Source organism: Stomoxys calcitrans, chromosome 2, assembly GCF_963082655.1.
Source record: "Stomoxys calcitrans chromosome 2, idStoCalc2.1, whole genome shotgun sequence".
Taxonomy (NCBI): domain Eukaryota; kingdom Metazoa; phylum Arthropoda; class Insecta; order Diptera; family Muscidae; genus Stomoxys; species Stomoxys calcitrans.
The window spans coordinates 127,769,238-127,913,416 of record NC_081553.1 but is presented as its reverse complement, the minus strand read 5'-3'; the positions used below and the strand labels follow the sequence as shown (position 1 = coordinate 127,913,416).

Below are 144,179 nucleotides of genomic sequence, written 5' to 3'. Positions count from 1 at the left end.
TGAGACGGCGCGATTCCATCTCTGAATATTCTTTATCTCTGTGTGGCGTCTCCTTACAGCACTTGTTGTTCCTAAGATCGCTTACTTTCCTGCATAAACTGATCTACACGCAGGCATCACATTATCTGTATGGATTTATTAATTTCGCCAGATCTACTAGAGGTAAAAAAATCATTCCCAAAATGTATCGGAGGCTTGTTTCTGAATGGCATATGTTCATATTCGCTGTACGTCTCTGGAATTCACTTCCTAACGATCTGCAATTACTCAGTAGCTCGGCAACATTTAAAACCAGACTTTGGAAACATTTTTCTGCATTAAGTTGATGAATGTTAAGACTCATTTATATATTTATTATACCCTCCACCATAAGATGGGGGGTATACTAATTTCGTCATTCTGTTTGTAACTACTCGAAATATTCGTCTGAGACCCCATAAAGTATATATATTCTTGATCGTCGCGACATTTTATGTCCATCTAGCCATGTCCGTCCGTCTGTCCGTCCGTCTGTCTGTCGAAAGCATGCTAACTTCCGAAGGAATAAAGCTAGCCACTTGAAATTTTGCACAAATACTTCTTATTAGTGTAGGTCGGTTGGTATTGTAAATGGGCCATATCGGTCCATGTTTTGATATAGCTGCCATATAAACCGATCTAGGGTCTTGACTTCTTGAGCCTCTAGAGTGCGCAATTCTTATCCGATTGGAATGAAATTTTGCACGACGTGTTTTCTTATGATATCCAACAACTGTGCCAAGAATAGTTCAAATCGGTCCATAAACTGATATTGCTGCCATATAAACCGATCTTGGGTCTTGACTTCTTGAGCCTCTAGCGTGCGCAATTCTTATCCGATCAGAATGAAATTTTGCTCGACGTGTTTTGTTATGATATCCAACAACTGTGCCAAGTATGGTTCAAATCGGTTCATAACCTGATATAGCTGCCATATAAACCGATCTTGGGTCTTGACTTCTTGAGCCTCTAGCGTGCGCAATTCTTATCCGATTGGAATGAAATTTTGCACGACGTGTTTTGTTATGATATCCAACAACTGTGCCAAGTATGGTTCAAATCGGTCCATAACCTGATATAGCTGCCATATAAACCGATCTTGGGTCTTGACTTCTTGAGCCTCTAGAGTGTGCAATTCTTATCCGATTTGAATGAAATTTTGCACGACGTGTTGTGTTATAATATCCAACAACTGTGCCAAGTATGGTTCAAATCGGTCCATAACCTGATATAATTACCATATAAACCGATCTTGGGACTTGACTTCTAGAGCCTCTAGAGTGCGCAATTCTTATCCGATTTGAATGAAATTTTGTACGACGGATTATCTCATGACCATCAACATACGTGTTTATTATGGTCTGATAGCCCTATACAGCACCCATATAAATCGATCTCTCTATTTTACTTCTTGAGCCCCCAAAGGGTGCAATTCTTATTCGAATTGGCTGACATTTTACACAGGTCTCCAACATATAATTTAATAGTGGTTCAAACCGGACCATATCTTGATATCGCTCTAATAGCAGAGCAAATCTTTTCTTATATCCCGTTTTGCCCAAGAAGAGATGCCGGAAAAAAAACTCGACAAATGCGATCCATGGTGGAGGGTATATAAGATTCGGCCCGGCCGAACTTATCACGCTTTTACTTGTTTTTATTCTTTTATACTTACCTTAATTTTTTTTTCGGATCAACTAAGTCTATTAATTTCTCTTTAATTGATAAATTCACCTTTGTTTTTTTTTTTCTTTTAAATTCAAATCTACAAAGCCACAAATGTTAGTTTTTTCCGTTAGTAAGTTATTCATTAAAAATCTGTGATGTATTGTATAGCTATAGATTCTTAGTTTTAAGTGTTTACTATGTACAATTGTTGGAGATATTACCCGCACTTTAATTATAAGAATTTTATATTCTTGTTGTGCGGGTGTAAATAAATAAATTACAAATTACAAAATTTGAAATCAGGCGTTCAGCATCATAGGCGCACATGCTAACCTCTGCGCTACGGTGGCCTCCTGATCCCCAAATTTTACTTCTTGAGTCCCTAGAGCTCAAACACTTACACCAAACATCATCCACACAGGCCCATAAAAGTTATAGCCCCCATATAAGCTGATCCCCGAATTTGACTTTTTTAGCTCTTAAAAGCCTTAATTTGTATCTGATTTGACAAAGTTAAGAAAACGTGAGCCCTCAGAGCAATGTCATCCACATAGGTCCAAAAACAAATACAGCCACATATAAACCGATCCTTGGACTTGTTCTCAAGCATTACACATTTTTTTTTCTTCAAAATAACTCAAATACAAACTGAGTTGGCGAAATTTTTTAGCAGAATACATAATGCTGGGTACTAGATATGCACGTTAGTCATTTTTTCCTCACGCTCACGAGACCTAAATTTTAATAAAGCACGCTTACTTTGATCCATCCGTGAAACATGGATGGATCAAAGCTAGAGGACAGAATGGGTGTGGGGGTCTACATTGAGATCCCAGTGGCTGAGATCTATTTTAGACTGCCTGACCATAAAAAGATTCTGCACGCAGAGCGTTCTGGTGGTGTGGTGCCAACGCGAGGACGTCGCGTGTGAATATCTTTTCGAACAGTCAAATTGCGATAAGGGCAATAACAACCAGGACGGTAAGGCCACAAACAGTTTTGGAGTGTAAGAATGAGTTTAACGCCTTCTCTGAGGAGGGCAAACTCCGCATCGTTTGGGGGCCGGGTCATAACGGAGTAAGAGGGAATGAAAGGGCGAACGATTTGGCGGTGAAGGCCAGAGGACTGCCGTCAATAAACTTGGTTAACCCGAAGCCTTTCGGATCGACGTAGTGCTAGTTAAGGGCGTGGGCGACGAATGTGCATGTTACACCGCGGAACAGCGAAACAGTCGGTAGGACGGGCAAAATTCTATGGTGAGACCCGGATAGTGAGGAGACGAGGCTATTACTGAAAGGAACTAAGAAAAAGGTCAGTATAGCTTTCGGTATCATAACAGGACATATAGGACTACGAGCTCACTTATGCTTAATCGGTGCGCAAAGTTATAGCATGTGTTGGGCATGTGGGGAAGATGATGAGACGTTGTAGCATTTTCTATGTCATTGCCCGGCTTTCGCGGCCAACAGACACCGGTACTTAGGTGGGGACACAATCCCAGACATCAACCAGCTTAGGGGCGTGGTTTGGAAAACAATTAAGGATTTTGTAAGTATCACGGAATTACTAACTTAGATTTCTTTTTCGAGGTTACTTTTTATACCCTCCACCATAAGATGGGGGGTATACTAAGTAACGTCATTCTGTTTGTAACTACTCGAAATATTCGTCTGAGACCCCATAAAGTATATATATTCTTGATCGTCGCGACATTTTATGTCGATCTAGCCATGTCCGTCCGTCCGTCTGTCTGTCGAAAGCACGCTAACTTCCGAAGGAGTAAAGCTAGCCGCTTGAAATTTTGCACAAATACTTCTTATTAGTGTAGGTCGGTTGGTATTGTAAATGGGCCATATCGGTCCATGTTTTGATATAGCTGCCATATAAACCGATCTAGGGTCTTGATTTCTTGAGCCTCTAGAGTGCGCAATTCTTATCCGATCAGAATGAAATTTTGCACGACGTGTTTTGTTATGATATTCAATAACTGTGCCAAATATGGTTGAAATCGGTCCATAACCTGATATAGCTGCCATATAAACCGATCTTGGGTCTTGACTTCTTGAGCCTCTAGCGTGCGCAATTCTTATCCGATCAGAATGAAATTTTGCACGACGTGTTTTGTTACGATATCCAACAACTGTGCCAAGTATGGTTCAAATCGGTCCATAACCTGATATAGCTGCCATATAAACCGATCTTGGGTCTTGACTTCTTGAGACTCTAGAGTGCGCAATTCTTATCCGATTGAAATGAAATTTTGCACGACATGGTTTGTTATGATATCCAACAACTGTGCCAAGTATGGTTCAAATCGGTCCATAACCTGATATAGCTGCCATATAAACCGATCTTGGGTCTTGACTTCTTGAGGCTCTAGAGGGCGCAATTCTTATCCGATTGGAATGGAATTTCGCACGACGTGTTTTGTTATGATACCCAACAATTGTGCCAAGTATGGTTTAAATCGGTTCATAACCTGATATAGCTGCCATATAAACCGATCTTGGGTCTTGACTTCTTGAGCCTCTAGAGGGCACAATCCTTATCCGATTTGAATGAGTTTTTGCATGAAGTATTTCGTCATGATATCCAACAACTGTGCCAAGTATGGTTTAAATCGGTTCATAACCTGATATAGCTGTCATGTAAACAAGTCTGGGGATTTGACTTCTTGAGCTTCTAGAGGCCGCAATTCCTATCCGATTTGGCTGAAATTTTGCATGACGTATTTTATTTTTACTTTCAACAACTGTGTCAAATAAGGTTCAAATCGGTTCATAACCTGATATAGCTGCCATATAAACCGATCTGGGATCTTGACTTCTTGACCCCTAGAGGTCGCAATTATTATCCGATATGCCTGAAATTTTTTACGACGGATCCTCTCATGACCATCAACAAACGTGTTTATTATGTTCTGAATCGGTCTATAGCCCGATACAGATCCCATATAAATCGTTCTATCTATTTTACTTCGTGAGCCCCAATGGGCGCAATTCTTATACGAATTGGCTGAAATTTTACACAGGTCTCCAACATATAATTTAATTGTGGTTCGAACCGGACCATACCTTGATATCGTTTTAATAGCAGAGCAACTCTTTTCTTATATCCTTTTTAGCCTAAGAAGAGATGCCGGGAAAACAACTCGACAAATGTGATCCATGGTGGAGGGTATATAAGATTCGGCCCGGCCGAACATAGCACGCTTTTACTTGTTAGTATTTAAAGCGTACAATACGCCGATTACTGGCTAAGGTCTATGTCTATAGCGGCATGGGGCGAATTAATATCCCCACCTTCTATTTAACCTAAAAAAACTTTCAAAAAACTTTCACGACTCAAGACAAAATCAATGTTTTGCACAAGGCAACGGGGTCCGGAGTCGGAGTCGAGGGCCAGACTCCGCAGCCCTGGTTTTGCATACGTCTCATATCAGGCGATATTTTATTTTCCGAATCCAGGGGCGAAAACTAGCTGACCCGGTATGACCACTCAAGTGTTTGCGTTCTCTTTTGACATGGTCCAAATTTGAAGATAATATATATTCGTATTTAGCTCTCAAATGCATTTCATTAGAATCCCACATTTTTATAGAAGTTTCGTATTCTACTCCCAAATAATTTTTGTTTGAGCCCCACATTACCCGGTTCGGTGTACATGTCCATGTGAGGCATAATTTTGGGGAGTGGACGACCCGCCTGAGAATAGACCCCGAATTTGTATATATTTTGTGGGATGATGCGTCCATCGGAATACCAGGGGTGATTCCAAATTTGTACATAAGTTTCGAATTCTACTTCCAATTACCTTTCAGTTGATACGGTTTTTGAGGCGGGGCGGGCCCCCCGACACTTGGGGTGAAATTGTCGTACTCTACTCTTTAATACTTCATTTGATGTCTATATAGTTCCTATTGAAACACTTTGGAATATAACACTCTAATCAATGTTAATTAATTTGTAGAATGCCTTGAACATTGTATTGTATACTACTTTTAATTCAAATGAAAATTTTCTATTTATTCTCAATTGTACTTCCAATAAAATACGTCGTTATCAAAATATATTAAATTACAAGAGGTTATGGGCGACCAAAGAAAGGAAATTCCTCATGGAATAGTTCAATTTAATGGAACAAACTACGAAAACTGGAGTTTTCGTGTAAGAATGTATTTACGGTGAGATCATCCACAAATCAAACAATACTGAGGAAGCTGTTAGCAAAATTAAAGTTAACGGAGGATACAAAGATGATGGACCATTTCATGGAGTTCGATAGTCTTGGGCGGCAGTTGAAGTCAGCTGGAGCTAAATTAGATGAATGTGACCTGGTGTCGCAACTCTTTGTAAGTCTTCCTGAAAGCTATGACCCTTTAATAACAGCTTTGGAAAATATGAAAGAAGACGACTTAACATTGTCAGTAGTAAAGCAGCGTCTACTAGCGGAAGAGAAAAAACGAAATGATCGAAATGGGGACAACGATAGTGAAAAACCAGGTGCTGTTTTTGTGGCTCGAAAGAGTAATAGAATCAAATTTAATGGAAAATGTCATAATTGCGGAAAAATGGGGCATATGAAAGCTAACTGTCGTTTTAAGAAGGAAGCAAATTTCATTAATAACAATCAAAAAACCAACGTTGTTACTTCAGATGGCCAAAGCGAAGACGAATTAATATGTTTTATGGTGAATGCACATGGCAGTGAGTCGAACAAGATGAACTTTATTTTGGATTCAGGATCGAGTGACCATATTGCAAATGATCGAAGCTTGTTCTATAAACTGACGAAAATGAAAGCGCCTTTAACAATTAGCATCGCCAAAAATGGAGAATTATTGACTGCAAATGAAATGGGCGACATACATGGATATACCTTCAACGGCCAACATGTACTGTTCTTTATGTACCAAACTTGAGGGAAAATTTATTATCAGTCAGCAAAATAACTAAATCGGGCTTAGAGGTTGTTTTCAAAAACAATACAGCTGTTATTTTGAACAAAGGTAGAGATTTAGTCATGGCTGAGCCAAAAGGTAACATTTTTGAAGTTAAATTTATTAAATGTATAAACTGTTCTTTATTGTGTTCTCTTGATGATGGAAAGCTTTGGCATTGTAGATTAGGTCATGTTAATCAGAAAAGCCTTGAGTCAATGCATCGAAATGAAATGGTTACAGGTATGGGAAATGTGAAATCTTTTGGTATGTGTGACACATGTTTGAAGGGTAAGCAGAGTAGAGAACCCTTCAAAGGTGTCCACTTCCGCAGCACTCGTGTCTTGGAAAGAATTCATAGTGATGTATGCGGCGCAATATCTACGAAAACACACGATGGTTACAGATATATTGTTTCGTTCGTCGACGATTTTACACATTTTGCTGTGATTTATTTGATTAAAAGCAAACATGAAGTGTTTGAAAAATTTAAACAATATGAGGCTTTTGCAGCAGCTAAGTTTTCCACGAAGATATCCATTTTGCGTTGCGATCAGGGTACCGAATATCGTTCAAATGATCAAATACAGTACTATAAAATTAAAGGAATACAACTTGAAGAAACCATAGCGTATACACCGCAGCAAAACGGAGTAGCTGAATGGTTTAACAGAACGTTGATTGAAAAAGTTCGGACGATGTTGATTGGGTCAAATGCCCCAAAGGAAATGTGGGGAGAAGCAGCTTTATCTGCTGTATATTTGCTTAACCGATGTGAAACTAGAAGCCTTGATGGAGAAAAAACTCCAGCGGAGCTGTGGTATGGAAATAAACCAGATATCAAGAAGGTACGAATTTTCGGCTGCAAAGCAAATGTTTGGATACCGGACCAAAAGAGAAAGAAGTTAGATCCAAAAAGCATAGAAGGAATAATGGTAGGTTACACAAACAATGGTTATAGAATCTGGAATGTTGAAACTAGAAAAATAATTACAGCCCGTGATGTTAAGTTTAATGAAGAATTATTTCCTTTTCAAAATACTGTTGTCAAAAATCAGTATTATATGGTTCCAATATGCAGCAATGAGCAAGAGAGGGATGAAGAGAATGTCATAACTGCAAATTTGGACAGTTCAAAAAAGGACGAAAGTGGCGAAAAAAATAATGAAAGGAATGTTATATCTGTAAACTTGGATGATTCTCAAGAAGATGAAAGTGGCGAAACAAATATAAATGTGGACTGCAGTTTCCAGAAAGATGCAGACGGTGACACCCAAAATAGTAGCAATGTGCAAGACACAATATCAGAAAATGATAGTCAGAGTATATTGAATGCACAGCACGACGAATCTACGTTAAGAAGAAGTTCCCGGGGTCTTATACCAAAGGTTTTTAAAGATTACTTCACATCCTACAATGCAGATATTAGTGATAATATAGACGGCGAACATCCAGATACATACGCAGATATTTTAAAGAGGCAAGACAAGAATGAATGGTTGAAGGCAATAGACGATGAAGTTAAATCTATGGAATACAACAATGTTTGGTCTATAGTCGAAAGGCCTACAAATGTAAAACCTCTAAAGTCAAAGTGGGTATTCCGAATAAAGAGAGACGAAAATGAACGTGTCTCAAGGTATAAAGCGAGGTTAGTAGCAAAAGGGTTTTTACAAAAATATGGTATAGATTATAAGGAAACATTTGCATCTGTGGCTGAACTTACAACAATAAGAATACTTTTAGCAGTTGGAGTTCAATGCGGATACCATTTCCATCAAATGGATGTAAAAACTGCATTTCTTCATGGAGATTTAAAAGAACAAATATTCATGGAAGCGCCTGAAGGAATTTCTCTTAATGACAATGAAGTTTTTCAACTTAATAAGTCTTTATACGGTTTAAAACAAAGTCCTCGTTGTTGGAATGAAAAAATTAATATGTTTCTATTAAAGATTGGATTCGTTCGATCAAATCATGATTACTGTCTGTATGTCAAAAATCACAATTCGAGTGTAGTATATTTACTCCTATATGTCGATGATCTTTTGATTGCAAGTCCCAACAGGAATGAAATTGAATTCTTGAAAAATGAATTATCCAAAAATTTTAGTATGTCAGATAGTGGGGACCTCACATATTTTTTGGGTACTAAAGTAGACTATAGTCAAAAGGATGGAGTTATGAAACTGTCACAGGAAACCAATATTACTAGAATTTTGGAAAAATTTGAAATGATTGATTGTAAACCTGCTGTAACACCCTTTGAAAAACTGGTGCAAATACCGAAATCAGAAAAAACAAACAAACCGTACAGGCAGCTATTAGGAAGTCATATGTATGTAATGTTATGTACACGTCCTGATATTTGCTTCCATATTGGCTATATGGCTCGTTCACAAGAAAATCCAACAGAAATTCATCGGAAAATTTTGAAGAGAATTTTAAGATATTTAAAGGGCACGAAACATTTGAAATTGATGATAAAACGAGAAGAAGGCCGTGAACCATTGATTGGATACTCAGACGCGGACTGGGCTTCCGATGTATGCGACAGAAAATCAGTGAGCGGATTTGCATTTCAGATTTTTGGAAATACGATTTCGTGGTCAAGCAAAAAAACAAGCTACAGTGGCGACATCCTCTTCAGAAGCTGAATATATAGCATTAAGTGCGGCTACCTCAGAAGCCATATGGATAAAAGGTGTTCTTGAAGATATGTATATTGTTGACCATGTATACTCTGTACCTTTATATGAAGACAATCAGGGGTGTATATTCATGTCAAAAAAAACACGGAATGCAAAAGATCCAAACATATCGATATCAAACATCATTTCATTAGAGATCATTTGGCTCAAGGAAATATTGAAGTTAGATATGTTAAAACTTGTGATCAAATTGCTGATATTTGTACCAAAGCATTAGGAAATGTAAATTTTCAAATATTCAGAAGTAAATTAAATTTAATAGAGTGAGAGAGGGTATTGAAACACTTTGGAATATAACACTCTAATCAATGTTAATTAATTTATAGAATGCCTTGAACATTGTATTGTATACTACTTTTAATTCAAATGAAAATTTTCTATTTATTCTCAATTGTACTTCCAATAAAATACGTCGTTATCAAAATATATTAAATTACAAGAGTTCCAATCCGGTAAACACGCCCGTCTGTGTTTGTTTTGGGGTAATTTATACCAATTTTGAGGTTTTGGTTTACCCTATGGGGTATACACAATATTGCTTAAATCTATGCACCGATCTCCGAGTTCTGGCGTTTTTGAAAATTGGGGTTAGGTGGAATGTCCGTCCTCCTCGCCGATATCACCTGGTACCAAACTCTACAACTCTACTTAAATTTTTATATAATAGTTTTAATGAATTTTTTTCTTTGAACAATTTTGTCTTAAAAAAACCTTTTATTAATTTTTCGATTGAAAAGACTTCAAAAAATTAAATAAAAAGTTCTTTTAAATTTTTATGCTTTTATACTCACCACTGCAGATAGTCATTCCGTTTGCAACACATCGAAATATCAATTACCGACCCTACAAAGTATATATATTTCGGATCGTCGTAAAATTCTAAGACGATTTAACGTTGTCCGTATGTCAGTCTGTCTGTCAGTCCGTCTATTGTAATCACTCTACAGCCCTAAAAAATTGAGATATTGAGTTGAAATTTGGCACAGATAAATCTTGGTTAAGTTCTTGAACGGGTCAAATCGGACCATATTTGGATATAGCTGCTATATAGACCGATCTGCCGATAAAGGATCCATGTGCCCATAAATGCTTTATTTTTTATCTGATTTCGATGGAAATAGTGAGTAGCTTAAGGCTTCCCGACATCTGACCTAAATATGGTTCAGATCGAACTATATTTAGATATAGCTGCCATATTTACCGATCTGCCGATAAGGGTCTGAAACCCATAAAAGCTTTATTTATTTCCTGATTTCGCTGAAAAAAAGTTGGCCGAAAATAGCAAACACTGCCTGCTGAATATTAGCAGTTAATTTTGCTGCTATTGTAGCAGCAGTAGTACTGCAATTTCAGAGTAGCAGGCTTACTGCTGAAAAGTTTGTTGTTTGCTGAACATGACATGAAGGCGATGTTAAAAGAAACAAGTAAAAGCGTGCTAAGTTCGGCCGGGCCGAATCTTGGGAACCCACCACCATGGATTCTGTTAAAAATTTATACAAACTAAATTAAGTTGTAGCGCATAATTTTATTCTACATACCAAACTTCAGTCAAACTAGCAAAAATTGAAGCTTCTAGGAACCGAACAAGGATGATCGACAGACTCGCAGATCTCAACTAATCTGACGGAGTTGTATCCTAGGGATTCAACAAGTTGAAACTGAAAGTCAATAGAATAGTAGGGGTTGGAAAATCAGGAGACGACAGTTATTGCTGAACACTTGCCTGAGGATCTGTCGGTCACATCTCTAAAATCTGGCAGATTGCAGGACACGATCGCTATTTCTCGTTCAATGTTGGTTCTGAACTCCAACGTTGTCTGCTTGTTGGAATAGACCCAAGACATATTAACCCATGTAGTATACAGCAAACAGCTGTGTACAATTTTTTTCTCGCAAAGTGCAAAGAGTCTATCAAAGAGTTTTGGTTATGTGTGTGCATTGTAGTTAGGAACTATAATACACACAAACAACGAAGAATGGCGCGAACTAGTAACATACTAAAAATCAGAATTGCACTAATCACTGATTTTGACAGATAGTGCACTCAATATTTTGACAGATAGTGCACTCAATATTTTTCAGCAGACTTGTGTACTCAAAACCGCAGACTTTGTTAGTTGAAATAGCAGTAAGAAATGTTTGCTAATACAGCAGCCCTATGTTTGCTGATACAGCAGTAATGTTTGCTATCCCATTTTAAGCAGACAAAAACTGCTGTTTTAGCAAACATTTTTGCTGTTTGGAATAACATTTTTGACTGAGTGTAGAAATTGGGGAGAAGAAATGCACAAACCTGGCGCCACGTAAAATAAGTTACGAATATTGCTATATAAGAACATTTTTAAATTCCTTGAAACTTTAGAAAATAGCCCATATTTTGATATGTTTTTACAAAAAATTTGTTAAATGTATTTTAATTGTTTCTGTGCATTGGGAAATTCTTAATAAATTTCTTTAGAAAAACAAGTCATGTAACTTACATATTCACATGCTCATAAACTTGGTTCTTAATTTTAAAAAAGTAATTAAACCATTATTCCTGTAGTAGTTCAATTTCATTTTACAATCTACAACTGTATTAGAAAAAAATCTCATTATTTACATATACGAGTATTGAGCTCCTGTCGAAGTCACCCTTTTGTCCCAAGATATCCGATATCATTCGAGAACCAAAACAGAAACGAAAAAAAAAATTAAAAGACATGCTGATATTTGGCGCGTTTTATTTAAGGGTTTGTCGCCGCCAGCAGGAATCGGTTACAGTATGAAAAAAGGACAACGTCGAAATTACACTTTTAAATTAACTTTAAGGCAGCAAAAAAGTATTACTGAACGAAACACAACAGACATGAACGCCACATTTATGAAACGCGTTGTAGTATGAAACTCGATACTTTCATGGAGACGTCTTCAGTGGCTAATATTATTAACAGTACATATTTCAATGTATCGACGAGTTTCGCTTAACTTTGGCAGGCCACCGGTTTTATTCTTAGTTGGCGTTGTTGTCTTTTCCTTCCTTCAAGTGAGTGACAATCACTCAAACGCCACAAAGTGCCACACAGCAAGTGCGACAGTTTTATTGAAAAACGTTTCTTAATATCGATCAAATTTGTATTTCCTAATAAAGTGGTAACCAATGATGGCAAAGAGAGCCTCTTCGCCTGAACCATCGTAGACCAGCTGTCACCCACCGTAAGTGTCTATCCATCCAATTCAAAGGATCTTACATTTCTGTGAATGGTCATGGTTAGGGGTGTTGCAATGACAGTTGCAGTAGTCATTGATACTTTACGAATTTTTTTCTTTAGATTTTCGGAAATGTCATAAGGTCGTCTCAAGGAAATCGACAGAAGGATAAAGCAGTTGGTGAAATATAAAATTTTAAACTTATTTTTAAATATGTTTTTTCTTAATGGCGCAATTTTTGTCCATTCATTTAGTGAGTTAATCTTGTAGACCGAGTTTTAAAAACAAACAACATTATATACCATAAAAAAGAGATAGAAATTTTAACGAAAAGAAATTTCAAAACATATACTCAATATAAAAGACTTTTCCAAGAATGCTATAAAGAACTTTATTGGATTCGTCAAAGTAAGAAAGAAAAATAACGAAATAGATTGGCTTCTTAAAATCTTCAAAAAAACGACGTACATATAGGATTTTCAAAAAGGTTGCAGCTAGCGATAAAAATCTTCAAAACAGATTAATAGGACAAAATCAAAGAGTAAAAAATTGAGAGAAACCAAATATAGTACATAGGATGAAATGCAATTTAGATTAGAACAAACAAAATCGCGTCAATGGATCGCATCTGACACGTTCTTTGAATGTATTTTTCTAATACATAGGAGACTAGCCGAACCGGGTCCGCTCCGCTGTGCGCTCTTTAACTCTCTAATATCTTTTTGGGGTGGGGTCATTTCGCCCTAAATGCGGATATCGCCTCTGCCCGATATCCTAAAACTATATAGCCTATGTTTCCTTCCAGACAAACGTACACAATCTATATGATCTATAATTTTAAGAATATCGGTTCAGCCAAATATCATATAGTCATAGTGGGTCTAATGGCGTTTTGAGGGTTGGCGTGACCCCTTGTACTTCGATCTGATTTTGTATGCCAGAATCGCAATCTACTCCCGAATACATTTCATTTGAGCCCCATATTGAAATGAACGTCCAATATGACTGTTTGGGGGAGTTTTGGGGTTGGGCGGCCTGAAGGGTGCTTAGAATCTTAATACCATATTCGTATTCTACTCTTCAATACCTTTCATTTGATACCTATATTATCCCGATCGGTCCACTTTTATTTTGGGTTGTGTTTTAGGCATAAGGGGGAGGGTCCGTCCCCTTTCCGATACCGAAAAATTATATATGTAGCCTATGTTTCCTTCCAGACCAACCTACACAATAAGCGAAAATTTCGAGAAAATCGGTTCTGCCGTTTTTCAGTCTATACGTAACAAACAAACTGAGTTCCATATATCCGTGATTGGCTAATGTGCCCATTTTGGGCGTTTTTGTGGCCAGATTGGTTATCCACTCTCGCATACTTTTCATTTGATACCCATATTGTCTTAATAGGTCGACTTTTGATTTTGAGTGGTGTGTTTGGGGTAACGGAAATTATTCTTAATTTCTGACCATATTCGTAATCTACTCCCGAATACTTTTCATTTGAGTCCCAAATTGTGATGCTTGTCAAATAAACCTATTTTTGGGGTTTTAGGGCGGCTCCCCAATTACTCGGACCCAATTTTTAATATGAAATTCGTACTCTACTCCTGAATATCTTTCATTTGAATCTCATATTGTCCCGATCGGTCCACTTTTATTTTTGGATATCAATAAAAAAAAATCTATATCAAAAAATTATATATATGTGTCCTTTCAGATAAACCTACACGATCTGTGAAAATTTCAAGGTAATCGGTTCAGCCGTTTTTGAGTCTATACGGAACAAACAAACAAACCGACAAATTGCACAAATTGAATTTTATATATAAAATATATCAAGTTATGAAACGTTATGGACCAATATGGAACATATTTTCCTGATTATTTGAGCCCATAAAAATGCCACGTTTAAAAAACTCTTAAGCGATCGGCAACACCCCAGAGGGCTAACGAGCTATTATATGTTATATGATTATGTTCTCACCAGGTAAAATGCACTGGCTCTTGAGATGTCAAGTAGATGGAACCCGCGATGTAAGAACAAATCAAAGTCCATGAAGGCGAAGAAGGCCTATAATAGAGCTTGCTCTTATCTACTAAGATTTGTCTTAAAAAGCGAATCCGAGCTCACACAAAGAGAGGGTTTGTTAATAAGACTTAACTGGAGAGCGAGTCTTCGACACGAGAGGTGATGTCCTGACGTAGAGAAGAATTCGAAGCTCCTTTGCAACATTCCTCGCACGACGGCTGATACATCTCCTGGAGGTGATCTGAAATCTGTCCGTGCCAAGGCGAAGGACATCACTACCTCGGCCTGTAGGAAGCCACGGCCCCTGTTCGGGTGACCTTCTAATTTGACACAGGTTGCTTCCCTAGCGGGAAATATACAGTAACAGACCTCTGCAAAAAAGGATCAGACCGAAGAGACTCAGCCTGCAGCGAAGCGACGTCTGAACTGCCTGTTCGTAAAGTGGCAACGGCATTAGGTCTCGATCCCAACTGAAGGGATCGGGACATAATGAGGCAGATTAATCTGCACCCCTCCGTGGCCGCCTCGAACGAATGCATTCTAAGTTAGGTTAGGTTTAAATGGCAGTCTTCCATCAGGCTCATCCACGCAAGCACCACAGAAGATGCTTTCTAGTTTCTACCGTTGAACCATCCAAATCGCTTTAATAAGCCTAACGACTTGCGAATGTTCCCATCAGCTAAATCAGACAAGTTCTCAAAGAAATGATAACCGATGGCGTGCCGGCTGTTATGTTGCAAAAGACAGGACGGATTATCATACGGCTCCTTCATATGATTTTTAGGTGCTGCGTTTTGCTGGACCATATATCGACTTGGTGGCAGGAGGTAAGGGCGGTTTTTATCTCGAAAACGGGAATAACCGAACCATTATTAACCCAAGGACAACAGGCCAATAGTCTGTTTCTACCCATTGTTGTAGCCATATTTTCATGTGCAGATAGCGATCCTCGTCAAGCTCCTATAGGTGAGCAAGCTCGTTCCGGTCCAAAGGATAGATCGCTACCGGAACAGAGTGGCCATTGGTTATTTAATGGCGCCAATAACCCGCCTTGTCATATCCAGCATCATAGGTACTCAGTATTTGTTCAAGAGCCGGTCTCTCATTGTGACTCTCCGCTCGATACCGCTGACTGTCCGCGACTACCGTTGCAGCTACTCCGTATGGAGTATTCCACTATCCGCAACCTGCGGACGCGTGCAGTAGCTCGCAGCTAAGCTTCTCGATACAGCAATGAACACGACACAGATCGGATCTTAATGTTCCAGCCTGTGTGGTGCTCACAGCAATCCCGTGCCGGGTCGGTTGACAGTGTCTTTATGATGTGGTTGGCTACATCGAGGAGAATGTGAGTGTGGGGGACTTCACTTCGGCGGCCTTCTTGGACATAGAAGGGGGTTTTAATATCGTGAAGCTGCAGTCCATACTTGGATATGAAGAACCCCCTATTTTGGTAAATTGGGTTGATACGATACTGAAAAGCCGGATTATCAACACATCATTAGCAGAGAGCTCGATGGAAGATTGTGATCGTGGGAACACCACAAGTGGGTGGCGGACTTATCAACTCTATTGTGGCTTTTATTGGTCAATGGGATTCTGAGGTCTTTCGAGTGGGAGAGAGGATTTTGCACTGGATTTTTACGGGGGTCGTTCGACCATTTCTCACCAATGATGGTCTGGTGTGGCACAAAGCACTGCACAACGGTGCCCTACACAGGATGATAGAGAAGGTACAAGGTACCGCGGCAGGGCTAATCTCTGGGGAAAGGAGAAGTGCTTTGCACCTATTATATGTTGGGTGTGTGGCAACAAAGATTGCCATAGGACTGAGGGAGTTAGGTGCATGTTTTAAGTCATTCTTCTGTTCTGCTCCCGGTGATGACTTTTTTCTTCTTGTCTTATGCGTTGGTTTCATTCTTATGGATGGGGGTATTCATTTTATCATTCCGTTTGCAACACATCGAAATATTCATTTCCGAGCCCATAAAGTATATATATTCTTAATCGTCGTAAAAATCTAAGACGATCTAGCCATGTCCGTCCGTCTGTTCGTCTGTCCGACGGTCTGTTAGAATCACGTTACAGCCTTTAAAAATTGAGACATTGAATTGAGATTAGACACAGATTCTTTTTTTGTTCATAGGCAGGTTAAGGTTAAGGCAGGTTAAGAAAATGGGCTATATCGGACCATATCTTGATATAGCCCCCATATAGACCGATCTGTCAATTTAAGGTCTTACACATTTATTATCCGATTTTGCTGAAATTTGAGACAGTGAGTTGTATTAGGCCACCAGACATCCTTCTTTAGTTTGGCCCAGATCAGTCCAGATTTAGATATAGACCTATTTCTCGATTTAATATCTTGGGCCCATAAAAGGCGCATTTATTGCCCGATTCCACTGAAATTTGAGACAGTGGGTTGTGTTAGGCCTTTCGACAGCCCTCTAGCCTTTTGGCTCAGATTGGTTCAGATTTGCATATAGCTGCCATATAGGCCGATCTCTCGATGAAAGATGAATTTTTTGTCCGATTTCGCTGAAATTTAGAACAGTGAGTTGTGTTAAGCCCCTTAATATCCATCTTGAAGATGGCGCAGATTAGTGAAGATTTGGATATAGCTGCCATTTAGACGGATCTCTCTATTGAAGGTATTGGCCCCATAAAAAGCGCATTTATTATCCGATTTTACTGAATTTTTACATAGTGATTTATGTTAGGCTTGTCGGCATCCGTATTCTATATGGTTGAAATCGGACCATATTTGAATATAGCTGCTATGGGTGTATAAATTATGAATTTTTCACCTTTTCACTTGTTTTGTCCATATTTGCTGTCTCATACAATTCGTTGGGGGATGTTTATCTATATTTTTTCCTACTTCTCTTCTACTTCTAGGGTGAACACAATGAACCTAAGGTCTCTGAGCTAAGCGGCTTGTCACCGAGATTGCTGGTCGCGTGTTCTCCAACCTAGCCTAACCTAAAGGCTCAAAAAGTTAAAGCAGGTTGTGGATTGACTTGGTCCAAACTTGGAACGGCTGTTGGAAATCATAAGAAAATTTTCGTTGGTAATTGCGCTTTCTAGAGGGTCAAGAAGTCAAATTTAAAGATCGGTTTATAAGCATTTTCAGTTCACAAAAAAAATTTGAACCGCCCAGCTTTTTTCCTTCGAAAGTCAGCTTGCCTCCAACAGACGGACGGACATGGCCAATTAGAATGTCAAGACGATCAAAGATATATATACTTCGATAGGTTGCACATCAATATTTCGATGTGTTACAAACGGAATGATGAAATAAGCATACCCCCATTAAACCGCCCCATCCCATAACTGAGAAAATTTGTTGAACAAATAAAGAAACGCATACCCTGCATTTTTTTCCTTTTGATGTCAATAAGTGAAATACGAAATATTATAAAGATCGGTTGAAGATAACACATGTCGGAACGGCGTTCAAAATTTGAAGAAGTAAATTTTTTGGGATCCATTGGAGGATTTTGCGTCTTAGAATTTAATTTTAAATTTATACTGCATTCTCTGTTAATTAAACACAAGTAACACCTAGAGCTACTTCTTTGGTAGTTAATAGTATACAGATCGACTCAGAACTATTGGGTTGCCCAAAAAGTAATTGCGGATTTTTCATACAGTCGGAGTTGACAAATATTTCTTACAGCTTGTGACTCTGTAATTGCATTCTTTCTTCTGTCAGTAATCAGCTGTTACTTTTAGCTTGCTTTAGAAAAAAATTTTAAGAAAAGTATATTTGATTTAAGTTCATTCTAAGTTTTATTAAAAATGCATTTACTTTTTTTTAAAAAATCCGCAATTACTTTTTGGGCAACCCAATACTCCTCAGTTCAATCATCACGAAATTTTACAATTATCACTTTTAGCCTAAGGATAAACGCTATTAATTTTGGTGAAAACCGGTTCAGATTTATATGTAGCTCACATATCTATGGCCCAATTTTCAACCGATTTACACAAAACTTTGTACGGAGTGGTCCTTTAACCATCTAAAAATCTCTGCGAAATTTCATCCAAATCGGTTCCGATTTAGATATAGTTCCCATATATGTATCGCCCGATTTACGCTTATAAGGCCGAAGTGGCTATAGCTTTCGATCCTAACGAAATTTGGTAACGATGGATTTATTAAATATCTTCACACCTCTGCCCAATTTTATGAAAGTCGGCACAGATGCGCACTAAGCTCTCATACATACAATAGCATAGTCCGATTTTGCAGTCATATTACTGCTAAAGGGCATAGTAACCAAGCCTTAGCGTAAGATGTTGCGACAAATAGACAGATGTCCAATAGAGCAGCGTTTTAAATTGAAAGTTTGTTTTTTGGGACACTCTAACCCCCATTCTTTGGTGGAGGATATAAAAACAGCACTATCTGAAAATATATTCACTATGTTTAGACTATCAAAGAGTCGTCTTTGCCCAAATTTGCTTGTTTTGTTTTATGGTAAATGTATATTTAAATGTAATGGATTTTCATTTCTTCGACAGTCACAACGTTTACTTTTATAGGGTAAACATTTATTCACTTGACAGTACTTTCTAAATGCGTTATTTGAAATTCTGTGATAAAAGCTGTGATTTTATAAAGTTCTCACACTTTTCTTTTAGTTTCAGAACAAACCAAAAAACCTAAATTAACTGTTTTTCTGTCCACCAAAAGAACATAGGTGTATCGCATGTTGGCACATAACCATATCTTTCTACATTCGAGTTCATACTATAGCTAAAAAATAACTCAAGTGCAAAGGCATTCAATGAAGATCACACTCACCCATATCACATTACCCGGTGGGAACACTTTATTTTGTCTCACATACTTGACAATGACAAAACATCAGTCACTGCAGCGAACGATCAAAGCCGATATTAAAGAGCGAGTGAATGAAAACATTTGTGTTCGCTAATATAGCAATAATAGTATAAATCAATTGTCGGGAATATTGAAATGCGCTAAAGCAAAAGACATTACAGGGTTTGAGCTCCGGATTTGGATCCACAAAAAAAATTTCAATTGTCAAGGAGTTTGGTTCGAATCTTTTTCCTTGTTTTTACTGGATGTATACCATTCACCCAAGAGTATACCCATTACGCAAGTGTGGCCTTCTTGCCCTTTCCAAAATGTTGTATTTGAAGTTCAGTTTCCTGTCCAGCAAAACACCCAGGTATTTTGCGCATTCTGTAAATGGAACATTCTCTTCACCCAAGGAGACAGGTTCCATTGTAGGCACTTTGTATCTCCTGCTGAAAAGAACTACTTCTGACTTGCACGAATTTATACCTAGACCACTATCGGTAGCCCACGTTGCTGTTGCACGTAGAGCTTCCTGAAATATATCTCTTAGAGTGCTGGGAAACTTTCCCCTATCCGCAATAATCTACCATGGTATATTCCTTGACAGCGAGTGAACCCCCAATATAGCCGACTAGGTCGTGAAGGGTTGTTTCAGTGGATTTGCCTTTACTATATGCATGCTGCTGCCACGAAAGGCGATCTCCAGGGATCTTTGCCCTAAGATATGTTTCTGTCAACCTTTCAAGATCCTTCAGCATAAAGGATGACAGACTAATAGGACGAAAATCTTTCGCCTTCGTGTGGTAGGGATTTCCTGCTTTCGGAATGAAAATGACCTTCGTGTCCCTGCATCCCACAGGTATATATGACATTCTGATACAAGCAGAGTATATTTTCCTCAGCCAGGAACCAGTCTATCAGACACAGCTTGTAATTCAACCGGTGATACATCATCAGGGCATGGCGACTTAAAGGAGTCGAAACTTCTTATCGGCCATAGGATTTTCGGCTCAGACACAATTTCCCTAATGGCCTCCAACGAATGCATATCAGTGACAACCTCTCTTGGCGCCACGTTGTCCGTTGGAGAATTTCCCGGGAAATGTGTATCAACGAGTAGTTCTAGTGTTTCCTCACTAGACACTGTCCATACAATCTTTGACTTCAGGATATACCCCACCCCAATAGGTCTCCAAGACAGAATTATCCTTAGCCTAGAGGCCTCAGATGTATCCTCCAAGGAGCTGCAGAATTCTACCCAGTATTTGTTGTGAGCCTTTCTCAGCTCGCCCTTATAGTTTCTTAGCTCAGCCTTAGAGATGTCCCGATCGTGTGGTGCTCTTGTTGCTTTTGCTCTGTTGAAGAGTTATCTGCAGTCCTTCCTTAGACCAACCAGCTCTGGGGTCCACCATGGCGGTCGCTACTTGCCCCTTGGCTTGGCACTAGGGCATGCTGACACAAGCGAGTCATTTAGGGCCTTCGTGATCCGCTTGACCACTTCCTTTTCTAGTCTAAAAGGGATAGACGTGCAGAATTTGTGCCGAAATTTATACCAATCCGCCTTTCTTCTGTTTAGCCGAGGGACCACTATTTCAGTATTTTCTACAAGGCTGAAACTAATATAACGATGATCAGAGAAGCTGTACTCATCCAACACTTCCCAGTCGCATATTCTTCCACTTATATCTTCCGATACGAAGGTCAAATCTAGTATCTCCTGTCTGTTCCTGGTAATAAAGGTCGGTTTAACAACTTTATTACAAATCGCCAGATTGCAAATTACACCCCTTTGCACCCCTTTCGTTGACACCCGAACTTCCCAATATCTGGTGATGTGCGTTAGCATCACTTCCTACAATGAGGCTTTTCTTTCCTACAGAAGCGGCTTCAACCAGCGACTTAAGGTTTGAAGGCGGCATCTCTGAATAGTGTGCCATATATAGAGAAGCCAGCCAGTAATGAGACTTGTTTATTTCAATTGTTTAACATATACAGGTAATTAGAAGCTTTGAACATTCGCAATAATGCGACAAGCTAATGAAATAAAAAGTTTTTAGTATTTTATAATTATTAGTCGATTACAAGTACGCTAAACCTATAAATAACGTAGGTGCAGGAAGAAGGAACCTTCACTGTTATCAACTTAAAGTATTTCCTATAGTGGCAATTCAATTGTAAAACTGTTGGCCGGAATTTGATTCGTGATTTCTCTTCAATTGTGCTATTTTATTGGTCACCATAGTGGATCTTTTGTTATTGTTGACATTTTTTCGCAATGATTGGACCGGTTCACAACTGAGTAAATACAAAAAGTACAAAAACAATTTTCAAGTATTCATTTCAGATTGATGGAATATTAACCATTTGATGGACTATATTGCAACAAAGCAAAGCGCACATAATACACATTTCTACTCCTGGTTGCCACTGCGAACATCACTCAGTTGTTGCCAATGGTGATTTAATAAGAAATTTCAATAAAGCAGAGTCATTTGTGTGTATGAAGAACAGGATAAATTGTAGCTCACCTGTTCAAATATCCCACACACTAAGGATGTTTCCAAGGAGAATTAAAACTTTACATTTCCACTTTAAATCACAATTGCTATCACAATAAAATGGTTAAAATCTCACCACCAATCATTCGCACTTGGTATTTAAGTAAAACTACAATTACTTTGTGTGGTGTGGAAACTTCCTTCCTTCCGTTTTGATGCCCAAGCCAGTCCACCCTTAACTGGTAACTATGTGGCAATTCCTCCCCTTGAACTTTACAAACATTAAGAAGTTAAGTAAATATTTGTTATGATACAGATAATGATTTCAAGTACCAACTACCTTAGTCCTTTATAATTTGCTGTTTGTTGCTCATTGTCGCAATAAAAACCCACGAATAGGAAATTTTTAGGGCTATATCTGATATACGAAATGCGCTGACTTTCAAATCACTCCTTCAGCATATCGATTTCTTTGTCAGTTTTGGTCTGTTTACTCAAATACACGTGTTTTTCATATCGTGATTTTGAAATACTTCCTTAATATGTTTCAATTGTAGTTCCGAATGTCTTGGGAGTTTTTTAAGGGTTGGCGAAAATATGATTTCAAAGTAGTTTTGGCAATAACAAATTACTTGTCTTTTGTAAACTCTCCACTTTAGTTACAATATATTCCTTTCGGGAATAAAACTTAAATGATTATATGTCAATGTGTAAGGTTTCAAGTTGAGACACAAATTGCCATTTCCATTTGCAAGGGAAATCTCCGATCATTGAGCTCGTCTCCAAAAAGCAACAAGCAAAAATTTTAAAATTTAATGATCTTCGCCCTAACAGGCAAAAAACTTGAAAATGAAAAAAAAAATTGATTTCATTGAGTCAAAAGACAAGAGCAAAGAAATTGTATCACAAAAGGTGATTGTTAAAAACAAAACCCAGTGGTTATGGAGGTTAACTTTGGCAGAGGTTTGCAAGTCCAATTATGACGCTGAACGTCTGGGTGTGACTCGTGGCCGGCGATATGCATTGACATCGAGGGGGCTTTTAACAATGGCCGGGCCGACACACTGATCCAATCCTTAAACCACTACCGGGTGGACCCGGTCCTTAGAGACTGGATAAACCATATGCTAAGGAACAGTTGGATAAATTGTGGTTCTCATGGCATAAATATAAGGAAGAAAGTGACACAGGGCACACCACAGGGGGGCATTTTATCGCCACTCCTATGGGTGACCACCATAAATAACCTATTACGCATGCTGACTGAGGAGGGATTTGAACCCGTCTGCTACGATGTTATAATACTTCTAAGGGGTAAGGATCCGAACGAGCTATGCAGAAGGGCCGAAAGGATCTTGCATATGGCATATGACTGGGCTAGACCCAGAGGTCTCAATGTTAGCCCAGAGAAGACTAAAATATGTCTGTTCACGAGGTAGACGAAGGTGGGCTAATTTAACGCACCACGTTTCCTCAATAAAACGATTTCGATTTTTGACAAGGTCAAATACTTTGGTGTGATCTTGGACAGGAAACTGAATTGGAAGTGTCACATTCAGTAGCGTACTAAGAAGGCTCACAGATGTTGGGTTTGGTGGACTGTTATGGAGAAAAAGTGCAACATAAGAACCATACAACAGGTTCAGAGAACATATTGTCTTGGCATAGGCGGAGCGATGAGGACCCCGCCCACTAGGGCACTGGAGACTATTCTAGATATCCGCCCCATTGACGTACAGATTAAGTGTGAGGCAGCCACTGCGGTTATGACTCTTAAGGCGATGGCAGAATGAGCAGCTCATACGAGGGGAGCAGCTCATACCATCGCAGTATAATCGAGGCGACGATAGGAAACCTGGAAGGAAGGAAGGGTAGAGGTTTCCGATCGGATACCTGAGATGAATCTTGAAGTCGAGTGCGAGGCACTGCTGCCATCGGCACAGTCTTGGATTGACGGAACCCTAGTATTGCCATCTGGAAGATCATGTTACACGTATGGATCAAAGCTAGAGGACAGAGTGGGCCTAGGGGTTTACATTGAGAACCCAGGGACTGAGATCTGTTTTAGACTGCCTGACCATAATACGGTCCTGCACGCGGAGATCCGGGCAATCACGGAATGCGTGAAGTGGTGTGGTGCTAGCGCGAAGACGTCGAGTCTGAACATCTTTACCGACAGTAAAATTACCATAATGGCAATAACATCCAGGAGGGTAAGGTCACGAACAGCCTTGCAGTGTAAGGAGGAGATTAACGCCTTCTCTGAGGATGGGAAAATCCGCATCGTTTGGATGTCGGCCCATAACGGAGTAAGGGGCAGACGATTTGGAGGAGAAGGCCAGAGGACTGCCATCAATAAACTTGGTTAACCCGAAGTCTTTTGGATCGACTCAGTTAAGGGATTAATATCTGCACCCTCTTTTCAACCTCACCTAACCATATATGTTGCCAGCAGCAGTAAAGCACATGTAAAACTGTTTAACATACCAAATGATCGGTCTGCGGCCCCGTATTGCACTATAGACCAATGACCGGTTTAAGAGACCACAGTAAGCAGCTTGGACTCTAAAATTTTGAACCAGCGACTGTGAATGCATCTATATGATCAATGTCCATGTCTACTTTTATCGGTGAGCGGTGAATTGTTAACCAACTGTATCGTATTGTATTAATTATACCCTACACCACTATTGTGGGACAGGGTATTATAACTTAGTGAATTTGTTTGTAACACCCAGAAGGAAGAAAGCTAAGCACATTGATAAGTATACCGATCGACTCAAAATCATTGTCTGATTCGATTTATTGCTATTTATTGCGATTTATAGCTATGTCTGTCTGTCTATGCGTCCGTCTGTCTGAATGCTATGTTAATTTGTGTACAAAGTACAGTTCGCAATTTTCATCCTATCGTCATCAAATTTGGAACCGACATCTTTTTGGCTTAGAGACGAAGCCTATTGAATTTGGCAAAAATCGGTTCAGATTTGGATTTAGCTCCCATTTATATGTTCACCTCATTTGGACTAATACTGCAATAGTATCATCATTTGTGAACCAATTCTCATATTTGGGGAATCTCTTATGAGTCTCGAGTTTACTGGTGAATTTGACCGATTTCAACATCTAGAGCCTTTGCAAGCGCATTTATCAACCGATTTTCTCAAAACTTTATACTACGTTTTCTTCTACAACTACCACAAAACGTGGGGATTCTGTTCATATTTGCATATAGTTCTCGTATATATATTCGTCCGATTTGGACAAATATTGCAATAATGTGGTCATTTGTTAACCGATTAACATGAAATTTAGCACAAAGGATTTCCTTATGACTACCGACAGTGCTGTTGAAGTTCATAGAAATCAGTTCATATTCAAATATAGCCCTCATATATATGTATTAACCGATTTTATCTTTTAGAGCCTTTGTCAGCGTATTTCTTAACAGATTTTCTCTTAATTTTGCACAATGTTTTCTGTTAAGATTTAAGATTTAAAAATCTGTTAAGATTTAAATTTAGTTCTTACATATATTTTCGTCCGGTTTTGACTTATATTGCAATAATTTGGTCATTTGTTAACCGATCCTCACACAATTTGTCACCAAGGTTTCTTTTATGACTTTTCTGATCACTGGTAAATTTCATAGAAATGATTTTAGATTTAGTTATAGCTTCTATTCATAGCCTTTGCTTACGCATTTGTCAAACGAGCTTCTCAATAATTTGCACTATGATTTTTTCTACAACTCCCACAATATGTCCGAATTTTGGTCGAAATTCTTCCTTTTCAAATTTAAGCAAATTCTAGTTTCGACGACTTAAGGTCGCCTTCGCTCGACTTTAGCATGTCCTTACTTATTTTGCATGTAATTGTTGTTGTTATTCCGTTTTGTAATAGCTCAAAATATTGAACTCAATCCAATAAAGAGTAAAAAAAATTAAGACCTAAATTTGACCGATTAAACGTTGTATGGAATTATAAAAACACTTTTCAAAAAAGGTGTTAATTGCTTTAATTACATTGAAATCCGATTTGTTTTTGTGTCTTGGCAAGTGATTGGTAAAGTAGGCATACGTTGAAATCCGATTTGTTTTCATACCCTCCACCATAGGATAGGGGGTTTACTAATTTCGTCATTCTGTTTGTAACTACTCGAAATATTCATCTGAGACCCCATAAAGTATATATATTCTTGATCGTCGCGACTTTTTATGTCGATCTAGCCATTTCCGTCCGTCTGTCCGTCCGTCCGTCTGTCTGTCGAAAGCACGCTAACTTCGGAAAAAATAAAGCTAGCCGCTTGAAATTTTGCACAAATACTTCCTATTAGTGTAGGTCGGTTGGTATTGTAAATGGGCCATATCGGTCCATGTTTTGATATAGCTGCCATATAAACCGATATTGGGTCTTGACTTCTTGAGCCTCTAGAGGGCGCAATTCTTATCCGATTTGAATGAAATTTTGCACGAAGTATTTTGTTATGATATCCAACAATTGTGCCAAGTATGGTTCGAATTGGTCCATAACCTGATATAGCTGCCATATAAACCGATCTTGGGTCTTGACTTCTTGAGCCTCTAGAGGGCGCAATTCTTATCCGATTTGAATGAAATTGTGCACGACGTGTTTTGTTATGATATCCAACAACTGTGACAAGTACGGTTAAAATCGGGCCATAACCCGATTTAGCTGTCATATAATGATGATGTCCAACAATTGTGCCAAGTATGGTTCAAATCGGTTCATAACCTGATATAGCTGTCATATAAACCGATTTTGGGTCTTGACTTCTTGAGCCTCTAAAAGGCGCAATTCTTATCCGATTTGAATGAATTTTTGCACGAAGTATTTTGTTATGATATCCAACAACTGTGCCAAGTATGGTTCAAATCGGTCCATAACCCGATATAGCTGTCATATAAGCCGATCTTGGGTCTTGACTTCTTGAGCTTCTAGAGGGCGCAATTCTTAGCCGATTTGGCTGAAATTTTGCAAGACGTATTTTATTCTTACTCTCAACAACTGTGTTAAATGAAGTTCAAATCGGTTCCTAACCTGATATAGCTGCCATATAAACCGATCTGGGATATTGACTTCTTGAGCCTCTAGAGGTAGCAATTATTATCCGATTTGCCTGAAATTTTGTACGACAGATCCTCTCATGACCATCAACATACGTGTTTATTATGATCTGAATCTGTCTATAGCCCGATACAGCTCCAATATAAATCGATCTCTCTATTTTACTTCTTGTGCCCCCAAAGGGTGCAATTCTTATTCGATTGGCTGACATTTTACGCAGGTACCCAATATATAATATAATTGTGGTCCAAACCGGACTATATCTTGTTATCGCTCTAATAGCAGAACAAATCTTTTCTTATATCCTTTTTTGCCTAAGAAGAGATGCCGGGAAAAGAACTCGACAAATGCGATCCATGGTGGAGGGTATAAAAGATTTGGCCCGGCCGAACTTAGCACGCTTTTACTTGTTGTATCTTGGCAAGTGATTGGTAAAGTAGGCATACGTTGAACATATTTTTGATTGTACGAAATAAATTGTTATTTAATAATACAAAATGAGAGTATCTATTTCTACGTTCTGTTGTGTCCTCTTTCATACATACATATGTATTGCGAAGAAGTGCTACTGAGCCAATTATATGTCTAGTTCCTATCATAGACAGGCACATGGTGGTGTAGGGGGACAAAAAATATCAAGAAAAAATTAAAGTATTGTTTTTATTTATTTCTCAATAAAATGAAATAATGTATTAAATGATAATTGTTAAGTTAAAACAATATATTTTAGTAAGTGCTATCGGAGGCCACCGTAGCGCAGAGGTTAGCATGTCCGCCTATGACGCTGAACGCCTAGGTTCGAATCCTGGCGAGACCAGAAAAATTTTTCAATGGTGGTTTTCCCCTCCTAATGCTGGCAACATTTGTGAGGTACTATGCCATGTAAAACTTCTCTCTAAAGAGGTCTCGCACTGCGCCACGCCGTTCGGACTCGGCTATAAAAAGGTTGCCCCTTATCATTGAGCTTAAAAACTTGAATCGGACTGCACTCATTGATATGTAAGAAGTTTGCCCCTGTTCCTTAGTGGAATGTTCATGGGCAAAATTTGCATTTTTTGCATTTGCAAGTGCTATGCTGAAAAATTGTAAAGCAGACAAAATTAGGATGTGCACAAATGAAATAAGTACATTTCAAACGAAACAAATTTGAGGACATGAAAGAAGGTAGACGAGGTATTTATGAGATACACTTCGAAATTTTCGTCTTAGAGCCCATAAAGTATCCATGTCATGACGCCATGACATTTTAAGTCGATCTAGCCATGTCCGTCCGTCCGCCTGTCGAAAGCACGCTAACTTTCGAAGGAGTAAAGCCAGGAGCTTACAATTTTGCACAAATACTTCTTATAAGTGTAAGTCGGTTGGGACTATAAATGGGCCATATTGGTTCAAGTTTTGATATTGCTGCCATATAAACCGATCTTTGGTCTTGACTTCTTGAGCCACTAGAGGGCGAAATTCTTATCGGATTTGGCTGAAATTTTGCGCATATCGTTTTGGTATCACATCCAACAAGTGGTCCATAACCTGATATAGCTATCATATACACCGATCTTGGGTCTTGACTTCTTGATCTTCTAGAGGGCGCAATTCTTATCCAATTGGACTGAAACTGTGTCAAGTATGGTCTAAATCAGTCCATATCCTGATATAACTGCCATATAAACCGATTTTCCGATTAGACTTTTTGAGCCTCAAGAGGGCGCAATTGTTATCGAATTTGGCTGAAATTTTGCATATCTCAATTCAGTATGACTTCCAACAACTGTGCCAAGTCGTCTAAATCAGTCTACAACCTGATATAGCCACCATATAAATCCATTACATGATTTGACTTATTGAGTTCTAGGCGGCGCAATTGTTATCCGATTTGGCTGAAATTTTTCATATGTCGTTTCGATATGACTTCCAACAACTGTGCCAAGTATGGTCTAAATCGGTTCATAACTTGACAAAGCTGCCATGTAATCCGATCTCCCAATTTGACTATCTGAGCCTCTTAAAGGCGCAATTATTACTCGATTTGCCTGAAATTTTGGAGGTGATAATTTTATATGACTTGTACGGCAGGACTAGTACAGTCCATATCGGTCAAAACTTGATATAACTCATATGTATTTGAAAAAGTCAGAATTTGACAAATGCTATCCATGGTGGAGGGTATATAAGATTCGGCCCGGGCGAACTTAGCACCCTTCTACTTGTTACACCCACCACCGACGGATGGGGGTATATTCATTTTGTCATTCCGTTTGCAACACATCGAAAAATCCATTTCCGACCCTATAAAGTATATATATTCTTGATCAGCGTAAAAATCAAAGACGATCTAGCCATGTCCGTTCGTCTGTCTGTTGAAATCACGCTACAGTCTTTAAAAATAGAGATATTGAACAGAAACTTTGCACAGATTCTTTTTTTGTCCATAAGCAGGTTAAGTTAAGATGGGCTATATTGGACTATATCTTGATATAGACCGATACGCCAATTTAGGGTCTTACACCAATAAAAGCCACATTTATTATACGATTTTGCTGAAATTTGGGACAGTGAGTTGTGTGAGGCCCATCGATATCCATCGACAAATTGGCCCAGATCGGTCCAAATTTGGATATAGCTGTCATAAAAGCCACATTTGTTATCCGATTTTGCTGAAATTTCGGACATTGAGTTAGGCCCTTCGACAATCAGATTTGGATATTGCTGCCATATAGACCGATCCCTCAATTTAAGGTTTCGGGCCCATAATAGGCGCATTTATTGTCCGATGTTGCCGAAATTTGGGACAGTGAGTTTAGTTAAGCCCCTTGACATACTTCTGCAATATGGTACAGATCGGTCCAGATTTGGACATAGCTGCCACATAGACCGATCTTTCGGTTTTTGGTTTTGGAGTCATAATTTGGAGCATTTATTGTCCGATGTCGCCGAAGTTTGGGACAGTGAGTTGTATTAGGTTTTTGGACAACTTTCTGCAATTCGACGCAGACCGGTCCAGATTTGGATATAGCTGCCATATAGACCAATCTCTCGATTTAAGGTTTTAGGCCCATAAAAGGCGCATTTATTGTCCGATTTCGCCGAAATTTGGGACAGAGAGTTAAGTTAAGCCCCTCCACATATTTTTGCAATTTGGTCTAGATCGATCAAGATTTGCATATAGCTGCCATATAGAACGATATCTCGATTTAAAGTCTTGGCCCCTAAAAAGGCGCATTTATAATGCGATTTAACTTAAATTTGACACAGTGACTTATGTTAGGCTTTTCGACATCCATGTCGTATATAGTTCAGATCGGTTTATTTTTAGATATAGCTACTAAAAGACCAATATTTTATTATACATAATTGAACAATGAAATGTACTTGTTAGTATTTGGTCCAAATCGGAACATATTTTAATATTAATACTATGGGACATAAGGTGATGGGTGAAGGGTGGTTTACATATATATCCGAGGTGGTGGCTATCCAGAGTTCGGCCCGGCCGAACTTAACGCCTTTTTACTTGTTTCTTAACAATATGTTACTATTTTTATACAATAAATTCCTGGATTTGGTGAAAGAAAGGATTAAAAAATATATATGGGGAATATCGCCTCTATCACAGCCAACGGTGGTTCTTCAATGTTGGGTTTCGGGCCTGTTATAACAATATTATTTAAACATATTTTTTCATGAAGAAAAATGGTTGTTAAATATGATGAAATTTGACTAATTATTGGGAATTTTTTAATATAGTGATTGGATTCATTTTTTCGTGTTTTGATGAATGCCTTAAAACATATTTTCTTGCACATCTTATCGTTTTACAAATTGTTTTTAATAAAAATAGTGTCCAATATTCTGCATGCCCTTCTTTTGTTTGTAATTCTATGGCTCTTTGGTGCCTTTCATTTCTACAGTTCGCTATATAATTTTCCCCTTGCGGACTTCGTTTTCCCCCGGTCTTGTTCTATTGTATGTTGTACATATTTTCCAAAATGCTTTCTTAGGTTTCAAAAATCAATGAAATACTTTTTCGTGGCGTTAGAGCATTTGTGGGGCTTCGTTTTATTGTCTTTCTCTTTTCGAACATTTCTATTGGCGTCTGTTTATGGGGAGTGAATGAGCAAAAAAAATGATTTCCATTTGTGGACCCATTGGAAAAGTTCATGTTAACAATAGAGAAAACCAAAAAACATGAATATGGAAATATAAACTATGTTAGTGTACACAAATATACATATAGTGCTATGAAAAGCATTAAAAATTGCCTGTCTGTTAATTTCAGTTAATTTCCACGTCTGGCAACAATTTTGTTTTTTTTGGTGCCACAGCATATCTTAAGTAGATTTTCAACAATAAAAAAAAATATTTATTTTAAATGATCAGGATACTGCCTAAGCAACATAATGGCTTAAATATCTGTCGTATTAATGCACAAAGCCTGAATAACAAACTTGACCAATTCAAGATGATTTTTGAGAACTTTAACATTGACAAAGTTGGTTTGTCGGAGACGTGGCCGAATCAGTCCACACCTGATAGGTATATTGATCTTTCAGGATATTGTGTGCTCAGAGCTGATTGATTACATCGTGGGGCGGCACCGCTCTTTATCTGAGGAACTACCTAAATACTCAGTTATGTATAACGTCAAAGCCAGGTGACCCAATTGAATATGGTTTTTGGCTAAGGTATCTGCTGCCAGGGGGGTGCGTTTGCCGAACGAACAACGGTACCGATAAGCGAGATTTTTTCTCTGTTCTTGAACCTCTCTCACATGCTTATTCAAACATTGTGGTTGCTAGGGACTTTAACTCTAACGTTTTACTGGACACTGGCTTGATGTTCGAAACGTCTTTTTTGGGAATTTTGCCTGTTAATTTGACAATTTTCACGCATTTTTCTGCTTCCTGCAGCACGCTTCTCCACCTGATCTTTGCTAGTGAAACCTTAAAAAATCCTGCTATACTACCAGTTAGTGAGTGTTTCGCGACTGTATAGTCTGACGCTGTTGGATCGGATGGTATTGATCCTAGACTCTTGCTCCCACTTATGATTCTTGATGTCACCTATGTTTTCAATAGGATTTTGATCACGAGTTATTTTCTATCAGCGTGAGAGCATGCCAAGGCCATCCCACTCCCTAAGAATTCTAAGGAATATAGACCAATGATGATTCTTTGTTACATGTCGAAGGTCTTTGAGAAATTGTTATAATTGCAAATGTCGTCTTTTATCAACGAGAACTCTTTGTTATATGTAACAGTCCGGGTTTCGTCCTAACCACAGCTGCATAACTGCCTTGGTAGAGGTCACTGAGAAGATCAGGGTCAATTTGTAGAATGACAAGATCAATTTTCTTGTTCTTCTTGACCATTCTAAGGCATTTAACATTGTGTATCATTCCTTGTTATGTGACAAGATGAAACATCTTTATAATTTTTCTTCTACGTCCGTTTGTCTTATTATATCGTGCCTGAAATACCGCACTCAGTCCTTCAGTTATCAATCTTCTGTATCGTCACATCTGCCTGTTTAAAAAGGTGTTCCTCAGGGGTCAATTCTGGGTCGTCTTTTCATTGTATATTAATGACTTGGCAACTCAATTGTCTTTTTGTACGTTGAGGATGTACAGATATATATTGGCAGTACGAGGGATAAGGTTGCTGAAAATATACGTCTGCTTAATCATGATCTGTCAAGAGTCAGCTTGTGGGCGAAAGCCAGTGTCAGGTTGTCTCGTTTTTCATAGATGTCGGTATATTCATTAAAGACGCTTGATATTGATTTTTTATAAAATAAACCGATCTGCAAAGTCCTGTTTGGGGGATGTTTTTTTTTTGGGGAAGGGGTGGACCCTCAGAAACTTGGTCCCACATTTGGATATCAGATTCGTATTGTACTCGCAAATACCTTTCATTTGAGTCCCATATTGCCATGGTCGGTAAATATGTCCGATTTAGGGATGTTTTGGTGTTTTGGGTGGTCCCCCGAACACTTAGTCCAACAATTGGATATCAGATACGTTTTCTAATCTTAAATACCTTTCATTTGAGTCCCATGATGTCGTGATTGGTCTATATATATATTTGATAAGTTTTGGTGGTGGGGCGGCCCCCCCTAGGTACCCCATCCGAAACTTGGATACCAAATTCTTGTTTTTAGGTTACTACAATATAAGAGAGCACACAAAATTTGGCTTAAATCGCACCACCCATTTCCGAGATCTGGGGTTTCTGAAAATTAGGATAAGGGGGAGGGTCCGCCCCCCTTCAGATATCAAAAAATGTAGTACTTTATTTTCACCACAGGATCATTATGCACCATCTGTGAAAATTTCAAGAAAATCGGTTCAGCCGTTTCTGAGTCAATAAGGAACACACAAACAAACAAACAAATTGATTGATATATATATTTAAGATTTAGCTATTATGAATCAGTAACTATCGTCATTGATGAACTTTGTATTCTGAATACATTCATATTTGCTTGCTTCAGCACTGTTTTTACTTTTTTCCTATGCCATTCTGTCGAGAAAGTATGAAAAATTCCAAACATCTGTAATATGAGAATTCTCACAGCATTACCAGACATTTACATAAAGAATAAGCGTTTGACATTTGTCTCACTCCACTTCAAACGAATTCTAGGAATTCTCAATAAAGCTTATTCAAAGACGTTAATCATAATGAAAAAGAAATGCTTCTGTGATTTCAGTATGCCAATCTGAACATACAAATGTGTCTTGTACTTAATTTAAAATATTTCATAACTTAACCAATTCAGCCACAACCATGGTGTCGAATAACCAACAACAAGGAAGCACAGGCAGAGTAAAAATATTAACGTGGAAGGAGAACATCATTCGAATACCCTACACTTATATGTACAAGCATTCAAGTTGAAACACCCCTACGAGAAATGTGTAGTCATTTGCCCCAAATATACCGGTCCTAAACTGGAGAATTAGTTACCAGTCACAGGACATATCCTACAGGGAAATGCGACAGGTCCTAAACCTGTCACGGGATAGGTCCTCTGGTGATGGGGACCGGTCCAAGTTCTCGTCCCCTGTCGCTCGCGGTGCCGAATTGCCACCATTCTAACACCGTAGGATAGGTCTTGGGACAGTTCGAAACGGATGAGTGTACTTTGCAAGTATTTTAAAGGGAGATAACATTAGTTAGCAAATTTATTTAACGGATAAGCAATTTTTAACAATAATTAAGCGATTTTTATACCCTCCACCATAAGATGGGGGGTATACTAATTTCGTCATTCTGATTGTAACTACTCGAAATATTCGTCTTAGACCCCATAAAGTAAATATATTCTTGATCGTCGTGAAATTTTATGTCGATCTAGCCATTTCCGTCCGTCCGTCCGTCCGTCTGTCTGTCTGTCGAAAGCACGCTAACTTCCGAAGGAGTAAAGCTAGCCTCTTGAAATTTTGCACAAATACTTCTTATTAGTGTAGGTCGGTTGGTATTGTAAATGGGCCATATCGGTCCATGTTTTGATATAACTGCCATATAAACCGATCTTGGGTCTTTACTTCTTGAGCCTCTAGAGTGCGCAGTTCTTATCCGATTGGGATGAAATTTTGCACGACGTGTTTTGTTATGATATCCAACAACTGTGCCAAGTATGGTTCAAATCGGTCCATAACCTGATATAGCTGCCATATAAACCGATCTTGAGTCTTGACTTCTTGAGCCTCTAGAGTGCGCAATTCTTATCCGATTGGAATGAAATTTTGCACGACGTGTTTTGTTATGATATCCAACAACTGTGTCAAGTATGGTTCAAATCGGTTTATAACCTGATATAGCTGCCATATAAATCGATCTTGGGTCTTGACTTCTTGAGCCTCTAGAGTGCGCAATTCTTATCCGATTGGAATGAAATTTTGCACGACGTGTTTTGTTATGATATCCATCAACTGTGCCAAGTATGGTTCAAATCGGTCCATATCTTATATCCTTTTTTTTGCCTAAGAAGAGATGCCGGGAAAAGAACTCGACAAATGCGATCCATGGTGGAGGGTATATAAGATTCGGCCCGGCCGAACTTAGCACGCTTTTACTTGTTTAAAAATTAATTAAGAATCATAAGCTATGGCAATTGAAACTTTTCATTCCCTGTAGGATATGTCATGTGACAGGTAACTAATTCTCCAGTTTAGAACCGGTATATTTGGGGCAATTGACTACACATTTCCCGTAGGGTTATGATTCTTAATTATATTTTAAAAAGTCGTAACTACTCATACCGATATATAGTATACATGAAAAGAGTTCAGACTTCGATATTAGGTTAATAAGCTAAAATGTTCCCAAACAATCTAAAATGTCTCTCTTTCAGCATTGCGACATAGGTGTAGGGTACGAATAATGTTTACATTATATGTGGCTAATTATAAACGAACAAACATTGGCTGTAGGCCATGTACGACCAGTCACAGGGCACAAGGCAGGAGAGTAGCACAGTCAACACAAACCAATCTGCAAGCCATCGGACATAACGACATCCATATCAGGCATACTCATATGCTACGTATGTTCATTTGTGTAGACAAATGTATGACACATATGTTTGTACATATGTGTGGATGTATCAGTCGGTAACTACAGATGGATGCTTGAGTATGAGGAGGCTAACCGCGCACATCGAGGTGGCGTACAGTAGACGTTCAAAGCGCAATGGTGGAAGTGACTACAACAGAAATACAGAAATGGTGGAAAAGGCCACAACCAGAAGCAACAAAAACAATAAATCCAGCGACACATTCGTGGCTGGAGCGGTGAAAAGCCATTGGCTGGGAAGTTGATTAGGTTTTGTGGTATGGATGAAATGGTTGGTTGACTATGTTGATGATATTTGTTCCATAAAGAAACGAGGGTGGTTTCGTAAGTACAATTCGGAAGTACCTTAAGAAGAATAGAATATAGATAAGTGGACATATTGCATATTATTTCAAAGGCCGCTGGCTTATGATCTTGTTTATTTACTTAATAACCGTCTGATCCATCAGGGTAATCGGTCGAATGGACGCTGTTGATGAAACTGCAAAGGTTACCGGCCAGACATACTGGTATACTCTTTGGGGTGTTGGGCGAACCAACAAACTAGAAGTGTGTTTGTAAGTTGTCGTCTCAAACGTCAATCGCGATTGAATCACGAGTGAGCCACTTGATTCGTGAGTTAGATCCAAATCCAATCATATAATAGTGCATAAAACCAGTGTGAGCAAATCTATCAGTTGTATCAGAATACCTGTTATTATCGGTAGTTTTGGGCAGCACTTTTTCTCAACGTCTGCCAAATTCTTATTGAAATTATAAAATTTTGTGATTAAAGTTAAAAAGATCGCAGCAGCCGCCTCAACTCCTACAGATCAAGGATTGATGCCGATGTGCAGGATGTATGTCTCGATTGTGATCTGGGACCTCACGTCACCTGCCCAGCCACACCCACTCGACTCAGGCTCAGATCCCTCTGGACGCTAGAGATAGCGATGGCACTATAGATATTTTATTTCTTCTGGATATCGATTGATATTTTCCTATCGATACCGGCAAAGTTAAATTTTTTGAAAAATTTAACAAAATAGTGTATCAGTATGGTATGGTATGGTATGCCAGAGTGAGCGTGCGATATGCTCCCACTATGGCATACCATACCACAAGATACACTACGCCTATAGAGGGCGCAATTTTCATCCGATAGGTGAGGGTATACTAATCTCGTCATTCTATTTGTAACACCTCGAAATATGCGTCTAAGACCCCATAAAGTATATATATTCTTGATCGTCATGACATTCTAAATCGATCTAGCCATGTCCGTCCGCCTGTCTGTCGAAAGCAAGCCAATTTCCGAAGGAGTAAAGCTAGACGCTTGAAATTTTGCACAAATACTTTTTATTAGTGTAGGTTGGTTGGGATTGTAAATGGGCCAAATCGGTTCACGTTTTGATATAGCTGCCATATAAACCGATCTTGGGCCTCTAGAGGGCGAAATTCTCGTCTGATTTTTGCACGAGATGTTTTGGTATCACTTCCAACAACTGTGCAAAATATGGTTCAAATCGGTGCATAACCTGATATAGCTGCCATATAAACCGATATGGGGTCTTGAATTCTTCAGCTTTTAGAGGTCGCAATTCTTATCCGATTGGAATGAAATTTTGCACGACGTGTTTTGTTATGATATCCAACAATTGTGCCAAGTATGGCGCAAATCGATGCATAATCTGGTATAGCTAGCATATAAACCGATCTTGGGTCTTGACTTTTTGAGCTTCTAGAGGGCGCAATTCTCGTCCAATTTGACTGAAATTTTACACGCGCTGTTTTGGTATCACTTCCAACAACAGTGCTAAATATGGTCTAAATCGGTTCATAACCTGATATAGCTGCCATATAAACCGATCTTGGATCATGACTTCTAGAGCCGCTGGAGAGCGCAATTCCCATCCGATTTGGCTAAAATTTTGCATGAGGTTATGATTATGATCCCCAACAACTGCGCTTAGTATGGCACAAATTGGTAAATAACCTGGTATTGCTGCCATATAAACCGATCTGGAATATTGATTTCTTGAGCCTCTAGAGGGCGCAATTCTTATCCGATTTGGCACAGATTTTGTACAACGGTTTCTCTCATGACCGTTAACATACGTGTCTAATATGGTCTGAGTCCATTCATAGCTTGATACAGTTCCCATATAAACCGATCTTCCGGTTTTGCGTCTTGAGCCCCTACAAGGCGCAATTCTTATCCGAATGGACTGAAATATTACACAATGACTTTTGCAATGTTCAGCATTCATTCATTTATGGTCTGAATCAGACTGTAACTCCACTAACATAACAGTTCTTATTCATTATTCTTTAAAGAGATACCGCGCAAAGAACTCGATAAATGCGATCCATGGTGGAGGGTATATAAGGTTCATTCCGGCCGAACTTAGTACGCTCTTACTTGTTAACAATAATTTCGCTAATGACTTACAACTCACTTTATTAAATTTGGTTATATTCGATCTGTGCATTGATAATACTTCTATATAATTCGATCGACCGGATTTTACTTCTCATTTTCATTTGAAATATAGGTTATGGGAAATTAACGATAGTATCGATACTATCGATATTAATTATAAGAAATATCGAATGTTGCGATTGGCAGCTCTACTTAACGCAGAGTTCCTGGATCTGGGTACTCAACAAAATCAAGCAGAATCAACAAACTGCTACAACAACGTTGGAGAATTTCCCGGCAAGTGTGTATCAACGAGTAGTTCTAGTGTTTCCTCACTAGACATTGCCTTATAGATGTCCCAATCGTGTGCTCTAGTGGCTTTCAGCCTTTTGAAGAGTTTTCTGCAGTCCTTCCTTCGACCAACCAGCTCTGGAGTCCACCATGGCGGTCGCTGGATGCCTCTTGACTTGGCACTGGGACATGCTGACACAAGCGAGTCATTAAGGGCCTTCGTGATCCTCTTGACCATTATGTCTATATTCTCCACAGTTTCCACTTCCTTTTCTGGTCTAGAAGGGATAGACGTGCAGAGTTTGTGCCGAAATTTATCTCAATCCGCTCTTCTTCTGTTTGGCCGAGGGACCACTTCTGCAGTATTTTTTCCAAGGTTTCAACTTGATTAGAGAAGCTATGGTCATCCAACACTACCATATACAAATTTTATTAGCGTATGCATTCCAATATAGATATGGCAAGGCTGTGTTTGCGAAAACCGGAACCGGCCTGATAGAAATCATTTGGTTACAGATACTAAAAGCAGTGACTACCAAAGAATATTTGTCACAACTTCAATCCTGGACAATGATTTTGAGTGCGTGCGTCCTAGGCGGAATGGGTTTAAATCTCAGTATAGCGGCAAAAGAATAACACCACAGCGGAAGCCTGCGGATTACCAGTTGAGCTGTTTCGCCAGCATCAGCTTGTTTAAACAATCTGCGTAGTTGGTTGTATATGCGATTACAATGCTGTATTCAGTGCATAAAATAGGAACAAGAATAATGGCAATAGCGTATTTTCCACAACTTTTTCTTTTTTTTCTTCTTTTTCAGAACCCAGGGACGGAGATTTGTTTTAGATTGCCTCACAATAATACGGTCCTGCAGGCGAAGATCTGGGTGATCGCGGAATGCGTGAGGTGGTGTAGTGTTAACGCGAGGACATCCAGATGTCCATGCATGGATGTTATTGCCATAAGGGCAATAACATCCAGGACGGTAAGATCACAAACAGTCTTGAAATGTAAGAAGGAGATAAGCGCCTTCTCTGAGGATGGCAAGATCCGCATCGTTTGGGATCCGTGCCATAGCGGAGTAACTGGGAATGAGAAAGCAGACGATTTGGCAGTAAAGGCCAGGGAACTGTCCTACATAAACTTGATTAACCCGAAGCCTTTCGGCGAAAATCCAATGGGAAGGTCCAGATCGTGAGAAGACGAGGCTATTGCTGAATGGAAGTAAGATGGAGGTCAGTATAACTTTTGGTATCATAACTGAACATATAGAACTACGAGAACGTTTATATAAAATCGGTGCGGCTAGTAATAGCATTTGTAGGGCATGCGGGGAAGATGATGAGACGTTGGAGCATTTGCTATGTCATTGCCCGGCTTTCGCGTCTAACAGAAACCGTCACTCAGGCGGGGACACAACGCCATGAGCATGGAAAACAATTAAGAATTTTGTAAGTATTACGGAATTCCTAACTTAGATTTTCTTTTTCGAGGTTACTTTTTTAGTATTTAGAGAGCATGAGGCGGATAAATATAAACACCCTCTTTTCAACCTAACCTAACCTAGAAGCGTATTTTGTTTAAAGATATAGAAAAATTGGCCCATATCAATCATAGGAGTTCAGATGCATAATAAAACAATCCGTACCTAATTACCTGAGAATCCATCCAAAATTATAGTGCGTCAGAAGTCAATAGCGTATGCACACATATAGCTTCAACTAAATCATAACCGATTTCGATGAAATAAGAAGAACATGTGAGTATGGGTATTCTCATGGAATGATGAACACTCTCATGGAATGAAGACGTTGCAAAATCATGCATTGCAATGGTGTCATTATTATGAACAGGCGTTGTTGACAATATTGTCAACATGAGGGGATAATTTTATGAACGTCTGCTGTTGATTTCATGCACCGACCGTTATGAACATCATCCCAACAAAATGTGTAATTAAACCAACTTTAAGTTTAAATTACTCCTAAAATATTGTATAAAAATAAGCCGCTGTGGTGCAATGTGGTAAGGCGTTTCTAAACACACAATCATGGGATGGATGGAACACAGGTTCGATCACAGAAGCGCACTACACCTTTTTTCAGTCTTTAAAAAAGTGTGCACTAGGCGTTGTCGGAATGAGAACGGCGGTGGACAGTTTTGAACCTTTTGTTCACAATAAACTGTTGTTAATTTATGAAATTTGTGGTTGATCTGACAACATCTGTGTGTGCGTGGGGTCGATTAGACAACGCCGTGCTTGAATTTTTCTTTGGGAATTATTCAATGCTTCGTTTTAATAGCTTTATTCCCTCTTATCTCTTCCAACTGCCGATATAGCTTCGAACAAATGTTGATCAAAACCTATGCTACGCAATTTTTCGTTCCATTTACTCATTGGGAATTGAATGTGTTAGCACTGCAGTTTGTCAAAAAACAATGGATGAATTCTACTTCACATGTCACTTCTTTCTAAATGTAAATACGTTCGTATTTAAATATGTATGTACGAACATATACGTACACACCCCCTAGCCCCGTATATCCGTCCATCGCTACAACAACTGTCGAGCACTCTTTCATTCATTAATGCCACCAAACATCGAGACCACACCAACATTGTCGCTATCACTAGCACCAATATTCCAGTACTCGCTCATTCACTCACTCCTTCTCACACACTTCACAATGACACAATGGTATCTGATGTCGCTCGTCCAATAATGATATTGGGTGACAATCTATACCTACTGTCTGTCCGTCTGGAAGTTTGTCTGTCCTTACGCTTGCCCTATCTTCAGCCTTTCTCAGTATATGTGTGAACTGTCGTGTGATCATTGTTGCTTATTAGCTGTGGCCGACAAGGAATGCACACACACACACACAAGCATACTCCAATGACTTGGCTGTAGAAGTACAACCATATCCGCCAGGACAGGGGTAGTAAAACCCGAACTGATTTACAAACTGATACTTGGTGTCATCCAGCCATCCAATAAGTTCACTTAGGGTGTGTGGTAACGGGGGAGGGGTTATGAGCTGGTTCATCCACTAGTTTTTTCTTCAGCTTTTTGTATTTAGTTAGGGGCAATATTCTTATTGTCATGCCTTTCATGGTGTTGTTTGTAATGAATTGAATAGTGTAGTCTCTGGAAATTGAATTATAACGACCAAATAGTACGGTGCACAAATGTGTGCTATTGGAACTTTTAACATAAGCATATGACCTTGTATGCTAATTTAGTCTTATACCAGTTTTAGTCCTTATCAGACTAACTTGATTACCTTAAATACAACAAGTGGCTGCCGAAGTTACAAATTGCAGCCGAACAGACGTAAACTAATTTCACACCCACACCGAACGAAAAATTAATGCCAACGGTATTGATAGCAAAGTAGTACCAAACCAATACCTTATGGTATGGTTGATGTGATAGTGATAGTAATGACCATATGGTATCAATTTTTTCTCTCGATGTAGTAGGTTAGGTTAAAATGTCAGTCTTCCATCAGACTCACTTAAACGTTTTTGTCTATTGTGATGCCACAGGAACATGAGAAGACCAAGAACTGCGAATGTTCACATCCGATAAATCAGAGAAGTTTTCTGAGAAATGAAAACTTACAGTTGAACTCCTTCTGACTTCAAGTGTGGGACACACTTACAGCACATGTTTAACAACAAAGCACACACACACACACAGCATATAGTCCCTTCTTCCAAGACGTCCTCAAAGCTCCTGCAGAAGTCGTTATTGGCAAACTTCAGCTCGTCAGCATATTTTCCGACCAGTCATGACGGACACAATAACCGAGACGTCTGTTCTAGCCAGTGACAGCATAGCTGCTGAACTCATCAAATTGAGATGGGGCCACATAATTTTGGAGCGTTCACAACCCACTCTGTTCAGCCATCTCGTAAAGAGATCTGCGAAAGTCGAGTGGATTTTTGAATTCAGAAATATGTTCCCCAGAAATTTAAAGGCTGGTTGGCTGTCTGAGAAGATAGTTATGCCAATCGTCGTTATCTCATTATATCTTAGCCATTCCACCACTTCTCGAATTGCAAGGATTTCCGCGACAGCGACCTAACCCCTCAAATCGGACATTTTTATCGACCATGGCAATATGGATCTTAAATGGATGGTCTTTGGGAATAGAGCACGAAATTGACTTTAAATTTTAGGGCCAAGTCTCTGGGGGTCCACCACACCCCAAGAAGGACTTTTACTGACCATTGCAATGTGGGGTTTAAATATACTTGAATGTAGAAAAATCCAAAGGAAAATTGGAATACATTTTCAACTAGAGAAATTTTTTAATTCAGAGTACTCCTCTCTAACATAGCATAATCGGGCGCAGCAGAGCGGGACGGGCTCAGTAGTCTTATATATAGGGGGGGGGCGGACCCTCCATCTTACCCTAATTTTCAGAAACCCCAGATCTCGGAAATGAGTGGTGCGATTTAAACGAAATTTTGTTTGCTCTTATATAATACCCTAAAAATTAAAATTTGGAATCCAAATTTTGGATGGGGTACCTAAGGGTACCCCAAAACACCCCTAAATCGGACATATTTACCGACCATGGCAATATGGGACTCAAATGAAAGGTATTTACGAGTACAATACGAATCTGACAACCAAATGTGGGACCAAGTTTCTGGGGGTCCACCCCTTCCCCAAAACATCCCCCAAACAGGACTTATTTACTGACCATGGCAATATGGGGCTTAAATAAAATGTATTTGAGTGTAGAATACGAATCTGATATACAGATGTGGGACCAAGTGTTTAGGGCCGCCCATCCCCGAGAACATCCCCAAAGAGGACAAATTTACGACCATAGCAATATGGGGCTCACATGAAAGGTCTTTGAAAATAAAGCACAAATCTGATATCAATATTCGGGAAAAGTGTCTATGGGGACACCCCACCCCCATAACACTACCCAAATAGGAAGTATTTGCTGACCATTGCAATATGAGGCTTAAATTAGAGGTTTTTTTAGAGTAGAACACGAATCTGATATATATCACTGAGTGGCCGCCCTATCCCTCAATACACCCCCCAAACCGGTCATGTTTGCCGACTTGGAAAAATGATATCTGATATCAACATTAGGGACCAACTGTCTAAGGATGTCCCACCACCATAACAACCCTCAAATAGGACGTATTTGCTCACCTGGGTCTTCAAGACAGTGGAGCTCGATATTCATAGTTTTTAGGGCCCATACCCCAAACCGGACATATTTGCTGGCTTTTGCAATACTGGATTTAAATGAATGGCATTTGAGATTAGAAAACGAATTTGATATCCAATTTTGAGGTCAATGCCAATATGGGGTTCAAATAAATGATATACACATATATGGGAATAGAGCACGTTGCTGATATATTTTCAGGGCTGTGTGTTTGGGGGACCACCCCACTTCACAAAACACCCCTAAATCGGGCATATTTACCGCCCATGTCAATGTGGGGCTTAAATGAAAGGTATTGGGAGGCAGAGCAAGAATTGATACCCACTTTCGGGACCAATTTTCTGGGGGTCTACCCCTTTCCCAAAATACTCCACAAATAGCAATTTTTTACTGACTATCGCAAAATGGGGCTCAAATAAAGGTATTTGGGAGTAGAATACGAATTTGATATCCAAATGTAGGACCATGTAAAGGGTGATTTTTTTGAGGTTAGGATTTTCATGCATTAGTATTTGACAGATCACGTGGGATTTCAGACATGGTGTCAAAGAGAAAGATGCTCAGTATGCTTTGACATTTCATCATGAATAGACTTACTAACGAGCAACGCTTGCAAATCATTGAATTTTATTACCAAAATCAGTGTTCGGTTCGAAATGTGTTCAAATTTTGACAAATTTTGTTCAGCGATGAGGCTCATTTCTGGTTGAATGGCTACGTAAATAAGCAAAATTGCCGCATTTGGAGTGAAGAGCAACCAGAAGCCGTTCAAGAACTGCCCATGCATCCCGAAAAATGCACTGTTTGGTGTGGTTTGTACGCTGGTGGAATCATTGGACCGTATTTTTTCAAAGATGCTGTTGGACGCAACGTTACGGTGAATGAACACATTTCGAACCGAACACTGATTTTGGTAATAAAATTCAATGATTTGCAAGCGTTGCTCGTTAGTAAGTCTATTCATGATGAAATGTCAAAGCATACTGAGCATCTTTCTCTTTGACACCATGTCTGAAATCCCACGTGATCTGTCAAATACTAATGCATGAAAATCCTAACCTCAAAAAAATCACCCTTTATTAAGGGCATCACCCCATCCCCAAAATATCCCCCAAAGGGTAAAAAGTTTTCGACCATGCCCTTATGTGGTTCAAATGAGAGGTATTTGAGATTAGAAAACGAATTTGATATCCAATTTTGGGGCCATGTGTTTCGGAGACACCTCATCCTGTAAACTCCCCTTAAACCAATGGCAATATGGGGTTTTAATAAAGGATATTTTAGAGTAGAGCACGGTGCTGATATTTTTTTCAGGGCTAAGAGTCTGGGGAACCTCCTCACCCCAGAAAACACTCCTAAATTGACCATAATTGGAAAAAAAATTTCCAACCATGGCAATATGAGGCTCAAATGAAAGGTATTGGGGAGTAGAGCACGAAATTCGTACCCACTTTGGATACCATGTTTCGGGGGGTCCACACCAACCCCTTAACCCACCAACCACCACCCTGGAGTCCTTCCCAGTATCCATATAGAAGAATGGTGTACATCTAACATCCAAACTTAAGGTCATTTAACCCTCTGAGCGAATTCATACACCAATATAAGTCATATGGGATTCAGATAAGAAATTTATATTGTTATACTGTTGCTCGAGAGATATACACATACTATTTTTGTAGCATGATATTTCATTAAAAGCTCTTTTATTGTCAAAAATATATGTTCAAAGGATAATTTTGTTCCATATAAAGTAAAAGAAGGCGCAGCGGAGCGGGTTTGTTTGAACTCTTTCAATTCACACTATAAAATTATTGAGTTTTATGCAATCATGAATATATATTACTAGCCGAACCGGGCCCGATCCGCTGCGCTTTCTTTAACTCTCTAATACCTTTTTAGAGTGGGGACAATTCTCCTGAATGCGGATATCGAATGCGTGCCATTGTAGCCTATGACGCTGAACGCGTTCGAATCCTGGCGAGAACATCGGACAAAGCAGTGGTTGGCGACATTTGCGAGGTACAATGCCATGCGGGACGCCGTTCGGATTCGGCTAAAAAAATATCCCTTATCATTGAGTATTATACTTGAATCGGAAAGCACTCATTGATGTGTGTGAAGTTTGCCACTGCTCGGTTCCTGGTATTTTTAAAAATTAGGGTAATGAGAAGTGCTTTTTAGGGGAGGGATGGCACCTCAGACATTTCAACTCAAATATGGATATCAAATCCTTCCACACTTCCAAATCTCTTTAATTTGATCCCCATATTGCCATGGCCAGGAAATATGAATGTTTGGAGGGTGTTTTGGGGCTGGGGCAGCCACCGACACTTTGCACTGAAAATAGATATACAATTCTTTTTTTATTCCCAACGGAAATGAAGTTCAGTTTAGGGAGTGCTTTAGGGCGTATCCCAAAACACTTGACTCCAAAATTGGCTATCAAATTCGATTTCTACTTTCAAATACCCTTCATTTTAGTCCCATATCGTCATAATGTGTCAAAAACACTATTTGACGTATCTTTCGGAGGAAAAGCGCCACCTGGACTTGAACGCAAATTTTAATGTCATATTCGTAATCTACTCCCAAATAGATGCCCATTTGGGGGTATTTGGGGGTGAGCGATCTTCCATAACTTGGACCTAAAGTTTTATGCCATATTTATAATCTACTTTTACATTTGAGTGTCATATTGATATGAACATCGAATACATTTGTTTAGAGGAGTTTTGAGTTTGGGGGGGGGGGGTGCCCGCTGGGTACTTGCACCCAAATTTTAATACCATGTTCGTTTTCTGGTCTCCAATACCTTTCATTTGATACTCTTGTTGTTCCCATTGGACCACTTCCGGATATGGGTGGCGTTTTTGGGGTAAGGGGGAGGGTCCGCCTCCACCTGATATCTAAATTTGTATAGGCAATGTTCCCTTCCAGACAAACGTACACAATCTATGAAAATTTAAAGAAAATCGGTTCAGCCAAGTATCCTATAGTCATAATGGGTCTAATGGCGTTTTTGAGGGGATTCGAAATCTACTCCCGAATACCTTTCATTTGATATTCATATTGTCATGATCGTCAAATAAACCTATTTTAAGGGGTTGTTGGGCTGGGGCGGCTCCAATGTCCTTGGACCCAACTTTTATTATGAAATTCGTACTCTACTCTTGAATACCTTTCATTTGATCCCATATTGTCTTGATCGTTCCACTTTTATTTTTGGGTAGTACTTTTGAGGTAGGGGGAGGGTCCATAACAGTTCGTACAATTAAAAATTTGTTAAAAAATGCCTTGTTGACCAATCACATGTCATGGTTCAGTGTTAAAAAGGATTTCAATGTAAAAAATTATCAAAGTAATTAATCACTTCTTTAAAAATGTTTTTATTAATCAATATCAAGTTTAATTGGTCAAATAAATGTTTTTTCTGTGTAGTTAACAAATTTAAGTCATTTAGGAAACAATGACAGTCTTAATTGAAATCCCATGTGCTGTATATTGTCTGAATGTGAGTATTTTCATTTGTTTGTGGTTGTCACTTTAGGCTTAAAGACAGTATCACAAGTATTCACACACACATGGGCAATTGCATATGGTAACTCATACAGACCCAATTTACCCAACAATATGGCAAAGACAAAATAGTTTTTCTGAATCGATCTGAAACTTAAAATTAGTTGCTGTCTTTAGTTCGTCGTTGCAAGTTGTTCCTTAGTTAGAAATCATTAAATCAATCAAAAAGAGAAAACAAAAAAAAAACACAACACAACATTCACACACAAAATCTACACTAATTATTTAATAGAAAAAAAAAGAAAAATAAAATAATTTAAACGCGTAACGGGTGTAAAATGCAAAAAGAAAATTAAGTAAATGTGAAAAAATTCTAACAACGATAAAAAGAAAATAATTCAAAAAAAGCTATTAAAACCACAATTGAAGCACAAATATTTTTACATCAAAGTCATCACATTAATCTAGGTTCTACAAAGGATACCATCAATAAAGCCTTAATAATGGAATACCATTCGTTTACAAGGTGTGATTATGTATTATATCTAGTTAATATTATACAACATAATTGTATGTGAATTTGCTTCGACGACAAAACTCTTTTAACAAAAAAATTTCAATTTTTCAATATAAATCCAATGAAATATCGAAACAAATAACCAAAATAGTCGAAAAAAGTTTTAAGTAAATATGGATGTTTACAAAGCCAAATGAGATTTGTGTTCTGAAGTATAATCGGGATATCCTATTCGGATAATACGCAAATTGTGGCTCTAAATTAATTCCAGCCATTTATATTAAAAAAATCCTTTGAAATTCCCATGCATTTAAGAATTTTGAGCATTGCTTGAATAAACTTAGAAAACTCAACTTCTAAATGCTTCTAAGTCTGCCTTGGATCATAGAACCTTAAGTATATTTTTATACCGGCCTCTACTGTAAGATATTTTGCAGAATTTATTCCAAAACTATTCAGTTGCTGACAATGGTGCTTTCCCATGCTCCAACACGTAGTCACCTTCAATTGAACGCATGTCGCGCAATTTGCCTACGGAATATGTGGCATAACCACAGCCATACAGTGTTGCCAATCAATAAATCTTGGAAATAAATCTAGAACTTTTGAAAGGATAGATTTATGAACACCAAACTTGAAATAGTCAATGTAGTTGTGTTGTCCAATAAATTTGTAAAATTTGAAGACCGCAGTAGGTTCAGGGGCTGATCCATGGGGCTTGAAAGTTTGTCACCTCGAGCATGCCAAATTTTGAATTCTTTGCCAAACAGTCATTTGGCAAGCAATTGCCTACTGTTTGTAAAACATCTCAAGATTGACTATGCTAGATTTTGAGTACATGTCTCTATCCGTTCAAACGTTGTAAAATAATTTCCCAGATTTTTTGATTTGACAACACTGTGCTACATTTCTGATGGCGTATCTCCACAGGAGCAGATATTTGGTCTGAAACATTGAGTAGATCAACGTTTTGTATGGGACTTGGCCAACAAATATCTAGGATTTGTTGAAATCGCTGGTTAATGAAGGACTGTGGGCGAGGGCATCAATGGAGGGTTTACCAAATATTCACATTAGGTGGATACATATACTTAATTTCGAATACTTACAGTCCATTTTAATTCCAATTTTTTTTGCAAAAATCCCCTTTTAAGGAGCTGGAAGGAATATCCGAAGCAATTTTTGCTGAGTGACGAAAGTTCTTTTTCCCCCCTTTATTATACGAAACTTTCAAAATCCATGACCTCATAAAAAGAGCACGTAGGGACACCTAAAGTTTGATAGTGTTGAGCTGTAGATACCCAATACCATGAATATTAGGCTAGGTTGAAAAGAGGGAGCGGATATTAATCCGCCCCATGCCACTATGGGCATACACCTAAGCCAGTAATCGGCTTGTTGTGCGCTCTAATAAATACGTCTTGCAAAATTTCAGCCAAATTGGATAGGAATTACGCCCTCTAGAAGCTCAAGAAGTCAAGTCCCCAGATCTGTTTATATGACAGCTATATCAGGTTATTAACCGATTTGAACCATACTTGGCACAGTTGTTGGGTATCGTAACAAAATACTACGTGAAAAAATTCATTCAAATCGGATAAGAATAAAAAATTTCATGAAAAATTTCAGCCAAATCAGATAGGAATTGCGACCTCTAGAGGCTCAAGAAGTCAAAATCCCAGATCGGTTTATATGGCAGCTATATCAGGTTATGAACCGATTTGAACCTTATTTGACACAGTTGTTGAAAGTAAGTATAAAATACGTCTTGCAAAATTTCAGCCAAATCGGATAGGAATTACGCCCTCTAGAAGCTCAAGAAGTCAAGTCTCCAGATCTGTTTATATGACAGCTATATCAGGTTATAAACCGATTTGAACCATACTTGACACAGTTGTTGGGTATCGTAACAAAATACTACGTGCAAAAATTCATTCAAATCGGATAAGAATTGCGCCTTCTAGAGGCTCAAGATGTCAAGACCCAAGATCGGTTTATATGGCAGCTATATCTGGTTATGGACCGATTTAAATCATACTTGGCAAAGTTTTTGGGTATCATAACAAAACACGTCGTACAAAATTTCATTTCAATCGGATAAGAATTGCGCACTCTAGAGGCTCAAGAAGTCAAGACCCAAGATCGGTTTATATGGGAGCTATATCAAAACATGGACTGATATGGCCCATTTACAATACCAACCGACCTACACTAATAAGAAGTATTTTTGCAAAATTTCAAGCGGCTAGCTTTACTCCTTCGGAAGTTAGCGTGCTTTCGACAGACAGACGGACGGACGGATGGACGGACATGGCTAGATCGACATAAAATGTCGCGACGATCAAGAATATATATACTTTGTGGGGTCTCAGACGAATATTTCGAGTAGTTACAAACAGAATGACGAAATTAGTATACCCCCATCCTATGGTCGAGGGTATAAAAAGTATCCTCGAAAAAGGATACTTTTTATTAGCGCGGAGGTTAGCATGACGCTGAACGCCTAGATTCGAATCCTGGCGAGAACATCATGAAAATTTTCAGCGGTGGCTATCCCCTCCTTATTCTGGCGACATTTGGAAGGTACTGTACCATTTAGTACATGGCAGCCATGTAAAAACTTCTCCAAACAGAGGTGTCACACTGCGGCACGCCCTTCGGACTCGGCTTTAAAATGGGGGTCCCTTATTGAGCTTAAAAATTGCATCGGACAGCACTCATTGATATGTGAGAAGTTTGCCCCTGTTCGTTAATGGAATGTTCATTGACAAATTTACATTTGCATCCTTGAAAAAGTAAATCTAAGTTAGGAATCCGTGCTACTTGCATAATCCTTAATTGTTTTCTATACCACGTCCCTAAGGGCGGTCCAATAATTTTGTCGACAAAGTGGTGTAATCTACGACGAATTCAAAGACTTTTTGCCTAAAAAATCATAGGGCTAGGTCGAGTCTCTGATTTTTAAGAACAAAGTTTTCTATTGCCTTAAAACAGTTCAGAACAAATTGATGATCAACAAAACGACTAAAGCTTAAACACTTGGATTATAGTGGCAAGATACGTGATACGAATGGGTATTAGGAAATTCGTGCTATAAGTATACGAAATGTACAAAGTGGTACTAAATGCCTTCCCATTGGACATAAGTGAACTGATAAAGCTAGAACTCTGGAAATTTCTATGTGCGTTTATCTTAAAAACAGTTAAATGTAGTAAAAACATAAATGTTAAAAATCCTATTTGATGGTCATAAAAAGGATACCAGTTTTTTGTATAAAAGGTGATTTTTGAGAGATATAGGAAAGTTTTTCAAAAAAAAAACATACAATTTAGAAAAATTCATGAAATCTTTGTTTTAATCGATAGCACGGTCCATATAATTTAATGATTGAAGATTATTTCAAGCAAATATTGACCGTGACGCCTCAAATGGTCCATCCGCTTAGTCCAATTTTGGCGTACTCTTTCCAACATTTCAGCTGGTATCTCACGAATTAATGCTTCGTTGCTGTCTTCCTATGCGTCAATTGAAGCGGGCTTTTAGCCCCACAAAAAATAGAGTCTAAAAGCGTTAAATCGCACGGTCTAGCCGGCCAATTGACCGGTCCCGAACGTAAAATAAAATGTTCACCTAACTCGCCTCTCAATTGTTACGCTTGCTGTACGACATGTGGCACCGTTTTGTTGAAACCACTTGTCATGCAAGTCAAGCTCTGGCATTTTAGGCAAAAAAGTGGATATCATCAGACGGTAGCACTCACCATTCACTTTTACGTTACGATTCGCATCATCTTCGAAGAAGTACCGTCCAATGATGCCACCAGCCCATAAACCGCATCAAAATGTGACTTTTCTGGATGCATTGGTAGTTCTTGCAATGCTTCTGGCTGATTTTCACTCCAAAATCGACAATTCTGCTTATTTACGTACCCATTGGGCCAAAAATGAGCTTTGTCGTAAAATGGAAGAAGCGCACGATGAACTTTCTTAACAGAGCACGCATTTTGATAATAAAATTCAACAATTTGCAAGCGTTGTTCGTTTGTAAGACGATTCATGGTTAAATTATAGACCAAACTGTAGATGTTTGGCAGTGAAGCAAAACACGAAACGTGCGTGAGCTGTTTAAACCCGTGTTTCCAAAAAAATAATAGCTAAAAAATCACCCTTTAGTGCTTAATATTGATAGCGAACCGTCTGAAATCTGACACTAATTTTTGGTGGAATAGCCCGGGTGTGTCAAAAAACAATATTTTGAAAATTTATAGAAAAAGTAAAATTTGTTGAAATCCGGTTGTCTCCGCTTGTTTAATGGACAATTCCATTGTAACGAGCGTTAATTTGTTACTCAATTATACGCAAGTATGTACTATGATTTTTTTTTTCTTAATCAAATCATCAATTCATACAAAGGTATAACCAGTCACGTTAATACAACGACCATTAACTAGCATAACGGGCGTTACCGTTACAATTTGTGAAAATTGAAGGCCTTTCTCTAATCTCCTCATACCTTAATGATTGCTATATGAAAACTCCATAATTATTATACCCTCCACCATAGGATGGGGGTATACTAACACCTTGTAACACCTCAAATATTCGTCGAAGACCCCATTAAGCATATATATTTTTGATCGTCATGATATTTTAAGTCGATCTAACTATGTCCGTCTGTCTGTCTCTCCGTCAACGCGTCTATCTGTCTGTCTGTCGAATGCATGCTCACTTTGGAAGGAATAACAGGCGCTTGAGATTTTGCAAAAATACTTCCTATTAGTGTAGGTCAGTTGGGATTTCAAATGGGACAAATCGGTCCATATTTTGATATAGCTGCCATATAAACCGATCTTGGGTCTTGACTTCTTGAGCTTCTGGAAGGCACAATTCTTATGCGATTTTAAATGTTGCACATTGTGTTTTGGTATGACTTCCAACAATTCGTGAAATTTTGCACGAAGCGTTGTTTTGACTTACAATAACTGTGTCAAGTATGATCTAAATCGATTCATAACTTGATATAGCTTCCATATAGATCGATCTCCCACTTTGAATTCCTGAGTCTCTGGAACAAGCAATTATTACTCGATTTGCCTGAAATTTTGCACGTGGTAGTTTTCTATGACTTCTAACAGCCATGACAAATAGCTCTTTTACTTGGAAAAAGTCAGATGCCTCAATTTTCATCCGATTTGCCTGAAATGTTGCCCAAGAGCTTCTGTTCTGACTTCCTTGTTTCAAAACTGCTTACTGAGTCCAAAGTAGCATCTGTTTGCCAGTATTATTCTTCGCTTAATCTCAAAATTGGTGTCATTCGTTTCGGTTACGGCGGTGCCAAGGTAGATAAATTAACTTACTATCTCAAAGTTGTGGTTCCCTACTTACTCCACTTTCTTTATCTGCTCGCTTGTACAAGGCGTTTTGGGAGTTGAAACCATCCATTTCGTCTTATTTCCATTTACTGCCAGACCCATTTTCACTGACTCTTTTTCGATTATTTCAAAGACTGCAGTTACTACTTCCGGTGACCGACCTATGATATCGATGTCGTCGGTATAGGCGAGTAGCATGTGTTCTCTTGTAATTAGTGTGCCATATCTATTCACACCTGCATATCGTATAATCTTCTCCAGCAGGATATTAAAGAGATCACACGATAGGCTGTCTCCTTGTTTGAAACCTCGTTTGGTATTAAATGGTTCGGAGAGATTCTTTCCTATTCTTACTGAGGAACGCGTATCAGCAAGTGTCATCCTGCAGAGTCTTATTTATTTTGCAGGGATACCAAACTCAGACATGGCTTGAAATATCTTTAAACGTAAAAGAGCATCGAAGGCGGCTTTGTAGTCAACAAAGAGTTGATAGGTGTTGATTTGTCCTTCTCGGGTCTTTTCCAGGATTTGGCGCAGTGTGAATATCTGGTCTAGGATGGATTTACCAGGTCTAAATCCGCATTGATAGGGCCCAATTATCTCATTGACATTAGGTTTTAATCTTTCACACAATACGCTCGAGAGTATATTGAATGCGATGGGGAGACTTATTCCTCTGTAGTTCTCACATTCCGTCTTGTTTCCTTTCTTCTGTGCAGGCCATAGTATGCTGAGGTTCCAATCATCGGGTATGCGTTCTCCTAGCCAGATTGCGCAGATAAGCTGATGCATTGAATACTTCTACTATACCCTCTTTGTCGCCAACGTCGGGCACTAGCTGTTGGGCAAAATGTTCTTTCCATATCCTCAGCATCCTATCTGTGTCAGTTACCAGATTTCCTTCTTTGTCTCTGCAGGAGAATGTGCCTGCACCAAAGCCATCGGTTTGATGTTTTATTCTTTGGTAGAATTTCCGAACTTCATTCTGACTCCTGTACATCTCAATTCGGTCACATTCACGTCTTTCCATTTCCTTTTTCTTTCTGCGGAATAGACGTTTCTCCTCTCTCCTTTTCTCCCGATACCTCTCCTTCACCTGGCGCGTTGCTACTGATTGCGGAGTTGCTCTTGGCTGCAGTAGCATCTCGACACTCTTGGTCGTATCATGGGTTTCTTGGAGGAGGCTTCCGGTACCCAAGTACGGATTTCGCGGCATTTTCCAAGGAGTGGGCAATAGTTTGCCACTGCGCCATTATATCATCGGAACAAGAAGTGCTTTCATCAAACAGTTGGGTCAGTCGAGTGGAGTATGTCGCTGCCATTTGTTGTGTTTGCAGCTTTTCAATGTCCAGCTTCCGTGCAGTGCCAGATCGTACTTTCCTCGCCATGTTCAAACGGGTTCGAACCTTTGTTGCAACAAGGCAATGATCCGAATTTATATTCGCTCCACGGATCGATCGTACATTTAACACACTGGATGAATGCCTTTCATTTATCACAAAGTGATCAATTTCGTTCCTCATGTTTTGATCGGGTGACAGCCATGTGGCTTTGTGAATATTATTATGTTGAAATCTGGAAAAGTATGGGTTGTAAAGCTGTGCAAAATCCATACTACCTTCTAGTTTAATAGTTTTACTAAGCACTATTCCAAAATTCGTACAATCAAGCTATTTGGCTTGATTACATTTACCTCCTTTTATAGTTGCAGTTGCACAAATGGAAGATGGCAAGGGCCAAGGAAACGGTAAACAGAAAAATGACTTTTAGCAATTTAGGTTGAAGTTAAAAATAGACAGATATGAGTGATACAGTTTTGCATTACTTAACATGGCGAAGTGTTACCATGCTGCAAGTATGAATCTCGATATTAGTATTTATATGAACTAACAAAAGGGAGAATGCATCTTCTATTATATAAAAGAGAAAGCGTGGCGCTTTGTTTGATTATTTGGTTGTTTGTTTTTTTTTTTTTTTTGCCCGTATAGGCTCGTAAACTATGGAATTGATTTTCATGAAACTATCACAGTATGTATAGTTGGGTCACCCGTTGACAATAGGGCAGTACATTTTGTGATAATCGAAAGTAACAGGACCCTCCCACTTAACCCAATTTATCTCGGAGACATGTGCACCGATTTAAGCGACATTTTGTCTGCACCATAAGGTAATCCAAAAACACGAATCTGTTGTATAACATTAGGCTTAAAACAACTGGGCGAGCGCTCCACCTACAAAACCCCTAAAACACTATAAGGACACGTAAAGTCTGTTACATGAAAGGTATTTAAGACATCGCCATTTGTCAACCGATTCGCACGAAATTTCGTTGGTAGATTTCTCTTATGACTCTCGTATTACTAGTGAATTTCATGGAAATCGGTATAGATTTAGATATATGTAGCTCCCGCCCGATTTTCACTTTTAGAGCATTTGCAAACGCATTTAGCAACCGATCTTTCTAAAATTTAACATAACGCTTTCTACTGCGACTACCACTAAACATTCAGATTTTGTTCGAAATCGGTTCTGATTTGGATATAGCACCCATATATATGTTCGTCCGATTTGGACTAATATTGCAATAATTTGGTCATTTGTCAACCGATTCTCACGAAATTTAGCAAAAATGTTTCCCCTGTAACTCCCAGGATTGCCGTTAAATTTCACACAAAACGGGTCAGATTTAGATATAGATTCTTAACAGATTTGCTTTCAATTTGGCGTAATGTCTTCTTTTATGACTTTCACTATGTGTGCCGATTTGGGTTGAAATCGGTTCAGATTAAGATAAAGCTCCATAAATATTTTCGTCCGATTTTGACTAACACTGCAATAGTTTGGCAATATGTTAACCGCTCCGAGTTTCTCTTATGGCACGAGAGTTTTTCTTATGGCTTTTCAGATCACTGGAGAATTTCATAGAAATCTATCCAGATTGAGATATAGCTCCTATATAAATGTATCTCTCGATTATCACTTTTAGGACCTTTGCAAAAGCATTTATCATCCAATCTTAACAAAATTTTGCACAACTATTTCCTCTGTGACTCCTACAATACGTACGGATTTTTGTTCAAAATTCTACATTTCAAATTTAATTTCGACGACTTAGTCTGCACACCCAATGTGGTGTAGTTTAGCCCGTTCTTATTTGTTTGTAGCATTTTTGACGGCCAGCTTCTTGGTAGTGTGGATATTTTCTAGGATGACGTGCCAATGAGACGTGGGCTAATGCTGTGGATTACAGAGTGGCAAAGGCACTGTGACCGAGTATTTCGCGGAACAGGACGACGCTTATTCCAGACGCAGGAAGCATGATATCGGGCTACTGATAGGTGCCTTGCAAAGATGACTAAATTTAGAAAATGAATTTTCAAGAAGAAGTTCAGAAACAAGTATGAACATGGTAAGTTCGGCCGGGCCGAATCTTATATGCCCTCCACCATGAATCGCATATGTCAAGTTCTTTGCCCGGTATCTCTTAAGGATTAAGAAGTAACATCGGGAGATCGGTTTATATGAGAACTATATCAGGTTACGTGCTGATTCAGACAGAAAAATGTCATAGTGCAAAATTTTAGCCAAATCGGATAAGAATTGCGCTCTTTAGAGGCTCAAGAAGTATAATCGGGAGATCGGTTTATATGGGAACTATATCTAATTATGGACCGATAGGTCTATTATCAATCCCAACTGACCTACACTAATAGGAAGTGTTTGCGCCAAATTTCAAGCGCCTAGTTTAACTCCTTTGAAAATTAGCGATCTTCTCAACATTTTGCAAAATGCCTTCCCTTACGACTAGCAAAACATGCCCAGATTAAAGTTAAAATCGGTTCAGATTTGAATATAGCTCCCATATATATGTTCGTCCGATTTGCAGTCATAAAGAATTGTCATTTGTTAACCGATTATAATAAAATTTGGCACAACAGATTCCTTTATAGCTTCCGACATTTAGGGTGAATTTCATATTAATCGGTTCAAATTTAGATATGTGTGCAAAATTTCATGAAAATCGGTCCAGATTTTAATATAGTCCCCATATATATCTTTTATCTAATATGAAATTCTAAGCTGTAGTAGCGACAATGTTGGTCCGGTCTTTATTTTGCATGAGGTGTTTCAAACGTCCCCACACATGTACACAATTTCTTAAAAATCGGTCCAAATTTACATATAGCTCCCATATTTATATTTTAGCCGATATACACTTTTAATGTTGCAGTATCCACAATTTAGGTCCTATCGTAGGAACTCTTGCAAGGTTTAATTCGATATTCAATTCACAATTAAAGTCTGACTAGATTTTAACATAGGTTATAAAGGGTGATTTTTGAAGAGCTATTGGAAAGTTTTTCATTTTTGTCTCAATGGAGTGAAGATCAGCCAGAAGCAATGCAAGAGCTACCAATACATCCAAAAAAAGTCACAGTTTGGTCCGGTTTATGGGCTGGTGGCATCATTGGACCATACTTCTTCAAAGATGATGCGAATCGTAACGTAACTGTGAATGGTGAGCTCTATCGTGAAATGATATCCAACTTTTTTGCCCAAAATGCAAGAGTTTGACTTGCATGGTATGTGGTTTCAACAAGACGGTGCCACATGCCATAAAGCACCAAATCGATTATGAACCGATTTGAACCATACTTGGAACAATTGTTGGAAGTGATACCAAAACACCACGTGCAAGATTTCACCCAAATCGGATAAGAATTTCGCCCTCTAGAAGCTCAAGAAGTCAAGACCCAAGATCAGTTTATATGGCAGCTATATCAAAACATGGATCGATTTTGCCCAGTTACAATCCCAACTAACCTACATTAATAAGAAGTATTTGTCCAAAATTTCAAGCGCCTAATTTTACTCCTTCGAAAGTTGGCGTGGTTTCGACAGACAGACGGACGCACGGTTAAGGCTAGATCATCTTAAAATGACGATCAAGAATATATATGCTTTATATGGTCTTAGACGAATATTTCGAGGTGTTACAAACGGAAAGACGAAATTAGTATATCTCCATCTTATGGTGGAGGGTAAAAAAATTGGTCAGCCCATGATTTTGCCAGCACTAACAATAAAATAATTATTTTGTCTCATTACAGTTATACAAACACAACAAATTATGAAACGTAAAAAATATCAATTCCTTTATCGATCCCAGCAACAAACACAAAGACTACAGCAACCTGCTAAAGGAGTCATGTCATGGGATTGCTATATAAAAGTTCCAAACTCTTGAAAATAATTCTGGGTAAGTATGCGAACTTGAAATAGAATATTAACATACAAAATTTCATACACACCCCTAATTACATTTCATATACCTCTGCGCACCAACTACAAAAATACAAATACACACAGGAAAAACACGTAATCAAATAGTGTAAAATTTAATTTTACTAAATTTGGCTAACGAAATTTCAAGATATCTGTTTCAGTTTCCCACATTTTAAAATAAATTTTGTGGAAATATATAATCTTGAACTTCCTTTGAGCACATTGTATAACAACGTAACTAAATGTAGAACAGTATCATTTTTTTATTATTACTATATTGTATTCAACCTCATCTAATATAGATCTAGACATGGCTACACCATACGCCTTTTACACTGCATACATGAACATACACAAAACCAAACTTCCGTCCACTGTTGTACATTACTATGAGCTGTGGTTGCCAAAGCATCCCTGTTTTACTAGTTTTTTTTTTCTATAAAACAACACAAATAACCACCGCAATGAAATGACGCAGAGAACAGAGCTCACACTCAATGGAAAAGGGGGCGGAGTTTAAATTGTACAGTGTATTAGACATGAATATATTGATGGAACACTTGCTTATACACACATATCAAGTGATAAGCGACTTGTTTATATTTACAAGTATAATAACCCTATTTTATTTTTGTGCCGTTAAGAATAAAAATATATTATCCATTTACTGACACATGTAGAGTACGAGTTTCAAATACTTTCTTGTCATTACTAGTCTCTTGTGAAGATTTTTTTATACCCAAATCGAAATATCCATTTTCGACCCTATAAAGTATATATATTCTTGATCAGCGTAAAACTCCAAGACGATCTAGCCATGTCCGTCTGTCTGTCCGTCTGTTGAAATCACGCTACAGTCTTCAAAAATAGAGATATTGAGCTGAAACTTTGCACAGATTCTTTTTTTGTCCATAGGCAGGTTAAGTTCGAAGATGGGCTATATCGGACTATATCTTGATATAGCCCCCATATGTACCGATCCGCCGATTTAGGGTCTTAGGCCCATAAAAGCCATATTTATTATCCGATTTTAGTAAAATTTTGGGACAATGAGTTATGTTAATCCCCTCGACATCCTTCTTCAATTTGGTGGTGTAGGTTTGGATATAGATGCCATATTGACCGATCCGCCGATTAAGGATCTTAGGCCGATACATTATTTATTATCCGATTTTGCTGAAATTTGGGACAGTGAGCTGTGTTAGGCTCTTCGACATCCTTCTGTAATTTGGCCCAGATCGGTCCAGTTAGACCGATCTCTCGATTTAAGGTTTTTGGCCCATAAAAGGCGCATTCATTGTCCGATGTGGCCAAAATTTGGGACAGTAAGTAAAGTTAAGCTCCTCGACATATTTCTGCAATTCGGCTCCGATCGATCAAGGTTTGCATATAGCGGCCATACAGACCGATCTTGACTTAAGGTTTTGGGCCCATAAAAGGCGCATTTATTGTCCGCTGTCGCCGCAATTTGAGACAGTGAGTTGTGTTAGACTCTTCGACATTCTTCTTCAGTTTGGCTCAGATCGGTCCAGATTTGGATATAGCTGTCATATAGACCGACCTCTGGATTTAAGGTTTTGGGCCAATTAAGACGCATTTATTGAAATTTGGGACAGTGAGTTAAGTTAAGCCCCTCGACATATTTTTGCAATTTGATTCAGATCGATCAAGATTTCCATATAGCTGACATATAGACCGATCTCTCGATTTAAGGTTTTGGGCATATAAAAGACACATTTATTGTCCGATGTCGCCGAAATTTGGGACTGTGAGCTGTGTTCGACTTTTCGACATTCTTTTTCAATTTGTTCCAGATTGGTCCAGATTTGGATATAGCTGCCATATTGATCGTCATGTCATTTTAAGTCGATCTAGCTATGTCCGTCCGTCCGTCTGTCTATCGAAAGCACGCTAACTTTCGAAGGAGTAAAGCTAGACGCTTGAAATTTTGCACAAATACTTTTTATTAGTGTAGGCCGGTTGGAATTGTAAATGGACCAATTAGGTCCACGTTTTGCTATATAGCCGCCATATAAATCGATCTTGGGTTTTGACTTCTTAAGCCCCCGATTTTACTGAAATTTTACACGTGGTGTTTTGGTATCACTTCCAACAACTGTGCGAAGTATGGTCCAAACCGGTTCATAACCTGGTATAACTGCAATATAAACCGATCTTGGATCTTGACTTCTTGAGCCTCTAGAAGGCGCAATTCTCATCCGATTTGGCAGAAAGTTTGTACAACGGCTTCCCTCATGACTTTCAACATAGGTGTCCAATATGATCTGAATCGATTAATGGCTTGATACAGCTCCCATATAAACCGATCTCCCGATTTTGCTTCTTGAGCCCCTACAAGGCGCAATTCTTAGCTACAATGTTCATCATTCAATTCATTTATGGTCCGAATCGGACTATAACTTGATATAGCTCCAATAGCATCACAGTTTTTATTCATTATTCTTTGTTTGCCTAAAAAGAGATACCGCGCAAAGAACTCGACAAATGCGATTCATGGTGGAGGGTATATAAGATTCGGCCCGGCCGAACTTAGAACGTTCCTACTTGTTTTAAATTAAAAAAAAAAATTTTTAAATTAAAAAAAAAACTATATGAATATAAATACCCTAAATAATGAATATATAAAATTTCATTAAAATGGTACAAGGCAACCGAGGGTCAGGAGTTAATGGGTTGAAACATATGTTCTAGAAGGTTGCCACTTTCACGATAATATTTAAATTTCACCAAAATCGAATGAAAAATATCTCGTCTGTACCCTTAAGAGTTCAAATCAAAAATATGGGGGCTAAATCAAGATATCGTCCAAAGATCTCATCTTCCAATTTAACCCGTGTATAAATAAAACAAATGTACTAAAATATTTTTTTTTTAATTCCAAAACTTTCAATTTGAATTCACTTTGCTTTTTGCGTTCATTTTCATGATACATGTATATTTAAGGAAGCTGTTTTTCATATCCTTGAAGTGTCTCTAGAATTAATTATGATAACATTTTTGTCCCAGCCCCACAGCCATCACTTTTTACCTTACACATCTTTAAAAGGCCGTGAAACAAGACATTCCCCAACTCAAAACTGACCATGACCAAAGCAATGCAGCATTTCAATTATTTTGATCAAACAAAAAAAAAAACCTTCCTTTACAATAGGAAACCTTGCAAGAAGTCTCCCATACCATCATGTTTAGTTTTCAGTAGGGTAGAAAAACTTGATAGCCCATAAGTCTAAGGACAAATTCAACACTTTGGATGGTATAGAAGGTGAAAACCATCGCCTTTTACAGGTGGTTGATTTTATCCGTACTCTAAGGGATGCTTTTGACACTGGTTCCATTCAATGTTTATGTATAAGCAAACAGAGAGAGATGCTAATAAATACAAATTTATGCTTTTCGTCTATTACGCAGATTCACTGGAAGATCAAGAGGGTGGAGCTATGTACATATCGTGCGATGTCTCAAATGGAGGTCCTGTGGAACCTGAAACGGGTTATGTTCCCAATAATCCATTATTCGGTTTGGCGCTGGATAGTCCGCAGGTAAATGTTTACGAATTAACATTTAAGATAAGTACCGGAAACTTTCACTTAAACTTAATTGCCTTGGCGTCGGCAGTAGTTTCTCTACATTTTACAACTTGAAGTGCAATCCGACAAATTATTGGTAAATTAAGATAAAAATGTGACACATTAAAAAATATTGAATTACATAGTTGTTGATATAAATGCAAATGAAAATTCTACGAAAAACTAGACGACTCAATCAATGTATTTCGTATTAAAATCGAATAAAGTGAATTGGTGTGACTCTCATGCAATGATGCTAATAATAAAAAAAAAAGTTTACAAAAAATTCTGTTACAAAAGCCAAAAAAAAAAAGAAATACCTATGCATCCTAAAGAAAAAAACTTTGTCGGTTAAAATAAGGAACGCTTAACTCAGTCACTCAATTGCTGAATAAACAAAAGTATGATAGGGCCGAATCTTATATTCCCTACCCTTTGGAGGATAGAAATTATTCATATTTCAAATTTTAGCCAAGATATCAATTCGATACATTTTTTAATACGGAAGCTATACCCAATTCGATCAACTAAACTCCGATCAACTATATTGTGTGGATTAAAATATTTGATGTATTAGAAGTCATAATATAATTTAAAATTTTGTCCATTTTTTAGCTTAAAACATGAAAGAAAAAGTCCTCTCTTTGGCATAAAAGAAGCCCACAAATAAAACATTTTTTTACTAAATTAAAAATCCTTCCTAGTTAAATGGATATTGATGATAACTTCGAACCAAATAAGCAAGACTTCAAAACAAGAAATTCTTCATAGTTGGTTGTATTTAGCTTACTGATATTCGCATTTTTTATCTAATAAAACATGAAACAAGTAAAAGCATGCTAAGTTCGGCCGAACCGAACCTTATATACCCTCCACCATTGATCGCATTTGTCTAGTTCTTTTCCCGGCATCTCTTCTTAGCCAAAAAGAGGATAAAAGAAAAGATTTGCTCTCCTATTAGAGCGATATCAAGATATGGTCCGGTTCGGACCACAATTAAACTATATGTTGTAGACCTGTGTAAAATATCAGCCAATTCGAATAAAAATTGCGCCCTATGGGGGCTCAAGACGTAAAATAGAGAGATCGATTTATATGGGAGCTGTATCAGGCTATAGACCGATTCAGACCATAATAAACACGTATATTGATGGTCATGAAAAGATCCGTCGTACAAAATTTCAACCAAATCGGATAATGATAATGCGACCTCTCGAGGCTCAAGAAGTCAAGATCCCAGATCGGTTTATATGGCAGCTATATCAGGTTAATAACCGATTTGAACCCTATTTGGCACAGTTGTTGAAAGACATAATAAAATACGTCATGCAAAATTTCAGCCAAATCCGATAGGAATAGCGTCCTCTAGAAGCTCAAGAAGTCAAGTCCTCAGATCGGTTATTATGACAGCTATATCAGGTTATGGATCGATTTGAACCATACTTGGCACAGATATTAGAAGTCATAACAAAATACTTCGTGCAAAATTTCATTCCAATCGGATAAGAATTGCGCCATATAGATGCTCAAGAAATCAAGATTCCAACCGACCTACACTAATAAAAAGTATTTGTGCAAAATTTCAAGCGGCTAGCTTTACTCCTTCGAAAGTTAGTTAACCATACTTGATACAGTTGTCGGATATAATAACAAAACACGTCGTGGGAAATTTTATTCCAATCGGATAAGAATTGCGCCCTCTAGAGGCTCAAGAAGTCAAGATTCCAGATCGGTTTATGTGGCAGCTATATCAAAACATGGACCGATATAGCCCATTTACAATCCCAACCGACCTACACCAATAAAAAGTATTTGTGCAAAATTTTAAGCGGCTAGCTTTACTCCTTCGAAAGTTAGCGTGCTTTCGACAGACAGACGGACGGACGGACGGACGGACATGGCTATATGGAAGTTAAAATCACATGACGATCAAGAATATATTTACTTTATGGGGTCTCAGACGAATATTTCGAGTAGTTACAAACAGAATGACGAAATTAGTATACCCCCATCCTATGGTGGAGGGTATAAAAACCAGTAAGGATAGACAAAAGTCGGGCGGTCCCGATTGTATAATACCCTACACCTACCCTATAAGTATAATGTGGGAGCTATATCCAATTCTGAACCAATTTTGATTACCTCGGCGAGCAAATATGTTCAAACTGTAATAACTACGGTTAGAAAATGATAACATTATTGCAAATTGCCCAAAATCTGACGAACGTATATATAGGAGCTATATCTAATTCTGAACCGATTTCGAGCAAACTTCTCAGATAATGTGGTAGTTGTCGAGGAAAGCATTGTGCAAAATTTTGGCAAGATTGGTCAAACAATGCGCTTGCAGTAACTCTTGGGGTGAAAATCTGTCGATATACATATATGACAGCTATTTCTAAATCTGGCCCGATTTCTATGAAATTCACCACTAGTATCGAGAGTCATAAGAAAATTCATTCTCCAAAATTTCGAAAGTATCTATTTAAAACTGAGCACTTTCTTGCAATATTTCTCAAAATCGGACGAACAATATATAGGAGCTATACCATATATAAGAAAATCCTTCCTGCCAAATTTTTAGAGAATCGGTTTACAAAAGACCATTTTATTGCAATATTACTGCAAATCGGACGAACATATATATGGGAGCTATATCTTAATCTGAACTGATTTCGAGCAAACTTCTCCCATACTGTGACAGTCGTTGAGGAAAGCGTTGTACGAAGTTTTCACCAGTAATGTCGAGAGTCATAAAAAAATCCTTCCTGCCAAATTTCGAGAGAATTGTTAACAAATGACCATTTTATTGCATTATTACTAAAAATCGGACTAGCTATATCCAAATCTGAACCGATTTTTCCCAATTTCAATAGGCTTCGTCCTTAGGCCGAAAAACATGCCTGTACCAAATTTTAATGCGATCGGATTAAAACTGCGACCTGTACTTTGTACACAACTTTGTACAAAATTAACATGGACAGACAGACGGACGGACAGACGGACATAGATAAATCGAATAAGAAAGTGATTCTGAATCGATCGGTATACTTATCAATGGGTCTATCTCTCTTCTTTTTGGGTGTTACAAACAAATTCACTAAGTTATAACACCCTGTACCACAGTAGTGGTGTAGGGTATAATTATAGCTTTTGATCCCACGTTTCGTCACTTTTTTGGTGACTTCACCAGGAGATTATGTCTATTTAAATAAATAAAAATATTACAGCTTTACATTCTATAGTTTGTTTTACAGCCTTGCAATTTCATTACTCTTAGGTTCTTTAAATTCAAGTTGTTTTGTTTAACGGACACAACCTTTCATATAAAACTTTCTTTGCTTAATTTCACTCCGCAAATAATTAATATTTTTCTTTTTCTAAAAAACAGTCCTCCGGCCTTCACCGTCAAATCGTTTGCCCTTTCCTTCCCCCTTACTCCGTTAGTGTCCGGAACCCAAACGATGTTAATCTCCTTCGTACACTGCAGAACTGTCCATAAAGATGTTCACACTCGACGTCCTTGTGTTAGCACCACACCACTTCACGCATTCCGTGATCGCCCGGATCTCCGCCTGTAGGACCGTATTATGGTCAGGCAGTCTAAAACAGATCTCAGTCCCTGGGTTCTTAATGTAGACCCCAGGCCTACTCTGTCCTCTAGCTTTGATCCATCCGTGTAACATGATCTTCCAGACGGCAATACAAGGGGTTCCGTCAATCCAAGAGTGTGCCGTTTGCAGCAGCGCCCCGCACTCGACCTCAAGGTTCATCTCTGGTATCCGATCGGAAACCTCTTCTAATCCATTCAGGTTTCCTATTACACCGCGATGGTATGAGCTGCTCCCATTCTCAACCCATTCTCACATCGCCTTAAGCCTCATAGCCGCAGTGGCTGCCTCACACTTAATCTGTATGTCAATGGGTCAGATATCTAGAATAGTCTCCAGTGGCCTAGTGGGCGTGGTCCTCATCGCTCCGCCTATGCCAAGACAACATGTTTTCTGCACCTGTTGTATGGTCCTTATGTTGCACTTTATCTCAATGGCAGTCCACCAAACTATTGAGGCATAAGTAGGCATTGGTCTACTCATGCTCCTGTAAGGCCAGTGGACTATCCTTGGATTCAGGCCCCATTTCGAGCCTACGACCCGTTTACATAGTACCCAACATCTGTGAGACTTCTCAGTACGCTCCTGAATGTTACACTTCCAATTCAGTTTCCTATCCAAGATCACTCCTAAGTATTTGACCTTGTCAGATATCGAAATCGTTTTATTGAGGAAACGCGGTGCGTTAAATTGGCCCACCATCGATCTTCTTCCTTGTGAACAGGCATATTTCAGTCTTTTTGGGTTAGCATTAAGATCCCTGGGTCTAGCACAGTCATATGGCATATGCAAGACCCTTCGGCCCTTCTGCACAGCTGGTTCAGATCCTTGCCATTAAGTAGTATTATAACATCGTCTGCAAAGCAGAGGGGTTCAAATCCCTCATCAGTCATCATCCGTAATTTATGGTGGTCACCCAAAGGAGTGGCGATAAAATGCCCCCTGTGGCGTGCCCTGTGCCACTTTCTCCCTTATATTTATATCATGAGACCCGCAATTTATCCATCTGTTCCTTAGCATATGGTTCATCCAGCCTCTAGGACCCGGTTCACCCGGTACTGGTCTCAGGATTGGATCAATGTGTCGGTCCGCAAATTATTAAACGCCCCTTCGATTTCAATACAAACCACTAATGTGTCGTCTTTGCATCGAAGGATTTATTCATATCCTCGTGTAGGGCAGTCTCCACCGACCATCTCTTGACATTGGCATGCTGTTTATATTTGAGCAGTTCGCTAGATGTCCTAGTATTTATCATGGTATCTACAATACGTTCCATGGTTTTGAGTAGAAAGGATGTAAGGCTTATATGCCTTTGGTGTCGCATAACTTGCCTTTCCGGGCTTGGGTATAAATACCACCCTTGCGTCCTGCCAGGGTTTCGGAGTATATGCAAGTACTAAGCACGCCCTAAAATAGTGGCCAGATGAGGCACCAGATAGTTGGCTTCCTTTTGTAGTAACGCCGGAAATATTCCATCAGGTCCGGTTGACTTAAATGGTTTGAAGCTCCTCAAGGCTTCCTTGACCAAAACTTCCATTATGATAAGCCTTCGATCAACCTCATTATTCCAAGATTCCAGTGTCTCGTGAGTTCCATCGAATCCTGTGGAAAATGCGTTCTCATCAAAAGCCTCAACATGTGCCCCATTGTCTCTGCTCTCACTCTCATGTCATTTATTACCGTTTCATTTTGGAAATGGGTTTTTGAGAGAAACTTTTTCATCTTGGCGGCGTCATTAACGCTATCGACCTGGTCACAGAAAAGCTTCCAGAAGGCACGTTTTGTCGCTCTGGTAATCTTATTGTACTCTTTGAGGAGTATGTAATACACTTCCGAAAATACTTCTGCTTTTTTACGACGTGCTCTGTTATAAAGTCTGTGGACCTCTTTCCCAATGTTGCGAATCTCCCCGGTCATCAAGGGTTTTTCTTGGTTTGATTTCCTTTCTCGAAGAGGACAACTATCTTCGAAAGACTCTACTAGTGCAGTCGAAATCCTGTTGACATTGTCGTCAATATCTTCTATGCTTGGACAATCTAAATTATCGTGCCCAAGTTGTCTTCTAAGTTGTCTTCCGAATTTTGGCCAGTTGGTTTTCAACTTATTAAGGAAGCTTATCGGATTCGACACTGCTTGTGCTATTCTAAACCTAATGTAGCCATGGTCTGAGAAGGAATGCTCCATGGAGACAATCCAATCCTAACCTCATCGATTAGATTTTCCGAACATATTGTCACATCGAAAACCTCCTACCTTATCCTATTAACAAAGGTAGCGGTGTTACCAATATTAAGTGTTGTTAGGTAGTAAGTATTTAAGAATTCTGCCGGGGCTTGGTCCCGCCTATTATGCTATGCTGCTTTCTGCAATCAATCATCGGTTAAGTCCAGTTTTTCTTTTTTTTATACCCACCACCGAAGGATAGGGGGTATATTCATTTAGTCATTCCGTTTGCAACACATCGAAATATCAATTTCCGACCCTACAAAGTATATATATTTCGGATCGTCTTAAAATTCTAAGACGATTTAACGATGTCCGTGTGTCTGTCCGTCTATCCGTCTGTTTGTCTGTCCGTCTGTTGTAATCACTCTAGAGCCTTCAAAAATTGAGATATTGAGCTGAAATTTGGCACAGATACGACTTTTTGATGCACGCTGGTTAAGTTCTTGAACGGGCCAAATCGGACCATATTTGAATATAGCTGCTATATAGACCGATTTTCCGATAAAGGGTCTAATGCCTATAAAAACATTATTTTTCATCCGATTTTGCTGAATTTTGAATCAGTGAGTAGTTTGGGGCTCCCGACAACTGACCAAACACGGTTCAGATCGGACTATATTTAGGTATAGCTACCATATAGACTGATCTCCAGATAAAGGCTCTGAAAACCATAAAAGCTTTATTTATCACCCGATTTCGCTGAAATTTACAACAGTGGGTTATTTCAAGCCTTCCAACATCTAACCTAAATATGGATTAGATCGGTCCATATTAAGATATAGCTGCCATGTAGACCGATCTCCCGATAAAGGGTCTAAAGCCCATAAAAGCTACATTTATTACCCGATTTCGCTGTAGTGCGCAGTTTTAGGCCTCCCAACATCCGACCCAAATATGGTACAGATAGGACTATATTTAGATACAGCTGTCATATATTTACATACAGCTGTCAAAGCAAACTTGTGGTGCAGAAAATCCACATCGAAAATCGTAAAAAAGTCGTCGCAAAAATGTTTTCGCTTTAAGTCAACTTTTCTAACGTTTTCCTAAACACGTTTTTATCCCATTTTCATTTCTTTATAGCAAGAGTGTGCTGCTGCATCCTGTATTGGGTGTTTATCGTGCCAGGGTAACACTGTATTACCACTATCCTCATTGCCAACAAACGATTTCGATTGCGGTTCCTGTTTCGATCCCATTGTTGCCGTCGATCTTGGTGGACCTGCACAAAATAATTCACAAGTTATTCTAAACAGCACTGGCAGTGGTGGTAGTGGAAATACTTGCGCTTCAAATTTTTGGTCCACCGACGAGATGGCATCAACATTTCCAGGACTGCCAGCTTTAGACATCGATCCCTTACCCAGCCTCTTTCCCTTCTCACCGTGTGGTGCATCCTACAACTTCTCAGCCAATCCTCATCATCAAGCTTCACTCTCGTACACCGTACATCCCCATCAAATGTTAATATCGCCCAATGGCCATCAACAAACAGCTGTAACCTCATCCGCACCCTCAACACCGGTACCCTCTGGGGGCCAGCAACAGTCTTTATCGCACAGTAATTCATTAAATTCGACGGCAGCCCAGGCATGCTATTACGATCCTATGAATACATCGGGGAATGTTGTCTCAGCGACATCGGCGGCCAGCAACTCATGTGCCCTGCAGCATATGAACACAACGGCCGGTGCTAGTGGAGCTGGTGCGGCAGCTTTATATCCCAGTATGAGTGTCAATGTCAGTATGAATATGACCATGCATGGTTATGGTGCTACCGATGCTACAATGCCTATGCAGTGTTCCCAGGTGTGTATACCAATAAGCTTTACCTGGGCACAATATACTTAAATATATATTTTTGGAATTTATTTCAGATGCAGTGGGCTCCCACTAATTCTTCGTCAGCTGTAAATGTTTTATATCCCCCACTCTTAAGTCCCTCGCATTATCCAGGAGCTGCCACATACTCATTTACAGCGGACTTCCGTTCCCCTACGCTGCAGTCAAATCACAATCAAAACCATTCCAATATGCTGTCCTCCCTGCCAGATACGTTAGAAAAGGACTCCTCACCATCCCCAATGCCTCCAATGGATGCTATTTCGCCGAAAAGTTTCTATACAAGCACACAAGTGGGTCAAAGCTATTCCCCACCCACAAAAAGTCCAACTATATTTACACAAATACGAGACACAAAACCGTTCAACCAACTGACCGGCATTCCAACGACCTCTGGTGTGGCCAGCGGTTATGAGGACGATGACAGCAACGAAGAAGGTTCCGATTCCAAGCCCAACCTGTGTCGCTTATGTGGCAAAACATATGCCAGACCCAGTACGCTAAAGACTCATTTGCGAACTCATTCGGGCGAACGGCCCTACCGATGTCCGGATTGCAACAAAAGTTTCTCACAGGCCGCCAATCTCACAGCTCATGTACGCACACATACTGGTCAAAAGCCATTTCGATGTCCAATTTGTGATAGACGTTTCTCACAGAGTTCCAGTGTCACTACGCACATGAGAACCCATTCGGGTGAGCGTCCCTATCGATGTAACGCTTGCAAAAAATCCTTTTCGGATAGTTCAACGCTAACCAAACATCTGCGCATACATAGCGGCGAGAAACCGTATCAGTGTAAATTATGTCTACTGAGGTGAGTCGAATATTTTCTTATATATAAAGTCAAAGTGCGTTTGTTTTCTCCGTATAGCCCCAACCACGGCTGCTTCGATTTTGTTGACATTTTCACGATTGCTTAGGAGCGCCTGAAATTAATAATAGCCTCTATAATTTATTGATATCTGAAGGGGCGGAGCGTACTCTCCGCCTAACCTAATTCTTCAAAATGCTGTATGTCAACGATGGGTGGACTGATTTAGACGAATTTTTGTTTGTTCCCTAATAGTAACCTAAAAACACAAATCTAATAGCCATACGTATACGAGGTAAAGCAACTAAGGAAAACGCCCCACATCAAACGCCCAGATAGACATATAAACTGAAATATTAGACTTAAATGAAAGATTTCTGGCAGTAGACTACGAATTTGATATTAAAAATTGGAGATATGTGGGCAACCCTTCCCCTTAGTTGACATTTAGAACGATTGAGACAATATGGGACTCAAGTGAAAAGTATTTAGTAGAAAAGTACAAATATGAGTATGAATTTGAGGATCCCCCTTCCTAGGATCGACCAAGAGGACATATAAACCAATCCGGATAATATGATCTCAAATGAAAGAAGATATTTGAAAGTGGAATACGAACTTAATGTTAAAATCTTAGACCAAGTTTCAGGAATCCACCCCACCATCTCTTCCAGATATATCTCGGCCCGTTGCTCGTGTGGCACGTTACACCGTCTTGTTGAAAGTAACCGTAGTTCAAATCAATTCCAACCATAAACAATTATTAATCATCTCTCGACCGCACAATCCATTCAACGTAACTGTTGATCCAACGTCATTTTCGAAAAGTAAGGTCCAATGACATCGCCGAACCGTAAACCGTACCAAACAGTCGCTCGTTGAGGATAGAAAGCCTTATCTGAACTCAACAATAACTCTTGGGTATTCCGAGTCCCAGATGCGACAATTTTGATTGTTTACGCAACCACCGAGGTGGAAATGGGACTCATCATTCATAGAGATGGGTGATGGGTAAATAACCAAAAGGTATTTACCCGGTAATTGGGTAAATACCCGGGTAATAACCAATTTACACCCAAAAGCTGGGTATTTATAATTTTGCAAATATCCTGGGTGTAAAAAATTTTAAAAAAAATTTTGTTGATGATTTCGTATTCTTTGTATATGATATATATATATATATATATATATATATATATATATATATATATATATCTGCTATATAGACCGATTTCCAGACTTAAAGTCTTGGTAATTTTTTATCCAATTTTGATGAAATTTGGCACGTTGAGTTCTGGTAGACCCCTATTTATTTCTGTGAAGTGCGGTTCAGATCGGGCTATATTTGGATATAACTGCCCTTAGACCGACCACCCGATCTCCCGATGTAGGGTATGGAGGCCATAAAAGATCCATTTATTACCCGAATTCGATGAAATTTGGCACATCTGTATAGCAGCTATATTCAAATATGGTCCGATCTGGGCGATATTCAACAAAAAGGTTTAGAGGGGTACCGGAACTCGCTGTGCCAAATTTCATTCATAAGATTTCATAAGATGGCCTCAAGCCTTTAGGTCTGGAGATCGGTCTATATAGCGGCTAAATAAAACTAAAATCCAACTTTATGAAATCAGAAGGTCAGGTTTATATATTGGGTTGCCCAAAAATTAATTGCGGATTTTTCATATAGTCGGCGTTGACAAATTTTTTCATAGCTTGTGACTCTGTAATTGCATTTTTTCTTCTGTCAGTTATCAGCGGTTACTTTTAGCTTGCTTTAGAAAAAAACTGTAAAAAAGTATATTTGATTAAAGTTCATTCTAAGTTTTATTAAAAATGCATTTACTTTCTTTTAAAAAAATCCGCAATTACTTTTTGGGCAACCCAATACAATACAAAGAATACGAAATCATCAAAAATTGCTTGAAAAATTGTTTATACCCAAGATATTTGCAAAATTATAAATACCCAAAAAAATATATTGGATATTTGCCCAATAAATACCCAAACGTTGGGTATTTACCCGGTAGAAACCCATCTCTAATTTCAATGCATTGTTGAATCGTGCATATTTCTATTGTATACCCACCGCCATTGTCATTTCGCTTATAATTCCTCGAAATATTGATCTGCGACCCCATAGAGTATATATAGATGGTGCCTCCGTCGGTCGAAATCACGATAGCGGTCGAATGGATCATGAAATTGAGATTGAAATTTTGCACAGAGACTTACAATTGATGTAGGTCATTTGAGATTTCAAATGGGCCATATCGGTTCAGATTGGGTATAGCTTCGTTATAAACCGATCTCCTGATTTCATTTTATGAGCATCTGGAAGCCGCAGTTTTTGTCCGATTCGACTGAGATTTTGCACAAAGCGCTTTGTTATGACATCCAACAACTGTGCCAAGTACGTCCAAATTGCTTAAAAGCGTGATATATGTAGCTCCCACATTAACCGATCCCCCAATTTGACTTAGCCGGATGCCGCAATTGTTAATCGACTAGGCTGCAATTTTGCACGGTGTGTTTTGTTATGACTTCCAACACCTGTGCCTGATACGGTTCAAAGCGGCGTATAACCTGAACTAGCGCCCATATAAACCGATCTCACGATTAGTTTTCTACAGCCCCTTGAAACTTCAATTTATGCCGGATTTTCAGAAATTTGGTACGTAAAATTCCCATTTGTCTTCAACTAAATTCATTTGTGGAAATTTTTTGCAGAATTCATATTGATGGGTTGCCAAGAATCAGCCCGGCCGAACTTGAAACATATTTACTTATTATTAATGGCGTAGTTTCTACTTGCCGAAATACGGGATGATTCAAAATAACAGCCCTTGCTTAAAAACCCTTGGCATATTGTGGTGTTATACAATAGGTTCTTAAAAAAGTTTAACTGGGAGATAGGTAGGCCGCTATATCCAAGCGTAGAGGGATTAAACCATTATTTTATTTTGGTAATATACTACCGTAGCGCAGAGGTTAGCATGTCCGCCTCTGACGCTACACGCCTGGGTTCGAATCTTGGCGAGTCCATCAGAAAAAATTTTCAGCGGTGGTTTTCCCCTCCTAATGCTGACAACATTTGTGAGGTACTATACTGTGTAAAACTTCTCTCCAAAGAGGTGTCGCACTGCGGCACGCCGTTCGGACTCGGCTATAAAAAGGAGGAAAAAAGGAAATTGGACTGCACTCATTGATATGTGAGAAGTTTGCTCCGGTTCCTTAGTGGAACCTTCATGGGCAAAATTTGCAATTTGCAATATACTAATTTACGTCAGAATATAAAACTGCACATGTTTCTCCTGGTCTTGTCTTTCTTACATCATTTAAAGTTACACCCAATGGGTGCCATAAATAAATGTTCCACTTGAAAGAAAGTCATAAGGGAGACACAAAAATACTCCTCTATTATATATACTTATTACATGTTTCTTCTGTTTTTTTGCAGGTTTTCCCAATCTGGAAATTTAAATCGACACATGCGCGTACATTCTACCAATAACAATGGCAGCAATTTGCTAACATGACAAAAGCCACGTGGAGGAGGTGGATTTCAACACTATCATCCCCACAATCATCCACACGCTTACGCACATCATCATACACATGCCGCAGCAGCGGCTGCAGTCGCCGCTGCCTCCATACATCCAACGCATCCATTCAATGCCAGTAACTATGGCGATTATGTCAATCATCCACATACCCATCCCCATGCACATCATCATCATCACCACCATCATCCCCATGGCCATCATGGCATCGGTGACTATGCCACATCCGGTTCACAAAACTATTCAGGGTATTATTTGTGTGCTGCATTGAATAAGCCCAAATTGGAAAGATTCTATTAGGACACACACTCTTCCTTCTTTAAATACCCAAAGGTAACATTCAAATTAAACAAGAAATACAGCAACAAAACACTTAAGTCAAAAGAAATCAACGAATATATAGCAAAGAGATAATTAATTAAATCAAAATCGGTATAGAGACATCTGAAGTATCCAAATCTAAAATTAGTAGGCTTACGTTTTTAAGAAATTTTTTGTAATTTCCAATTTATACCATATGAGGAAAGCACATCAAGTTGTTTAAAAGGACATGATGTTCCACATTTCATATATATATATATATATATATATATATATATATATATATATATGGCAGCTACACACAAATATGGTTCGAAGAGTATAATACCGTTCCCTGAGCGATCGGGGGTACAAAAGATCGTATGTGGCTGGAAAAACAACTTTTATGGGCATTCGGGAGATCGATCATCATGGTAGCTACATCAAAATATACATCGATACAACCCATTTTCGAACTGAACTTGTTTGCGTCAAAATACTCCACGACACTTTCAAAATCAATCACGACGTGGTCAAAAGTCATCAAGCTGGCAAAATATTTATAGGTATTCTTAATATGTATTTTCAATTAATGATATTGTCTCCATTCGTTCAAAACCCATCCAACAAAATTTTGCGATCTCGGTCCGACAATTGGATGAATTATTCGGTATTGGATCCGGTGTCTAAACAACATTGTAACTAAAAACGAGAAAAGTGGTTGTCATGTTGTCGGAACGACACGGCTGGATATATTTACGCCATATCGTACGGATGTCGGAGCAAAATTCCAGGGAAATTCGGTTGGGAAATTTTACGTCGTACCGAGTTCGTAGATGATTTCGGTCCGATTTCTTGACGAATGTCTACAAAATGCGGACGATTTTGCGGACGAATCGGTCCGATTTCTTGACGAATGTCTTACAACCGATCAAGCAAATCAAAAATTGCAAGGCAGCAGTTAACGGCACCACACGTAATTAAAAAGTTCGACCGGGCCGAAATCTTATATACCCTCCACCATAGTTCGCATTTGTCGAGTTCTTTGCGCAGTATCTCTTTTAAGGCAAACGAAGAATAATGAATAAGGACGAAGGAGGAGCTATATCAAGTTATAGTGCGATTCGCGGCTCAAGAAGCAAAATCGGGAGATCGGTTTATATGGGAGCTGTATCAAGCTACAGATTGATTCTGACCATATTACACACGTAAGTTGAAGGCCATGGGAGAAGCTGTTGGCCGTTGTACAAATTTTTGCCAAATCGGATGAGAATTGCGCTCTCTAGAGGCTCAAGAAGTCAAGTTCCCAGATCGGTGGATATGGCAGCTATATCAGGTTATGGACTGATTTGGACCATACTTCGCACAAATGTTGGATACCAAAACACCACGTGCAAAATTACAGCCAAATCGGATAAGAATTGCGCCTTCTAAAAGCTCAAGAAATCAAGACCCCAGATCGGTTTATATGGCAGCTATATCAGGTTATAAATCGATTTGAACCATACTTAGCACAGTTGTTGGAAGTGTTATCAAAACACTACGTGCAGTCAAATCGGACTAGAATTGCGCCCTCTAGAGGCTCAAGAAGTCAAGACCCTACATCGGTTTATATGGCAGCTATAACAAAACATGGACCGATTTAGTCCATTTACAATCCCAACCGACCTACACTAATAAAAAGTATTTGTACAAAATTTCAAGCGGCTAGCTTTACGAGTTCGAAAGTTTGCGTGCTTTTGACAGACAGACGGACGGACGGACATGGCTAGATCGACTTAAAATGTCATGACGATCAAGAATATATATACTTTATGGTTTCTTAGACGAATATTTCATGGTGTTACAAACAGAATGACGAAATTAGTATACCCCAACCTATAGTGGAGGGTATAAAAAAACACATAAAGCCACCACTTTATACATTCCACACACGTGGTAACGTAATGTTGCTTACAAAAATAAAAATGAACCAAACAAAACATTCCTCCAACTGGCCATGCAGAAATCGTTACGATTTCGTTGTCGGGACAGAAACAAAAAATCCCTCAGACGGATTTATTTCAGGATTTGATAAGAATTGCCGTATGTTTCATCCGACTACGTGCAGACATGTCGGACGTCAGACAAAGTCGGATCATATTGTTAGCTGAGAACTTTTCAACAATATTTTCTAACAGTGTGTATCCTCAATTTTAAAAACTGTAGCGTTCTTACCATGGACAGACGGATGGACGGACATGACTAGATCCAAACCAAAAATGTATACATACATATATACATAGCAGAGTCGAAAATTGATATTTCGATGCACTGCACTGTGGTCCCTAATTATGCACCAGCAATTGTGAGGGCATTAAAACTAAGTTGAAAAAATTTTAAGTCTATATGATCTATGCCATGCCTACTTTTAACTGTGAGCGTTTAATTGACCTACTCCGAGTTATTATCCAACTTGGCTAAAATTGTGCATACTGACCTCGCCTATGACTGCTAACATCCACTCCAAATATGATTCAAATTGGTCCATATAATATATAATAGAGCACCCACCACCGTAGCGCAGTGGTTAGCATGTCCGCCTATGACGCTGAACGCCCGGGTTCGAATCCTGGCGAGACCATCAGAAAAAATTTTCAGCGGTGGTTTTCCCCTTCTAATACTGGCAACATTTGTGACGTACTATGCCATGTAAAACTTCTCTCCAAAGAGGTGTCGCACTGAGGCACACCGTTTGGACTCGGCTATAAAATGGAGGCCCCTTATCATTGAGCTTAAACTTGAATCGGACTGCACTCATTGATATGTGAGAAGTTTGCCCCTGTTCCTTAGTGGAATGTTCATGGGCAAAATTTACGTTTTGCTCCCATATAAACCGATCTCCCGATAAGACTTCTTAAGCCCCTAAATGGCGCAATACTTATCCGATTTGGCGGAAATTTGGAACGCAGTGTACTGCTATAACTTCCAACAATCGTGCCAAGTACGGTCCAAATTGGTATACATTCTGGTATAGCTCCCATATAACCTATCTCTCGATTTGAGAAGCCTGTGGGTAAAATTTTAGCCAATTCGAATAATAATAATTGCGCTCCGTAGGGGCCCAAGATATCAACACGGAGATTGGTTTATATGAGAGCTATATCTAAATATTTACCTATTTTAATATTTACGACAAATTGCTGCAGTTGAAACTAGAGAATATTTAAAGCTTACCGGTCTTAATCACAAAACTTAATCCAGCCTTAAAATAGGTTTATTGGAAAGTTCTATAAAGGAAATCTGTCAAAAAAACCTATTTCAAATCTACATTAGGTTTTGTAGAGTCGGAAAGCGGTTCGGAGCTGAACTCCGATTCCGACTCAATAGTCCGACTACGGCCTCAAAATATTGACTCTGCAGCCCTAAGACGACACACTTTAACACACAAAATTATAGACTGCAACAACAGTTTAGCAAATTTTCGTAATTTCATCTTAGATTGCATCTATGTAAGAACATTTTCCATTTATTTCATTACTCGTATTTTTCATAATTTTGTTAAAAAAAAACCGAACACTTAGGCACCACAAATAACGACAACTTTACCAGAATTACCACTTAGGTCCAATATTTTGTTTCAGAACTTTTCAAAGTCATACCAACAAAATACCGTTGTTTCTTTTTTGCAATTTTTAAGTTCAAAATTCGACTTTTTGCCTGTGGAACTGGTCATAGGGCTCATAGTGCATTGGCGCGACAAAATAATCTACACCCATACTCCCATATAAAAAGTTCAATATTTTTTTATACCCTCCACCATAGGATGGGGGGTATACTAATTTCGTCATTCTGTTTGTAACTACTCGAAATATTCGTCTGAGACCCCATTAAGTATATTTATTCTAGATCGTCGCGAAATTTTATGTCGTCCGTCCGTCTGGCTGTCGAAAGCACGCTAACTTCAGAAGGAGTAAAGCTAGCCGCTTGAAATTTTGCACAAATTCTTATTAGTGTAGGTCGGTTGGTAATGTAAATGGGCCATATCGGCGCAATTCTTATCCGATTTGAATGAATTTTTGCACGACGTGTTTTGTTATGGTATCCAACATGTATGGCTCAAATCGGTCCATAACCTGATATAGCTGCCATATAAACCGATCTTGGGTCTTGATTTCTTGAGCCTCTAGAGTGCGCAATTCTTATCCGATTGGAATGAAATTTTGCACTACGTGTTTTGTTATGATATCCAACAACTGTGCAAAGGATGGTTCAAATCGGTTCATAACCTGATATAGCTGTCATATAAACCGATCTTGGGTCTTGACTTCTTGAACTTCTAGAGGTCGTAATTCCTATCCGATATGGCTGAAATTTTGCATGACGTATTTTATTCTTACTTCCAACAACTGTGTCAAATAAGGTTCAAATCGGTTCATAACCTGATATAGCTGCCAAATAAACCGATCTGGGATCTTGACTTCTTGAGCCTCTAGAGATCGCAATTATTATCCGATTGCCTGAAATTTTGTGTTTATGTGTTTATTATGATCTGAATCGGTCTATAGCCCGATACAGCTCCCATATAAATCGATCTCTCTATTTTACTACTTGAGCCCCCAAAGGGCGCAATTCTTATTCGAATTGGCTGACATTTTACACAGGTCTCCAACATATAATTTAATTGTGGTCCAAACCGGATCATATCTTGATATGGCTCTAATAGCAGAGCAAATCTTTTCCTATATCCTTTTTTGTCTAAGAAGAGATGCCGCGAAAAGAACTCGACAAATACGCTCCATGGTGGAGGGTATACAAGATTCGGCCTGGCCGAACTTGGCACGCTTTTACTTGTTTTAATTATTATATTTGCTATTCGTTATTGATTTTGTTTATGGATACTTCAGATTTCTTATAACTCGTCCACTTAAGTATATTTAAATCTTTAGCATTAATGCTCAAAATCATATTGTATTGCAAAAGAAAAGGTTCTTTAATAGTATAAGTATACTAGTTTTAGGCAAAATAGTGTAAATAGATAAAGAACATACATACTTATATATTCATATATAAAATTGGCATATACATATAATCTATATACATACATATAAATTCTTTAGATGATTGTTGAACAGTTTTTTAGAAGAAAAATTATTGCAAAAATTCCAGTAATAGAATAAGATGAAATTTATAATAAATTTGTATTTGTCAAAAACCAAAATTTTGCGATTAGGCCTTAAGTTTAGGTGGTAAAACAACAAAAACACGCATAATACAAAAAACAATCCCAACAACAAGTTGAAAATGCAACACGCAAGAAATCTGAATAAATTTCCCTACGAGTATTTCATTTTAAGTGTCTGTGTCTGTATCTATCCAAATCACTCACATCCGAATACAATCTTCTCGGAGTCTTATATCGAACATACATAACATATAAATGAATCGATACATTTTACTTAGTTTTAAGTCAGGGTGCTTCGATCATAATTCGTTTATATACACATTCGCTCATACATGTTTCACTTTCATGCTAACTTTAATAATCCATTACAAAAACAAACACAAAATTCAAAAACTAGAATTTCCAATCTCTAGTCAATCTTTAAGCTTAAATATCTCTTAAACTTTTTTTATTATAATATAAAGTGTGGTATTAATAAAAAGAAAAATGCATAAATAAAAACAATTCATTCCATGTAGAAGAAGTTTTTACATTTAACAACTGCGCCCCTCATGAGTTGTCAAAAATGAAACGGTTTGTATGAAAGTAGCTTTGTTAAGTCACATGTTAGGTTACATCGCCAAACGTCACAAGGTAGGTGTACCAAATATACACGTAAACAAGTAAAAAGGCGTTAAGTTCGGCCGGGCCGAACTTTGGATACCCACCACCTCGGGTATATATGTAAACCACCTTTCGTCATAATCCGGTGAAAAATGCACAATTTATGCCCCCATAGCAGCTTTATCGGAATAAGGTCCGATTTGGACCAAATTCGACTCGGATATTAAGAAATCTAATAAGTAAAAGTGATTGTTCAATTTTGTAGAACAAAATATTGGTTTTTATGGTAGCCATATCCAAAAGACTGATCTGAACCATATAGGACACGGATGTTGAAAACCCTATACATAAGTCAATGCTTCAAATTTCAGCGAAATCGGATTATAAACGTGCTTCTTATGGGACCAAGACTTTAAATCGAGCGATCGGTCTATATGGCAGCTATATCCAAGTCTGAACCGATCTGGGCCAAATTGCAGAAAGTTATTGAAGAGCCTAACACAACTCACTGTCCCAAATTTCGGCGAAATCGCACAATAAATGCGCCTTTTATGGGTCTAAAATCTTAAATCGAGAGATCGGTCTATCTGGCAGCTATATCCAAATCTGGGCCGATCTATGCCACATTGCAGAGAGATTTCAAATGCCCTAACTTAACTCACTGTCCCAAATTTCGGCAAAATCGGACAATAAATGCACCTTTTATGGGCCCAAAACCTTAAATCGAGAGATCGATCTATATGGCAGCTATATCCAAATCTTGACCGATCTGTGCCATATTGCAGAGAGATGTCGAGGACCCTAACTAAACTCACTGTCTCAAATTTCGGCGACATCGGACAATAAATTCGCCTTTTATGGGCCCAAAACCTTAAATCGAGAGATCGGTCTATATGACAGCTATATCCAAATCTGAACCGATCTGGGACAAATTGAGGTGTGATGTCGACCTTGCCTAACATAACTCACTGTCCCGAATTTCAGCAAAATCGGATAATAAATGTGGCTTTTATGGGCCCAAAACCTTAAATCGAGAGATCGGTCTATATGACAGGTATATCCAAATCTGAACCGATCTGGGCCAAATTGAATTGGGATGTTGACTGGCCTAATATAACTCACTGTCCCAAATTTCAGCAAAATTGTATACTAAATGTGGCTTTTATGGGGATAAGACCCTAAATAGGCGGGTCGGTCTATATGGGGACTACATCAAGTTATAGTCCGATATAGGCCATCTTCAAACTTAACCTGCTTATGGACAAAAAAGATTTGGTTCAAAACTTCAGCTCAATATCTCTATTTTTAAAGACTGTAGCGTGATTTCAACAGACAGGCGGACAGACGGGCGGACATGTTTAGATCGTCTTAGATTTTTACGCTTATCAAGAATATATATACTTAATAGGGTCGGGAATGGATATTTCGATGTGTTGCAAACGGAATGACAAAATGAATTCACCCCCATCCTTCGGTGGTGGGTATAAAAATAAAAGTCCAAATTAATTGATCCAATTAATTTTTTAATTAAAAATGAATGTGGGTGATAATAAGAATTTGATTCACAGTTTTTGAAAAAGGTGGTTGAAAATGTTTTCAATGAAAAAATTGCATATTCAATTAAAACAATGATTTAAATTTGATCTTTCCATTTAATTTTTAATGGATCCAATTAACAAAATAAAAATTATTGAAAATTTTTTTTCATGCAATTAAAATAATGATTGAAATTTCCAATAAATTTTTAATTGGATCAATTATAAAATTAATTTTATACATTGAAAATATGCAAATCTTCTATTCACGAATTTGAGGTCCGTTTTTTTGGGCTAAAGGTACATGAGCCCTCCGTGGTTTTCCAAAAATCTGCCCGGGTGTGTTTACATGAATTTGCCGGGATGTAGCACCAGTGAGTCTTTAAAATAACTTTCCACTTACATATATTGTATAATGGCAATAACAACCATGACGGTAAGGTCACGAACTGTCTTATTTCGTCATTCTGTTTGTAACACCTCGAAATATGCGCCTAAGACTAAGTGTATATATTCTTGATCGTGATGACATTTTAAGTCGATCCAGCCATGTCTGTCGAAAGCACATTACTTTCGAAGAAGTAAAGCTAAGCACTTGAAATTTTTGCACAAATACTTTTCCATGTTTTGATATAACTGCCATATAAACCGATCTGGGGTCTTGACTTCTTGAGCCTCTAGAGGGCGCAATTCTCTTCCGATTTGACTGGAATTTTGCACGTAGCGTTTTGGTATCACTTCCAACAATGTGCCTAGTTGAGCGCTAATCGGTACATAACCTGATATAGCTGCCATATAAACCAATCTGGGATCTTGACTTCTTGAGCCTCTACAGTGTGAAGTAATTATCCAACTTGGTTTAAATTTTGTACAACGGCTTCTACGGTGACCTTCAACATACGTGTCCAATATGGTCTGAATCGATCAATAGCTTGATACAACTCCCATGTAAACCGTTCTCCAGATTTTACTTCTTGAGCCCCTACAATTCTTATTCGAATGAACCGAAATATTACACAATGACTTCTACAATGTTTAGCATTCATTTATGGTCCGAATCGGACTATAACTTGATATAGCTCCAATAGCATAATAGTTCTTATGCTTGCCTAAAAAGAAATACCGCTCATAGAACTCTACAAATGCGATCCACGGTGGAGGGTATTTTAAATTCGGAGCGGCCGAACTAAGCGCGTTCTTACTTGTTTTTATATGTAAATGGCACATTTTGAGCAAAGAAACCCAAAAAAATTTAATGTGGTAACCTTGTCGATCCACCGAAAGAACGATATTCGGAAACTTTTCCACAAAAAAGAAAGTAAATAGTATCAGCCTTTAAGTGAAAAAAATTTAGAAATCGTTCGCCCTAGTTTTTTGTTTTTTAAGTCTTAAAAGAATGATTAAGTAGCCGTTGAGTGGAGCGGACATGTTTTTATTTCGCTCCTCAAAGAAAAATATCCGTAACTGAGAATAGGTACTGCCTATTACGAAAAAATTTTAAAGCCTTTTTGGCGGAGACTCAAAATGAACTCCAATGACCCAACAGCTGCTGTGGTGGCGTCAGACCGCAGCATGATTTCCTCCCCTCCTTTAGGTGTGGGTGCCTTGGCACCTGTAGTCGAGAGTAATGCTTCAAGCGCACAACTAGTCGTCAGACTAATTAATGAGGAAGAGAGGTTAAAACAAGAGGTATGCACAGTTCGTCCCCAGCCTTTAAGTAAAGGTGGCCTTTCCAACTCGGATTCAGACAGCGACAGTGTCAATGAAACCGACTTTCTCATTATTGGGAAGACTAGGATAAGCAAAGATCCTAATACCGAAACATGAGGCAGTGCAGGGGCGAGAGAGATGACGGTACCAGCAACGACTTTCTCGAGATTAGGAAGACTAGGATGGATAAAGATCCCAATGCTGAAACATCAGTCAGTGCAGTGACAGAAAACTCAGTGCCGCCTAATGCACAGGGAGCCAGCGATGAGACCACAACCCACTCCCAAGAAGCTCATTTACTCAAGATTTGGAAGACCAGTATATGCAAAGATCCTAATATTGGAACATCAGGCAGTGCTGGGACGGTAAACTAAATACAGCCTAGAGAACAGGGATCCGATGATGGAACCATTACCGACTTTCTCAGGATTCGGAAGACTAAGATATGCAAAGATCCTAATACTCAATGCAGCCTAAGGAACAGGGAGCAGACGATGAAACCATTACCCACTTCCAAGAAGCCCCACTAATGGAGGAGGTAATCCAGATAACCTCCACCGGAACGAGACTCTGTAATTGCATTCTTTCTTCTGTCAGTTATCAGCTGCCACTTTTAGCTTGCTTTAGAAAAAAAGTGTAAAAAAAGTATATTTGATTAAAGTTCATTCTAAGATTTATTAAAAATGCATTTACTTTCTTTTAAAAAATCCGCAATTACTTTTTGGGCAACCCAATAAATTATGTACTTTTCCCAGAGTTGTCAATATTGGATACAACAAAGATGAGACAGGGAGACGGTGGATCATACCTGGCATCACTTTATCTGCCTTTTGACTCTCCGACACCGCCACCTATGTCGGAGCTGCAACGGTTGGTGAGAAAAGCAAAACGGACAGAAAATGGGGTACTAATAGAGTGCGATGCGAACTCTCACCATATTTCGTGGGGTAGTACCAACATTAATAAGCGTGGTCAAGCACTGGCATAATTCTTGAATACTAACGACCTAATAACATTTAATATTGGTAACACCGCTACCTTTGCTAATAGGACAATATGTTCGGAAAATCTAATCGATGAAGTTCAGGATTGGAGGGTCTCCATGGAGCATTCCTTCTCAGACCATCGCTTCATTAGGTTTAGAACAGCACGGCCAAACGCTGTTCGTTTGTAAAACGATTCATGGTTAAATTGTAGACCAAACTGAAGATGTTTGACAGTGAAACAAAACACGAAACGAGTGTGAGCTGTTTCCAAAAAGATAATAGCTAAAAAATCACCCTTTACAATACAGTGCATAGTGGTACAGTACAGTGGAGATCACGGTAGCGCAGAGGTTAGCATGTCCGCCTTTGACGCGAACGCCTGAGTTCGAGTCCTGGCGAGAACATGCAAACATTTGTCCGCTGTGGTTATCGCCTCCTAATGCTGGCAACATTTGTGAGGTACTGTACCGTTTAGTATAGCCGCCTTGTAAAAACTTCTCCACAAAAAAGTGTCGCACTGCGCCACGCCGTTCGGACTCGGCTATAAAAAGGAGGACCCTTATCTTTGAGCTCAAATTTGAAACGGACAGCACTCAATGATATGTGAGAAGTTTGCCTCAGTTTCTTAATGGAATGTGCATGGCCAAATTTGCATTTGCAGTACGAAACACGTGTTTTCGACTGTTATTACATGATAACGATAACAATCTATCCAGTCCAACTTTGCAATGAACTTAAACATTTTTCACGATTAAACTTTTTTGAAAATTGTATAACAATATTTGCCAACTTGTCCCAATAATGCTTCCTTGTGCGGGACTACTTTATGTAGTGAATGGTTTTTATATGTTCAATAAAAAAATAAGAGTCCTCCAGACAGAACTTTGTGTTCTGCCCTCCAGCTTCGAAACAGAAATATGAAAACTTTGTTCAAGGAAAAACTGATTCCAGCCAAGTGTGGTACGTCAAACAGAAGGTAATGACCTTCTCTTTGATGTGGCATTCGCATTTTTTTGAACAAAGTCCATTCCTGAATGCTGGCTGGAATCAGCGTCCTGTCCTCCATTTCTGAACAGAAATCTGGAAACTTTGTTCAAGGAAAAACTGATTCCCGCCAAGTGTGATACGTCAAATTGACGGTTATGACCTCCTCTTTGATGGAGCATTCGCACTTTATTGAACAAAGTCCATTCCTGGACGCTTGGCTAAAATCAGTGTCCAGAAATCTGAAAACTTTGTTCAGGGAAAACTGATTCCAGCCAAGTGTGATACGCCAAATTGATGGTAATAACCTCCTCTTTGATGGCATTCGCACTTTTTTAATGAAGACCATTCCTGGCCTCCAGACTGAAAATAGTGTTTTGACATGTCAAAATGGAATCGGGCAAACTTTTTTCAGGACTTGGCGTGTCCCGGACTCAATTTATACACCAAATTGCTGGTATAATATTCCTCATCAAATTACGTTAATATCATTGTGTACAAAGGCTTTTTCTGGCCTCCAGGTAAGGTTTCCGGCTGTTTTCACGCGAGCTGCTGAAAACACCCGTTCTCTTTGTTTGAGTTTCTCTTTCTCTCGTTAAATTGGCACACGTACGCAAACTAGGGCAAATTTCTTTGGTTGTGTTGAAAACAATGCCAATTTCGAAATGACATCTTGATGGCGAGATGGCGGATTGCATTATATCATTTGTAGTTGTTAACAAATTATACCACCTTTAATTGTTTCGCCATGGCCTCCAGGATGGAAGTTATTGGCTAAAATCATTGTGCTCAATTGCTAAAATCATAATTTTCTGCCGTCGCTGGAGACAGAAAATGGTTGATAATTTTCGTACTTTCTGATTTTTTGACACTTTGTGTCACCCTGTGAAATTAGAAAAATGTTTGTTATCGAAAGTTAGCGACGTCACTATATTCACGCAGGTTTTAAAGATTGTTTTTATTCAGATTTTAATAAATAGTGTTCGATGGGTTCCGAAAATATTACACCCTTTCAACTAAGAGAAATTATACTTAACGCAAGGAAACCTTTGATACTGAAAAAGTTCAACTGTCAATGGTCATGCTTCAAAGATGGGCTTAGTAAGTGGTGCGCCAAGTATGATAGTTACAGCAAAGAGAAGCCGCAATTCGAAAAGATGCCCGTTAAAAACGAATTGAACGAACCTCAGTGGGAGCGGAAACGTACAATGGAAAGAATGTCTGCCATGGAATTTTTAAATTTGTACAGCAATAACGAAGACTGCAGCACCTGGTCTGGATTGAATTACAAGCGTAGAAATGAGCTTCCAGTTGAATCAACCACTGGGGTCGATTTTGGCTGTTTTGGTTTTCCCAATGTCAACGATGAATGTACCTTTTGGCTTAGTTCTAAGGGAGCAAATACACCCTGCCACTATGATACATACGGCAGTAATGTAGTCGTTCAAATATTCGGAAGGTAAAGAAAAGACGATCAGAGTTTTCAGCCTATACTTAGCCCTTTTCCAGAAAGTCTTGGTTACTCTTCCCCCCTGGTACATCAGGTTTAACAACCACTCGTATTCCATATGAAGAATCAAGTGTTTACTGCTTAGAAAACTTCTATGCACCAACTGCAATGGACGTGATAAAACTGTCAAAGTTAAGCGGCCAATGTTATCACTATGTACTTGAACCCAATGATGTATTAATAGTGCCAAGGCATTGGTGGCACTTCGTTGAGGCCTTGGAGACATCATTAAGTGTTAATGCATGGATACCATTAAGCTGCGATGTTGACAATCAAATTGAGGAATGTATTGTTAAGTATTTTATGGACAAAATGATCGCTAACAAAGACTCCACTACGAGACACTACCTAATGAACCCCAATCAGGTAGGCCCCATTGAAGGGGAACATATAAGGTCCAAATTATTAATACCCCTATATTTCTTAGCTAAATAGCAATACATCAGATGACGAACTATTTAATATCTTGGAATACTTATTAGAGCAAAAGAACAATGTGTACGAACATGCTGCTAAAAAAACATCCTCCGTTCACCAATATCATTATATAGATGAAAATAATTTAATTTCATTAATTAAGAGTTTTGGAAATATATGCGAAGTATCATTGATGGCAGATGATGATTGGGAAATGTATCTGAAACGAAATTGTACACGCTGCAATTCTGAGAAAATTAACGAAGGAGCTGTTGCTACGACCTTGAGGAATAGCGAGGATATATTAATCAATAGTATATGTAGTCCTTATATTGTACAAACGATTAAAGAAGAATTTTGCAGACGATATATAAAAAATAAAACCAAAGAATGAGAACAATTGCTCACCATTAAGGAAATGGGACAAAATTCTCACATACCAATGAGAGCCGTTCGCCTTAAGTTAGGCTCAATAATGGGGGACCTCCGAATGACGAGCCGCAGGGCGACACCACATGGCTTCTCTTCATTCAAAATATTCCTCGAGTAGTATGTAAACGGTTGTTGTTGTTATATAGTACGGATAGCGATCCCCGTCAAAGTCCAAATGTGAGTAAGCTCGTTCCGGTCCACAGGTTATTTAAAGGTTCCAATAACTCGCCTTCTTATATCGAGTATCGCTGGCTATAAGTATTTAAGCAAGAGCCGGTGCCGTCCGGCCCCTGACTAAAACTCTCCACTCGATATCGCTGATTGTCCGCGACTGCAATGTTTTTGGCGTTCACTTTTGAAACACTACAGAAATCTCGATGATAAATTAACCATTTTATTAAAATTTTACTGTAAGTAATGAGGAAATGTCGTACCTACCAGTGCGAAGATATAACTACAAATCAAATCTTGTGGATAGATATCCAACGCCCAGAAGCCTTAAGGTAGATTTACATGATCTAGAGCGTGATGTTCAGCGCTACAAGAGAGAACCTCTAGATCAAGTGTTATATCAAGCAGGTCTAGACAACATTCATGCAGCAGATGCGGTAAATAGCTACCGGGTGAATGGACTCCTTGGAGAACGACTGCCTCCCATTCCCTGAAGAAATTGACCTCCCCCGGCAAACCAGAGTAGTTCTGCTCAATTACGTTCCGGCAGATGCACCCGCCTCAAGGATTGCTGCCAACGTGCAAGATGTATGTCCCGATTGTAACAAGGACCGCACGATACACGTCACCTGTTCAACTGCCCGCCCAGACCCACTCGACTCAGACCCAGATACCTGTGGACGCACCCCATCTTAGTCGCAGAGTTCCTGGGTCTTGACACTCAACAGAATCAAGCAGACGAAAGATAGAACACAATAAACTGCTACTACAACAACAACAACATTTAATATGGACAGCCTTGTTATCTGTTTAACACTATCAACTTTCTCACAGTAGCAGAAACCCCACATCCTTATTGAACGTTACCATAGTACTATTCTTGAAAGATCTTACCATAATCTGGTTTCACGTCTGTGGAATTCCTTACCGCAAAATTTAAACTATGTTACTGTAATTTCTTCAGCATTCAAAAGAAATTTAATTCTTTATTTCCCTTCTTTACGCAGCTAAAGTAACTGTTTCTGTATTTTATTGCCATAGATTTTATTGAGTCATATTTATAGGTCCTTTTTTTTCGAGTCTCTCTGACAATTTGCTTTTTATTATTATTTTTTTTACGTAGGAAAAAGTGCGTTAGATTTAAATTTTTACTTTTTCTGGAAAGCTCCGTTTTTATGCGGAGTAGCTGCAAATGCGGCCGCGGGCAGTCAGCGCTTATCGAGAGGAGAGTCTCAGTGGGGAATCAGGTGGCACTGACTCTTAATTAAATACTGAGTGCCAATGATACTCGAGATGACAAAGGCGAGTTATTGGCGCCTTTAAATAACCAATGGCCAACATCAGCGTCTGTTCCCAGGTTAGGGGCGGCAGGAGGCGAGCGTCGGATCTTGGCACAACCAACTCGCCACAACAATGGACACTTGTGCAATCCCACAAAACCCATGCGGTTGGGCGCTAGGCCAGTAGCCCGCCCTCGGAAAGCTATGAGAACTACTATAAGAAACAATCCCATGGCAGCCGGTTGTACGCACCGGATTGACCCGATGGAATCTTCATCGGCAAGGGCTGCCGCCTCAGTGTACGTGTTCGTCTTTTTTTCGTCATGGGAGAGGCACATCCCGGAGTGCCTTCTCCGTATGCTTTTGGTCCGTGCCGGGATTGAAAAGAACCCCGGACCCTGGTTCTGTTCCGTTTGCCAGAACCGCCTTCATCATCGGTCAGTGTCGGTGAGGTGTAACAGGTGCTTGGAGTGGGTACATTTCCGTTCTTGCTCTGGCCTAACTTCGCTACGGGAGTATAGTCATACTGGCTATGTCGCTAGGTGATGTGCGAACATAACCAGCAGTGGGTCACAAGCGTCGTCGTCGTCGCCTTCGGCGTCCTCGTCGTCGGACTATGTGACCCCCCCAACCTCTCCTGTACGGCAATTTATGCAAAGACAGCACCCTAGCCCTACTATTGCCAGGCCAGTGTCGGGAAATGTATCGTTCCTGCAGTTAAACTGCAATGGACTGCGAGGCAAGATTGATGAGATTGTAGATTTTATGAGTCGGAAGAGCATATCGGTCGCAGCGATCCAGGAGACAAAGCTGACTAACACCTGCAGCTTGCACAGTTGTCACGGCTACAATGTGCTACGTAAGGATCGCTCAAGGAATGGAGGTGGGGGATTGGCCTTCGTTATACACCATTCCGTGCAGTATAGACCTATCTCGCCTGCGCTTGACGCTAGTGACCCATACATGGAATGTATGGGGGTAGCAGTCAGGTCTGGTACTGCCGAGATAGAGATATACAACGTGTATATACCGCCGGTTGGCAGCTGTGTCCCGATTAATGGCCAGGCCTACAGCCCCGACATAAGTGGGTTGCTATCTGGCCATAGTCGTCTGGTTCTGGGGGATTTCAATGCACATCACTCGTCATGGCATTCTCCCCTAGGCAACGACCAGCGTGGCATAGCTTTGGCAGAGCAGATAGATAGCTCCACGTTTTGCACGGTGAATGAGGATGCCCCCACTAGGATTACGAGGAGGTGCAGCAGCTCGCCAGACATCTCAATCACATCCCCTGATCTCCTGAGTGACGTATCCTGGCAAGCCGTCATCTCTTTGGGGTCAGACCACCTCCCCATAATCCTCACCATCGACCGACCACCCGACTTCATAACCTCTGAGCGCCGAACGTTCATCAACTACAAGAAGGCCAATTGGACTGGCTTCAGAGAGTATACCAATCGCCGCTTCAATGAACTGCCACCCCCCTCTGATGTGCTTGTGGCCGAGAGGAAATTCCGAGACATCATCAACGCAGCAGCCGCTCGCTTTATACCAGCCGGTCGAATACCGCAAGTGCGACCCAATTTCCCGGCGCAAGCAGTGGTACTCGCAGACGATCGTCATGGGATTCGTGCTATGGACCCCGCTAACCCCAGAATCAGCGAGCTGAATCTGGAAATAAACAGGGTAGTCAACGAACATAAGCGGAATTTGTGGCTGGAACACTTGGAGCAATGTAACTTAGGCACCGGTGCAGGCAAATTGTGGGCCACTGTTAAGTCTCTCTCGAACCCCCGTAGACGGGACGACAGGACCTCAGTCACTTTTGGCGAGTTAACCGTGACTGATCCGAAGAGATGCGCCAGGTTGTTCAACTGTCAATTTATCGTGCATCCCGAGAGAGACAGGGCAAGGAGGAGAGCCATTCGCCGTATTCGTGGTCTCCGAGCCGATGAACAGCCATCACAATTTACCGTGGGCGAAGTTACGAATGTCATCCGTGGCGCCAAATCTTCCAAGGCGTTGGGCCCCGACGGAATCTCTACATTGATGCTGAAGAATCTGGATTTACCTGGAGTTGAGTACCTTACCACTGTCCTTAACCTGTCATTGAACACTCTTATAGTTCCCGATGTCTGGAAAATGGGCAGAGTGATCCCGCTACTGAAGCCTGGTAAAGAACCGAGTTTGGGGGAGTCGTACAGACCGATCTCCCTTCTCTCACCAGTGGCTAAGACGCTTGAGGCATTACTCCTCCCGAGCCTCGTAGGAGAATTTCCATTCGCCGAGCATCAACACGGATTTCGGAGACTGCACAGCACAACAACAGCTTTGCATGCCATCACCACACACATTTGCCGTGGCTTCAATCAACCCAGGCCATGTGATAGGACGGTCCTCGTGGCATTGGACCTATCGAAGGCATTCGACACGGTCAGCCATGCCAAATTATTTGAGGACATCGCCAACACGTCCCTCCAGCCAGGCCTTAAACGTTGGGTCGCGAATTATCTGTGTGGCCGCCAGTCATTTGTGGAATTTAGGGATAAGAAGTCAAAACACCGTAGAGTGAAACAGGGAGTTCCCCAAGGCGGGGTGATATCTCCGGCTCTGTTTAACCTCTACCTATACTCCATCCCACCTCCTCCAGACGGCATAGAGATCGTATCATATGCGGACGACTGTACGATCTTGGCATCAGGCCCTCCACCCATTGATGACATCTGCGATAGGTTGAACGTCTACCTCACGATCTTGCCTCATATTTCGCTGCAAGAAATCTGAAGATATCCGCCACCAAATCTTCAGCCACACTGTTCACTACAAATACGCGTGAGGTGAATTCTGAGCTGACTGTGATGGTCGATGGAGAATTGATTCCGACCATCAAGTGTCCCAAAATACTTGGCGTCACATTTGACAGCTCCTACACTTTCTCCCCACATGCCACAGCAATCTGCAATAAAGTCAAAAGTAGAAACAAGGTCCTCAAGTCACTCGCTGGCAGCACTTGGGGTGCAGACAAAGAAACCTTGTTGACCACGTACAAAGCAATTGGCCGGTCTGTGGTAAGTTATGCAGCGCCAGTGTGGTCACGTCAGCTTTGTGACACGCAGTGGAATAATATTCAGATCTGTCAGAATGCCGCCCTCCGAACTGCGACGGGCTGCCTCCTTAGTTCTCATGTGGACCACCTCCACCAGGAGACAAAGATCCTACCAGTGAGAAGACATAACTACATGCTGTCTAAGCAATACCTTTTGGGCTGTTATCGCAGAAATCATCCAAATCATCATCTTGTGGATAGATACCCTCCGCCCAGAAGCCTTAAGGTAGATCTACATGATCTAGAGCGTGAGGTCCAGCGCTACAAGAGAGAACCTCTAGATCAAGCGGCATATCAAGCGGGTCTGAACAACATTCATGCAGACACGGTAGCAGACGCGTTAACTGGCTACCGGGTGAATGTAGTCCTTGGAGAACGACCGCCACCCATTGCACCCGAAGAAATCGACCTCCCCCGGCAAACCAGAGTGATTCTGGCTCAATTACGTTCCGGCAGATGCAGCCGCCTCACTTCTCACAGAGCTAGGATTGATGCCGACGTGCAAGCTGTATGTCCCGACTGTAACCAGGGACCGCACGATGCGCGTCACCTGTTTAACTGCCCGGCCAGACCCACTCGAATCAGACCCAGATTCCTGTGGACGCACCCCATCTTAGTCGCGGAGTTCCTGGGTCTTGACACTCAGCAGAATCAAGCAGACGAAAGATAGTACACAATAAACTGCTACAACAACAACTATAAGAAACAAAGGAATAGTAAAAACGGACCCCCCAAGGTTGACGACCCACGCAAACGAAAAAAGGACCATGATTTGCTGATATGCACCTGGAATGTTCGCATTCTTTATAGAGAAGGTGCAGTTTACGCGCTGGCGGATGTATTAGAGAAATACAAGGCAGATATTACCGCTTACAGGAAGTACGATGGACTGGGAATGGCGTCACTACAACACCAAACGGTGACGAACTATACTACAGCTGCCATAACACGAGGCATGAAATTGGCACCAGCTTTGTGCCGGTAGACGAGAGGCTAGCCACAATCTGCATTAAAGCCAAATTCTTCAACATCAGCCTTATTTGTGCCCATGCCCCGACGTAAGACAAAGACGAGCAGACCAAGGATATTTTCTACGAGCGCCTAGAGAGAATATGACCGCTGCCCCGCCCATGATATTAAAATCGTTCTGGGAGTTTTTAATGCGAAGAGAGGGAAGGAAGACATTTTTGAACCTACAGTCGGAAAGTTAAGCCTCCACGAGATAACGTCTAGTAATGGGTTGAGTGTTATAAATTTCGCCGCGGCAAAAAACGTGGTAGTTAGTAGCATCAGATTTCAACATAAAAATATTCACAAAGCCACATGGCTGTCACCCGATCAAAACACGAGGAACCAAATTGATCACGTTGTGATAGATGGAAGGCATTCATCCAGGGTGTTAGATGTAAGATCGATCCGTGGAGCGAATGTAGATTCGGATCATTACCTTGTTGCAGCAAATGTTCGCACCCGTTTGAATATGGCGAGGAAAGTACGATCTGACACTGCACGGCAGCTAGACATTGAAAAGCTGCAAACACAACAGATGGCAGCGGCATACTCCACTCGACTAACCCAACTGCTTGATGAAAGCACTCCTTGTTCCGATAATATATGGCGCAATGGCAAATCATTGCCCACTCCATAAAAAATGCCGCGAAATCCGTACTTGGTTACCGCAATCCTCTTCCAAGAAACCCACTACCTAAAGTGTCGAGATGCGACTGAAGCCAAGAATGCAATCAGTAGCAACGCGCCAGATGAAGGAGAGATATCGGGAGAAAAGGAGAGAGGAGTAACGTCTATTGCGCAGAAAGAAAAAGGAAATGGAAAGGCTTGAGTGTGAACGAATTGAGATGTTCAGGAGTCAGAATGAAGTCCGAAAATTCTACCAAAGAATTAAAAATCAAACCGATGACTTTGGTACAAGCACATCCTCCTACAGAGACAACGAAGGAAATCTGGTAAGTGACACATGCTGAGGATATGGAGAGAACATTTTACCCAACTGCTAGTGTCCGATGTTGGCGGCGAAGAGGATACCGCAGAACCTATCCCTGAGGATGGTATAGAATGTTTACCTCCTAGTCAGAATGAGGTCCAAGTAGCAGTAACCCGACTAAAGAACAACAAGGCAGCAGGAGCCGACGGGTTACCCGCTGAACTATTTAAGACCGGAGGCGACACGCTGATAAGGCGTATGCATCAGCTTATCTGCGCAATCTGGCTAGAAGAACGCATACCCGATGATTGGCATACTATGTCCCGTACACAAGAAAGGAGACAAGACGGAATGTGCCAACTACAGAGGAATAAGTCTCCTCCCCATCGCATACAAGATACTCTCGTGCGTACTGTGTGAAAGATTAAAACCTAAAGTCAATGAGATAATTGGGCCCTATCAATGCGGCTTTAGACCAGGTAAATCCACCCTAGACCAGATATTCACACTGCGCCAAATCCTGGAAAAGACCCGAGAAAGACAAATCAACACCTACCACCTCTTTGTTGACTACAAGCCGCCTTCGATACTCCTTTATGTTCAAAGGTATTTCAAGCCATGTCTGAGTTTGGTATCCCTGCAAAATTAATAAGACTCTGCAGGATGACACTTGCTGATACGCGTTCCTCAGTAAAAATAGGAAAGAATCTCTCCGAACCATTTAATACCAAACGAGGTTTCAGACAAGGAGATAGCCTATCGTGTGATCTCTTTTATATCCTGCTGGAGAAGATTATACGAGATGCAGATGTGAATAGATATGGCAAACTTATCACAAGAGAACACATGCTACTCGCCTACTCCGACGACATCGACGTCATAGGTCGATCACCGGAAGTAGTAACTACTGCCTTTGAGAGAATCGAAAGAGAGTCAGTGAAAATGGGTCTGGCAGTAAATGGAGATAAGACGAAATGGAGCAAATAAAGAAAATGGAGCAAGTTGGGAACCACAACTTTGAGATAGTAACTTTATCTACCTCGACACCGCCGTAACCGAAACGAATCACACCAGTTTTGAGATAAAGCGAAGAATAATACTGGCAAACAGATGCTTCTTTGGACTAAGTAAGCAGTTTAGAAACAAAGCCACCTCTCGACAGACGAAGATTACTCTATACAAGACACTGATACTAACCGTGCTATTTTTGGCGAAACCAAGGTCACACCGGATTATTTTATTTTAGCATTATCGGAATTTTATGAATTGACATGAAGCTTTATTTATAACGCACAATTCCAAAGAACCAAGATTTATACTTTCCTGTCAATAATAAATTGCTAGACCTACTTGTACTTACACTAAATGGAATATAAATGAAATGAATTGTTTTCTTAGAACACTTTAAACAGACATGCACTGCAATTTTTGATAAATATGTATGTAGATGTGTTTATTGTGGATATTTTTTGTAACATATAAAAGTTAGAATTCTTATGATAAACCACTAAAATTGATGCAATATTTTCGACTACTTTAACACAATTCGCTTTTAAGCAACAATAAGTTATGGGTAGCACAAACTCGTGAGAAGTTACATTTAATTTGACAAAAGAAAATTATAAACTAAAAACAAACATTTATTGAATTGATTTGATCTTTCGATACTACATGATAAAATTCATCAAATGAATTACATAATTGAATAATCACAAATAAAAACCGAAGAATTAAATAATATTCATGGAAAATGCGTAGAAATTGTTTACCAGCCTGGTGGTTTTTGATTTGGATAACCTCCTTGTTGGTTAGCAAAACTACCTGGATAGGTCCCATAGTGACCAGGTGGTGGACCTTGAGGGAATCCTGGATATTGATAGTCTAGAAATGATACAAGATTATTTGTTTACCATATATGCCAATTGTAAAAGTTTATTATACGAACTTCCTGGGTATGGTAAGGTTGCGTAGGGATTGAAACCTTGCGGCATTGGTGGGGGTACATATGCGGGGTATGGCATATTAGGTCCAGCACCATAGGGCATTGGCATTCCCTGAACTGCCTGCGGATAAGGCACATTTCCTGCTGGAGCAGACGAAGGCGCAGATGACGGGGTTGATGGAAGATCTAGAAAAATTAAGTTGTTACAAAACAAACCAAAGAAACTGTCAACTTTAATCTCATTTACAAAAAAAATCGAAAGAAATTGTGGTTGTCACATATAATTAATGTGTAAATTTTCCATACAGATGCATAAAAACTTACCACTGCCACTGCCAGAGGTTGATGCATAATGTGATGGCAACGATGGTGTTGGACCAGCTGCTTGACGGCTTGATTCTGTGGTTAAATCTTTTAATAATTCCTCTTTTTCGGTTTTACGTGCAAAACAGAAATCGGATATTTTATTTTGGAATACCACCAGCAGTTCAGTCAAATCGTTGTAGAACTTGGTGCCTTCCTTAAGATTTCCCAACAATTCAATGAAGCTGTCATAGGCTGTGGCCAACTCCTGACACAAAGTGTCCCTCGAAGTACTGCTTGTTCCAGTTTCCGAAACAAATTCACTGTGAGCAATTTGAATATCGGAAACTAGTGACTGTTGCCGTTCAACACTTTCCTTAATTTGTTGCTGCAAAGGTTGCAAAGTTTCCCCAATACGTTTCAGCGAAAGTGCTGGCTCGTCAATGGCGCCATCTTTGCGTAAAGCTTCCAAAAAATCATTTTTCATATCGAACGTTGCGGACTTCAGCTCGGATTCTATGACATCACGTTCTGCTTTTATTGTCTCCACAGACTCCATTAGTTGCTTGAGTTTCTGTACACTTTCGCAGTTGGGATCAACCGAACCCCCGGAGGCCGGCATGGCTTGCTGCAATTGATCAAGCGGCAACGAGAGTAACTCGATGCCTTTCTGATTCTTTTCGAATTTCTCGCGAACTATTTTATCCGCAGCTACAGCATTGTTAATAACTTCGCGATATTTCTTTGAGTTGGTCCGAAACATTTCTGTCAACTTATCGGAGGAGATTCGTGTCCACTTCTCCTTGAATTGGGATCTCAATTGGTTGTCAGAGTCACGCTCTTCATCCAACATTCTTTCGGTTTCATCGAGAATCTCACGGTTGCGGCTGAGAAGTTCAGGCAATTCCTTTAAATGGGTATTAATAGCTTCAACGCCACCCTTTTGGCGCACTTCGTTCGATTTGTCAACCAATGACGGAGGCACACCAGATCCGCCGTCAGTTGTTTCAACAGCTGCTGGCAGATTAAGGCTAGCCAACACAACATTCAAAGTTTGTGTAGCTTCTCGGAGTTTCATTATTTCAGCATTGACAATTTCATTCTTGCGCATATCTGATGCCTGTAGGGCGCGATGCAATTCCACAGGAACCAATCCCTTGAACACATCATCAAAATCTTTTGCCATTGGAGAGGACATTGCCAATGGTTTTGCCAACTGTGCTTTTCCGGGGGGTTGCAGAGTCGTTACATCTGGAATCATCTCATTGTAAATTAAGTCATTGTCTTTAACGGATTCAGCTAAATTGCGCTTAGCCCTATTGAAATATTCTTCTAAATAGTTTGGACTGTTTGATCTAGTTTGTGCTGACTTGAAAAGATCAACAGCATTACGGAGACGAGAAATTTCCTCGCCAATTTTCTTAGCAGCACGACAAGCTAAACTTTGATACAATTGGGTAAGTGCATGAAAACCGGCTTGTTTACCAGCAATAGTAGGCAACCATTCTTTTTCCCAAAGACTGCGAACGGACTCTTTTTGCATGGCTCGCAAAACATCCGAGTAAAATTCTTCACATTGACAGCATAGTTTTGCAATGATGTTCTCCTTCAAGTTATCTATTTTTGTTAAAAAAAAAGGTAAATTGAAGAATTACTTTAAATTGGTAAAAAAATCGATGCATTAAATGAGCTTTTTTAAAAGAGAAATATTGATAAAACATTGATAAAAAAAAGTCGACTCAGTCGACTTTTGCAGTAGGGGTTTGCCTTAGATTTTTGCACCAAGAATAATTTTGGTGTACAACCTTAAATAAAACTTATAAAATTAAAATAAATCCCATGAGTAATCTGAGTTTAAAATGGGTACCGCGCTTACTCACAGTTGATCTCAAACGACAGACTATACACCTTGTCACAAGTCGCTTGTCCAAATCCAAATCCAAATTTTGCCCTTGAACATTACACTAAGGAACAGGGGCAAAATTCTCACATATCAATGAGTGCAGTCCGATTCAAGTTTAAGCTCAATGATAAGGGGCCTCCTTTTTATAGCCGAGTCCGAACGGTGTGCCGCAGTGCGACACCTCTTTGGAAAGAAGTTTTACATGGCATAGTACCTCACAAATGTTGCCAGCATTAGGAGGGGAAAACCATCGCTGAGAATTTTTTTCTGATGGTTTCGGCAGGACTCGAACCCAGGCGTTTAGGGTCATATGCAGACATGCTAACCTCTGCGCTACGGTGGCCTCCACAAGTCGCTTGTCACCATGGCTAAACTGCACAAACAACGTTTTGAATTACTCCCGCAACCCCGTATTCACCAGATTTGGACCGGGCAACTACCTTATTGCAAATCTGAAAAAATGCTCAAAGCTAAGAAATTTGTCTCCAATGACGAGGAGGTGATTGCTGAAACTGAAGCCCATTTTTGGGACTAAAAGAATAGATTCTTAAAAAAGGCAATGAAATATTTGATATGCTGGAATGATTGTACACGGAAAAAATATTCAATTTGTTATCACGCAAACAAGAAGTCCAAATTAATTGTTAACGTAATAATAAGCGATTGATTTTAGGGGAAAAGTGAACAGCTAAACACAGAACACAGCCGATTGACTAAAATTTATCAATCAAACGTGGCATTGATTATTAAAAACAATGATTAATTGCTTGGATCATTTTTGACATTGATTTCATATTTTCCATTGAAACATGACATGTGATTGGTAAACTGTTGTTAAACAAATTTTTAATTGCAGGAATTAAAATTGTTATTTCCTGTATCTGTCTCTGAGAAAAGCAACATGGTGCTATGTTCTCTTACACTTCCATGTAATCCGAACAGAAGTGCAAATGCGACAAATATACCTATTTCCTATTTCTTTACCTTATTTCTTGCAACGTTGATGTTTGAATGCACCTCTTATCTCCTATCGAACCTCTATATAGAGAGAAGAACCTCAAGTGATTTCATATCTTAAAAGAGAAGGACTTTGAAAATATGGGTCAAGCAATTTTTTGCGTTTTGAGAATTTGAAAACCGGAACAAGCCTGTATGTGCGAGTTGGAGAAATGCAAATAGAAAAATCGAGGGAGTGAAAAAAAAAATTGAAAATTGCAATGCGAAAAGCAGTCGAAAATGGAGAGCATTGTAGAAATTGAACAAAGTATTTATGTATGTATGTTGGTTGTTGTTGTTGTTGTAGCAGTTTGTTGTGTCCTATCTTTCGTCTGTTTGATTCTGTTGAGTGTCAAGATCCAGGAACTCTGCGACTAATATAGGGTGCGTCCAGAGTGATCTGGGTCTGAGTCGAGTGGGTTTGGCTTGGCAGTTAAACAGGTGACTTGTGACGTGTTGTCCCTGGTCACAATCGGGACACACATCTTGCACTTCTGCATCAATCCTTGCTCTGTGGGAATTGATGCGGCTGCTTCTGCCGGAATATAATTGAGTCGGAACTACTCTAGTTTATCGGGGGAGGTCATTTTCTTCAGGTGTAACTGGTGGCAGTCGTTCTCTAGGGACGACATTCACCCAGTAGCTATTTATCACATCTGCTACCGTGTCTCATTTCTTTGAGAACCTGCGATCTGATTTAGCGGATGTTAACATTCGCATGTCATTGGGCTTTTTAAAGCGATCTGGATGGTTCAACGGTAGGAACTAGAAGGCATCTTCGTTCTTCTGTTCATGTGGTATCACAATGGACGAAAACGTCTTATGCGAGACTGATGGCAGACTGTCACTTTAACCTAACCTAACCTACCGTGTCTGCATGAATGTTGTCTAGACCCGCATAATATGCCGCTTGCTCAAGAGGTTCTCTCTTGTAGCGCTAAATCTCACGCTCTAGATCATTTAGATCTCCCTTATGACTTCTGGGCGTCGGATACCTATCCACAAGATGGTGATTTGGTTGGTCCCTGCCATAACAGCCCAAAAGGAATTCCTTAGAGAGTATGTAGTTATGTCTTCGCACTCGTAGTATCTTTATCTCCTGAAGGAGGTGGTCCACATGAGGAGACAGCCCGTCGCAGTTCGAAGGGCGACATTCTGACAGATATGAATATTATTCCACTACGTCTCACAGAGCTATCAAGACCACACTAGCGCTGCATTACTTACCACAGACCGGACAATTGCTTTGTATGTGGTCAAACAGGTTTCCTTGTCTGCACCCCAAGTAATGCCGGCAAGTGACTTGAAGACCTTGTTTCTACTTTTGACTTTATAGCAAATTGCTGTGGCATGTGGGGAGAATGTGTAAGAGCTGTCGAATGTGACGCCAAGTATTTTGGGACACTTGATGGCCGGAATCATTTCTCCATCGACAATCGCAGTCAGCTCAGTATTCACCTCACGCGTGTTTGTAGTGAAGAATGAGGCTTAGGGTTTGGTGGCAGATATCTTCAGATTTCTTGCAGCAAATGAGGCAAGTTTGTTGAGGTAGACGTTCAACCTATCGCAGATGTCAACAATGGGTGAGGGGCCTGATGCCATGATCATACAATCGTCCGCATATGATGCGATCTCTATGCCGTCTGGAGGGGGTGGAATGGAGGATAGCTAGAGGTTGAACAGTGCGGGAAATATCACCCCACCTTGGGGAACTCCCTGTTTCACTCTACGGTGTTTCGACTTCTTATCCCTAAATTCCACAAATGACTGGCGACCACACAGATAATTCGCGACCCATCGTTTCAGGCCTGGCTGGAGGGACGTGTTGGCGATGTCCTCAAATAATTTGGCATGGCTGACCGTGTCGAATGCCTTCGATAGGTCCAGTGCCACGAGGACCGTCCTATCGCAGGTTGAGGATAGTAGTAAGGTACTCAACTCCAGGTAAATCCAGATTCTTCAGCATCAGTGTAGAGATTCCGTCGGGGGCCAACACCTTGGATGACTTGTGGCCACGGATGGCATTAGTAACCTCGTCCACGGTAAATTGTGATGGCTGTCCATCAGCTCGGAGACCACGGACACGGCGAATGGCTCTCCTCCTTGCGCTGTCACTCTCAGAATGCACAATAATTTGACGGTTGAACAATCAGGTGAATCTCTTCGTATCAGTAACGGTTACGACGCCAAAAGTGACTGAAGTCCCGTCATCCCGTCTACCGGGATTCGAGAGTGTCTTAACAGTAGACCACAGCTTGCCTAAACCGGTGCCTAAGATACATTGCTCCAAGTGTTCCAGCCACGAATTCCGCTTATGTTCATTGACTATCCTGTTTATTTCCAGATTCAGCTCGCTGATTCGACCGGCTGGTATAAAGAGAGCTGCTGCTGCGTTGATTTTTCCTCTCCAACTAGCACGTCCGAGGGGAATGTCGGTTCACTGAAGTGGCGATTGCTGTATTCGCTGAAGCCAGCCTAATCGGCCTTCTTACGATTGATAAACATGACAGCTTGTCAGGATACGTCACTCAGGAGTTCAGGGGATCGCTGCAACCAATACGTTCTTCCGACCAATAAAATCTACTATTTCGTAGATCTTGCCTCTCAGACCATTGCCATCCAATATTGGGGCTGGGGTGCTGCTGTTGCATATATTGCCGCAAGGGAGAGGTCGAAGGGTCACATAGTTCGACGACGAGGACGCAGAAGTCGACGACGACAAAGCTTGTGTGTCATTTCATCTGTTTAAAAAGTAGAATCTTATGGCAACTACCTTTTCTTGTTCCTATGATATTATAATCGACTTAAATATTTAACTGAATCTGATTTCAGAATAACAAAATAGGCTAATCTACTATGGGTCTCAATTAGGTATTTTTAAGTTTCACAAGAGTGAATACCACTCAAACAACGCCTTTAGTAGAGGGACAACCATCGCTTTACAATTTTTTTCTGATGTGTCCGCCGTTACAATCGATTGGCCAGTGTCCAAATGCGGAAATACTAATGTCTGCGCCACAGTACCTTCGTGACTATAGCTTGAAAAAAAGGGAAAACCACCGGACCAACCATGCATTAAATAATATGGTATCAAAGCGAGTACAAATGTATGTATATGCTTCATACCACCCTTTAGAATTTTCTTCAACTAGATTCTACTAACGGATAACTTGGAAGCAATCGTTTCTGTTGACATAACTTACCTTTAATAGCCTTCATGACGAAGACCTCTTGAGCTTGTGAAATCATTAAAGCTTGCAACACAGCTAACGTATCTTGGTTAAGATCGGGTGTTGGTTCCGAAGGAACTGCGGCTGGAACAGCTGCCTTAAGGTGTTGAAAGATACCTGCGCTTTGTTGAAACAATTTTATAGATAGCTTTAAGCCCTCATCGCTATCCATTGGTTGCACAGCGGCTACATTTGATTGCAAAGCGGCGATGTTAAAGAGTACACACACCTTTTCATAAGATAATGAAGTATGAGCTGAAATTTGCAAAAGGAAAAAATAAAATAAACCTGCATACTGGCGTTGAAAAAAATAATATGTTCATACTCAAGCTGATACGTCCACCAAAGATTGAGCCCTTGTCAAAAGCATCCTTCCACTTGAAAGGTATTTGTAATTCATTAACTGGAATTTTTGTCTCAAGTGCGGAAATCTGATCATAGTAGCTAAAGAAGAATAAACATACATGCAAAGATTAAAGATAAGAGTAGCGCAAGCAAAACAAAAATAAAACAAATAAAAGACGATACACTAAAGTACTTTTTTCCGTGATTAATTAAGAATGAAATTGTTGTTTTCGGTCATCATACACCATTCACATACAGATAAAGACGACGTCATTCCTAGTTTATTCTTTTTTTTCTTACGCATGAGTCACCCACTGACTAGAATAGTATATTCGGTAGCCGGACAATTAGAGTTAGATTTTATGTACTATAATACTCTCTACTTACGCATAGACAATCTCCAAGGAGGACTCATATTTCTCGAAGAATTTCCATATGGCCGCATTTCGTTGCCGGGCAAATTGTTGGACGGCAGACTTATACGATTCCTTTGCCTCGGGTGATGCTCCACTGTATGTACTTTGGATGAGATTATTAAGGGGCTTCTCCACATCCACCTCTGCTGGCTTTTTAAGCGGCACACCCAATAATTTCGACATAATTCTCTGCAATAAATAAAGTTTATTTACGCAATGGTAGTAACTGTGGTCCACCAAGATTTTCGAAACTCTACTTCTTTTGGAGTATGCGATCAAAATTCCAGTTCTCGCTACACAACACACAACTGATGACGAGTATTGTATTAGCAACAATAACAATAACGGCGGCGGCAGCGACGGCGCTAATTGTCATTTCACCGTATGTTTAAACAAACGCTAAGCGCTTTACGTTGTTGAACGGCAACGTAAAAAAGCTTTTTAGGCACATTATAAGGTAAATTAACATATGATGTGTTTTATTTCTTACTTTATAAGGCGGTTTTGATTGAACATGCTTTAAACCCAAGAACATGAATCAGAAGTCCGCTTTAGGAGCAAAGGCCCTCGGAATCCTTTAGAGGCACAAAAAACTACCTGGGGGAGTTGTTGTAGCAGTTTTTGTGATCTATCTTTCGTCTGCTTGATTCTGTTGATTATCCAGATCCAAGAACACTGCGACTAAGATGGGATGCGTCCGGAGGGATCTGGGTCCGAGTTGAGTGAGTTTGGCTAGGCAGTTAAAGAGGTAAGTGTATGATGTGGTACCTCGTCACAATGGGGACATACATTCTGCACGTCGGTACAATCCTTGCTCTACATGTGTGACCTGGGGTGCTGCCATGTTGCTTATATGGTTGTCATACGAAGATAATTATAAGGAAACTGCAGTCTGATCTACCCGAGTAGCAGACCGCAGCCTGTTTGGTGGAACGGGAATTTGAAGAAGTTTATACAGATTGCGAGGAGGCCAATAGGACTTTTAGAACTTTCTGTGAACTGTACTATTGTAGATCTCTGTCTGTACTTTTTTGTGGATATCTGTTGGAATTATTTTCCTTTGTGTTGTAGCCACATTTGAATGTGGTTGTTGTTGTTATTGTAGCAGTGTGTTGTACACTGAGGCGGCATCCCTTGCCGATGAAGTAATCCATCGGGTCAATCCGGTACCTAACACCGGCTGTCATGTAATTGTGGTAGCAAGCTCTAATAGGTGAACAAGCTCGTTTCAGTCCATAGGACCGACCACCGCAGCATTGGTTTTTAAAGGTGTCAATTACTCGCCTTGTTGTTGTTGTAGAAATGTGTTGTACACTGAGGCGGCAACCCTTGCCGATGAAGGATTCCATCGGATCAATCCGGTACGTACAAGCCGCTGCCATGGGCACTAAGCATGGAGGCCAGAGGTTCGCATGTCGGCCTATGACGCAGAACGTCTGGGTTCGAATCCTGAGAAGAACATCAGAAAATTTTGTCAGCGGTGGCTATACTCTCCCAATGCAGGCGACATTAGTGAGGTAATATGCCATGTTAAAACTCCTCTCTAAAGAGGTGTCGCACTGCGCATTGGAATGTTCATGCGCAAATTATCATTGCACTATATAAGCAAGAGCCGATGCAGACCGGACCCTTACTGAGACTCTCTACTTGATGGCCCTGATTGTCCGCGAACGTGACCATAGCAACATTTTCACTTCACTCGGAAATCATCGGTTAATGTTGTTCGTCCTAGAAAGAAATGAAATAAGAGAAAGATGATGAAGTAGGGAATAGATTACTCCGGCACATGGGCATGAAAACAAAGAGAGGGAGAGAGAGAGAGAGAGATGAACAAAAAGCCGGCGTAGAGACCGAAAAATTCTCACCAACTATAGAGCCGCCCACTCCATCTGCAAACTCATGCAAAGAGAAGAGCAGAAGTGTTTACCCATAATTTTACGTCTTCTCCCCGCCATCGCGGGACATTGCCACAGCAGATGATCTACCGTCTCTACACAAAACTCGTCACTTTCACAAAACCTACAGAAATCCTATTCCTCCCGTGCCGATAGCGATGTCAGCGACCTGACATCTCTTCTAGGGCTCATCCACAGGTTGCGGTATGAGCCATAGGGTGCAGTAACAATTGCAGTCGCGGAAAATAAGCGGTATCGAGTGGAGAGTCTCAGTGTCTCTTGCTTAAATACGGAGTGCCTATGATGATTGATATGATTGGTGCCTTTAAATAACCGATGGCCACCATATTTCCACGGCAATTGGTCCTATGAACCCGAACGAGCTTGCTTACCAATATGAGCTTGACGGGAATCGCTACCTCCACCCCTACAAAAAAAATTATCTCGGCACACAGTCTGTTGCGTCGCCAATAGCTACGCAGAATAAAAGAATGCCCGAAATTCGAAGATCGCCACGTCCCCGAATCCCTCAGTCTGAGGGCTGTCCTCTACGCTGCGCACTGCTCATTTTAGTGCAAAGGTCTCAGATCAAGTATCGCATTCAGAGCAACTCTCGAAGCAATTCTCCTCGACCCCGATATCAACACCGCCGCAATACCTTGGTATCTTATCGGTTCATACTTACACAACAAAATAAATTGGAAGTTTTTGTTTTTGTTAACCATCTGAAATCCTCTGCCAAATTTTATTAAAATCGCTTCAGATATGGCATATTTCGTGTTTTGCTCATTGGGATCAAGAGGAGAAACTTTTAGTTCCCTTGGACACTCTATTGTCCATTCACAAGTCTGCCGAAAGCAGTTTATTTTTAAACGCGGTAAGCTATCAGTTCGAACTTTTCTAGGTAAATTGGAATTGGATATGAAATTGATTTCCTGGTTCGATTTCTTTAGGCACTAGAGAGCACAATTCTTATCTGATTGGGTTATTTTGAATGTGGTGTTTTCTTATAGTTTAAAAAAAATTGAAAATGGAAAGTCTTAAACTGTGTTTAACAAATTAAACTAGTTTAAATAGTTTTTAATAGAAATTGATGGAATACTGAATTCTTCGAGTTGAAATTAGTTTTATAAGGAACTAAAAGGAACATGAAATACGCTTTTCCCCTCGAATAAAAGATAATATGAGCACCCTCTTTTCTCTTTATAGACAAAAGTTGTTGCTCAAATGCACAGAGGTCCTATGTTTGAGTAATATTAGGATGATGAAGTTAAAATTGCTGAATTTGAATTAAGATGGCTTTCCCTCTTCGTTTGGGTATCAGAGACTGAAGCGGTGAGAACTTGCAACAGGGCATTAAATAAAGCTCTCCCAATAAGATAAGATCCCAATTATCACGAAATTCTTTCGGTTTTTTTTTTTGTATGTCCATGCATTTTATTAATTTTTTTTAAGTGAAACATTGACTGATATTGGAATGACGTGGATTTATATTTAAAATTATACATATTTTCGTTTGAATGTATAAAAAATCTTCTGAAGAAATTATATCTTAGCAAAATAAATGTTTGTGTATATGCATTAAGATGGAGGTATTTTTCACAATTAAAGTACTCCGGGTAATTAATAAGACCATGATCATAATTCCAAATAAGTTATCTTAGTTAATCCGATTCGTCTGAAATTTCGTAAATTTTTTGCTTGGATGCAGCCTTTCTCGAATTTCCCATGTTGAACAAGCTCTGTTGGCGAGCGGAAGTGCGCTATGATAAACGATAAGCAATTTAAATTTTTATGATATTTACAGATCATTTTGGCAATGAAGAATCTTACCGTAGAGGGTGAAATTTCCATTTGAGCTTTTTGACGTCCCGCATTCGAAGAATTTGCCGCACGAGGACTAGTCTTGGAAGGTGTTGCAACAGCTCCACCCCTTGCCCCTCTGCCTCTGCCCCTGCCACGTCCCCTAGAGTTAACTTCATCCTTGAAACTTTTGGAGGAACGTGTTTGCTTTAGAGGAGTATCATCGCTGCTGTCGTTATCCTCGCTATCATCTTGGTAATTTGCAGTTGTCGAGTTTCTGGCCGTCGTGGTTGTTTTAATAGTTGCAGGCTGAACGACGGTTTCTAGCATTTTCAAAATATTATCTTGTGTAATATTTAGTTTGAATTGTGTTAGTTCAGTATCAAGTTGCTCCTCAGCTGGCATTTTCTCCATTAGATGCTCTACAGCCTTGGCTTTGTACGACCTAAAAAAATTTTGGCAATAAATTAAAGCAATATTCAAAAGCAATGCTGGGCACACTAACTCTTCTAAAACAAAAACTATGTTTTTACCTTATTAAATTATCTGCTGCATTGTTGTCTTTGCGCTCTACAAGCTGATTGCACAATTCGGTTAGAGCCTTTGTAGAAATTACTTTGAGAGACTTACTTTCATCTACTTCGTTAAAGTATCGCTCTACTAGATCTTCCACACGAGCAGCCGATTCGCCTTCCTAAAAAATACAATTACATGCATAAATTAGCATTAGTTTTATGCTGCGAGACGGTTTCCAAGACCAAAGCACTTACAAGTTTCTTGAATTGATTTTTCATCTCCTCCTTATCAAGATTGGAACGTTCTTTCTTTTCCCGTTTGATCATTTTTTTGAAATGTACCATATCTGCTGGATTAGCTACACGATCATTAAAAGTTTGTCCCAATCGAATACCATTAAACATTTGTTCCTCATCCGAAAAACAAATTCTCAAACGTACGGTAGGTATTGTGGGCTGCCTAGGATTACCGGTAAGAAGCTCTTTCGATCTCTCCAACATCGCCTCTATTTTCTCTTGAGCCATTGCTCGTACTTTATTTGAAGCATCGCCCTCGTCCAAACGCAGCTCCTCAGCTAAATCTGCCACATTAACTGATTCAAAAACGAATGGGCGTACTGTTTGCAGAGGAATCGGCTTCATCTTAAATTTATCTTTATAGATTTCCAATACTGCAACATGCTTGCGGAGAGCTTCACCTTCTGACAAGGAGGTGGGTACTGTAGAACCGGGTTGACTGACATAGAAGTCCCGCTTGGCATTGAGTTCAGGTTCAATGCGACAGTCATGCTCATGTCCCCAAATTACCAAATGAAGGAAATCTGGCAACGCCTCTTCGGGCAAGTAATTCTTGGGTCCTCGGTCTGCTCGATTTTGATGCAGTACCATCAAATGGAACCATTCCCCTTCTACTCCTTCGGGAACCTGCATGTGCACCTTACGGCTTTCAAATAGACGAGCCAGGCGATTGTCGTGAATGTGACTTAGACCGTAGAGAGCCAATTTTGTAGCTCCTTTTTTTAATATAATGGGAGAGATATCAATATTGTTCAAGTCCGTCCAGCGGCCAAAATAGTTTACCAATCCCGTAGTAGACAACAAGTCCAAAGAACTCAATCCTCCAAAAACACTGGGATCGTCGTGATTTCCGTGAATGGAATACACAGGAATCGATATATTCAGATTAGGATCTTCATAGTTGACGGTTTCATTGACAGAATTATGGAAATTTTGACTTCCATCGCTTAAAAACTCTACAGATATAGGACGATCGCCAAATGTATACATCCTCAATAGTTTCATGCATCTATGTAAATAGAATAATTTGTATAGACATTATTGTGTGTACACATACACGTCGCTGTAGTACCTACTTGTGCAAAGCATTTTGAGTGGGCACTGCGTCATGAAATAAATCACCTCCTAGAAGTATAAAATCCACATCTTCCCGTACAGCAAGCTCCAGCATCTCCTCAAAAGCAATGAAACTATCCTCGCCTACACGTAATAGGCAACAATTAATAATATTAACCGATATTAAACAACTTTTCTTTGTTTGCCGGCACTATTTTTTGCTTACCTCTGATGGCGTCCTTTTCGCCATACCCCAAATGGTTATCAGTAGATATCATTATACGCATAACATCTGCTTGGGTGTCAATTTCACCATCATTATTAAAATTTTCGGAATCCATTCTACCACAAACACTTGTTTTTGCTAATTTCTTTTACTTTTCTTAATATATTCCCACAAAAACTCTTAAAAAGCGGCCCAATAACAAACGCTAGATGGAACATTCACAAGAATTGACAACGTATAGCTTATGTATGTAGATACAAAAAATGCAAAATTCTTTGTACAGTTGCACTTTTCGCGCTAAAAATTTGTCGGTGGCTGTTCACACGGTGTAATACTAGTTTAGTGCGGTTCAGGCAAAAAGATGCAAACACACGATTAACAAGTAAAAGTGTATTAAAGACTCTATTACACGGCATGTAGTTGTCTTATGACATGTCAAATTAGGCACATGTTGAGTTGTACATATCGTGTGATTCCAGGATTCACTGAATCCTGGTGAATCCTGGTGTGATTCAAACGAAACTAACATATGAAAATCACTTTTCAAATAAGCACATGTAATTTTTTCGATTAGAGCGTGCTCTATTCCTTCTAACAAAAACATAAAGAAATCAGCTGTTTTTGTTGTCAGTCAAATGAAAGCAACCCCAAATTAAATTTTTTTCACAAATATATGATTTAACCATCTTTCTCACAACTTTAACGATTTTTACGCATAAAAAAATCAGCTTTTGCTCAAATTTTTAGATTATGTCACACGTAAATGGCATACAGGTGTGATAGCAAAAATGTTGACTCGTATGTAAATTGACAATTTTGACAAACATTTTCAATTACGTGTGAATACATAAAGTGACAAGTCATAAGAAATCTACATGCCGTGTAATAGCGCCTTTAGACTACGTTCTTTTTTGTGGAAAATTTTTCGAAAATCGTTCTTTCAAAGGTTACTACATTTGATTTTATTTTGGGTTCCTTTGGCCAAAATGTTGCTATTTACATATAAAAATGAATATGACATCAAACAATTTATCAGCTGCTTACATGCATGAGTATACACAAATGTGGGTGTTTGGGTCGTAAAGGTGGTCTTATTTGTACAACAATCACAAATTATATGGTGCAATCCGCCATCTTGTCATCAAGCTTATCGACGTTTTGCCAACACACACAAAAAAATTTGTGTGTGTGTGTGTGTGTGTATACGTGGAGGCCACCATGGCTCAGAGATAAGCATGCCCGCCTATGACGCTGAACGCCTGGGTTCGAATCCTGGCGAAAACATCAAAATTTTTTTGGGGGTTATCCCTTCCTAATGCGGGCGACTTTAGATACTTTGCCATGTAAAAACTTCTCCCCAAAGAGGTGTCGCTCTGCGACACGCCGTTCGGAATCGGCTATAAAAATGAGGTCCCTTATCATTGAGCTTAATATTGAATCGGACAGCACTCATGATTTTCCCCAGTTCCTTAATGGAATGTCCATGGTCAAATTTGCATTTGTATTTGTGTGTATACGAGTGCGTAAATAAGATGATAATATACGAGAAAGAAGATAATAACAAAGAGAAGGAAAGCAAAAATCTGACATCTTAATACCGTCAAACTTGGTCGGCTGTTAAGAGCTGTTCACGTGAGACCACCATTTTAAATCCTCCTTAGTGGAATTATAAAAACCTGAAAGTGTTCCAATCTATCAATGTAAAGCCCGGGTTGGCGATGTCTGATTAATAAAAATGAATGGCAACTTTAGCGAACTTTCCACAGACAGATAGACGGACGGACGAACATGGCTAAATCGATTTAGAATGTCAAGACAACCAAGAATATATTTACTTTATGGAGTCTTAGACGAATATTTCAATTTGTTACAAACGGAATGACTAAATTAGTATATCCCCATCCTATGGTGGAGGGTATAAAAAAAAGAAGAGAAAGAGAGAGCAACAATGAAGTAGAAAAAGGGAAGAGAAAGAGATCAATGAAAAGAAGAAATCGACGTAGATATCGTTTTTGGAAAAAAACTCTCATCTCATACCGTGTAAACTCCACTTAAATTCGCTGATTCTGTAGTGTGAATATCCCTTGTCAATAGACAAATAACTTGTGTTTTCTTGTCTCGCTGAAGCATCAACAAAATATATTTAATTATTGATTCGGTTGTGCACATTCAATTTGCAATTTGTTGGTGCACATTTTGAAACAAACGATTTCATATAATGTCCACGATGGCTAAGGGTTCTAAGGAAATGTTCGTGGTTAATTTCAAGGAAATACCAGAGACGATATGCGTGGAAACAAGGTTTATAACACGAGCCGGGGCAAATCAAAAGAAGGACCAAATGCTCTTCTATATGAATGTTAATCAGGGTCAAATTGAGCTATCGAAATATGAAGTTCCGCCGGCCAATGTTAATAAGGCTGCAATTGTCTCTTCCCAACATAAGAGTCTACCGGCTATTAGAAATAAGCAACCGGCAGTAAGTGTTAGAAATAAGACAATGGTTTTAAGCAATCCTATCACCGTATCATCTATGATGACAAATACAAACTTACATACACCTCCTCAGTATGGTACTGTATCGCCCAGTGCTCAATTGGTAACAGTCACGCAGCAGTCATTGGGGCTGTCAATGAGTGCTCCGTATAATGTACGGATATTGCCGGAAACTTCAAACTCCATATTAAACACTGTACAGTCTCCAATGTCGACAGTTAATCATCTGACCATGCCAAATCCCGTTATGCCAACTGTGAACTATAGTGCAGGACAAGTTTTAATGAACAATCCCGTCTATAGAAAGGATACAGAATGTATGACGGAACCAAGAGCCTCAATTGTTCACCGAGAACAGCAAACGGATATAACAATTTCAGGGTTCATCTCGATAGCCGTGCAGTGCAATCGTGACGATGATTTTGAAGATATAATGGATAATAAAACAGACAGCATGGATTGTGCGGCCACGCAACTAACTGAAGAAGAACAAAAAGAAGAATTTTTAAAATATGTAAAAGAAAATTCGGTGGAATATAAAAACTACAGAGAGTGCTTGATATGCGGCGAAGTATGCAAGAGGACCCAGTATTTCTATGGTCACATGGCGGTACATAGAGGTCCGAAAGTTCTATGTTTTGCTTGTGGACTAAATCTGGATCATGAGACTCTATTGAATAAACACCATTGTAACGCCTCAAAGCGAATTGTCAGATCACTCCTCAAATGCCCGTTTAAAAAATGCAAAGTGGTAGCTGTCTCACGATTAGAGCTATACGATCATATTAATGAGCACAAAAAATATCGCCTTCATAAGTGCTCAGCGTGCCAGAAAGCTTTTTGCACTACACAGGAGTTTCTACGTCATTTGCTGCTAAGAGCAAATTGCTATACGGAGGCGAAAAGAACCCGAAGCCGTTTGTATGGCCTAACTTCCAAAATAGATCGGACGTGTCGCAATCGAGTCTTTACTATGCACACACATTCTAAGACAACTGCCATGGTAAAGCGTTTGCTGTCTACGCGACGAAACCGTGGAGGTAATCTTTGCGAAATGTGTTTTAGACACTTTAAAAGCAAATTTATCTTTAATCGGCACGTAAAGAAGTGCGCTGCTATGTTGCAAAAAGTATCGGAGAACAAAAAGGAACAACCGACTAATGGCATTTCACTGCAATGACGACGCTTTTTAGGCCATGAAGCTAATCTATCGAGCGGAATGAAACAATTCCTTGACTTTATCACGGATTATACTAAATTTAGGAATACCCATTAAATTTACGTGATACTAGTGTCACTTTCTTTGAAGTTTTTGTTTTATTTTTCTATAACGAAAGTTCTCAATTGTATATATTGATTTACAAATAAAATCAATCAACAATCTCGACTTAAGTTCATTTTATTATCGACAATGTTATGATTATTAATTGCTTTGTTGGACTCCATGAGCCTTGCTCAAACCTTCGTATAGTTGCTTCTTTTCGGCATTAATTTCCTTTAATGTTTGCACAGCCAATTCCAATTGCACTTTTTTCAATGCGTGCGAGCTTATGAAGCTTTCTATGAACTGTAGACATAGTTCATCCATTTCGAAGTCTCTGGCAGATTTGCCTATAGCACTTTCGATTTCATCATGAATATCTCCGCTCTCTAGTGCTTTTTTAAGTGGTGTTCGCAATGCCTTTAACGCAATATCATCTGCGGAAGTATATTGTTCAAGTTTTTGCAATAAAACCGAATAATTTTCTGGCACCTTGTGGATTTTGTAATAGAGTGCTATGAGCTCTGCGCCATTACGCAGATAATCACGACGTATCATGTCATAAAGCAGATCGTCTATGCACTTATGCCAGGCGTAGAAAAAAGCCATTGGGCCAAAATGGCGTGTGGAACGTAGTTGGTCAAATTCTTTTGTGTCATTTAAATGTTGGTACACTTTGGAGCACAATCTGTGGTATTCCGTTTCGTATGGCTCATATTGTACCACTAGACGGTCGAGTATAAACTCATACTTATGCTCATCCAGGCATCTTTGGAAATGCTCGTCCTCAAACATTTTGGGTGTACGTATCTTACGTCCTGCTAGTGGAGCATATAACTGCTTCATGCGCTTTGTCACATCCATGGGAGCATAACGCAGGGTCCCATCTGTTTCGCGAACGACAACTTTGCGCTCGATTGGCTTAAGACCAAAGCTTATGTCGGTAATAACATATTTCGTATCTGAGAAGCCTTTCAAAGCTTTGTCTTCAGAAATTACCCTTGGTGTGTCCTCTTTTACTTTGACCACAGGTGGCATTTGTAGCCTCGATTTTGCCCTTTCGATGGTTTTTACAAATTCCTCCTCCAGTTCCTCAGTAGTCATAAATTTGTATTCCGTTGTATTTTTCGGCATTGTGGCCTTTCGAAAGACCTTTTCCACTTGTAACTGTGTCAGGGATTTTAGAAGCTTTTGTGTCTCAGCATCAGTAAACAAGGGATGTGGATCCTTGTCATACTCCAAAGTCACGCCTTTAATAGAGGTATTTCTGACAGAGGTTTTCAGGACAAGAGTCCTTAAGCTGTTCAGTAAATGCCTTTGTTTCACAGCATGCATTTTCCCGGAGAAGATTTAAAAAAATGTGAACTGTATCCTAAATTAATGTTTTATAACAATCTCCTTAAAAAAATACTCGTCTGCCGCATGCATTTAGAAATCGATAACTAATGTGGAACACAGCTGGTAAAGGGATTCCCAATTGGTTATTGGCCATTCACATTGAAGATTGTACAATAAATCGGTTTACATTGGTCACTAAATTTAGATTTATGACCTTTTTGAGATTTAAGTGCTAAATCCTGTGGTTTTTACTGGTTTTACCATATAACAATAAATCCCAATTTAGCAGGATTTATTTTTAAATTCCAAATAAATCGAATAATCGATAAAAGTACCAAAATATGCAACAGTTTTCCATAATGGATGGGTGTGATATACACATTCATGTATACGCATGTAGGCTTGTGTATGTCACTCAAATCCCCAAGGATTTGTTTTGGATTTGATTAAATCTAGATTATACAAATTTTAATGTAAATTATTATGCTATTATTTCTTTAAGACCCTATATCAGGAGATCGGTCTAAATGAAATATAAATAAATCCTAAAAAGCGTATTTAATGTCAGATTTTGCTGATATTTGAAAATTGATATTAAATACTCATCCCAGTCCATATTATAATATAGCTACCATATCGATCTCTAGATTAACCATCTTAAGCCTATAAAATGCGATTATATCGAATATGATCCAACTTGAGATGTAGTTCCCATACTAACGTACCCCAAATTTTTGATAATTTTGCTCCGAATCCCACATTTTTGCTCCAATTTGTATAAAATTTTGGGAAGCGACATTTTCTCGGCATGGTAAACGTATATTCCAATCTCGAATAGACCAATATTTTACAGTACCTCTCATATAAGGGTACATTTCACAAATAGAGATTTTTGCACGAATTTTGGCAAAGTCTGGATGGAATTAGAACAGATAGTTTCCGATTTGGTAAATTTTTATATGTCGTTGGAAAGGTATATAAATTTACTTTAAAAAATGTATATTGCGTTAATAAGGCGGTCTATTTTAATGTTTAATGGTGTGGAAGAAGTGTGATTTGCTACAGATAAAATGTCTGTCATTACACAAAAATACATGCATTGGGAAAAGTACAGCTAATAAGCAGGTTTTTCGAGCTTGGTTAATGTGGTAAAAATGGAGGCCACCGTAGCGCAGAGGTTAGCATGTCCGCCTATGACGCTGAACGCCTGGGTTCGAATCCTGGCGCGACCATCAGAAAAAATGTCCAGCGGTGGTTTTCCCCTCCTAATGCTGGCAACATTTGTGACGTACTCTGCAATGTAAAACTTCTCTTCAAAGAGGTGTCGCACTGCGGCACGCCGTTCGGACTCGGCTGTAAAAAGGAGGCCCCTTATCATTGAGCTTGAATCGGACTGCACTCATTGATATGTGAGAAGTTGGCCCCTGTTCCTTAGTGGAATGTTCATGGGCAAAATTTGCAAATTTTTTTTAATGTGGTAATTATATCATGCATGCATTTTCGCTATTAATACGATTCAAATACAACATACCAACGCACGGCCTTTGAAGCCATCACACCTTATATGGTTGAAAACTCTTCTAACCAAAGACGAAACGCGTCCCATAGTGGTTTGGTGTGTGTTGCTATCTTTGGCTTTCCTTTTCCATTTGCATCTCCGATCATTGAGCTCGTCTCGAAAGAGAAACAGACAAAATTTGTTTAATGGTGACGACGACAACAACAAAATTTAAAAAATTCAAAATTGTTTAAAAATGGTCTGTGATCATGACGACAAAAGTTTATGAAAACATGAATAGCGAAAGAATTAAAGGCGGTCTCATTTATACAACAATGAAATCAGCTGACGAGAGCCTTAATCCGGATTTAATGAGAAGAGTAAACGGGGTTTTAAAATATTGCGAAATCCGACTGACTCTCTGATTCTCTGTCAAAACACAAACAAAAGTCAAAAAACAACACACTAAAAAAACAACATCATTGAAACAGAGTTGTTTCGCCATTGTTGAGCCATGGCGAAGGATTTCTCATTTGTACAACACACACAAATCATATGGTGTAATCTGCCATCTTGTCATCAAGCTGTTCAGTACTAGACTTTAAGGCATGTACTATATTCGCTTTTCGCTATATTTTTCACCAATTACTTTTCTTAGATTAGATTACTTTCATTCGTTTTTCGCAACATATTTTGGTGATTACTTTTTTTCATTAAGATTTTTGTAGTGTTTCAAAAAAGTGACCGTGAAAAATATTTTTCAACTGGGGAAAACGAATATATTGGGTTGCCCAAAGAGTAATTGCGGATTTTTCATATAGTCGGCGTTGACAAAATTTTTCACAGCTTGTGACTCTGTAATTGCATTCTTTCTTCTGTCAGTTGTCAGCTGTTACTTTTAACTTGCTTTAGAAAAAAAGTGTAAGAAAGATTTATTAAAAATGCATTTACTTTCTTTTAAAAAATCCGCAATTACTTTTTGGGCACCCAATAGTATCAGCCTTTACTTATAGTGATTCAAAAAAGTAATCAAGAAAAACCAACATAGTACCAGCCATAGGGCAAAAACACTTATTGAATTATATCTTTAAAACGTGTTTGCTTTTCTATTTTGCCAAACAGAAACAGAAAATAAATATGATGGACAATATTCTGTTGAAGTCACAAAATTTGGACTTTGATACAACTAAAAGCAAAACAAAAAACCAAAATATTTCGCCTTACGTCTGCCGACACGATTGTGTTTCTTCTTTGAATTCGATGTATCGGATATGTGATTTTTTACAGCTGCGGTAGATTGCCATCCATCTGGCATCCCGCGGAAAGGAAAGATAGATAACACAAAATACATACTACTTTTGCCTTGAGAAAAAATTAAATAATTCTAAAGCCATATATAATTAAAGGCTATAACTTGTAATGGAGTCGTGCCAAAGAACAGAGGAGCAAGATGATGCACAGGAGATCGCGGAAGGACGAGTCGTTTGCGGGAACAAACGTAAACGTCGAAATTCACAAACACCGACAGCGGCAGAATCACCACCACCGCAAAAGAAGGCAACACCTTATGATGAGCACCAATACGATGAAAGTAGTGCAACGAAGCAGCTGACGAATGGAGATAATGATGTTTTGACAGAGGATAATTACCTTCTGGAGGATGATCAATTTTCCCTGGAACATTTTTGCGATGAATTGCTTTATGAAATATTTAAATTCTTGGATACCTGGTCTTTGATGACACTGATGAAGTAAATAGAATATAGAGCTTACTAAATTTCTGCTCGTTAATCAAAACTTCTGTTTTCCAGCGTTAGCAAAAGATTCCAAAAATTCGTTCTAGATAAACGATTATGGGAGGATATTGACTTAAGCCAAGAACCATTGCCAATCGGCATATTGGAGGATATGCTAGAACGATCACACGAGAAGACACGTAGTATTAAACTTAGGGGTCCATCACCATCACAACACATCGAAGGAGAAATACAACAATTTAATAAAACGTTGCGGAAATCTTTGACGACGAGATGTACAAAGTTGGTCACTATGGAATTATATGGCGTAACACTTGATTTCAATCAGGTAAGAATTGGGGAAAAATTTTAAAACAAACTAGGCGTACCAGTTTTAAATGTTATGCTTTTTAGGGGACTACGACCATACTAAATGTTAGCTTGCTTTCATATAGGAAAATCGTTCGTAAAAACATTCTTTCATATAGATTACGGTAAACGGCTCTAGCCATCACATTGGCTACGCTCTTCACCTGGCCACCGTAAGCCTATTGTGTTTATCGATAGATAGTTGGAAAGGGTATAAGGCAGACAAATTCTTTTTTTATTGAAATTAAATTGATGAATAGAGAAAACCAGTGGGTCTGACTATTAAATCTTGGATTCCGAAAGAGTCTGTAGATAATCCATACAGCATTCCCCCTTGAAAGCGCTTTGCTGCGATATAGACTTTGCGATGTGTAGTATATCACGCATCGCATTGCATCTGGAAGCTGTATCATATTATGGGCCGATTTTTTTGCCTTAAGTCTATTAAGTCTATAGATTACAAAATCCTTGCAGACTAAATTAACTGCTAAATATATTTGTACAAACAAATATATATGTATATATATATTTTATTTGAGCTTTTAAATACTATATATGATTCAAGTATAAAATTAACTTCCTTTTTATCGACTCACGACTTTCTGATAGACCAATTAGATGATAGAATTTGTTGAATTCAAGGAATAGGCGGCGGTGTTATAATAATTTATTTGAAGTAGTTGATAATGACGAGTTGGTCTGATTGGAACGTTTATAAAAAAAGTCTGTCTAAAATAAAATCTGATAATATTTGACCATGAGTAATGTTCATTAGAAAATTTACATTCAGCATAACGCGACGACTTTTCAGGGTTGGTAATTTAATTAGATTCAATCTGTAATTATAGCTAAGCAAATCCTTCTGGTCCCACCCACGATTCCTGGGATTCTAAGATACAACGCACAAAAGAAATACACAATTGATTAGTCAATCCCATAGCAGCCGGTTGTATGCACCGGATTGACCCGATGGATTCCTTCATCGGCAAGGGCTGCCGCCTTAGTGTACAACACTGCTACAACAACAATAACAACTGCTTAGTAACTATTGGATCTGAGAATTCTTTACTCCAGCGTTTTATAAAGCCTAGGCTTTTATATGCCTTGTTAGTAATTACAAAAATATGCTCGCGGAAGTCTAGTCGGTGATCCAAAATGGACCCAAGATCAGTCATAGATGAGACAGATTCAATCAAGCGGCCATCAAAATAACTTGATTATATACTACCTAGTCTAAAAAAGGTCATATACTTAAAATCAGATTGCAATAAACTTTGATACGTCTCGAGATTATACGACAGAAATATTTTGACATCGTTCGCATACACAAGTATTTTAGAGTGGCGTAATAGATTACGCAAGTACAACAACAATAACAACTGCTTAGTAACTATTGGATCTGAGAATTCTTTACTCCAGCGTTTTATAAAGCCTAGGCTTTTATATGCCTTGTTAGTAATTACAAAAATATGCTCGCGGAAGTCTAGTCGGTGATCCAAAATGGACCCAAGATCAGTCATAGATGAGACAGATTCAATCAAGCGGCCATCAAAATAACTTGATTATATACTACCTAGTCTAAAAAAGGTCATATACTTAAAATCAGATTGCAATAAACTTTGATACGTCTCGAGATTATACGACAGAAATATTTTGACATCGTTCGCATACACAAGTATTTTAGAGTGGCGTAATAGATTACGCAAGTCATGGCTCCGTTGTGAAATCCCAGAACTTAAATTAATTATATTATACACTGCATTGCCAAATTTCACGATTTGTGATGTGTCAATAAGGAACGACTTTATCTAATTTAATAACGATGGGCAGAATCCCATGTAATGGAACTTGGTTAATAACAATGTATGATTTATCTTATCAAATGCCTTACTGAAATCAGTATAAATAGAGTCTATCTGGTTTTTTTTTTTCTAAATACATCCTTCACAACCGTAGTGGGCTTTATAATATTCGTTAATGTCGAGCGATGTTTTCGAAAACCATGCTGGTATTTTGATAAAATTTGGATATTTGAGACCATCGTAGCGCAGAGGTTAGCATGTCCGCCCATGACGCTGAACGCCTGGTTTCGAATCTTGGCAGGAACATCAGAGACATTTTTAGCGGTGGTTCCCCTACTAATGCTGGCGACATTTGTGAAGTACTTTGCCATGTAAAAACTTCTCCCCAAAGAGGTGTCGCTATGCGGCACGCCGTTCGGACTCGGCTATAAAAGGGAGGTCCCTTATCATTGAGCTTAAAATTGAATAGGACAGCACTCATTGATTTGTGGGAAGTTTACCCCAGTTCCTTAATGGAATGTTCATGGGCATGTTTGCAGTTTGCAGACGATTTTGAACTGAATCTGTTACAAGTTTCTCAAATAATTTTTTTATAGCATTAAGCTTTGCCATGCCTCTATAATTGGAAACGTCAGTTTTCTTATCCGACTTAAATAAAGGAACAATGTAAGACTCCTTCCACATTTCAGGAAAATACCCAGACTATAAAGATTTGTTGAAGAGTATGCAAACAGGAAGAGTGAAATTTTCCGCACAATGTTTCAGTATGCATGCTGGGATTCCCTCTGGCCCAGCAGCTGTAATGCTTTTGAGGCATTTACAGTTTTCCAACATTGTAGAAACATCAGAACTATGGACATCTATGTGCATAGATGAGAATTCATAAATCGGTAGGGATATCGAAGTGTCCTCGTGCGATTTGGTGGAATAAGTGGTTCTAAAAAATGATGCAAAAATATTTGAGATTCCAATATCATCATCCTTTGCAACTTGTCCTTAACCTTTTTCTTTGAGAAACCATTACATTTGCATCATAATATAAATGATTTTAGAAGTAATAACAGAGTACTATCTGTAAATTTGTGATAAATCTTCTGATTTTTAAAACCTAGTTCAGTTCAGAATCAACAGGTTTTAATTTTTATTTATCTCCCAAAGGGGAGATAATCGAGGTATTTGACCACGAAATTGAATATCAATCGAATGGAATGTTTTTCAATGATTACTGAAGAGAAATTTAGTTTTTGAGGAGCAGTAACTCAAAAGGTGTTTGATCGTCTCAAAAGTCCGTCTCTCCCTAGCTCCAGCGCTACGTTAGCGCCATGACGTTGCAATGACAAGTCGTGACTCTTATCAGCAGTCCGAGATCATACTTCATCAGTCCCAGTATAAGTGATGTGTCCTGTTTCGCGAAATACTGGGGGACAAGGTCTTTGAAACACTGGAAAGCATAGCACTGATTGACAATTCCGTAGCACGATGTTCACTTAACAACCATCTATTCCTGGCCAGCTGGTCGACCGCTCGATAGCCTGGGACCCAATGCAACCTGATAGTCCTTTCCACATCGTTCGAAAAAGAGAATGTCCTTGTACCTTCTAACTCGAATCGACTACACATGGCTGACGCTAGAGCATTCAACGCCAGTCTGGTTGGGCAGCCACTTCCGCTTTGAAATCGTCTCAAGTGTCTTCAGCAAAGACCTCCGCCTGAAATACACCACACCCGTCAAAATGTTTTACAACTCGCTCATTACAAGGAACTCAATACTCTTTTTCCCGATGGCATCGGGTAGCTTATACCCAATGAAAATCAATAAAAGAAGCAATTTAAATAAAATTGGTTTTTAATACACTTTAGTGTAGAATCTAAACACCCCCGGACGTCTTTCTACGCTTATGTCTTACCCCCCAGCTCATTCTTATCGAACTTCGTCAGGAATAGAGCGCATTTGACATTTCCTTCCTTCTCCAGCTTAGTCCCTGATTAAGAATCAAGCCAGAAGAATCATCCAGCTTATGGCTCCTAGTGAAAAGTCCCAGATCAGCCTTTTTGGGGTTTATGATAAGCCCGTTGACCATCGAAAACTTTTTTAAGGCTTTATTACACGGTACGTAGTTGTCTTATGACATGTCAAATTTAGCACATGTTGAGTTGTACATGTCGTGTAATGCAAACGAAACTAACACATGAAAATCACTTTTCAAAATAGCACATGTAATTTTTATACCCTCCACCATAAGATGGGGGGTATACTAATTTCGTCATTCTGTTTGTAACTACTCGAAATATTCGTCTGAGACCCCATAAAGTATATATATTCTTGATCGTCGCGACATTTTATGTCGATCTAGCCATGTCCGTCCGTCTGTCCGTCCGTCCGTCCGTCCGTCTGTCCGTCCGTCCGTCCGTCCGTCTGTCTGTCGAAAGCACGCTAACTTCCGAAGGAGTAAAGCTAGCCGCTTGAAATTTTGCAAAAATACTTCTTATTAGTGTAGGTCGGTTGGTATTGTAAATGGGCCATATCGGTCCATGTTTTGATATAGCTGCCATATAAACCGATCTTGGGTCTTGACTTCTTGAGCCTCTAGAGTGCGCAATTCTTATCCGATTGGAATGAAATTTTGCACGACGTGTTTTGTTATGATATCCAACAACTGTGCCAAGTATGGTTCAAATCGGTCCATAACCTGATATAGCTGCCACATAAACTGATCTTGGGTCTTGACTTCTTGAGCCTCTAGAGTGCGCAATTCTTATCCGATTGGAATGAAATTTTGCACGACGTGTTTTGTTATGATATCCAACAACTGTGCCAAGTATGGTTCAGATCGACCGATAACCTAATATAGCTGCCATATAAACCGATCTTGGGTCTTGACTTCTTGAGCCTCTAGAGTGCGCAATGCTTATCCGATTGGAATGAAATTTTGCACGACGTGTTTTGTTATGGTATCCAACAACTGTGCCAAGTATGGTTCAAATCGACCGATAACCTGATATAGCTGCCATATAAACCGATCTTGGGTCTTGACTTCTTGAGCCTCTAGAGTGCGCAATTCTTATCCGATTGGGATGAAATTTGGCACGACGTGTTTTATTATGATATCCAACAACTGTGCCAAGTATGGTTCAAATCGGACCATAACCTGATATAGCTGCCACATAAACCGATCTTGGGTCTTGACTTCTTGAGCCTCTTGAGTGCGCAATTCTTATCCGATTGGAGTGAAATTTCGCACGACGTGTTTCGTTATTGTATCCAACAACTGTGCCAAGTATGGTTCAAATCGGTTCATAACCTGATATAGCTGCCATATAAACCGATCTGGGGTCTTGACTTCTTGAGCCTCTAGAGGGCGCAATTCTTATCCGATTGGAATGAAATTTTGCACGACGTGTTCTGTTATGATATCCAACAACTGTGCCAAGTATGGTTCAAATCGGTTCATAACCTGATATAGCTGTCATATAAACCAATTTTGTGTCTTGACTTCTTTAGCCCCTAGAGGGCGCAATTCTTATCCGATTTGAATGAATTTTTGCAAACAGTATTTTTTTATGATATCCAACAACTGTGCAAAGTATGGTTCAAATCGGTTCATAACCCGATATAGCTGCCATATAAACCGATCTGGGATCTTGACTTCTTGAGCCTCTAAAGGTCGCAATTATTATCCGATTTGCCTGAAATTTTGTACGACGGATCCTCTCATGACCATCAACATACGTGTTTGTTATGGTCTGAATCGGTCTATAGCCCGATACACCTCCCATATAAATCCATCTCTCTATTTTACTTCTTGAGCCCCCAAAGGGCGCAATTCTTATTCGAATTGGCAGACATTTTACACAGGTCTCCAACATATAATTTAATTGTGGTCCAAACCGGACCATATCTTGATATCGCTCTAATAGCAGAGTAAATCCTTTCTTATATCCTTTTTTGTCTAAGAAGAGATGCCGGGAAAAGAACTCGACAAAAGCGATCCATGGTGGAGGGTATATAAGATTCGGCCCGGCCGAACTTAGCACGCTTTTACTTGTTTTCAATTAGAGAGTGCTCTATTCTTGCTGACAAAAACATAAAGAAATCATACAGACAAATGATGAATCGTATGTAAATTGACAATTTTGACAAACATTTTCAATTACATGTGAATCCAAAAAGTGGGATGGCATAAGACATTTACATGCCGTGTAATAGTGCCGTTTTTAAACGAGGTCCTTAATGCCAGAAATGAAACGATAATCACCACGATTACGACGTTTTCCGCATAAGCAATGAGCTTCACCCTCTCTATTATTTGAAAGAGAATCCAATTGACGACCAGAAGCTACACAAGAGGGGATAAAATCCCTTCTTACGGAGTTGCTCTAGCCAATCTTCCTAATCGAGCTCTCCAAAACAGAGGTAAAATTGACTTTATTTCGCTGCCAGACATTTGAAGATATCTGCTACAATGTCGTCAACTACACTGTTCACTCCACGATCAGCGGAGGCACATGAGGCGGGGATGTGATAGCCGTAGGCGTATGAATCTCAAAATACTTGGTGTCACTTTTAACAGCCTTTATATATCTTTCGCGCATACAACTGCTATTTGTGATAAGTTCAGGAGTAGAAAAAAGGTTCTCAAGTCGCTTGTCGGCTGCACTTTGGTGCTGACAAAGAAACCCTGTTGACTACATACATTCAGATCTGTCAGAACGCTGCGTACTGTGACGGGCTTTCTACTCAGTTTTCATGTGAACCGCCTCCATCAAGAGACAAAAATCCTACTCGTGCGAACTAGTACATACATGCTCTCTAAGCAGTATCGATTGGGATGCTATCGCAGGATCAGCACAATAACAGAGAATCACTAGATCAGTTGGCGTTTTAGGAGAGTCTAGATAGTATTCGGGCAGATACGGTAGCACAAGTGTTCAATAGCTGTGAATGCAGTCTTCGGAGATCGATCGCCCATTGAACCTGAAGAAGTTAGCTTCCCTCGGCAGATACAGGCACCTCAACTCCTACAGAGCTTGATGCCAGGGTGTTAAATGTATGTCGCGATTGTAACCAGGGAACACACGCAACATTATTTGACTGCCCAGGCAATCTTACTGCACATGGACCAGACAGCAGAACCCAGAAGGCGAATCGAAAAAAAAACACATTGCTTCAACAACAATTTGTGTGAATCGGGATTAACTGTTTAGAAAATTTTATAAGTGTAGCCCTTAAAAATAACAATCAGTGTCAATGTTTAGCAAAGAAAAAAGGGTTGCAATGTCGCAATCGGAGTCTCGGAGAAAGCATTAAAAATGTTTCAACAAAAAAATCTAATTCTAAAAATATTTTAGAAGAAAAAAATATAAAGTTGTTATTTTTATCGTAGACTGTTGTATTCAATTTTGCTGTTTTTAAATTCAAAATTGAGTTATTTTTTTTATTTAAACTATTGTATTTATCAATATTTCGTATATAAAATTCGTGTTTTGTTCTTCATTAGGATATATCATATGTTGAAAATACATTCCATTGAAATATTGTTAAATAAATTAAATAAAAAAAGAAAAACCTGAGCTTGAATTGAAAAATAGTAAAATTAAACAAAAACAGTCAAAATTTCAGGGAAATTTTTTGTGGGAAACTTCTCTCGAAATATTGTTTTCAGAAAAAATGTTATTAATATGTTGTCATTAAAGAAAATTCCTTTTTTTTACAAATATGTATTTGAAATTAAAACAATTTAATTAAAATGTTAAGCTGTAAAAATTGCATTAAAATTTTGTTTTTGGAAAAATTCAATAAAATCTTGTCTTTATGTAGAATTTCGACCAAAATTCGTAAATATTTTAAGAAGATCGGTTGAAAAATGCGCTTGCAAATGCTCTAGAAGGGAGCTATATTTAAATCTGAACCAATTTCTATAAAATTCATAAGCGAAAAACATTTAAAATTCAGCCAAAGTGTGTTATTGCTAGAAGCGTTTGACCGGTTTCCAGTATCGCGATTTCATTTTCAAATGTATCATGGTGCTTTACAATCATCCCAACTAGAGTAGGTTGTAAAGCACACATCTGAATTTAAGCAGGGCTCTTTAAGACGACATGATTCACAAGCGCAATAGAGAATTTTAAAATTGTTTAGTATTATAAAATAAAATCAATCTGCACCAAATGATCCATTTGCAACGGCCAACGACCCACATCAATAAGAAGTATCTTTTAAAAATTTCATGCGGATAGCCCCATTCGAAATTTGAAATTTTTTCATTTATGAACCCATATCAGTTATATCTAAATATATGAAATTTTAGCGAAAACGAGTAATAAACTTGCCAATCAAGAACTAAAATCGGGAGATCGGAGTATATGGCAGCTATATCCAAATCGGTCTTTATGGTAGTTATATCTTTATGGAAACATACTCGGTACGAATTTTAAGGGGCCTAACGCAGTTCATTTTGCACAATTTCAGCAAAATCGCTTAAAAAATTCTCTTTTTTGGCCTAAACCCTTAAATCGGGAAATCGGTATATTTGCAGCTATATTTAAATCTGGACCGATCTAGCCCGTATTAAACATGTATGTCGAGTAGCCTTACACAACTCGTTGTACCAAATTTCTGCAAAATCGGACAATAAATGCGCCTATTATGGGTCTAAGACCTTAAATCGAGAGATCGGTCTATATGGCAGTTATATCCAAATCTGGACCGAATTGGGCCAAGTTGCAGAAAAATGTCGAAGAGACTAAAACAACTCGATGTCCTAAATTTCGCCGAAATCGCACAATAAATGCGCCTTTTATGGGCCTAAAATCTTAAATCGAGAGATCGGTCTATCTGGCAGCTATATTCAAATCTGGACCGATCTAGACCAAATTGAAGAAGAATGTCGAAGTGTCTAACACAACTCACTGTCTCAAATTTCGGCGACATCGGACAATTATTGCGACTTTTATGGGCCCAAAACCTTAAATCGAGAGATCAGTCTATATGACAGTTATATCCAAATCTGGACCGATCTTCGCCATGTTGTAGAAGTATATCGAGGGGCTTAACTTAAGTCACTGTCCCGAATTTCGGGGACAACGGACATTAAATGCCCCTTTTATGGGCCCAAGACCTTAAATCGGCGGATCGGTCTATAGGTCAGCTATATCCAAATCTGGACCAATCTGGGTCACATTGAAGAAGCATGTCGAAGAGCCTGAGACAATTCACTGTCCCAAATCTTGGCAAAATCGGACAATAAATGCGCCTTTTATGGATGCAAGACCTTAAATCGAGAGATCAGTCTATATGGCAGCTATATCGAAATCTGGATCGATCGCGGATGTCGAAGGGCCTAAAATCACTCACTGTCCCAAATATCAGCAAAATCGGATAATAAATGTGGCTTTTATGGCCCTAAGACCTAAATCGGCGGATCGGTAGCTAAATCCAAAACTGGACCGATCTGGCCAAATTGAAGAAGGATGTCGAAGGGCCTAACACACTCACTGTCCCAAATTTCAGCAAAAATCAGCGGATCGGTCTATATGGGGCTATATCAAGATATAGTCCGATATAGCCCATCTTCGAACTTAACCTGCTTATGGACAGAAAAAGAATCTGTGCAAAGTTTCAGCTCAATATCTCTATTTTTAAAGACTTTAGCGTGATTTCAACAGACAGAGGGACGAACATGTCTAGATCGTCTTAGATTTTTACGCTGATCAAGAATATATATACTCTATAGGGTCGGAAATGGATATTTCGATGTGTTGCAAAACGGAATGACAAAGTGAATATCCCCCCATCCTTCGGTGGTGGGTATAAAAAGAATCTGTGTAAAGTTTTAACTCAATATCTTTATTTTTATATCCTCCACAATAGGATGGGGGTATACTAATTTCGTCATTCTGTTTGTAACTCCTCGAAATATGCGTCTAAGACCCCATAAAGTATATATATTCGTGATCGTCGTGACATTTTAAGTCGAACTAGCCATGTCCGTCCGTCCGTCTGTCTGTCGAAAGCTTGCTAACTTTTGAAGGAGTAGAGCTAGTCGCTTGAAATTTTGCACAAATAATTCTTATTAGTGTAGGTCGGTTGGGATTGGAAATGGGCCAAATCGGTTCATGTTTTGATATAGCTGCCATATAAACCGATCTTGGGTCTTGATTTCTTGAGCCTCTAGAGGGCGCCATTCTTGTCTAATTTAACTGAAATTTTGCACATAGTGTGTTGATATCACTTCCAACAACTGTGCGAAGTATGGCCCAAATCGGTCCATAACCTGATATACCTGCCATATAAACCAATTTTGGGTCTTGATTTCTTGAGCCGCTAGAGGGCGCAATTCTCATCCGATTTGGCTGAAATTTTGCATGAATTCCAATAACTGTGTTTAGTATGGCGCAAATCGGTAAATAACCTGATATAGCTGCCATATTAACCGATCTTGGATCTTGACTTCTTGAGCCTTTAGAGGGCGCCATTCTCATCCGATTTGGAAGAAATTTTGTACAACGGCTCCTCCCATGGCCTTCAACATACGTGTGCAATATGGTCAGAATCGATCTATAGCTTGATACAGCTCCCACATAAACCGATCTCCCGATTTTGCTTCTTGAGCCCCGAATCAGGCTATAACTTGATATAGCTCCTCCTCCGTCCGTATTCATTATTCTTTGTTTGCCTAAAAACAGATACTGCGCAAAGAACTCGTCAGATGCGAACATGGTGGAGGGTATATAAGATTCGGCCCGGTCGAATCTTATATATATGTAGCGTGATTTCAACAGACAGACAGACGGACAGACATGCCTACATCGTCTTAGATTTTGACGTCGATCAAGAATATTTGTACTTTATAGGGTCTGAAATGGATATTTCGGAATGACAAAATGAATAAAACCCCATCCTTCGGTGGTGGTATTAAAAAAAAATGAATGGCGATAAGCCTACTACTTTTGAAAGCAAGTGCGGTCATTTAAATCCACTTTTCTTCGAAGTAAAATATTAAGAAAATTATTTTTGTTTATATTAAAAGCATTTTAGCTTAGAAATTTTTTGATTTCTTTTAAAAAATATTTTGTTAAATATTTAAAAAAAAATCAAGTGCTCGGAGTCGACTCCTGAGTCGTAGTCGAGTAAAAATTGCTCAACTCCGCGTCGTGATACGTACACATTTGGAAATTGTATCTTATTCATTTTGAATTGTTTTTGTTTTCAGTTAACATTTAACGATTTTCCTATAACGCTCAAACGTTTAGTGTTGAGCAATTGTCATGTTCGCGTTGATTCCAACAAGTCCATATTTACTGGCATCGATACGATTTTAATAAACCTGGATGAGTTGGCTATAGAAAATAACGGTTGGTTTGATCCCTACTATGTAATGCCAATTTCTAAACTACCCAGATTACGTTACTTGAGTTTAAAAGGATGCAGTCAAATGCAAGAGTTTATTCCGTATGGCAGTATAGCAGGGCGTCAAGGTTTCAAACAGTTGGAGGTAAGTCCAATGTTATAATCATTTTTCGTAGATAAAAAGAAAGATGCATGTGCAAGCATTTTTTCAAGTTTTTGTATACTACTTTGTATTATTTTATGTCTTTAATTATTTGATTCAAGTGAGTTTTATTTTTGCAATTGTAGATTTTGGATTTATGCAATACACCTCTGTGTGATTCCGACCTGCAGTGTTTTAATGCCGTAGAAACTTTAAAAGAAATTTACCTTCAGTGCCCGGTATCAAAAATAGAAAATATTACCACATCATCTCCCACAAATGAAACACCGTCAGCAAACTCTACAAATACAGCCGAGTCCGACGAAAGCGAAATGCCTTCTACATCGTCTGCTACGAAGATAGTACTCAGTAATGGTACATCCCTAACTTCAGTGTCAAAGTTAAATGGCAACTCAGAAAACCAATCAACATCATCGGCACAAAAACTTAGAAGCCTGGCTAGTAAAAGTCCAACGTTATCGAAAGAAGAGTTGAACAACGGCGAGGAATCTCCCTCAACATCTTCGCGATCGTCTGCGGGAAGTGATGCAGAATCTTCGTCACCTTCGCCCTCTGCCTCTGGCAGTGATAATCGGTTCTCGTTAAATCTTCTGCCCGTGGTTGGTAGCATGTCTCCAGCACGTAGTCGATTTTTGCCGCGACCAGATCACATTATTTACTTGGATGTGCGCAATCGTACTTCTCCAAATGCAGTACACATAAGTCTAAGAGATAGAGAACGCAGTCACTTCAGACATCTACTGATGACGGCTCAAGGAGCACAACAACAACAACAGCAGCAACAACAACAACAACAACAATTACCTCCGCCAGCCTTTGAAGAAATGATAAGACATAATCTATTTTGGGATATAATCAATCCTCTTGGCAGAGCAGCAGGTGGTGGAGGTCCAGACCGACATTTTGGAGAGGACAATGGAGTGGAATATGGCGGGGGGGCAAATGTATATCACAATTCACTTACTCTTTTGTCTTCGAGGCGTCAGTTTCAAAGTGGTAGCATAACAGATCGTGGTGTATGTTGTTTCGGGCGGACACGTCAACCAGTTCAACACGGTGTTGTTTGGATAAGATTTAATAATCGTCCTAGTGAGAATCGTTTTGAGAGATTTAGTGTTCGCGACTACATCTGGGTTACAGATGTCTCACTGCAACATTTGGTGCAGTGTTCTCCTAATCTTATATTCCTTGATGTGAGCGGCACCAGCGTAACTTTGGAAGGCATACGACGTTTCAAGGAATTGAAACCGGAATGTAAACTAGTGGCAGAGCATTTGGTAGAAGGAGCGTCGAATCTTGAAAAATGAAATGAACCCTATGTTATTAAAGGTAAGATAATAAAATAACACCTAACAAGATGTTGTGAGTGAGAGACCACTAATAAGACTGTGGAACACAACAGCAAATAACAGGAAAAACTGCATGGATCATAAAAGAAGAGGTTAAAAGAGTAGACACGAGAGTGTCTACTTACATCGCTTTAAATGCTTACATCGAAAAGTAAACCAGCAAGGGGGAAAGTTCCCCTCTTCTGGAAATTTTTGTAAATATTGGGTTTACGATTATTCGTATGAATATCCTGAGTGTCCTCGGCAATATTACTGGTAAGATTGACAGAAATATATTTAAAATAGCGAACTAGGATCGAATCCTGGCGAGAACATCAGAAAAAAATTTTTCCAGTGATGGTTATCCCTTCCTAATGTTGGTGACATTCGTGAGGTACTATGCCCTGTAAAAACTTCTCCCAAAGATATGTCGCACTGCGGGACACCGTTTGGACTCGGCTATAAAAAGGAGATCCATTATTATTGAGCTTAAACTTGAATCGGACAACACTCATTGATATGTGAGAAGTTTGCCCCTGTTCCTTAGTGGAATGTTCATGTGCAAATTGGCATTTAGCAAACTAGGCCATTCAGTTGTTTTAATAGTTTATCCCATTTCAAGTAAAGACTGATTACAAAAAGTTTTTACAGTTCTTTATTAAATTCCGAAATAAACATTAACGTCCGTTTGCACAAAACTAAATGAGACCTTAAAATATATTTATTTGATCTGTGAAATAAACCTATCTCAAATCTATATAAATTTTTTTTTAATACTGGTGTAAGTTTGAACACACCTCAGCTACTGATTTATTTTTGCATAGCGGTTTTTTTGGATAGACAATAGATGTTGTTTTTGTAGCCTGATTTTCTTGTGGAGATGGCGATCCTCGTAGAGCTCCTAGGCAAACAAGCTCGTTCAGGTTCAAAGGACCGATCGCCGCGGTAAAAAGGTGCCCATTGGCTATTTAAAGGCGCCAATAACTCGCCTTGTCATATTGAGCATCATAGGCACTCAGTATTTGTGCCAGAGCCGGTGGCGCCTGGCGTCTCACTGATATTCTCCGCTCGATACCACTGAATGTTCGCGACTGCTGTTGCAGCTATTCCGTATGGACGCGCGGTAGCTCGCAGCTAAGCATCTCCTGACAGATCGGAATTCAACGGGTCAAACCGGTACATACAACCGGCTGCCATGGGATTAGACAGATCGGTGTTGTGTGTTAGTGTGAGTCGTTTTAAAAAACCAAAATAATGTTACGCGCATTGTCACAAAATGAGAAAGAGTATTCAGATTGAGAGTGTGTGGTAAAGAATGTATAAGAGATTTATAGGATGTTTTTATACCCACCACCGAAGGATGGGGGTATATTCATTTTGTCATTCCGTTTGCAACACATCGAAATATCCATTTCCGACCCTATAAAGTATATATATTCTTGATCAGCGTAAAAATCTAAGACGATCTAGACGTGTCCGTCCGTCTGTCCGTCTGTCTGTTGAAATCACGCTACAGTCTTTAAAAATAGAGATATTGAGCTGAAATTTTGCACAGATTCTTTTTTTGTCCATAAGCAGGTTAAGTTCGAAGATGGGCTATATCGGACTATATCTTGATATAGCCCCCATATAGACCGATCCGCCGATTTAGGGTCTTAGGCCCATAAAAGCCACATTTATTATCCGATTTTGCTGAAATTTGGGATAGTAAGTTGTGATAGGACCTTTGACATCCTATGTCAATTTGGCCCAAATCGGGCCAGATTTGGATATAGCTGCCATACAGACCGATCCTTAGATTTAGGGTCTTAGGCCCATAAAAGCCACATTTATTATCCGATTTTGCTGAAATTTTGGACAGTGTGTTGCGTTGAGCCCTTCGACATCCTTAGTCAATTTGGTCCAGATCGGTCCAAATTTGGATATAGCTGCCATATAGACCGATCCTCCGATTTATGGTCTTAGGCCCATAAAAGCCACATTTATTATCCGATTTTGCTGAAATTTGGGACAGTGAGTTGCGTTGAGCCCTTCGACATCCTTCGTCAATTTGGCCCAGATCGGTCCAAATTTGGATATAGCTGCCATATAGACCGATCCTCCGATTTATGGTCTTAGGTCCATAAAAGCCACATTTATTATCCGATTTTGCTGAAATTTGGGACAGTGATTTGCCTTAGGCCCTTCGACATCTTTCTTCTATTTGGCCCTGATCGGTTCAGATTTGGATATAGCTGCCATATAGACCGATCTCTCGATTTAAAGTTTTGGGCCCATAAAAAGCGCATTTATTGTCCGATGTCGCCGAAATTTGGGACAATGACATGTGTTGGGCCCTTCGATATTTGTCTTCAATTTGGCTCAGATCGCTCCAGATTTGGATATAGCTGCCATATAGACCGATCTCTCGGTTGAACAATGACTTGTACTTATAAGCATTTGGTCTAAATCGGAGGATATCTATAGAGCTGCTATGGGGCATAAGGTATGCATTTTTCACTGTATTTTGACGAAATGTGGTTCACATATATACCCGAGGTGGTGGGTATCCAAAGTTCGGCCCGGCCGAACTTAACGCCTTCTTACTTGTTTAACCTCAATCGACTCACTAACGAGGTCTTTTAGTTTCCTTTTTAAAAAAAGGTTTCAAAACTCGTTTAAAATGAATTTGTTGCTCAACAAATTATTCCATACAAAAGTTTTCATGAATGTTTACTATTAGTCTCTGAATACATCTAAATCCAAAACTTAACTCGAACGTCACACAGTGGAATGGGAAAAAATTAGTGGAAACAAATTTTCCACTTGTGAACGAATAAAGATATCTTCACAAAATTTTATATGGTTATAAATATCCAGACTATGTGCAATAAAAGCACGTGGCCCATTGGTTCGTGCTGCCAAAACAGCATTCATGATCAGATTTTCAAAATTGCTTATTTGCTTGTAATGGCTCAAAAGCCCCTAAAAATGCCCCCCAAAAAGAACTTCGACTTACAAAAATTTGTTTTTAAAAATGTCGCAGAGGCTGGTCTCTTAATTTGATGTTTGTGAAGGCATTTTTTAACCAATTTTCAATTTTTTAACTGATTTGGATAGCAGACAATAATTTTGCAGCATTATATAATAACACCCGTCTCTTCAGTCAAAATTTATACGGGTTTGAAATCAAAAATTGTGAATATGAAGTAGTGTTATTTGTATTGTTGTTATTGTGTGTGCATTGTTTCGCATTTGCATTAGACTGCGAAAGCAAACAGTTTTTAATTAATTATTTTATTTCTAACCCGCATAACTTTTCCGCTCTTTGTATTTCCAATTACATAAAGATATATCAATGCATTCAAAAATGGTAGACTAATGTTCACTTCTTTTGTGTTCCGAATACGTGATTTGATGAGAATTTATAGGAAAAAAAGATAGAAATTTTTGCCCATTTTTATACCCTACACCAATACTGTGGTACAGGGTATTATCACTTAGTGAATTTGTTTGTAACATCCAGAAGGAAGAGAGACAGACCCATTGATAAGTACACCGATATACTCAGAATCACTTTCTGATTCGATTTAGTTATCCGTCTGTCTGTCTTTCTGTCTGTCCGCCTGTCTGTCTGTCTCTCCGTCTGCCTGTCTGTCTCTCCGTCTGTCTCTCCGTCTGTCTGTCCGTCTGCCTGTCCGTCTGTCTGTCGGTCTGTCTGTCGGTCTGTCTGTCTGTCGGTCTGTCTGTCGGTCTGTCTGGCGGTCTGTCTGTCGGTCTGTCTGTCAGTCTGTCTGTCGGTCTGTCTGTCGGTCTGTCTGTCGGTCTGTCTGTCCGTCTGTCTGTCCGTCCGTCTGTCCGTCCGTCTGTCTGTCTTTCCATCTGTCCATGTTATTTTGTGTACAAACTGCAGATTTCATCGTCTTCAAATTTGGTATAGGCATGTTTTTCGGTCTAAAGATGAAGCGCATTTATTGACCAAACTTCCTATATTTTTGTTTAACGCTTTCCTCGACGACTATCACAATACATGAGAATTTTGCTCGAAATCGGTTCAGATTTAGATATAGCTCCCATATATATGTTCGTCCGATTTTGAGAAATATTGCAATATAGTCCTCATTTGTTAACTGATTATCTCGAAATTTAGCAGAGAGGATTTCCTTATGACTTTCGACACTACTGGTGAATTTCATAGAAATCGGTCAAGATTTAGCCGGTTGTACGTACCGGATTGACCCGATGAAGTCCTTCATCGGCGAGGGCTGCCGCTTCAGTGTACAAAACACTGCTACAACAACAACAACAATAAAATGGTAATTTGTTAACCAATTCTCTCGAGATTTGGCAGGAAGGATTTTTTTATGACTCTCGTCATTAGTGGTAAATTTCATAGAAATCGGTCCAGATATAGATATAGCTGCCATATATATGTTTCGCCCGATTTTCACTCCTAGAGCCACTGTAAGCGCATTTATTGACCAAACTTCCCATATTTTTGTTTAACGCTTTCCTCGACGACTATCACAATACATGAGAATTTTGCTCGAAATCGGTTCAGATTTAGATATAGCTCCCGTATATATGTTCGTCCGATTTTGAGAAATATTGCAATATAGTCCTCATTTTGTTAACTGATTATCTCGAAATTTAGCAGAGAGGATTTCCTTATGACTTTCGACACTACTGGTGAATTTCATAGAAATCGGTCAAGATTTAGATAAAGGTGCCATATATGTATATCGCCCGATTTTCTCTCCTATAGCTACTGCAAGCGCATTTATTGACCAATCTTGCCAAAATTTTGTACAATGCTTTTCTCGACGACTACCACAATATCTGAGTTTGCTCGACATCGGTTCAGATTTAGATACAGCTCCCATACATATGTCATTTGTCAACCGTAGTTATTACATATTGAACATATTTGCTTCAAATTTGATAAGGGTTGCTTAATAACCCACCTGAAAGGACCTGCCGAGGTCCTCCAAAATTGTTTCAGAATTGGATATAGCTCCCACATTGTATTGGGTTGCCCAAAAAGTAATTGTCGGTAATATAGTAGTAATGTAGTCGGCGTTGACAAATTTTTTCAACGGCTTGTGACTCTGTAATTGCATTCTTTCTTCTGTCAGTTATCAGCTGTTACTTTTAGCTTGCTTTAGAAAAAAAGTGCGCGAAATTTTGTTTACATTTGTTTGTTTGGCGTCAATTTTAATATGGGTACCGCATGTATTGAAAGAAATTCATTTAACAAACCGAATCAACGCTTGTGATATCCACCTTAAACGCAATGAATTCGATCCGTTTTAAAACGAATCATAACTGAAGATGAAAAATGGATTGTTTACAACAACGTTAGTCGAAAACGATCATGGTCCAAGCATGGTGAACCAGCTCAAACCACTTCAAAGGCTGATATCCACCAAAAGAAGGTTATGCTGTCTGTTTGGTGGGATTGGCAGGGTGTGGTATATTTTAAGCTGCTTCCAAGGAACCAAACGATTAATTCGGATGTTTACTGTCAACAATTGGACAAATTGAATACAGCCATCAAGGAGAAGCGATCAGAATTGGTCAATCGTAAAGGTGTCATATTCTACCAGGACAACGCTAGACCGCACAAATCTTTGGTCACTCGCCAAAAACTGAGTGAGCTTGGCTGGGAACTTTTGATGCATCCACCATATAGCCCTGACCTTGCACCATCAGACTACCATTTATTTCGATCTTTGCAGAACTCCTTAAATGGTAAAACTTTCGGCAATGATGAGGCTATAAAATCGACCTTAGTTCAGTTTTTTTGCAGATAAAGGCCAGAAGTTCTATGAGCGTGGAATACTAAATTTGCCAGGAAGATGGCAAAAGGTTTTATTTATTTTATAAAAATGGATTTACTTTCTTTTAAAAAATCCGCAATTACTTTTTAGGCAACCCAATACTTATAGGGTGGGTGTAATATTATACAGTCGGCACCGCCCGACTTTTGCCCTTCTTTACTGGTTTTAAATATTTCATATACTTAAAATATATATTTTTCTCAAGGTCAGATTTGCTTTGCATCGAAATGTTCAAGTTGAAATCTAAATATTAAATTTTATACTGGGAAAAGAAGTTTGCAAATTCGGCATTTTTCAATAAATTGGCCGTAGAGACTTCCTCTCCAAAGAGGGTTTGCACTACGGCACGCCGATAAGGAGGTCCCTTAGAGCTGAGCTTAAACTTGAATCGGATTGCACTCATCGATATGTGAGAAGTTTGCCTCTGTTCCTTAGTAGAATGTGAATGGGCAAAATTTGTATTTTTGGCCGTAGAGACCTCAATTCTGGCATGATCTTGCATGTATTTAGGTACCGCCTGGGGTTACAAAATTGAAGAAATTGGCTTTTCAAAATTTTTGATTCGTAACTCGTATAAATTTTGACTAAAAATTAAATTTTAGCATGCAATGCGGAGAAAATATAGGAAATTTTGTTAGCTGCTCAAACTCGAAAATTGATATCGAAATTTTTCACGATATCTGTTATAGATACAGATATTTGCTATCCAGTGATTTATATTCAAATTTTGTAAGGAACATTTTTGTTTCTGACATCCTAGTCTTAAAATGACGAATTATAGGCGTTTTGATACAAATTTAGATACTTTACATTTTTAGTGATTACTGACGTTTGGGTCAAGTTTTAGGGTTAGGTGTATTTAGAGACCTATAGTAAAATTTCATGACGAACATTTTTGTAGAATATTTTGATAGGCCACAAAACAATTTGAGCAACCAAAAACCACCTTTAGTGAGTCGTTTGGGAGTTAAAATGTTCCACAAGAATATTTCTCTTTAGTAATATTTCCGAAGAATATATATTTATAAATCCGGGGGATTACGAGTAATCCAAAATTGCAAATGGTAAAATTCCCCCTCTTGTAAGAAGAGCCTTACAAAAGGGATGAAAACTTTCTAGACGCAGATACACATGTCTTCTCGTTTTGACTCCTATTTCATAATCCGAACAGTTTTTCCTGTTATTTTTTGAAATAGTTGAATTTTGTTCGACAGTGGTATATTTATGTAACAAATTTGGTATGGTATATTTATGTAACGGTCAAACATATTTTTAAATTATATCATATTATAAAGCAATTTTTATAGTCACGTTATTTACATGTTTAGATCGATTTGTTTCCGCCGATCTATGCATGTGAAAATTAATTCGGGAACAGAAGTTGAGACAAAAGCCAAAGGTCCCTTATATGCGAGATTATAAATATAATTTCTATAGGTATACGTAATTTTTTTTGCAACAAGGTGTTCACCATGACCATTGGTGTATTGTGGGCCATAGAAAAATTTTGCTTCAGGACAGAAATGTGGCCATTATGGCCACATAGAAAAAGATGCCAACTCCAAATTTGCACTGTATAGAGGGGTTGGAGTGCTTTATCCAGTTATGTAAGCTTTTAATCCCAAATCATCGTTTAACTAGGTCCAATAAGGTAATTTTTAGAAAATGTAGCTCCTGTAGAGAAATGTGGTCACCATACCTACATGAAACGGCCATCTCTTTCTTCATTACTTTCCAGTAGAAATTTTTTATAATCTGCCATACTCAACCCAGTTGAATGCTCTTTGGGACTTAAAGCAGCTATCTCGGATGGTACCACGCTAACAAAAAGGCTTCAGTATTAGCAATTAGATCGTCATTGGAGACAAAGCTCTTTCTTTGGAGTATTTATTTGGTTTGCAAACAGGTAGTAGTGGCTGGGGGCCAAATTTGGTGAATACGGGGTGTGTGGAAGTAATTTGTAACACAGTTCGTGCAGTGACTTAGGTATGTTGGAAATCAAACAACGGTTCTGTTGGGTTTTGACTTTGTAAAATTCAGGCTAAGCTAGGTCTTCCTTCATCTCAATGTAGACACAGACTTCCCCGCGGTGTAACATGGGTAGCTACCTTTAACATCCGTTTAAAGAAATTACTATGAAAACAAGATTGAAAATGGATCCCCCCTATGTCGACGACCCCCGCAAACGTTTTAAGGATCATAATTTGCGTATCTTAACCTGGAATGTCTGCAGTGAGAACTCCGCACTGTTTATAGAGAGGATGCCGAATACGCACTGGCGAATGTATTGGAGAAAGACAGGACAGACATTACTGCCATGCAGAAAGTGCGATGGCTCGGGAGGGGCTCCACAACAACACCGAAAGGTGACGCCCTATATTATGGCTGCGATGAAACGAGGCATGAATTTGAATTTGGATTTGTGGTAAGTCGGAGTCTGACATTTCTTGACTCCAGGTTTACTCCGGTGTATAAGAAGCTAACCGCAATCCGCATAAAGACCAAAAACTTCAACACCAGCCTTATTTGCACCCATGCCCCGACGGAAGACAAGGACGAACCGACCAAGGATATTTTCTACGATCGCCTAGATAGAGAATATGTCCGCTGTTGCGCCCATGATATTAAAACCGTTCTGGGAGATTTTAATGGGAAAAAAAGGAAAAGAAGATACCTTTGGCCCAACAGTCGGAAAAATTTAGCCTACACTAAGAAACTTCCATGGTGGTTAGCAGCACCAGATTCCAACATCGAGAAACCAAATAGATCATGTTGTGGAAGGCATTCAACCCGCTATTAGATATACGATGTATATCGATCCGAGGAGCGAACATCGATTCAGATCATTACCATGTTGCAGCAAAGGTTCGCACACCTCTTATTGTGGCGAGAAACTTACGATCTGACACTGCACGGAAGATGGACATGGGAAAGCTGCAAACGCAACATGTGGCAACGGCATACTCCACTCGGCTGACCCAACTGCTTGAATAAAGCACTCCCTGACCTGATAGTATAGCAGCGCAATGGCAAACCATTGCCCACTGCATGGAAAGAGCCGCCATATCCTTACTTGGGTGCCAAAAGCCTCCCCCAAGGAACCCATGGTACGACCAGGAGTGCCAAAAAGCTACTGAATCCAAGAATGCGGCATACAGGGCAACATTACAGTCAGTAGCAAAGCATCAGGTGAAGGAGAGGTATCGGTAGAAAAGGCGAGAGCAGAAATGTCTCTTTCGCAGTAGGAAGAAAAAATAGAGAGACGTGAGTGAGAGCGAATCATGATGTTCAGGTGTCAGAATAGAGTCCGAAAATTCTACCAAAGAATTAAACATCAAATCGTTGGCATTATCAATGTCAGCGTCCTCCTGCAAAGACAGGAAACATGTAACTGAAACAAATAGTGTGCTGAGGATATGGAAAAAACACTTTTCCCGGTTGGTATCCGATGATGGCGGCCATGAGAATACCGCAGACCCAATCCCTGATAATGGTATAGAATGTGTACCACATAGTCAAAACGAGGTCTACGTAGCAGTAACCCGTCTAAAAAACAATAAGGCAGCAGGAGCCGATGGTTTACCGGATGAACTGTTTAAGACAGGAGGCGACACACTTATAAAGCGTATGCATCAGTTTGTCTGCGCAATTTGGCTAGAAGTACGCATACCCGATGATTGAAACCTCAGCATACAATGTCCTGTACACAATATCCCTTCAAACTGACTTTGCATGATGACTATTGCTGATACACGCTCCTCAGTTAAAATAAGAAAGAACCTCTCCGCAGCTTTTGGAAGTATCAAAAGAGAATCAACGTAGATGGGTTAAGTAGTAAATGGAGATGATATCAAAGTGGATGATATCAACTACCACAAAGCCCTGTAAACCCGAGTAGATAAAGAAAATGAAGATAGTTTGGAACTACGACTTTGAGATAGTGATCAACTTTATCTACTTCGGCACCGCCGTAATCGAAACAAATGACACCAGTTCTTAAATAAAGCGAAGGATAATATTGGCTAACAGATGCTACTTTGAACAAACAGCGGAGTAGAAAAGCCACCTCTCGACAATTACAAAAATAAACAAGTAAGAGCGCACTAAGTTCGGCCGGGCCGAATCTTATATACCATTGATCGCATTTGTTGATAGACAAACATAGAATATTGAATAAGAACTGTTATGCTATTGGAGCTATATCAAGTTATAGTCCGATTCGGACCATAAATGAATGCTGAACATTGTAGAAGTCATTGTGTAATATTTCAGTTCATTCGAATAAAAATTTCGCCTTGTAGGGGCTCAAGAAGCATAATCGGGAGATAGATTTTATATGGGAGCTGTATCAAGCTATTGGTCGATTTAGACTATATTAGACACGTATATTGAAGGTCATGAGAGAAGCAGTTGTACAAAATTTCAGCCAAATCGGATGAGAATTGCGCCCTCTAGAGGTTCAAGAAGTCAAGATCCCAGATCGGTTTATATGGCAGCTATACCAGATTATGAACCGATTTTAATCATACTTAGCACAGTTGTTGGAAGTGATAGCACAACACTACGTGCCAAATTTCAATAAAAAATGACATGACGATCAAGAATATATATACTTTATGGAGTCTTAGACGCATATTTCGAAGTGTTACAAACAGAATGACGAAATTAGTATACCCCCATCCTATGGTGGAGGGTATAAAAATACTGATACTATCCGTGCTGTTGTATGGCTCCGAAGCATGAGTTCTTGGGAAAGCAGATGAGCAGTATTTGGAGTGTTTGCGTGAAAAAATCTTTCGTAAAATATATGGACCAGTTTTCGTTAATGGAGAATATAGGCGTCGTATGAAACACGAGCTGCATGATGACGAAGTCTTTTGAAGGCGGTAACGGTGGTACACACAAGCCGGGACGACCAAAAGCCCGTTGAAAGATCAAATGGTGGGGTCACCTCGAAACTTAGTGTCAGAGATTTTAGAAGGAGCGACTAATGAGACAAATGTTCTGTCATAGCCAATTTAAGTACGTTAGACAAGCGTGTTGTGACACAGTACATTGTCTGTCGCCTTTTTTTCTTTGGGGCAAAACGGTTGAAGTAAGCAAACCATTACTCAACCGTTTGACTGGACGGAGCAGAATCTAAATAAAATTGATCAATCCATACGTTGGCTTGAATAATGTTTTTACCCATCAAATAGCAATGACACATCAAGACGCGAAATATCTTTCAATCCATTGTTTTAAAAATTGCAAAACTATCCTTAATCTAAACGTTTAGATTAAAATAAGATTTTACCGGTAAATGTTTCTCAGTAAACTTAATCTCCCTCTTTTCTTTTGTTTTTTTTTCAGCTATTGCTAAAGGAATCATGCAGAGCAACGTGCTTTACATCAACTAATTACACATAATTACGTATATACATATATCTATCTCATAATACATTATAACAATGTAAAGAATTATAGTATAGAACAAAATAATGAATTATTTTTAGTAAGAGCGAGTAAAGCCCTAGCACAGCCAAAAGCCAACAAATTCACTGTGATTGAGGAAACAGCTGATATGATGGTAGTAGATAAATTTTGTGTGTGTGATCTGATGAAAGTTTCAAAATGTTGTTTACCGTCTCGTTGCGTCTCTATGTATTAAATATTAATCTCAACAATTATTTAGTTTTAGTTTACTTCTATACCTACTTTCAGTTCTATCGGTAGCATGTACTAATCTTTGCTCCTCCTCCTATACACTTTTAACTATGTATTCGCCCATAAATACTTTGAAAAGTTTTAAATGCAATAACATTGTACAATTATAAAGGCGGTTAAAATTAATAAAATAATTTTTATTGTATACAAATCTGTTTATATTATTTTCATTAAGGAAATGTTCTTGATATTCAACTCTCTGCGCTTGCCATTATCAAAACATGTACATTTGTCTCAAATCCTTTGACCCTTTTCGACTCCCCATCAGAAATTTTTAGGTGTGAGTGAGGGCTTCAAAGGTAGTACATTGGCAGGTTGTATTTATCTGGAAGGAATTGCGAAAGAACCTCTATGAAATGCATACAAAACACTTACTAATCCCGATAATCCCATGGCAGCCGCTTTTACGTACCGGGTTGACCCGTTGAGATCCTTCATTGACAAAGGCTGCCGCCTCAGTGTACAACACACAGCTACAACAAATACAACTAATCCCTACACTTTGTCCAACTAGCTGTGTTACTTTTCCAATGCATGTGTCTTTGTCTTATTGCAGTGTGGATTTCTTTTCCACATCCTACAATTTTTTCCTGGGCACATGCTTCTGTTCACCGTTTGGAAGTTGTGTTGATGGCTCCGAACGCTAAGACGACGGCAACTGTTCATTGTTGTCCGGACGTCGTGGATTGAAACCTAAAGCTGGCTAGAGATAATAAATATCGATAGTATCGACACTATCGTTAATTTCCCATCACATATATTTCAAACGAAAATGAGGAGTAACAAGTAAAAAGGCGAACTGCGGTATCCAACCCACCACCTCGAGCAGATATGTCAACCACATTTCGTCATAATCCGGTGAAAAATGCATTATTTATGCCTCACATATACTGACTGAATAGCAGCTTTATCGAAATATGGTCCGATTTGGACCAACTTGAACACGGACATTGAGAGGTCTAATATGTACAAGTCATTGATCAATTTTGTAGAACAAAATATTGGTCTTTTTGGTAGCCATATCCAAATATAGACCGATCTGAACCATAAACGACACGGATGTCGAAAAGCCTAACATAACTCACTGTCCCAAATTTCGGCGAAATCGGACAATAAATGCGCCTTTTATGGGCCCAAAACCTTATATTATGGGCCCAAAACCTTATGAGTCAAATTGAAGAATAATGTAGAAGGGAAGAACAATGGAACCATCAGCATTCGATTGCCAAAAAATTGGTGTAGGGAGATAGACTCCCTAAATTGGGCTCGGGAATTCGCTGGACAGGATACCCCAAAGACTACACGTCTAGATTCGGAAACTGTACCGCAGTCAGCCAAACGGCTGCGGTCACTTGGAGGGCATCCCATGCATAAAAGCACTGGGACGAACAATAGGAAGATGGGTCCAAGAACCTTTGCTAATGTCGCTAGGGACAGTTTGGTGATGGCAGTTGTCGACAAGGGAGAAGAACAGAGCTGCATACCTAGGAATAATTGGAGTGGGTTAGTCAATGGACTGTTATCAGTATACTCCGATGTCCTTGCGGAATTTCCTGGGTCTCCTCTAGTTTGTGACGATGCAGGCTGGTATCGGGGCCGATACAGACTAATTGCCTTCGGAGATCAACGCTCAATTGAAATGTATTGATTGGTGAGACCTGGCCAAGTGCAGCACTAGATTTAGTCTAGAAGGAAGATATTCCTTCTCGACCAATGGCGCATGCTTTGAGGCTGATGGTGACCGTAGACATGCCGTATTCGTACTAAACTCCGGCTGTATCGCAGACCTCAACAAGTCTGAAGGGGTTGTATCCTACGGATTCAACAAGTCTATCGAAGCGGTGGGGTTGGGGAATCAGGAGACGACTCAGTAGTTGTTGCTGTCTACTTGCCTGAGGAACTTTCGACCACATCGCTAAAGTCTGGCGGATTGCATGAGACTGAAAATCCCCCTGCCACAATCGAGACAAGAGATGATGGCATCGAAACGGGACTCGAGAAGCCCTGTGTGGGTGGGTCACCAGCTGGACTGGGCTCAAGGTGTGCGCCAGCGAGGAAGCATTGAACTCCGAAAGTACTTCGACAGCAGCAGCTAGTGAAGCATCTAAGGAGGAATCGTGCACACATATGCCTGTGGGATGGAGGGAAACGACGGTAATTTTCATTCCCTGCCACACTAAGGCGAACGATTTTCGTCCTATCAGTCTATCATTCTTTATGGTGAAGACTCTTGAGAGGTTGATAGAAACATATCTTAGAGCAAAGATCCCTGGAGATTGCCTGTCGCGGCAGCAGTATGCATATAGTAAAGGCAAATCCACTGAATCAGCCCTTCACGACCTAGTCGGCTTCATAGAGGGTTCCCTAGCTGTCAAGGAATATACAATGGTTGCATTTCTTGACATTGAAGGTGCTTTCAATAATGTGAAACCGACGTCAGTCATGAAGGAGTTTCTAGGCATCAA

The 144,179-nt window shown here is 39.4% G+C and overlaps 7 protein-coding genes and 1 long non-coding RNA gene across 8 annotated transcripts; 5 read left to right on the top strand and 3 right to left on the bottom strand.

Moving 5' to 3' along the window:
* Positions 1-47,136: 47,136 nt before the first annotated feature.
* Positions 47,137-79,736, top strand: LOC106083957 (protein glass). The gene is made up of 6 exons (XM_013247289.2): positions 47,137-47,484; positions 57,959-58,107; positions 61,563-61,693; positions 68,644-69,369; positions 69,438-70,219; positions 73,680-79,736. The coding sequence occupies exons 2-6, from the start codon at positions 58,062-58,064 to the stop codon at positions 73,756-73,758; spliced, it is 1,764 nt and encodes a 587-aa protein (XP_013102743.1). The 5' UTR covers positions 47,137-47,484; positions 57,959-58,061; the 3' UTR covers positions 73,759-79,736.
* Positions 79,737-86,003: 6,267 nt separating this feature from the next.
* Positions 86,004-87,439, top strand: LOC106083941 (HSPB1-associated protein 1). Its single transcript, XM_013247269.2, has 3 exons — positions 86,004-86,523; positions 86,574-86,940; positions 87,002-87,439. The coding sequence occupies exons 1-3, from the start codon at positions 86,051-86,053 to the stop codon at positions 87,383-87,385; spliced, it is 1,224 nt and encodes a 407-aa protein (XP_013102723.2). The 5' UTR covers positions 86,004-86,050; the 3' UTR covers positions 87,386-87,439.
* Positions 87,440-95,541: 8,102 nt separating this feature from the next.
* On the bottom strand, positions 95,542-103,422 carry LOC106083947 (programmed cell death 6-interacting protein). The gene is made up of 7 exons (XM_013247279.2): positions 103,315-103,422; positions 103,029-103,246; positions 102,622-102,740; positions 102,270-102,551; positions 96,189-97,784; positions 95,868-96,050; positions 95,542-95,803 (listed from the first exon to the last, which is right to left on the bottom strand). The coding sequence occupies exons 2-7, from the start codon at positions 103,238-103,240 to the stop codon at positions 95,688-95,690; spliced, it is 2,508 nt and encodes an 835-aa protein (XP_013102733.1). The 5' UTR covers positions 103,241-103,246; positions 103,315-103,422; the 3' UTR covers positions 95,542-95,687.
* Positions 103,423-105,652: 2,230 nt separating this feature from the next.
* Positions 105,653-107,244, top strand: LOC106083949 (uncharacterized). Its single transcript, XR_001220733.2, has 3 exons — positions 105,653-105,829; positions 106,162-106,571; positions 106,760-107,244. It is a non-coding gene; the product is annotated as an uncharacterized LOC106083949 (long non-coding RNA).
* LOC106083948 (double-strand break repair protein MRE11) lies at positions 106,423-109,119 on the bottom strand. Its single transcript, XM_013247282.2, has 6 exons — positions 108,850-109,119; positions 108,644-108,767; positions 107,526-108,576; positions 107,289-107,449; positions 106,786-107,200; positions 106,423-106,715 (listed from the first exon to the last, which is right to left on the bottom strand). Exons 1-6 carry the CDS (start codon positions 108,962-108,964, stop codon positions 106,617-106,619), a joined length of 1,965 nt encoding a protein of 654 aa, XP_013102736.2. The 5' UTR covers positions 108,965-109,119; the 3' UTR covers positions 106,423-106,616.
* Positions 109,120-110,770: 1,651 nt separating this feature from the next.
* Positions 110,771-112,732, top strand: LOC106083951 (uncharacterized). The gene has a single exon (XM_013247284.2). It carries the CDS (start codon positions 111,068-111,070, stop codon positions 112,523-112,525), a length of 1,458 nt encoding a protein of 485 aa, XP_013102738.1. The 5' UTR covers positions 110,771-111,067; the 3' UTR covers positions 112,526-112,732.
* Positions 112,623-114,037, bottom strand: LOC106083952 (small ribosomal subunit protein mS22). Its single transcript, XM_013247285.2, has one exon. The coding sequence runs from the start codon at positions 113,939-113,941 to the stop codon at positions 112,769-112,771; it is 1,173 nt and encodes a 390-aa protein (XP_013102739.1). The 5' UTR covers positions 113,942-114,037; the 3' UTR covers positions 112,623-112,768.
* A 2,713-nt stretch (positions 114,038-116,750) lies between these two features.
* Positions 116,751-141,857, top strand: LOC106083950 (uncharacterized). Its single transcript, XM_013247283.2, has 5 exons — positions 116,751-117,193; positions 117,254-117,527; positions 128,562-128,843; positions 128,987-130,190; positions 141,361-141,857. The coding sequence occupies exons 1-4, from the start codon at positions 116,862-116,864 to the stop codon at positions 130,166-130,168; spliced, it is 2,070 nt and encodes a 689-aa protein (XP_013102737.1). The 5' UTR covers positions 116,751-116,861; the 3' UTR covers positions 130,169-130,190; positions 141,361-141,857.
* Positions 141,858-144,179: the final 2,322 nt, after the last annotated feature.

Bases quoted from the DNA above. Each gene is read 5' to 3' on its own strand.
- LOC106083957 (XM_013247289.2), top strand. From the start codon at position 58,062: ATGGGATTGCTATATAAAAGTTCCAAACTCTTGAAAATAATTCTGG. The intron at 58,108-61,562 runs GTAAGTATGCGA...TCTATTACGCAG, and splicing joins ACTCTTGAAAATAATTCTGG to ATTCACTGGAAGATCAAGAG. The intron at 61,694-68,643 runs GTAAATGTTTAC...ATTTCTTTATAG, and splicing joins TGGCGCTGGATAGTCCGCAG to CAAGAGTGTGCTGCTGCATC.
- LOC106083941 (XM_013247269.2), top strand. From the start codon at position 86,051: ATGGGTTCCGAAAATATTACACCCTTTCAACTAAGAGAAATTATACTT. The intron at 86,524-86,573 runs GTAAAGAAAAGA...GCCCTTTTCCAG, and splicing joins GTCGTTCAAATATTCGGAAG to AAAGTCTTGGTTACTCTTCC. The intron at 86,941-87,001 runs GTAGGCCCCATT...TATATTTCTTAG, and splicing joins ACCTAATGAACCCCAATCAG to CTAAATAGCAATACATCAGA.
- LOC106083947 (XM_013247279.2), bottom strand. From the start codon at position 103,240: ATGTCGAAATTATTGGGTGTGCCGCTTAAAAAGCCAGCAGAGGTGGAT. The intron at 102,741-103,028 runs GTAAGTAGAGAG...ATTCTTCTTTAG, and splicing joins TCCTTGGAGATTGTCTATGC to CTACTATGATCAGATTTCCG. The intron at 96,051-96,188 runs GTAAGTTTTTAT...TAATTTTTCTAG, and splicing joins AACCTCTGGCAGTGGCAGTG to ATCTTCCATCAACCCCGTCA.
- LOC106083948 (XM_013247282.2), bottom strand. From the start codon at position 108,964: ATGGATTCCGAAAATTTTAATAATGATGGTGAAATTGACACCCAAGCA. The intron at 107,450-107,525 runs GTAAGTGCTTTG...TGTATTTTTTAG, and splicing joins AAAATCAATTCAAGAAACTT to GAAGGCGAATCGGCTGCTCG. The intron at 107,201-107,288 runs GTAAAAACATAG...AAATTTTTTTAG, and splicing joins GCAGCAGATAATTTAATAAG to GTCGTACAAAGCCAAGGCTG.
- LOC106083951 (XM_013247284.2), top strand. From the start codon at position 111,068: ATGTCCACGATGGCTAAGGGTTCTAAGGAAATGTTCGTGGTTAATTTC.
- LOC106083952 (XM_013247285.2), bottom strand. From the start codon at position 113,941: ATGCATGCTGTGAAACAAAGGCATTTACTGAACAGCTTAAGGACTCTT.
- LOC106083950 (XM_013247283.2), top strand. From the start codon at position 116,862: ATGGAGTCGTGCCAAAGAACAGAGGAGCAAGATGATGCACAGGAGATC. The intron at 117,194-117,253 runs GTAAATAGAATA...TCTGTTTTCCAG, and splicing joins TCTTTGATGACACTGATGAA to CGTTAGCAAAAGATTCCAAA. The intron at 128,844-128,986 runs GTAAGTCCAATG...TTGCAATTGTAG, and splicing joins AAGGTTTCAAACAGTTGGAG to ATTTTGGATTTATGCAATAC.